This window comes from Phragmites australis, chromosome 13 (assembly GCF_958298935.1).
Source record: "Phragmites australis chromosome 13, lpPhrAust1.1, whole genome shotgun sequence".
Taxonomy (NCBI): Eukaryota; Viridiplantae; Streptophyta; class Magnoliopsida; order Poales; family Poaceae; genus Phragmites; species Phragmites australis.
In genome coordinates this window covers 15,929,439-16,073,617 of record NC_084933.1, presented here as the reverse complement: position 1 = coordinate 16,073,617, position 144,179 = coordinate 15,929,439, and the positions used below count along the sequence as shown (strand labels likewise).

General features: G+C 44.8%; 7 protein-coding genes and 1 pseudogene across 8 annotated transcripts; 5 read left to right on the top strand and 3 right to left on the bottom strand.

The window, feature by feature from the left end:
- The first annotated feature begins 24,595 nt into the window (after positions 1-24,595).
- On the top strand, positions 24,596-25,719 carry LOC133887940 (uncharacterized; annotated as a pseudogene).
- Positions 25,720-38,709: 12,990 nt separating this feature from the next.
- Positions 38,710-40,097, top strand: LOC133889126 (momilactone A synthase-like). The gene is made up of 2 exons (XM_062329589.1): positions 38,710-38,829; positions 38,962-40,097. Exons 1-2 carry the CDS (start codon positions 38,792-38,794, stop codon positions 39,746-39,748), a joined length of 825 nt encoding a protein of 274 aa, XP_062185573.1. The 5' UTR covers positions 38,710-38,791; the 3' UTR covers positions 39,749-40,097.
- Positions 40,098-41,253: 1,156 nt separating this feature from the next.
- LOC133889123 (chloroplastic import inner membrane translocase subunit HP30-2-like) lies at positions 41,254-43,979 on the top strand. Its single transcript, XM_062329586.1, has 6 exons — positions 41,254-41,677; positions 42,256-42,371; positions 42,793-42,919; positions 43,188-43,336; positions 43,484-43,546; positions 43,632-43,979. The coding sequence occupies exons 1-6, from the start codon at positions 41,354-41,356 to the stop codon at positions 43,657-43,659; spliced, it is 807 nt and encodes a 268-aa protein (XP_062185570.1). The 5' UTR covers positions 41,254-41,353; the 3' UTR covers positions 43,660-43,979.
- Positions 43,980-44,324: 345 nt separating this feature from the next.
- LOC133889122 (chaperone protein ClpD2, chloroplastic-like) lies at positions 44,325-56,994 on the bottom strand. 2 transcript variants are annotated; one of them, XM_062329584.1, is made up of 12 exons: positions 55,783-56,993; positions 55,107-55,276; positions 54,784-55,013; positions 54,570-54,678; positions 54,352-54,482; positions 53,651-53,752; positions 53,288-53,569; positions 53,075-53,196; positions 52,698-52,992; positions 52,364-52,597; positions 51,829-52,062; positions 44,325-44,875 (listed from the first exon to the last, which is right to left on the bottom strand). In XM_062329584.1, the coding sequence occupies exons 1-12, from the start codon at positions 56,385-56,387 to the stop codon at positions 44,564-44,566; spliced, it is 2,826 nt and encodes a 941-aa protein (XP_062185568.1). In that variant the 5' UTR covers positions 56,388-56,993; the 3' UTR covers positions 44,325-44,563. The 2 variants fall into 2 exon arrangements, with proteins under 2 accessions (XP_062185568.1, XP_062185569.1); XM_062329585.1 differs by lacking the exon at positions 53,651-53,752 and having other exon boundaries at positions 55,783-56,994.
- A 10,401-nt stretch (positions 56,995-67,395) lies between these two features.
- Positions 67,396-67,857, bottom strand: LOC133889450 (uncharacterized mitochondrial protein AtMg00820-like). The gene has a single exon (XM_062329966.1). It carries the CDS (start codon positions 67,855-67,857, stop codon positions 67,396-67,398), a length of 462 nt encoding a protein of 153 aa, XP_062185950.1.
- Positions 67,858-77,459: 9,602 nt separating this feature from the next.
- LOC133888853 (uncharacterized) lies at positions 77,460-93,296 on the top strand. Its single transcript, XM_062329224.1, has 13 exons — positions 77,460-77,665; positions 77,791-78,059; positions 90,829-90,966; positions 91,070-91,151; positions 91,249-91,325; positions 91,429-91,535; positions 91,784-91,895; positions 91,985-92,101; positions 92,175-92,266; positions 92,371-92,437; positions 92,527-92,605; positions 92,703-92,938; positions 93,050-93,296. Exons 2-13 carry the CDS (start codon positions 77,850-77,852, stop codon positions 93,074-93,076), a joined length of 1,344 nt encoding a protein of 447 aa, XP_062185208.1. The 5' UTR covers positions 77,460-77,665; positions 77,791-77,849; the 3' UTR covers positions 93,077-93,296.
- Positions 93,297-93,784: 488 nt separating this feature from the next.
- On the bottom strand, positions 93,785-99,039 carry LOC133888852 (acetyl-coenzyme A synthetase, chloroplastic/glyoxysomal-like). Its single transcript, XM_062329223.1, has 18 exons — positions 98,311-99,039; positions 97,793-97,939; positions 97,560-97,715; positions 97,336-97,458; positions 97,083-97,251; positions 96,468-96,550; positions 96,198-96,299; positions 96,039-96,127; positions 95,829-95,919; positions 95,616-95,729; positions 95,414-95,490; positions 95,261-95,339; positions 95,098-95,166; positions 94,827-95,002; positions 94,669-94,725; positions 94,473-94,563; positions 94,269-94,367; positions 93,785-94,033 (listed from the first exon to the last, which is right to left on the bottom strand). Exons 1-18 carry the CDS (start codon positions 98,614-98,616, stop codon positions 93,848-93,850), a joined length of 2,214 nt encoding a protein of 737 aa, XP_062185207.1. The 5' UTR covers positions 98,617-99,039; the 3' UTR covers positions 93,785-93,847.
- A 38,917-nt stretch (positions 99,040-137,956) lies between these two features.
- LOC133889052 (desiccation-related protein PCC13-62-like) lies at positions 137,957-139,468 on the top strand. The gene is made up of 3 exons (XM_062329495.1): positions 137,957-138,427; positions 138,530-138,755; positions 138,899-139,468. The coding sequence occupies exons 1-3, from the start codon at positions 138,054-138,056 to the stop codon at positions 139,277-139,279; spliced, it is 981 nt and encodes a 326-aa protein (XP_062185479.1). The 5' UTR covers positions 137,957-138,053; the 3' UTR covers positions 139,280-139,468.
- Positions 139,469-144,179: the final 4,711 nt, after the last annotated feature.

Genomic DNA, 144,179 nt, shown 5'->3' with positions numbered 1-144,179 from the left:
TGTTGGATAATTGTGACCATCAAGCGCGAGTTCATCGAACTCTTGACCGGTCATTGTATCATACATGGCTTTTGACCATAGATTTGATTAATTTACAGTAGGTAAATTAAAAATCATTATGGTAATATTGTAATAATAATGAAAATTTTGTAAAGTCAAGTTGAAACTTGAATTACATAGTGTAGACATCAAATTATGTAGCTAATACATTGAAGATAATCATCAGATGTGGTGTATATCTCACAGTAGTAGGAGGCATAATCTGACATTTATCAGTAGATGCCTATGTTTATATTACCTTGTGTTATGCAAATCTTGTGTTAACACTTTAAAGGTAATCACCAAAATGGTGTAGGCTCTTATTTAATTCATATTCAAATTGGGTACGCACATTGAAAATAGTCACTATATGTTAAACATAGTGTAGATCCCACAATAGTACTTAGGTACTACCTTGTGTATGACCAATATGAGATATGAATTAAGGTAATCACCTGAAAAGATGTAGACCTTTGTTCCAAATTTAACATTGGGTACGCACTTTAAGGATAATCACTATGTGTTAGACATAGTGTAGATCTTGCAGTAGTATTAGAGTACTACCTATTGTATGGCTAATATGCAAAGGTTTGGAACATTGTGTTATATCAAGTGGAAGAGGTAATCACCTTATTTGCATTAATAATCAGGAGAAGAATGAGAAAAATACGCGGTCTCCAACGCCCTCAAGGTTGAAAGTATGGCATCAATGAGTACCTGATGGCCTTCGTGCCTCTGTTCTAGATGGTCGGAATCGATTTCTTCTCTGTGTTGATGCCGATGAACGCCTTGTAGAGCGCGAGTACATCGCCTTTGTAGCACAGTGTAGATCATCTGTCTGTGATGAATGGCGAAGATACACACGGGGGCACCTGAGGATTGGTCGCAACAGAAGACGATGGAGTTCATAAAGAGAGTGGAATTGCAGCCCATCTCGCTGTCCATCTCTGTTCTTGCCGTAGGTGTTCTTCTATTATGGCTGATGTCTCGGTGGAGAACATATGTGTTGATAACGTGTTGTAGTGTAGATAATAATTGAGAGAGACAATAGAGTAGCAAATGAACTCTTGTATTTATTGATCATGGTGTTTACATATTTATACATGGTGAAAAGACATGATGAGAGGACATATCCATTTGGAATATGATGAGAGGACATATCCATTTGGAAGATATCTCTTCTCAATAGACACAACTCTTGGTAATTGATCATATAGTTATATCTAAAAATGTCTATTTATAACATAAACTCTTATTTTCAAGATGCATATGGGTAAGGAAGCCAGTACATAGGCAACATAATTACTCTAAATAGCTATTACATTGTAAGTCTTCGTTTACACGTACGATATTATTAGTGTTCTCCGCTGAATGTACCAATGTTGATCAAAACCTTCTGGCATGTATTTGACATGCCGGTTACTCTCTTCTCATTCCTAGCTTTTTTGTTGGACATGGATCTAGCATGTGTGCAATTTCCATGTAGGAGGAAAGCGTAGAATTGTCTTCCAACATTTTTTGACGATGTCAGGAGTATATGAGTCCTTGAAAGACTTCCTGAAATCTAAAGAAAAATAATCTCGTAAATTTATGCATACACGTTTACATCAAACATCTGGATACATAATAAATAAACATTTTAAAATGCTACATTTAGTGCTTGATGTCTAGTGGATGCTAAACTTGGTGCTTAAATCCACACAAAAACATCAGGGAACTTCCCTAAATGCTGTCAGACTATCTGCAAGTCCATGGTTAACATAAACAGGGTTTTTGCAAAAACTAAATTTGGATATTAGACAGAACCAATGCATTATTTTGCATTTCAGTTGACCAATTTACTTGCTGGTTTCTTGTCCACCTCAAAGTAAAATCGCTATCGCAATCTTGTGGTCAGGCTCTGCTGCAGAATGCTTTCACATGTATGGTTGAATTATGTTCACCAACACTTAACAAAAAAATTAGCTTGTACCTGCAAACGAACAGAAAAGGAAAATTTGCAGTTGGGTTTCTTAGCTTCTTTGTGTTGAACATGTTAGTAACCTGATATTTTGGACTCGGAACTTAATTTGCCTTTTGCTCCAGCTTGCCCCCTTTTCACCAAGACTCCCATTTGAAGTATGATGGAATATGTTTGCCCCGGATTGTAAACTGGAATCAGCTGATTGTGTTTATACTTTGGGAATTGGTTTATTTTCTGCTGTTTGTGGTTCAGTGTACTTGCCGCTTCCACTCTTATTTTGTACTCGTGGACTTGCGGTGTTGGTCAAATTGCATATCAAGATTGTTGCTCTCTGCATTTTGAATAGTGCCGTTCAAACCTGCTTCCAACGTGGAGTGAGTGTTGATGTTTATTCACGAATATACACAATATTCTCAGTTTGGAAATTTTTGCTGAGGGGAGTGAGTGTTGATGTTTCTTCACGAATTTCACGCTGAACACCAAATCCAAAACGAAGCTTGAGAAATGAGATGGCCTCTAATATCTGAAGTCAGAAGCATTGCCCAGAAAAGTTCAACTCCAGTCTCCAGTGTGAGTAGTCTTGTTGACCATCAAGCCATCGTGTCGGCACATTGAGCTTCGTTTTTTTGGAGGGGTCAGCATATTGAGTTAGGTTTTATCTGTCTGATATGTGTCAAATAATCATACGAAATTGATTAGGTATAAGATTTGAAGTTGTATTAATGGTATACAGTGGAATCTTAGTGCCAATGAGACTAATATGCTCGTTAAGTATATGTTTTAGTAAGTCTTATGATGCAATACATGAAGAAGTCGTCGAAGCCAAACTAAAAAAGTTTGAATAAGAGGAGTTGAGAAAATTGTACTCACAAAATAGTCTGGTGCTCAGAAAAGATAATATACCGAATAGTCTGGTGCTTAGATAATTATATACGTCGAAGTGTTTTGACACAAAAGAAAACATTGAAAAACACATCGTATGGTCCGGTGTTAAGGTGATGTGCACACCGGAGTATTTTTCAGGAGGTGCTTTTCCGTAGCAGAGGAATTGTACACACCAGATGAGGACTGTACATTGGAGGTTTTATCGGAGCACTTTCTAGAAGGTTTTTAGTGAAGAGAGAAGTTGTACATACTTAGATGGTTCGATGATCAGAAGATTATATACATCGGACAAATGAACAGTGAGAAATGACTCGGTTGGCTCAAGTATATACATTGGATAGTCCGGTGATGGAGTTCAAGATCACACCAGAATATCCGATGTTCACAATAAGTTTGAGTGAGGTTTCAACAGCTAGTTTTTACTGTTGTACACACTAGATGTTTCGGTATTTGTACTTTTGTTAATGCCGGATCATCCAGTGTTCACAATCTGTTTGAGTCGTTGGAGCAATGGCTTGCTCATGAGTTTGAGGCTATAAATCCCCCCACACTCAGCCATTTGAGTACGCTGGATCTAGGGAAGCTTATGGACACTTGAGAAGATATCTAAGCCACCAAAGTATTAAAAGTGATCATTTAAGAAAATTAAGTACAAGGTTAGGGAGTGATTAGCGTTAATAGACCTAGAGAGAGTTGTTGCTAAGTGTTGCTGCCAAGAGAGGGGATCAACGAGTAATCCTACATTTTACCAAGTGGTACGTCGATATCTTAGAGTTTTAGTGACTTGCTGGTATCGTGAGTCTTGGTGGATCATGCTTGTTGACCCTCTGACTTGATGTGACGCGACGATAAGACTTTTATATGAGGATGCGGATGCGGAGACTCTTGCCTTGGTGACTCAGGTTCCGTAGTGAAGAGGACAACAAGTGACCAGAAGAGAGGCTTGAGGTGAGGCCTTGCCTTGCTGCCTCAACCTACTTGAGGCCTAAGTAGCTCAAGGGCCATGATCAGGTGTCGTTCGGGAGCTATAGCCTAGGTGGCTACTCCAACGTAGACTAGATGTGCCGTTTATACCATCGATACTATAAGATAAAAATCTCTTGTGCTGATTTTGTTCTCTCTACTGTCTTTATATTTTCACATTTATATACTTGCAATCTACCTTTGCATGTTTACCTTCTTAGAATAGTATCCTAGGATTGGCTATAGGTTGCAAACCTTTTTGACTTGATAGGTAATTTCCTAATAAATAGTATTAGAGTCATAGTTGGATTAGATCTAAGGCGATGCATATAAGATCACACAGAGATGTAAAGATTATGCATCTACAACGCGTCATGCAACGCACGGGTGTTGTGAGGCGGACAAAGAGCAAGGTGGAGCATGGTGGCTTCCAGTGTGCACAAGCGAGGTGTGTGTGGCCGCGACGGGTCGACACAAGCGTATGGATAGTGCAGCGTGGATGGCAACGCGAAGATGTCACAGACATGCGGTGTGCATAGCCATGTACGGGAGCGTTAGCGGTGGCTAGGATTGCTAGTCATATGTCATGGTCGAGGACTACGCAGATCGAGTGCGGTAGAGGTTACGATGTGTTGACGGCCACGATGCTAGCGGCCATGGTGTCTGCGTGAGTCCAGCTTAGTATCATCGACTAAGAGTTCGAGTCACGAGAAGTCATCCTAGTTGGACTCGCGTACATGCGTTTGGCTGTGGCTTTGAAGCTGTGGGTCACAACGGTTGCAATTTGGCTGCATGTGTCAAAGTCGGATCTGGTTGTGTCTTTAGTATATCTCTAGCAGATACTTTAAAAATTTATCCCCTATAAGACTATTACAGCATCCCATAACACTATTACAGTATCTTCTATTTTTTCATCTTCAGCAACTAACTTATTTCCTACCTTCTATTACTCTCATCCTTCCTTTAGGTCCGCAGTCATACATTGTAAACAGTGTTGCGGATCCTCATTTTCATCGGCAAAGTTGCCGTTCACCCAACGCTACAGTGTCTCAGCCGCATCACTATAGCGTTGAAAGCCGGCTCTGCTGGAGGTCGATACGGCCAACAGTGAACGGCAAAACCAACGGCGCAGTGATGTGGCTGTGTTTTGCCGGCTCCGCTAAAGCTAGCCTTAGGCCCTAATGTATTGCATGCGGTATGCGAAATCAAGTCGGTGAAGGCTGCATGCAAGATGATTCGGGAAGCAAGATGCAAGTTATATGCATGCATGCAGAGTGTATGGTAGACAACAGGGGGCCCACCATGTTGGATGGATATATGTTTTTTAAGACCTCCACCCTTATGGTATAAGCTATAATATCCGATCGTACAACTCAATACATATCACACTTTGCATGCACCTCAATTCACACCCCTAAGACGTAGGCTAGACTGTCACATCTTAAAACGCTAATTACGTAATTAAACACGCATAGTCATCATGGCGTTATGTTTTATGCAATTAATTATTACTTTGGATATTTTTGAGAATGAAAATGGTTTATGAAGAGATAGAAAGACCCTAAATACCTTGGAGAAAAGAAGAAAAGAAAGAAGAAAGATGGGGGATGTTAGGAGACTTTCAGCACCAAACCACTCCCACAGTCTGGCCGGGGCTCTCCGCGGTCTGACCGCCAGCGTACAGAGTCTCCCTTAAGTGGTCGACCGCCTCTCTCTCACTCTCTCCCTCTCATTCACTCTCTCACTCTCTCACTCCATCAAATCCTAGGGAGATAGAGAGCTCCAAGTCGACGTGTCAACGACCAGAGATTAGAGGTGGGGACTCCCACGACCTTTCCGGGGGACTTCCCTAAGTTTTCCCCCTTTCCTTCCCACCGAAAGGATTTCCTCGTTATTTCTTCCTTCGTGAGCTCAATCACCCTTTGGGAGTCCAATCAATGGATCGAAGCTTCCTCAAAGGATTCTGACCCAATACAAAGTTCCTCTATGCTGAGGTAAACATCCCCCTACCATTTTCTCATTGATTCCTAGCTCTAGCCGACCGCTGTTTTGATTTGGACCGGAAAGCCCTAAGAAAGCTAGGTCAAGATCTCATTTAAGGGGTTTTACGTGTTTGGACCGTGCATGTCATCCAAACGATCACGTAAAATATTTTCCTAGTCTTGTAAAGTACTTTGGTTCCCTTCATTGCTGAAGGTTTCATCCGAGTCCTCGCCAGCAACCCTGCAAAGGTGATGTCGGCAGGTTCTATTGGTCTGACCGCCACTAGGGCCAGTCTGACCGTCAGATGCTAAAACCCTCTGCAGGCCGACGATCAAATCACCACTTTCACTTCGGTCTGACCGCCAGCTATTCAAGGCTATGTGTACTTAAGTTACCTTGTCTGAGGTTTCAAACTTTGAAACCCTAATCTTTTGGCTGTCTTTTGCAAATGTTCTCAAAACACGGGACTCTATTAATATTCAAGCATGCATCATATGCACACTTTTTCATTATTTGGTTATTTATGTAATGCATTCTTGATTTATTTAGAGTGCATTACGCCGATGGTCCATGCGAGTGAAGACGTTGCCAATCTACCGGAATTCTGTGAGTGTTACGCCGGGAGTATTAGGCAATTGCCAGAGTAGTAAGGCAAGCATCTAAGCATATTGCACCCTTTAGTTTGAATTGAATAGAGTCTAAATTGAATAGTCATTGCTTAAGTATATTTGCATGTTTAGCAAGTCGATGTCGAGCTTATATGAACCTATATTGATTGCTGTCGGAGGGTTAACTCCTGTCGCAGGGATCCTGAGGGACCCCTTTTTAGAGATTCGGCCGGGGGGATGATTCTGAATATGTCTGCTGGAGAAATAAATGGATGTAAATGCGATGGCAGGTGGGGGTGGAATTATCTAATGCAGAGAAGAGTAAATGCGCTGGGGGGGGGGGATTTTTAGACAGGTTCGGGCCGCACTGCGCGTAACACCCTACTCCTGTGTGGATGCTATAAATGCCCTGAGAATGCCTATCAGGAATGTGCTGGTTACAAGAATGTTTGTCTATCCTAGAGCCTCGGGCTCCATGTTCTTCGGTTTCTATGCTCGTACGAAGGTGTTCTTTGATCTCTGAGAAAGTGCCTTCTGAGAGGTGTCTGAGAGTTCGAGCGTGCCTGCTGGCTCCTTAAATACTCGCCAGCGGTAGCGTGCCCCGAAAGGGAGGGCACGAGTTTCGAGGCACCATAAATGGAAAGGGCGTCATCATGGCCTCTGCGCGAAGTGACAGGGGTTGAAAACACGCCCCACGCCCGGTCTTCAGTCGTCATGATGGCGCTGGCAACGGGCGTCGCGGAGAGGGCCCACCGGGCAGCCGCAGAGCGGCCCGGCGTGCTTGCCCGGTCTTGTTCGCCTGCCACAGCAGCGCGGCAGACGGAACACCTCGGGCCTCGCGATGCTATTCCGAGGCGCGCTGGATGGCACATGATGGGACCCGTGCATTAAATGTCCCCACGCCCTTCTGCCAGAAGATGGCAGGGACTGACACTGAGCGTGACGGGAGCAGTTGGAGGTGACAGGCCACGCACGCTCTTAAATGCGGCATCGGGCCTTTCACTGGCTGACACCTCATCGCTGGACCCCTGTGGGGGCCACTGACGGGGGGCTTCCTGGGTCGTCGGGGAACCGAGTGCTCGGAGGTCGCTGTTCACCTCCCCGAACACTCTCTCCCGAGAACGCCCTCTCTTGGTCCTCGGGGAACCGAGTGCTCGGGGGCCACTGTCTATGGCCTGAGCACTCTCTCCCGGGCTTGACTGTACGGATCCTCGGGGAACCGAGTGCTCGGGGGCCACTGCTCGCAGCCCTGAGCACTCTGTCCCGGAACTACCTTCCTTGGGTCCTCGGGGTACTCGGGTGCCCGGGGGCCACTGCTCGCAGCCCCGGGCACACCCCTCCCGGTACTCGGTTCTCCTGGTCGTCGGGGGACTTGGGTGCTCGGGGGTCACTGTTTACCTCCCCGAGCACTCTCTTCCCGGTCAGTTAGTCTTCGCAGATCATCGGGGAACCCGGGTACTCGAGGCTACTGGCTGTGGCCCCGAGCGCCCTCTCCCGGGACTTAGTCTTTTTTACCTCGCGGAGATGACCCCGCGGGAGGGCGCCACGTGGCGGATTGCTGGCCTGGCCTCGCGATTCGGGGACCCCTGGTTCCTGATTCACCGACAATTGCATTACCTCAACCTTAAGTGTTTGATTATACATATTCTTGTAGCCTTGATAACATTGTTGATGTCTAACTTACAAGTTGTTCGATATGCTTAGCAATGCTTAGGTCCTCGGTAGAAGACGAGCAATGGTTGAACCGTTATTCGCGAACTTATGGCTTACTTATTGTTTACAAATACAATGACAATGATGCGGGTTGTATGAGATGTGAGGATGAGGCGAGATGTGGGTGGTGCTAGGGGTATTTTCTTCACCGGAGGAGTTCCTCGGTATAATTCGGGTGAGGAGCCCGGATACCATAGACCATTTTCATCGTTTAATACCGTCCATCGATGTTGTTGGCTTTAGCACTTTCCGTACTTATTAAATGTCGCATATGTGAAAGATAAGCCAAATACATTTATAGCTGTGGCCTTTTGGCGTGCAAGTCGATGGTGTCATGGGCATAATAGGTTTGTAGGGGTATCCAGTTTGCTCCGGGAGTAGTTCTGGATGACCTCCGTACCTATCGGTGTATGATCAAATAGTTTGGGCTTATTGGGAAAGGTTGACAAGAGTATCCCATTACATGAGCTGAATGTCTTCGAGTCGTGTAGGTAAAGGAGTACCCCTACAGGGTGTAAAAATAATTTGATTTACCGTGCTCTCGGTTATGAGCATGTTTATGTCCATCCGCATTGGTCGTAGAGTTTCAGAATTTATGGATGTATGATATGGTATGGTATGGTATGTTAGAAATGGTGGTTTATGAGTATTGATTACATGAGATGACTCTAGTTATATTTATGTTCAAGTTGTGGGTTACAGGGTATAAAGATATTTTTGGTTAAGTATGGATGCTCACACATAGGTGTCTAGATTGTTTACGCATGTGAATCTACTTAGCCTTATGGCCTACCTCTTGCTAATGACTTAAATGCATAATTCTTGGAGTTAGGTTATTATATTTACCTATTATGAATTAAATCTTGCGAGTACATTCATACTTACGCTGCTCTTTCAGGTTCTACTGTTGAGGAGGATCTCGTGTTTGGCTAATTCACATCTGCCAATGTATGTGGTGGGAATGAGTAGTGCAAACTACTCGGGGCATATAGATTCATCTAGCTTTTGTTAGTTCATAGATGTTAATCTTCCGTTGCGTAGTTTCTAGTTCTGGTTAGGAGGTGGGTTTTTCTTTAGTCCTCGTAGCTTTCTTTTGTTGTAAATGGTTGAATGCTTAAGAATTTGTAATATAATTTAATTACACATTCTTTCTTAAGTTTTATTGTGATAATATATGTTGGAAAGATATGTGTTTCAATCTTAGGTATAAAACACGTATCGGGACTACCAAGATAATATTTCGGTTAATCATTGTGGTCGTGATTAACCAAATAATCATCCTGATGATTAAATAGAATACTATTTAGATGATTTCTTAACATACATCTATACATAGGCACATGGCACTCCTGTTGAAGAGATTTAGGAAGGCCCAGCCTATTATGATCCAAAGATGCTTGAGATCGACCTGAAAATAAATTAGGGACCAACTCCGGTGAGACACCCACGAAACGGGTAGGCAGCGTGTCTCACAGGCATCGCTACATGGCGAGAGAAGTTAAGACTTCCTGCAGCATGTTGGGTGTACGTGCATGCATGCATGGGCCATGCTGGGCTGGCCGGCAGGTGGTCCTGTGCGACGTGGTGCTAACACACGGTGGGCTGCTACTGACACACGTTCAGGCGCTGGAGAGCCCGTGCGGTGCGAGACCTGGTAGCACGAGCTAGGCCGAGGAGCGTGAGCGGCCCAGTGTGGATGCAACGTTCTGGTGATTTTTTTTATTTTTATATTTTTTTAGTTAAAATTTAAATAAATAGATTCCCGGTGAAGATATTTGCAAAACTAGGCGCCTGCAGCCCTCTCAGGGGGCGGTTAGGGGCATTTTTTCCTTTAATTTTTTCCTTTTATGCTCTAAAAATGTATTATTTTTGTAATTAAAGAAATAAAAAAGGAAGAGGTGTAAAAAGAAATTAAATTTGGAGTAGGTTATGTAATAACGGGAGAAAAAAATTAGTAATTAATAGTTGCAGCATTTTACGTGGGTATGGGGTGTGAACGAGGACAAACATAGTATTAAACATAGGGTGAAAATATTACAATACACTGTAATCGCGACGACACGATGAGGAAACAAAGGTGACATGTACGGTTCGCACTAAGACCTACTTATTAGTGCACTGATCCTAATCATAACATGCCTTATGGAGGGAAAGTATGTCGCGTTACATTAGGTACTCTCTACTGCGTGCATCTAGGATACTTTCCTTTTCGGAGGGCATCGGGACCTGCCGCCTTAGCACGGCGGGCTATCTCCCGCTTCCTTTCCCTCTCAGCCTCTCGAGCCTAAGCCACGGTACGGTCGTGCGCCGCCTTCCTCATGCGCTCTTCTTCCTCCTGCTTGAGGCGAAGTTCCTCTTGCTGTTGCTCGTACTCCCGACATGCGTACGCTTCCCTTCTCCACCTCATGTTCATGTCGACCCACAGCTTCTGTGAGTCATTTTGCTCATTGTCGAGCCACTGAATAAAATCACAGAGCGGTGGAGGGGACTGAACAAATGGAACAAGATGAGCGGTTAGTAAAAGAGGGTGCATAATCGGAAGAGATGAGGCGGATATCTGTTACCGTACCGGTCGATAACCAGTTGTTGCATGGTGAGGCTTGTCATACTCGTAGTTGGCACACATGAAGAAGCGCAACCCATAGGTGTATGAGATGTCCTGCGACTCGCGGAGCTTACAAAGGTCACCACAGAAGTACATTGGTGGTTCGAGACCTTCAGGTATGGTAGTCCCCCAATATTTCTTTGGTGGGCTCGATGGAGCTGAGGAAGACATTGCACTTGAGAGATATGAGAAATGAGCGATGCTTCATCGTAAGGAGGCTCGGCTATTAATAGTTGGGGGAGGCAGGAGCATTGAATTCGCTCTTGAACAAAGGAGTGAGGGCATGGGCGTAGTTGGTGGGAGGAGCATCAGATTCCATCTTGAAGAATGGGAAAGTTGTGTCATTGCCCATGGTCAGAGATTTCACGTTTATTGGTACCCGTGTTGTCATTTACTGATTGGAAAAAGCTGGGTAGTGTTGTCACATCTTGTTTAAAGCCTGTGGCAGGAGGCATGTGTTGTCAAGTCATGGTTAAAGTTTAGTGCTGAGGTCACTTCTTCATTTAACGTGTCTGAATATATAATGCATTTATGAAATACTAAGTCGACCATACAAAGTAAACGTGTCTTAATACATAGGAGTACATCACGAAGCAAATATGCATATGTTAGTTACATAAAATGTAAAATGCTACTCATGCCTCCCTCGTTTCCGTCGCCCGTGCGCCCCATCGTGGTCCCGATGCCGCTGGTTAACCCTCACGTGACCCCTGGAGTAGGTGAGGGGGTCGGGTGGACCGACGTGTCTGGTAGGCCTAGTAGGGACCACCGGTGTCGAGGGCTCGTCCTGCGTGGGCTATGTCCGAAACGGTGCACTGGAAACCTGGGACCGCTGAAGGACGTCGTAGTCAGGTGTGCCCCCGAAGAAGTCACGGACGATGTCGTATGCGGTGTCGGGGCCAGCCTCATCCTCCTAACTAGGGTAGGAGGACTGTGAAGGCTCGGCAGACGTCCATGTGTACTGGCTGGAGGGGCCTATGAACAAATAATCACGTTAGATACGAACAATATGGTATTGAAAGTAATAGTAAAAAATGTATAATTGTACCTGCGTGGTACAACGGAGCAGCAGAAGAAGGCCACGCTGACGTGCCGTAGTACGTTACGGGCGGGGTAGGGCGTGGGGCCGCCGAAGATGGACCGACCTCGTCACCAAAGTAACCTGAGCACAATATTAACTTATTTTGCTGAAAGTATTAAAAACTAGGAGTAAGGGTTCCCGGAGTACCTGACTGTGGACGCACAGGGCTTGATCTACGAGGCTGCGTCGAGACTTGTGCAGACGGACCTAATGAATGTTTAATACTAATAAGTAAAGGATATTGTTCAACATTATTCAAAATTATAATTCGTACCATGTTGCTCCGACCCTCCATGACGTGGTAGAAGGGGTCGTGTGGGTGCTGACACTGAAGAACGTCGGTGCACGTCTAACGGGCGAGATGACTCGGCGTGTACACCACTCGACCTGGGAGGCGGCCCTGCTACATCTGTGATAGATCGGCAGGAGGTGAGCTTCAAGGCACGCGTCGTCTTGTCAAAAACCCGTCTAATGAAGCTCGCAACATCCGACGCACTTAGGTGATGCCCTTGTCGGACACGGTCCATGGCAGCAGCTGCATCCCTATTTACATCATAAATGATATCTGTCTACGGATACGAACAAAAGTGAACAATTAAAGTATACGGTTATGTTCGTTCAATATGGAGTACGGACTTCAAAAAGTTACTTACTGCTAAAGCGGCGTCCTCGTCCCAATGCACCGAGTATGTCTCCGTTGTCGACGTGATGTGGGGCCGGACATCCTCAGGGGTGTAGGTGACACGGGTCCGTGTACGTGGTACATACCACCGTAGGTACTCCTTGAAGTTCCCCTCGCTGTGGGGACACGCCTCCTCAACGACGTCCTGTAGCACTTGGGCCCATGGTGCCACGTAAGGGATCAAGCGCTCCGCCCAGAGGTTGCCAGCTGGCTGGCCTTTTCGCGTGTACCTGCATTGAAACCACGGTAAATGTAAGTCATACTGAAATGAAGGTTGCTCAAACTATAATTTTGCAAATGTACCTGTGGACTCGCACGGGGACGGTACGAATGGAGACGAGCGGGAATGCCTGGTGACGACCAAACTGCCGCATGACGCGGTGCGGTGAGTACTCTTTGACGTAGATGTCGAAGATAAGGGGCGCCTTGGTGAGCCAGTACTCCTCGTCGCGGGTGCACAAGGGTGACAAACCCAACCCTGCACGTGTCTGCACGGACGGAACGCTGTATGACTCCCATACCACATCGTTAGGACGTAGCCTATCAAACTGGGTATGAAAATGCTCGTACGCGCTGCGAGGCTGCTCATGCGCCCAGTGTGGCTGAGTGACAAACATCAATACAAATATTGAGAGACTAACACAATACGAAGGAAACTGTTAATGTAAAATACGTACCCATCGACGACACCATATCGAGGTCATTGTAGGCGCGTCCTCATCCGTCTCGACGTACCATTCCTCTGGGTACGGGGAGCAGTCCACCACCGGCCTGCCTATGGCGAAATGCTCGTACGACCATAGCTGAAGAAGAAGTGGACACCCGGCGAAAGTGGCTAGTGCCTCCTTCTTCGTGCATGCGTCGCAGAGCGCCCGATACGTCGCAGCAAGAACAGCGGATGCCTAGCTGAACTGCGGTACGTCCTCTGCATCAGCGCCCGCTACCGACCGGGCGTACGACACAAGCATCCTCGTAACCAGGTGGCCTTGGCCACTAGTGAATATCACCCACCCAAACAACCAAAGCAGAAAGGCCTTCAAATGTCTCGTGACCGCGTATGTGTTGGCGTGTGGGTGTATGTACACCGGCTGCACATATGACTGGTGTCAGAATGGATCATTACGACATACTTTATTAGTATTCGATAGGTTGTATGTTACCGTACTTGGAACTGTAGGATCCACTTCTTCGTTGGCCCTCATGCAAGGAAGGCCTAAGAGGTAGGAGACGTCCTGCAGGGTCGGGGTCATCTCTCCGCACGGGAGGTGGAACGTATGTGTCTCCGGCCTCCAACGGTCGATCAGTGCTGCTATCAGCGACCGATCGAAGTAGAAACAACGGGCCGCAACCTCGGGGTTCTCCGTCGATCGGGCCTCGACCAACCGGCAAAGCGGTAGTAGTCTGGCCGTTGCCAACCTATAAGTATTGCAGTATATCAATAATATGTAACAACAATAGTGATATGACAATTTCGTATCAAATTTTCTAAGTACCTGTGGCTCCATCGCTCGTCTATCGTTAGCAGCTCTCCAGGGCCTCGTGGGTGAAACACTCCTAACTCCGTCTGGTGCTCGGTGGATAAGAAGCTGCGATGCTTCTTGTCCACGGCTGGGTCCAAAAGCTCGGGGGTCGAAGGGTAAGCCATCTTTACATTTGAAAGACATGTACATTAATATATTGATAAATAAATACAACAACAATATACTTTGAATGCAAATTAACTATATGTGAAATTAACAAATATTAAAATGGTACAAAACTAGCTCAACACACATGAAGCTCACCTAGACAACAGGTGCATCACCGCCTGCATTTTTAGGATAATATTTATAAGTGTGACCTACTTCATTGCACTGACTACATCGCTTAATCCTAGGGCCAGCCTCGGATTCATCCATATCGTTGCGAATTCGATGAGTTTGTCTTCGGCCCGGTGCATTCTTCATCTTTCCCAAATCAGGCACATATATTCTTGCAGGCCCTGGGTTACTTGTAAAAGTGTCAACAATACCGTAACCATACAGCTCCTAGTTCCAGGTGTTTAGTATTTGATCTTTCATGAAATATTGTGACGCATATTGCCTAGGAAGCATATGGAAATAGAAGACAGGTTCCGGTGGGCAAACTCTATTTCCTCAATGTGACAATTATGTTCCTTAACTATTGAGCATTGCCAGTAGTCTGCCCATTTCCCTCTGAATGCGTGCACCCGCCAAGGGCACTGAGGCACCAAGCACTTCACATCATACTCTCTTTTACTTGATTTAACAACCTTGAATTGCCTACGAAGAGACAACGACCAGAATTTCACTGCATCAATAACTGTCTCTTTTGTAGGGTACATAGCACCCTGTGACACCTCATTCTCATGGTACTGCCACGGTGTCTGGTCAGCCTCGCTAACCACCAACTTCGAAAATTCTTGATCCCGCCACTCTGTAGGAACTAGAGCATTACCCTCCTCATCAGAAGAATCCCCATCGGCAAGGCCTTCCTCCAACTCTTCATTCTCCAAATCCATATCTTCAATGATGCTAGGGATGTGCTCCCCTTCATCAGCTACACCCATCGGCTGCAGCTTTGGAACATCACCAACCTCCTCCCTGGACCCTGCATTAGCCACCTCTGACTCATCTTCCACTGCCTCACTTGGTCCTGCTACTGCTTCTGCAGAGTTCACCTCATTTTGATCTTTCAGGTACGCCTCAGCTAACAAAATAAGCGGCATGCCACGTTCACATCATATATCTACATACTGCCTCCAAGTTGATGTGGCTTCGATGGGAACAAGCTCACCAAAGTATCCATGACTAGCATAGCTCAGGACAGCTTTCAACTTCAGCTCATATTGCTGCGGATCTAGTTGGAAAAACCGCATGAGCCATTTGCACACACCCACAATAGTCCTCTCATTAGCTTTACTAAGCCCCTTCATGACATGACGAAATCCAGACAGATCTACACCGTTGGGACCGTATCTAATTTCACCCTCACCATAATATATCTGAAAAATTAATTTATCTGCCATCCCTGGAAACACCCGCAAACATAACCCATGTTAAGACAACAAACTATATTTCTGATTATCAGATAAAATAATTTTTAAATGCTCCCTAGGTTCGCAAATTATCATCTATTGTTGCCTCCTACGTCCGTAGGTACAAATAATATACTAAAAATAATATACTACAAATAACATACTGAAAATAATATACTAAAAATAATATACTATAGATAACATACTGAAAATAATATACTAAAAATAATATTCTATATTGAACTGCTATCGTACCATTTTCTAAATAAATTTGACAATTTTCTAAACCCTACGTCATAAATGTCTAAAACCTATGTCATATACTACTAGTGCACTAATTAACAACAATAAAAAGGAAAAAAGGATTTACCCGAAATTTTTCTTCAAATCCGCGGTCCAAATGCAGCAGAGCTTCGCCGACCTCTCTTTCTCCCCTCTCCTCTCCTCTCTTCTCCTCTCTCTTCTCAACTTTTCCTTTTTTCTGATTTTTATGGTTTTTTGGCCTTGTTATAGCACCAGGGCGCCGGGGGGGGGGGGTGCGGCGCGGCGTGTGGGGAGGAGCCCTTACCGCCCCCTGAGAGGGCGGTAAGGAGCTCTACCCGCCCCCTCAGGGGGCGGTAAGCCTCTGGGCCGGGCGGGAAGGCCCCACCCACCCTCTGAGGGGGCGGTTAGGCCTACCGCCCTCTCAGGGGGCTGCAGGCACCTAGTTTTGCAAATATCTTCGCCGGAAATCTATTTATTTAAATTTTAACTCAAAAAATATAAAAAAATCACGTTCTGGTGGCCTAGGAGGGGCGCCGGGTGTAACGCGGGCCAAGTGTGATGCGCGCATGAGCACTAGAGAGGGCCCGAGCAATCATGTGGAGCGCAGGAGCAAACCTGTGTGCGCGCTCTACGTGAGGTGGTGGATCCGTGAGGCGCGCAAAATTGTTGGTAGACTGAGTGGCCGAGGCTCAGTTGGAAGGACAACTGCAGGTGGCTCGGGGGCTCGGTGATCGGCATGAGGGCTCATGCAGAGTTTAGTTCAGGTGTGACTTGGTAGACTATGGGTGTGGACTGGTGGGTTCGCACAGGGCGGTTCGACGATGACAGGTGACGAATTCGGACGGACAATTTGCAGCGAGGGCGAATAGTCAATTGTTGTTCGGGGAGGTGAGACTGTAGTTTTGATCAGGTGTTTGATGGATTGATGTATATGTGACAAGGTGTGTCGCGCAAATGTGCAAGAAGTGTGTAGGTGTTGGATTCTGACATGAGGTCACATACACGAGGTGCGAAGGTGCCGCAGCACGATAGGAGGTCACAGACGATGATTATTGCAACAGGCGAAGGAGGAGAGTCACTCAATCGGTTAGCCAGACCTCAGGCCGGTATTGTGATGCTTGATGATGAGCATGAGTTGTCGATGGTGTTTAGTCGTGATGTGTATGGCAACTAATAAGAGTTCGATAGTGGTGGTTGGACTGTTTGCGAGCATATGACAGACAGTTTAGGGAAGGCTGACGAATAGTTTACTTAGAGTGTGAACATACGTGGTGCAGGACGGACAGGCTGGCGGTGACAAGCCAGTTATATCGTGGGTTACAGAGATGAAGACACTAGCAATAATGACATATGAGCATAAGGGCTGGTAGTCGTTGTTGTCTGTGGTGTGAAAACACGTGGTGCGAGCTCAGGATGCAGGTTTGCATTGGAGAGGGCTTGTACGCTTTCTAATCAATAGGGTGCGGATCGATTTAAATTGTGGCCACAGGTTTTCTGAAGTGTGGATCGAAGAGCGTAAAGAAACTTCAAGTGCTGAATTGGAAGGAAGTAATGATTATATAGATCTTTACTTGCAACTGGAATAATTTGATTGGTCTGGGACTGTAGGAGGCTACGATATAAGACGTCGGAGAATCGTAACCTAAATAGTTAGGTGAAAGAGCAATGCTGAAGGGATCGGTGACACCCTAAGAGGGGGGTGAATTAGGACACTAAGAACTATTTTGGCTCCAAAAAAACATAAGATAAAAATATATCAATTACTATCTAAATATACTATAGGTTTATCTAGTGTGTCTACTCTACAGATCAAAACACTTGCAACCTATCTAAGAAGGTAAATTGCAAGAATATAAATGCGAAAACGTAAATAAGTTAGAGAGAGAAAACTCGGTACAAAGATTTTTTCTGTGGTATCGATGGTATGAATGTCACCCCTAGTCTACGTTGGAGCTCCACAAAGGATATGTTCTCAGTCGGCACCCGGTCACGGCTCTTGAGCCATCAAGTCACAAAGACAAGGCCTCCACCCGGATGAGCCACCAAGCCACCAAGACAAGGTCTCACCACTAGCCTCTTTTTCGGTTTCTTACTGCAGTGATCACTTCAGAGCTTGAGCCACCAAGGCAAGAGTCTCTGCGTCCCTGCATAATTGTCTTGCCACCGCTCCATACCAAGTCGGAGGGTCAACAAGCTTGCCGGCGAGTCATCAAGACTCTAAGGTATCGGCATATCACTTGGTACAAGGTTGAATCACTCCTTGATCCACTCTCTAGGCAGAAATCACTCAGCAACACTCTCTCTAGGCCTATAAGCACCAATCATTCGTAAATCTTGTGCTTAATCGTCTTGGATAATCATATTAAGCACTTTGGTGGTTTGTATGTGTTCTGAAGTGTGTATGATCTTCCTTTAGACTCCAGCAGCATGCCACACCTTCAACTAACTGAGTGGAGGGGTATTTATAGCCTTAAACTCATGCACTAGCCGTTAAACCAATGACTCAGAAAGTTGTTAACACCGGATGATCCGGTGAGAACAGTAATACTAACACCGGATGATCCGGTGAGAACAGTAATACTAACACCGGATCATCCAGTGAGTACACTCTCACAAACTAGCCGTTGGAACCCTACTTAAGCCTCTGTGAACACCGGACACTCCAGTGTATATTTCATCTCCACCACCAGACTATCCGGTGAGTTATCATGAGCATCCGAGCCTTTCCATCTTTTCTGTGTAAATTTCTCCGGTGTTAGCATCCGGTGCATATTACTTCATCACCAGACTATCCGGTGAGTTGACTTTAGCCAACCGAGCCAGTGCAACCCTCTCTGAAAATAATGCTCCAGTGTGCACAACCTTCATCACCAGACCATCTGATGCGTTGAACTTCATTCTATCTCTTTGCACTATTTATTATCCGGTGTGTGCAACACATTGATTAACGGACCATTCGATGATTTGATCTTCAACTTCAATGCATGCAACCTTCTCTGGATAAAATGCTCTAGTGTGTATCTTTTCTGATTACCGGACCTTTCGGTGAGGTCTTCAGGCATCTCTCTCCTTTACCAAATATGCTCTGGTGAGTTCAACACCCAAAGCACTAGACCATCCGGTGAGGCAAATCTTCTTGAAACTTCTCTAATTCAGTCCAACTTTGTCCCAACTGCGGTGGTTTCTTCATGTATTGCATCCATGAGACCTATTAACATATATTCTTGACAAACATGCTAGTCTCATTGACTATGTTGTCATTAATCACCAAAATCACAATCATGGTTCAATAGAGTCATTTTCGCTATAAATGCTAGTGTGACAATTTCTATGTGTGACTTGAAAAGAAACGGTGAAATTCTTAGCATCAAGAAGCAGCCAATTGGGGGTGTGGATGTCGGATTCAATTGGTTTTTTCATGTAACACCCAACAGGGAATGATTTTTCCTTAAGTGATAACGTGGGTGTTTCGCGGATTCGAAACTGGCTTTCTAAATTGAGGTATAAGTGTAACTATATGTATATGTTGCGAGCGTGCCAGTATACTCAAAGTATACGAAAGAACAGGAGAAAAACTATAATTGAAACACGTAACTTTATTCATTCAATATCGAAATCATAAAGCACAATATCATATTTTACAATTTGCTCACACACATGTACAAACACACACGCTATCTGACTATTTCTTCAGCGATTGCTTCGTACTGGTTCCCGGGACCTCGCGAGGCCTCCGATTAATTACACCCGTCTCTCAGGCTACCTCCGATTACACTGCGCTGCTGGTCGTCGTACTGAGGTCGTCTCTGAGTCTGTAAGGTTGTAGTCACATACATCACAGACCAAGCCAAGTAAGCGTCAGAAATCAAAGCAATAAAGAATCGAGACTAACAGTCTGGCATGAACCTTAATGGACTGTTTATACATCTCGGATCATCATCGGCCACACAGGCCTCAGACACAGAAGCCCCTCATCATCGGCCGTAGCCTCAGATGCTACATGAGGATAGAGGGAGAGAGAATCTAGCTACACAGTAGTCTGCCAGCTTCAACCTAACAGGAGCCTGGCAAACTGACCAATGCCTCTAAACTCCTATCTACGACCTCTAACTCCATCCCTCAAGCAACTTAACCACGAAGGCAAATACCACCAAGGCGAAAGGGTAATGACAATGGCAACTAACTGCCGGGCCTCCACCAAGTCATCGGCCACGACACAATGCCAAACTCTTAAACAACGAGTTCATTGATCATCATTGGCCCTCTAATATCATAATCATCAGACTACTAAAAAGAGCAGTGATAAAGGGGCATCATTTTAACAAAAGCTCACATCATAGAGTCCACAACAGTATGGCCACCACAGCAGGGCCGATAACAAAGTCCCTGCAAATAGCTCTACACAGCCAGCAACAACAAAGAGCCAGCATCGAGGTAGTAACAAAGCTATCATCATCAGGACAATAATAGCACACCAGATAGTGACCAAGCATCAGGATAGAGCTATCATCATGATAGTAACTGCATATTATCATCAATATAAAACAGCCTACTACCACCATCCTGATGCAAATATAACTGGCAATAGAACAGCCACATGGTGATAACCAAGAATACAAAGGGGCATTAGCCAAGAACACAACATGCCCACCCCGGTGGCGCTTCTGAACCAAATTGCATCACCACGAAGAGCACTTAAGCAGGCAAACAGCTAGCTCTGAATCTCAATGAACAGGATTGACGAAACTACCAGCAATGGAGGGTCATCCTGACTCATATGACAATAGAAGACTCAGCATTCCTCTAACAAAGGATTCAATTGACATATGGGTGACAACATAAGGAAGTCACACCACAAGTCATCCAGCAAGAGCGAAACGAAGCCGACAACACATGCTCATACAACACAAGCGCGCGCGGCCAGGCCACAACGGCAAGCCGAATAAACACACGGGATCTCAATGTGCACGGCTATCCCAAAACAAGGAGTAATAGAGACGCACACCGACGGTGACTCATCAGAACATGCCCACCAGAACACCAGCACATCAGCAACATGCCCACCAGAACACCCGCACGTCGACCGGAGCTCAATTACACAGAATGGCTGCATAGATCATCAAACCAACCAACACAAAAAGAGAAGGGGTGTGAAGGAGGCTCCAATTGACAAAAATAGGGCACGGCACGACGGCGCTCAGTTAACCAGTCGGCGGCAACGCGCGGCGGCACTGACTCCCTATTGGCAAGACACAAGCGTGCTCCAACGGCCACCGCACAACACCGGCCAGATCTCACCCCAAATCAAAAGCATCAGCAAAAACCAACCGCGGGCCGCATGGGTACGAGCACATCTCACCCGGCCACAGCATAAATACCTTGCCGACACACATATCAGCACGGACACGGCACGAAGCCGGCCAGCAAAAGGCACGGTGACATTACCAGTCAGCCGGTCAGTGGCACCACGATGAACCACCACCATCGCTACGGTGACGAAGCACCAACCACCACACAGCTCAACGCACGGCACGGGCACAAGACCCGGCGGGCCATCACATCACTCGAGAGGAGGAAAGGGGGAGGGGGACTCAGATCAAGAACCCACCATAGCAGGCATCTCCGGCAACGGCCATTGGCTCTCCGGCGAGGCAAAAGGGTGGCGGCAAATAGTGGATTTCTCCCTCTCTCTCTCTCTCTCTCTCTCTCTCTCTCTCCTCTCTCTCTCTCTCTCTCTCGCTCACTTGCTCGCAGATCCGACCTCCTCTCCCCCACGGGCACCCCAGCCGGCTATATAGTGGCGGCTAGGGCGCTCCCTACGCAAAGAATCCGGATTGGGAAGTTGAGGGGGGGGGGGAGATAAGGTTGGGAGAGGATAGGCACGAAGAGGAACGGCTCAGGCACGACGGCGGCGCGGCGCAGCCAAGGTGCGCGCGCTCGGGTGCGAGGGCCCAGGGAGAGAGAGAGAAAAAAGGGGAGAGGAGAGAGGAGAGCTGGGGAGGAGAGGGGCGCGGCTCGGGCGCGGGTGAAGCCGAGTCGACGAGCACGAGGAGAGGGCGCCCGAGGGAAGCGGCGGCGGCGGGAAAGAGAGGTGGAGGCGGCGTGAGCAAGGGGGAGAAGAGGAACAGGGGGCACGGCGCCGCCTAGGGCAGGCGTGGCTGGGTGCGGGGATAAGGAGAGGGGCGAGTCGGGCCGGGCCAGGCCGAGATAGGAGGAGGGGAAGAGGCTGGCTCAAGCCAGCTGGGCTGTGCAGTAGGGAGATGGTGTAGGGAGGGAGGCTGGGCCGGCCTAAAGAAAAGGGCCCACCTATCTTTTCCTCCTTTTTTTTCTTTTTCTTTTTTTTTAAATGTATATGAACACATATACGGGTGTAAATATACGCCAAAATAGCATGTACATCAGGCTTCAATGTTGTTGGAGTAAGGTACTATCAATCAAGATCTATAATGGAGTTATGTGCTTTGGAGAGTCAGGCGTGTGCCAAGACTAAAGAGGAATCTGATTTCGCTCGAAGAAGTTGTGTTGATAAAAGAGAAGGTACTCAGTTGCAGGTAGAGTCATGAAGTCTAAAGTTACAGAGATAGCAGTATCTCTGGAATGTGGTGAGTCTGAGTAAAACTCATCGGACAATTCTCATTGAGCAGCAAAGGTGATAACTCAAGTCTGGTGTAAAAGGAGGTTCGCGCATGATAGCTTCAAGGTGGCAAATTTATTTGTCAAGGTGGATTTTGTTGAATATGTGTCAAATAATTATACGAAGTTGGTCATGTATAGAACTTAGAGTTGTATTAGTGGTATATCGTGAAATTCTAGTAGGACTCTAGGTAAAATCCTAGTAAGATTGCTGTAACCAGAATTTCTTATAAATATGAGAAGAGAGTCGTTGTTTGTAACCATAATGATATAGTGATAGGTTCAAAGGAGCGGCGGTTCTATCGGGAACGCTTGAAAATAGCTAGTATTGTTAGTTTGGGAGAAGCGTTCGTAGTCATGCCTTGAGATATAAGCTTCGGTTGAATTTCGTTAATAAATATTATGTCTCTAGTGTCATATGTGATCATATATATATTATCTCGATAGATCATTTAGTTGTTTCAATTGATGGCTAATTTGCTAACAGAATCTTGAGTTGCTACCTGGCATCCTGCTGCCTACTTTTATGTTGGTGTCACCTGGAACGGAGCCATGCAGACAAGATCTCTGCCAATACTGAAAGCGCATGTATGGGCATGCCTTGCCCTGGGGTCCGGAGAGTATAATGGCTGCTACACGTATGGGAGTTCGCAGCAGGCACGACAAGTTCGTTGGAACGGCACGCCTACCAATGTACATGGACGGCTTCTGATTTGTGGTGAGTATGCAGTTCACGTGTAGCATCGGCATAACGAAAATGATGGTGATGGAAAGTACTGACGCCTTGTGGTGTGAGGTTTGGAACTAGTACGCCGATCACCAGACCCATGTGGATACGTGATCTGCGTGCATTCTCCTTGCATGTAGGAGAAAGAAACGGCATGCGAATGGATGGCAGTATCAGACTCGCCAGTCGGCTCTTGGATCCGTCCATCGGGCACTCAAGGCTGGACATGTTACTGCTTCACATCAGTTGGTCGATGTGCCACCCTGGGTCGAGCTAGAACTAGCTAGATTCGTTTTGCAGTAGCTGTAGTATATTTGACCATGCAAGGAGAGCAGGACAAGCCAGCAACCCTACTGCGGCCTTGTGGGCTTGTGTGGCACCTAAAGATTCGTGCATCTCCTTCCATGACGGAGATCAAATACTGTTCTTCAACTTGAGAAATGTATTAGTATATCACTATACAAGTACGATATGCCGAGACTAATGGGGGAGGCCATCGGCCAGTGAAAGGTGCCTAGCAGGCTCGTGCTGGCACATGCAGCAGCGGAGAACTGGAGATCGCGGATCGCCGGCTCCGACCACCACGCATGTGGCCGCTGGTGTTATACCGCAGAGTTGATGGCGGTTGCATGACATGTCCGGCTATGTCATCGCCGTTTGCGAGCAGCGATGGAACAGCTACCGTTTTGGATCATCCGTTCCCATGGCCTGGTCATAGCGGGAGAAATGACCTTGGCTCCCAGGATAAGTGCATGCCATTGCCACAGTCAGTGAGATGCCCTCCAGGCATGGCGCATCCATTGACCATCCGACCCAGAACCCAAAGCCCCCGCTGCTCAGCTCCAATGGTTACGGTCGAGACGCGCGAGCAGCAGCGGTTTTGCAGGGGATCCGTTGCCATCCTGCCGGGCCGCAGCGTAGAGCCCTACACGTGCAGGCACAGTGAGATGCACCCCCACCCCCACCCCCACCCCCACGTGCCCGCCTGATGGAGCGAGGACAAAGAGAAACAGGCAGAAGTGGCGCTAAAATAAGCAGAGCAGAACAGAACAGAGCAGAGCAGAGCACCGCGCCACCCCTTGCCTCCTCCTGTCTGCTCTGCCTCGCCTGCCTGCGTGCTCCCGCATCCGCCGGTGCGCCCGTGCCACACACACAGGTTCATTCCCAATCTCTCTGTCCTCCCGCTCGTCTCTCCACGTCCGTGCGAGCAGAAGCGGACGGGATCGTGGCAGGGTAACCGAGCTCTTGCAGCGAGGAGCAGACCGCTTTGTCGAAGAGAGAGAGAGAGAGAGAGCTCACCGAGTTAAGAGCAAGCAGCGGCAATGATGTGGGGAGTCGTCGCTTAGCCAAGATCCATCAGGCAGCGCGGAGCTTGACAGGATCGTAGAGGTTTAGGAGAACGAGCTTCAAGAATGGAGGAGAAAGCAGCGGATGCGGTGGCAGTGGCGGCGACGGTGGCAGCGGATCAGGACGGCACGGTATACTGCAGCGAGCACCCCTATCCGCCAGGCGCGGCCGCGGCGGCCGGGGCTGGCGCCGGCGGCATCTGCGCCTTCTGCCTGCAGGAGAAGCTCGGCATGCTCGTCTCGTCGTCCAAGTCCAGCCCCTTCCACCCGCCCCCGCCTCCGGCCTCCGCGTCGCCGTCATCCCCGCCGTCCAACCGCGCCACCTCCGAGCCGCCGCCGCCTCTCCACCCTACCGCGACCGCCTTGCGCAAGGTGATGCCGTCGCAAAAGGCGAAGACTTCGTCCTCGTCGGCCGCCCCGGCGGCGGGCGGCCTTAAGAGGAGCAAGTCGGTGGCGCCGCGGCCGGAGGAGCCGCCGCTGGTGGCGCCTGCTCCGTCCTCGATCACCGCGGACAGCCCGCGCAAGAAGAGCTTCTGGTCCTTCCTCCACCTCTCCTCTTCATCGTCGTCTATGGCCAACGGCGGCGGCGGCGCCGCGACGGCGAGGAGGAACTCCGTGTCGGCGTCGCTTGGGGGGCGGCTGGAGGCGATCGCGGAGCCAGAGAGCCCGGGTCGCCGGAGCGAGGGGTCGTCGTCGTCTTTCGGGAGGAACGTGGCGAGGTCGCGCTCCTGGGGTGCGGCAGCCGCAGCTTCCCGGCGGACTTCCTGGAGCGCCTCTCAACCGGCTTCGGCGACTGCGCGCTCCGTAGCGTCAAGTCCCACCGTGAGCCCAAGCCCATGGCGGGCGCGTTCGGCCACCTGGCCGACGCGCACGATGCCGACGACGAGGAGCACGAGTACGGACAGCACAATCAGATCAAGTGCGCCGCGTTCTTCGGCGGTATGGGCGCCGCGCCCCCGCCCCCGCCCTCGTCCTCCTACTTGCTCTCCGCGCCTGACAGCGCGAGCGGCGCCGGCGGCAGCGTGAGCAGCACTGGCACACGGAGCCACCGGGGCTGGACGTGGGCGCTCACGAGCCCCATGAGGGCGCTGAGGCCGACGAGCTCCACGTCCAGCAAGAGCATCATGGCCGCACCTCACAGCCGCGTGGTCGGCGGCATGCCGTCGATGGCGGCAGTGGCGACGAACTAGCTTCATCAGTTGCTGCTGCATGATCGAACAATAGCCGGTGAATCATCCATCCTTCGATCTTCCACGTGATAAATTTCTCCCTCTTTTCTTGGTGTTCTTGTGTCCAGTCTTAAGATTTAAGAAGTTGCTCCTAAGTTCATATGTTACCGTGGATCTAGCTATAGCTGCCTTTACATTTGGGACTCTGTCTTCAGTTGGCCAAGAAACTGTGGAGTTTGTCAATCTGTTTAATACCCCCTCTTCATCATCAGTTCTACAGTACTTCGTTCTCGGTGGAACTATAGTCATGCATGATAGACGTTGGTTCTCTCCAATCCATGTTACAGAGATGTTTCGCTCCAATCCATGCTACACTGACGTAGATGCGGCATACTATGCCGTGATCGCATAGCTTTCATGCCAACATGTGTACAGACAGTTGGCCGGGTGGTAACACCTCCGTAGAAAAGTGAGCCGAATGAGGATTTGATCCCTTCATCTCGTATTCCAAAAGGACTCCAAAGAAGTTTGCGTAGTGGGGAGACGTTTGTAATAAAAGATTGACAAATTCAGCCACAGTGATTATACAGGTACTCGCACTCAAGGGTTTTACTAACATGGCAAGAGTAAAACCATATATGCACACGAGCAATTGCCCTAGTACTACACTGCGGGGAAAGGAGAGTGACCACCGTCCTTTCCTCTGCTGCGCATTGCCTTCTGCTGCGGCATTGGTGGGCATCTATGGTGCTCGTCGTACCCGGTTACCAGTGGCACCACATGACACAAACTCACATGACTGCTCACGCGCACAGCAACTGGCCCTGGCGCTGCACAGTGCCCGCGGCACGACAACAGCTTGCCCCGCGGTGCTCATCACAGAGTGCAAATGCTGTTCTGCTCTGCTGCCCTCCTACTTGCGGCGCACACGCTCCCGCATCATTGCTGCTCTCAACCATGCGGTGTGTACGAGTAGCGGTTGAGTTAGATGAGAATCGCTTCCTCTTTTGTGTGTGTTTTTTTACGCATCTTTCTAGTCTGCGGTATGATTGATGTAGGCAAGCGGCAATGTATGTTGCTACATGTGCACGCACATATGCTTGAATACACTTGTCAGTTCGAGACGCGTGGTGTCGTGATGTGGTTAGAGCTGGGACTTGGGCTTGGTTGGGCCAGCCCGACTTGGCCCCCTTCAGGCCTCAGGCCCTTTAGGGTGATCCATGATGACACAAGGTGTTGTTCAGGCCATGCTGAGCTGACACGAGGTGCCTCCAACGAGGCCCAAGCACGGCATGAGGCATGACAGGTTGTGTCATGCTGGGCTGGCACGGACCCGGCACTAGAGATGCAACGAACGACTTAAGCCACTTCATGTTGTCCTCTAGAGTCCAGCTTGGCCAGTGCGCCCAGGTCTCCCTACCCACTGAGAGCTCCTACCTTAGCGCGGGAAGCGCTGACAGTGTGGGAGGCATAGAGGAGTGCACGAAGGGCTCACCCACAACCAGGTGCTGCGAGGAGACCGTCATCGCCTCCATGATGGCGTACGCCATGACCAGCGCACCGCCACCATCGGTGGAGTGCTAGTGCTACGTCAATGGCGAGAAGGACGAGATGGGTATGACGGACGATGCCGCAGCCACAGTCACCGCCTACTATTGCAGCGGCGACGCTCTAGGTGCAGTCACCACCAGCAGCGCCACGAAGTTGGGGCACGCGCCGCGCTTGAGGTACTCTGAGGTAGTGTGCGATGGGTTGGATGCCGAGAACGTGGCGGCGCAGAGCATGCAGAGTAGCCACATCATCTTGGGCGGCACCCCAGACCTTGGCGGCGGCACGATTCTAGAGTGCATTCAAATCACTACTCTCTCTCTCTCTCTCTCTCTCTCTCTCTCTCTCTCCACAAAACAAGATGCTCAAGGGTCCTAACTAGAGCTGGGACTTGAGGAGGAGTGGAGGACAATGTACACAGAAGGCACTGTGCTGGATGGGGGTGATCAGGGCTTGGCGTGGTGCTCGTCCTTGGGCAGTGGCCATTGCGGCAAGTGAACAATTTTAAGGACACAGACTCGTGACTCAATGCAATTTCTATCAACTTTAGTGTATGTTGTAACTCATCGAGTGACACAAAGTGAAAAAAAGGCAAAGGGCAAGAGCGAGGAGTAAACAACTACTTCTCTGGTGGCAACGAACAAGAGCGAGGAGTAAACAATTACTTCTCTGCTTCTATTTAATCCTCTAGTTTGATCTATATTTTTCTGCCACACCAAATCACCAAACACAATAAACAACCATGCTGCCTTGTTCAAAGTCATGTGATGTTTGGAGCAAGCACGCCATAGCTGCTAAATGCTCCGTTAGCCCCCCTCCAACTCTCAACCCTCGCCAGCTATCCCTGAGCACAGGAGATTACGACATGGACAACCGTCACATGGACGGTCTCGAGGGGTATGAGGATGACCATGCTGACGCAAATCCGATGTAGCCTCAAGATATGAATCATGCCTCTGTTGGTAACACGTCCACCTCAATTGGACGGTGGTCAGAAGCGTGGAAGCACATGAAGTTGGTTGAGAAAATATGGGGTGGTGAGAAGGTATGTATTGCAATTTGCAATTATTGTAATGCTGAATTATCTGCTATATCAATAGGTACCGAACATTTGAATCGACATTGAAAACAACTGCATAGATAGTCGGGCAACCTATACAGACACAACTTACCTTCGCGCCTGACGGTTCAGTAAGCACATGGATATTTGATCCTTCAGTAGCTCATCAAGAAATTGCTAAATATATAATTTCTAATGATTTACCAATTAGAATGGGTAAAAGCTTAGTTTTAAGATAATGATACAACATGGTTTTTGTCTACAATATCAACATGTCTTTAAAAAAACTACTAAGAATGACATTTTAAAATTGTTTCATAGTCAATTAGACGCTTTGAAGCAAAACTTCAATAACGCGACCTACTCATTTGCTTTAACATATGATATTTGGACTTCATCACACCAAAGAACATCATATATTAGCATTGTCGCACATTATGTAGACAACAACTATAACCTAAATAAAAGAATAGTGTTTAGACTCATTGATGAGTACGCATACTGGAGAAGCCATTGTCACACACTCACATGTGTGCTAGATGTTGTTAGGGAATTTAAAATAACAAATAGGATTATTTCTATAAGCTTAGACAATGCATCAGCCAACTCAAAAGCACTAAAGGACGTAGAACCACATATAGAGCTACATTGGAAAGGCTAGATATAGAGCCGACTCAGCTTGGCTCGCTCTAGCTCGTTAACATAACGAGTTGGCTCTGCTCAGCTTATTAAGGAAACAAGCTAAGTGTCTAGCTCGGCTCGACTCATGAACTGGCTCGAGCCAGTTCATTTAGCTCATGAGCTAGATCATATCAATATGTCAAAGCCCGTGTACATGCTAGTTCATTCATACATACAAGTGCAACATCAGGAAAAACAATTTAATAGCAGTAGGTAGCAGCAACATCACCAGGTAGTTCATTCATACATACATACAAGCACAATTTAGCACAATTCATACAAGCATTAGGCACAATGTCAGAGCCCGTGTACATGCTAGTTCATTCATTCATATATACAAACTAACAAGCACAATATAATAGCAACAGTAGGTAGCAGTAGCACCACCACCAAAAACCATAGCAATGGCATCACCAGGCAGCAGTAGCAGTAGGTAGCAACAGCATCACCAGGTAGTTCATTCATACATACATACAAGCACAATTTAGCACACTTCATACAAGCATCAGGCACAATGTCAGAGCTTGTGTACATGTTAGTTCATTCATTCATACATACTAGTTGCTTACCACCACAAATACTGGAAATTGTGCAGACTCAACATCATCGGCATCATCTTCTTCCTAAAAACACAATGTAAAATGAGCACTACATAAACATTCTTACCAAAAAGATATTTGAAAACAAGACAGGTTTTGCAAACAACCTATTAGTATAGGGATGCATACCACAAACATATGAGGATTCATGTCATTTTGAGAACCTCGTATACAGCTCGATGGACACACTAAAGCATGAACCATGGTTGGGCTAAAAGAACTCCTATAGTAATCAAGAATTCTACCTCCGGTAGAAAAAGTTGACTCCGATGATACACTACTAGCTGGAACAGTTAAGAATTTCTTCACCACTTTGGACCCAACAGGAAACCTATGGGCATTCACCTTCCAATAATTAAGTAAGTCGAAATCTTATCATCTAGGGTCACATTTGCTTCATCTAGATAGATGAGTAACTCTAATTTTGAGCCTTCTGTAGCACTAGATGCAAAAAAACACTGAAATCAACTTGAGACAACTGAGGCCAACGAGCTACTTGTATCCTTGGAAGATGAGGATGATTGAGCCCTTTCTATGCTATTGGCAACCATCTTGTGGCGACAATCCATCTAATACATGTTGTAGAGCACTTCCAACTCTTTATTGATCTCATCAATCTCACTTTTAGACATTGAGCAGTCATACCTTTGTGCAAACCTCAATTTGATATACCTCATTTTGAATCTGGGGTCGAGGATGGTAGCAATAACCATAACATTGTTTCTCTCCTCCCAATACTTGTCGTTGTCCAATATGGCAGCAGCCATACTCATCAAATGTGCATCTCCATATTGAAGTGTCACTTTCAATGCAATCTTAACATTCACTATATAAGGATACAAAACATTGGTGGTGGGGTAGGTTGATCCTAAAAATACATTGGTTGCACCAACCATTGTTCCCAATATTAGCTGGATTTTTTCATACAATTTTCATTCATCTTGTGAAGGTTCCCACTCATACTTGTTTTCCACATCAGCATAGTAAGTGAATACATCCCTATACTCAATGGAAGAATTCAACACTTTATATGTTGAAATCCACCTAGTTTTGACATCAAGGCACAAACCTTTTCCAACTTTGATAGAATAATTGTTACAAACTTTCACAAATTTGTACATACGGGATGGAAACTTCTTGAACTATTTCAAAGTGTCCCTAAGCTTGCTTATCAATTTGTCTATTGGTTGCAAGTAGGTCTGGTCATGGGTAGCTTGGCCTGGCAAACTCGACCTGACCTAGCCTGACCTGACTAATCCACGGGCTAGGCTCGGGCTTGACTCTTCTAGCCTACAATGGGTTTTAGGTTGAGCTTGGGCTTCAAAAATGGACCTGAAGCCCAAAAAACCCAAGAAAACCCGACCCGATGTGGGAAAACCTAAAAAAAAAAAACTAATCCTGACCCAGCCTGTAGTGGGTTTCAGACCAGGCTTAGGCTTAGAAACCTAGCCTGGTATCATGCTCGGGCTAGGCTCGGATCTTGCAGGTTTCCTGTCAGGCTTTTTAAAGCCCAACCTAAAGCTCGGCCTGGACTGACAGTTGAACAGGTCTAGTTGCAAGCCATCATTAACAACTAAATTGACAATGTGGGAAGAACAACGAATATGAAAGTACACATGATCAAATTGAGAGTTCTTTCTAGCAATAAACTTGGTCTTCAAACTTTTGATAGCAGTATCATTATTAGAAGCATTATCAAGAGTGATTGTCATTACCTTATCTTCTAATTTCCACTCAGTCAAGCAATCAAACACGGCTTGAGCTATCACATTCGCAGTGTGTGGAGGATCCAACTCAACAAGTTTACGACATGACATTGCATAACCCAATTAGCATCTATGTAATGTGTGACCAAACACATGTACTGAAGGTTCTGATTTGATGTCCATAAATCAGTAGTTAAACTTATCGATTCAGCATCTCTAAGACTCTTCATGAGAAGGTCCTTTTCAGATTCATAAACTTTCATGCATTCATTCCCTATAGTCTTACTACCAATCCATTCATAGCTATTATTCATCCACTTCATCAAGACATTAAATCATTTATGTTCTATCATCCTAAAAGGATACTTATGGACAATTATCATCTTAGAAATTAATTATCGAGTGTGCTGATGATCATATTTAGGAGGATTAATAACAAGTGATCCTCCCTCATCTGGAGCAAAGTTGAGCGTACATTGAACTTTCAGCTTCACAAATTTGTTCAAATATGCTAGACATTTCTTTAGGTGGCGGCTCAATCGTGAAGTCCCCCCCCCCCCCCAGTTTATACACATAGTCTTTATGACAAAACTTGCACTTTGCCTTTGTCACCATAATCTCCTTGTTGGATGAAACATTGACCACCTTAAAATACCTTCAACAAGTAGCTCGCTTTCCTCTAGTCGCATTCTTGGAAGGAGACAACCGAACACCAATCTTCAGCCTTTTATGTCCTCTCTTTGCCTTCGGAGACTCAGACGCACTATCATCCTTTGACACCTGATCTCCATCCATATCTTTACTTCCACTATCAGCTGAAGGTAAGTTTTCAGATAAAACATCATTCATGTAATAACTGAACTCCTCCTCCTCCCTCCCCTCTCCTCTCCCTCATCCTCTAAGCCCTGTAGAAATAACTCACAAAAATCAGTGACTGATCAAGTAATCACTAGATTGAACAATTTCATATGTAAATGCATCTGTGGTGGCCTTAATTTCATTTTTTCACTTTTGAATCTGGTGATTTCATTTTGTCCCTTCAACTGCAGCTTCACAAACCCAACTACAACCCACACGGCCACACGCACGCACACATCATTCAGACCCAAAAACAGAAGGGAAGCAACACCCAATCTACACACAAGATTATGCTCCAGTTTTACAAGCTTCCGTACAGGTAGAGTTTCATGAATGGCAAAAATACAAAGATTGGATGGGTGAGCTAAGCAACCAGGCAAGAACAGGGGAAGTGAACTCATTTTGACAGACACCCAAGTAAGCTAAGCTACTAAGCAAGAACAGGGGAAGTGAAGGCGATGTATAGATGGAATTGGATGCTCACCACAGACACGGAGGAAGAAGAAGAAGGAGCTAACGATTGACCACGGCCAAGCTTTGCCTGCGCCACCGGAGCCGATGAGGATGGTACCAGCGCCCCCTTTCCATCGCACTTGCTCCTCAATTCAGAACTTCTTGGCTGCTCCATGATGGGGAAGATGACAAGGTATAGACGTACAACATCGATCTAGAGACGAGTGGCGATGGCGACAGTAGACGGCTAGTTATGACAGGCTGACGGCCGGCGGGGACCCTAACAATAGCCGCTACTATTGTGTGGGTGTGCCTACGAGAGAGAGAGAGAGAGAGAGAGAGAGAGAGAGAGAGAGAGAGAGAGAGAGATTGGTCCTCTTTGCTCTGTGTTGGCTTTGGGCGGTGGCCGACGGGGAACTTGGGCATGGCTTACAGGGTTAGACTTGGCACTGTGAAGTATTTGGGCTAGCTTGGTTGGCTCGTGAGCTGCTCGCAAGCTAGCTCGAGCTAGCTCGTTAAACTAAATGAGCAAAAAACTGGCTCAGCTCGCTACAATTTACATCGATCTAAGCCAAGCCGTACCGAGTCAAGCCAGCCACGAGCTAAGCCAGCTCTCGAGTTGCGAGCTTTTCATCCAGCCTTATACATTGGTGGGTATGTTCTCCACCAAAGATATATATGTCATACTGTAACATCCTAAGTTTTAAGATGTTAATTAATTACAAATTTCGCTACAAATTAAAACTTTTTATGACTAATTAGCCAGCTAAGGTTAGAAAAATAGGCATATGAATGTATATACACTAGTATATATACATTCATATGTGTATTAAGTATGTTAAGTTGACTAGGAGTCTCAAGATGCACTAGAGTCAAATTCAAAATAATCCTTGCATTAAGTTTGTTCATATACTTTGGTTTGAGGTTTTTATGGTTCTATGTGTGCAGATTCAAATTGAATGTCTCTCAATTTCAAATCTATTCTTAGATTCTATTTCAACACAAATCCAATTCAAATTCAATTCTTTTGATTCAAATCATTTTCAAAAAAACCCCAAGATCTAAATCCAAGATCATAATTCAAATATGTTTATTTGAATTGATCCTAATCCAAAGTCAAATCTCGTCTTTGAATTTAAACCCAAACCTCCTTTCTTTTCTTTTTTCTCATTATTCACCCAGGCCTAATTTTTTCCTTTCTTCTCGGGCTATCCCCTTCCTTCCTCTTTGTTTTGGTCCAAGCGCCAGCTGGCCCAGCCTTTCTTTCCTCACTTCCTTTGGCCCAAGCGCCAACTCGGCCCACACAGCATGCTGCCGGCCCAACCGCGCCAGCGCGTGCGCTCACCCGCGCCTGAGCCCGCACGACCGTCCATGTGTTAGCCATCCCACCGTCGCCAGCGTGCCCTCTCCCCTCTCCTTCCTCCAGCGTGACACCGCGCCGATCGTCGTTTTCCTCTCCGGGAAAAAAATAATCCCTGACCGGCCTCCACGCCCTTGCTCTCTGTCTTCTCCCTTCTCTCTCTCCGCCCATGCCTGCGGTTGAGTTTTAGAGCCTAAAAACCCTCGATGAAACAAGGGAATTTTAAGAGAAAGGGTGGCTCTCGTACTTTATAGAACCATGCCTCTGCGCTGCGTGACTTTTGCGCTCACGCACGCACATGGATGGCGCAGAGCACCCATACCGCGAAAAGAATGGTGGGCCCCACCTCACCACCTCGCCGCTGCGCTGCCCACCGACGTCCGCCCGACGCCAGCACGATCGCCGCCTCTCTGCTCACCTCTCCCGTCTACAAATAGCGCAGCCCAGTCTTTCTCTCTCTCTCTCTCTCTCTCTCTCTCTCTCTCTCTCTCTCTCTTTCTCCATTTCGTCTCACCACCATGTTGTCGCCATCACCATTCTCGCCACCACAGCTCGCTGTTGTCGATCCGCCACTCGCGTGCTGCCCAGGAGCTCAAGGGGACCACTATCGTCCCTGTGTCGCTCTCCGTTGGCTAGAAGCCCGACGAGAGACGTCCGAGTTGGAGCCGAGCCGCTCCGCTGCCAACGCGTCGACTCTCCGCCGACTGCAGTCAAGGATGAAGAATAGTCTTAGAAGTCGCGCTTGCACCCTAAGCTGCTTGTGGCTTAGGCTCTTGCTTTCCGTTGTGTTTTGTTGGCTTCTCAGCCAGATTTGTAATACACAGTATGGGTTGTAACCTTTTGTACTCTGTAACCTTAATACTTATATACGAAGTTGACTGTTATACTGTGCATATCAGCTACTTAATTCAGGGACTGATACAGGAGTCACAGGAGATCCCGGGATTGGGGTCTTACACATACCATCAACATCATGGTGTAGGCAGGTATTACAATGGTAAGTAGATATTTGAACAATATCCGTGATGACATCCATCTTATCTCTAGTTCGCTTACAATGTTTAGTAGTTTTAAGGACTATCGCAAGGCTCAAGGTATGAACCCAAGGAATGCTAGAATTCAATATATACTATGTTGAAGCAAGTGAAATGTTACAAGGGAATTATTACTATTTTTGTAAATACTTAAAATACTGATTTACTACTTACAGAAACTGGTTGGTACATTGCTACACATTTATGACTTTTTCTAAAACCCTTTTACAAGGAAACAGTGCAGTTATTCGGTGTTTACTATCCTACATCTTGCTTAGTGATAGACTGGCTCTGGAGATTTGCATCCACATTTAACGAAAACAAGGATGACAATGTTTTAGCTTCCATTATTGAATAAATGAAAGATAAGTATCTAAAATATTTCTCTGCTATCCTACATCTTTATTGTTTTGCTGTTATATTTGACCCGCACAAAAAGTTGGGTGGTTTGGAGCTTGCTTTGTAGGAAATATGTGACTTGCTCAACTTTGATTTCTCGGATGCCTACAATCATGTCAAAGAAAAAGTATTTCGCGTTTTCCAGTTATACCAGGGCAAATTTGGATGTAGCCCCCCTAGTTTCTAAGTCTACACAGTAACACAAAGCAAGCAAGTCGAGTGTGGCCAATTTGTGAAACAAGATCAAAGGCAAGAGATTTGCATCATCATCTCGGCAGACAACTAGGTCATCTTGGAATCCCATAGCTGATCTTAACCACTACCTTGAGCAAGATCTTTACACCTATGATCCATACTTACGGACAACAACACTGGCAACCTTCTTGCATTGTGGAAAGATAAAGCGATTATTTGCCGTGTTGTCACACTTTGCACGGGACATTCTCCTAGTTCTAGTGTCAACTATCTCGTTGGAAGCGACGTTCAGTATGATGGGGGGAATTATTGAAGAGCAGAGATCATCGCTCACTCCTAAAATAGTAGAGGCAATCACCTGTCTCAAAGACTGGGAGAAGACAAACGCTAGCACACAACATCAACTTGAGGATCTAGAGATTGTGGGGGTATTAACGGATCTCGAGTACCTTGATCTAGATGATAATGAGTAAATCATATGTGTAACAATGTACTATACTCTTTTTCTTACCGAGGGAACTTCATACTAGGAAGTAATGTTTTTAACAAGGCAATCACATTGTAACATATTATTTTATAATAAAACTTTTCTTTTTTTACTAAAAATATTTGATACATCTATTTTATATATTATATTCTCTTTTATTATGCTCTCGGGTTGATGCAGTAATTTGAAATGACCGAACCACCTACTGCTACAAAATATAGAGCTCTGCTATTTTATTGGTAATATAATAAACAACCAGTCACACAAACATATACCATCACGTAAGGACATGTAATAAAATGGTACTAGCAAAAAGCTAAAAACAAATGCAACCACATCGATATGCCGGATGACCTCAGCGCATGCAGGTGTACACCGGTGACATGATGTCTCCACCCATGCGCATCAATAATGTCCTGTTTGTTTCAGATTATAAAAGCTAGATTATGATCAAAATCCAAAAGCTGAAACAAACAGCTGGATTGTAAAAGCTGGATTCTGATTACAATCCAAAAGCTGAAACAAACAGCTGGTTGGAAAAGCTGGATTGTTACAATCCAACACACAGATTGTAACAATCCAGCAATCTGCTTTCCACCAGATTCTAACAATCCACAATCCAACTTTTTACAATCCAGATTTTACAATCCAGCTTCTTACAATCCACAATCTATAAGCTGCTTTTCACAATCTACAGCTGAAACAAACAGGGCCTAATACGAGCAAAGAAGAAAATTCTATATGATATGGTCTCATAAAAGAATCATTTTTTATATGACACGTATCTCTATTTTTTTCTTAGGTATACGTGTCAGTTATTAAATTAGAAAATAACGGATCAGAGTTATATAACAGTCTTTCGACAAAAAGTCTTATAATTTCTTCCCATACAAGCAATAACTAGCTGGGCGAAAAGACTGGTGAGGTGACGACCTCTCCCGCAGACTGTATCAACGTGGAAAGAATCACGCTGATCCTACAGCTATTTTCGTGCCATCAGGTTCAGGAGCGTGGCTGGCGTGCTCGAACACGTGATGTGCAACGCCGCGCAGCGCAGCGTGCTGCCGGCGCACATGGTCGAGCAGGTGAAGAACTGGAGCAGCCTGTCCGAGTACTGGCTCGGCACCGCGCTCTACGGGCAGCCAGTCTGCCATCACACCTACGGCTCACGAGGTGGGTGTCTACGTTCCGGGCTATTTTCCTATCGGGCCAGTCCATCTATCGTGCCTTATATAAAGACATGACATAGTTTATGAATCGTTCTAGACCGGTCTAGCTTGTCTGTGACCGAACCCTAACCGAGCTTGCCGAAGTTGGAGGGCTCGCCAGATAAGACACAACCCGCAGGTGAGCAAATCATGCGAATGATATTTAGCTGCCTTGAAATGGTAATGCACAAACTTAGCATCGCAAAACCGAGCCGATTTGTTCCTGCAGAAACCTTGACGCGAGAGGAAGGCTGTTTGCAAATTCGCATGCACTTTGCAAACTGCAGATCGCGACGCGGCTGCAGGTGTCGCGTTCCACGTCAGACGCAACCGTGAGAGCTGCATGTGAAGCAGCAGTGGCTTCACTCACCCGCACAAGGTGGGTGGAACACAGACAGGGCGGTGAAGTACGGCAAGGGAGACGAAATAGCAGTCACCAGCTACGATGCGATGCTGCTTATCTGGACGTCGCTCGCTTGAACGCATAGTATCAGGGCTCGCTGAAGCGTAGCTGTCACAGACCAAAGAGATAGATCATGTGTATGTTCCGATCAGTGATCATCGTTGGTGCATTGAGGCTGTGAGATAAATCAATGACTGGCATGATTTGGAGCCAAATGGGGCACACGCAATGTGCTGCTATTTGTACTGATTGGGAAAGAAAATTCGGGGAGTTGCAATGCACGGCTGGTCGGCGACTCGTCCATTTCGGCACGCCGGCGCAGTCCACCACACCCTCGCCGTCCTCCCCGGCGACGTTTCATGATTTTTTTTTTATTCTTCACCACTGAATACAGCTGTAGTATCTGAACATGAACGCGCGAACATGATTTGGTCCCACGGTCGCGGGTGCTGTAGGCTTTCGGGCTATTTGTATTGATTGGGAATTTGGGTTAGATTTATAGACCAGGCCACCAGCGTGTAGGCTTTTCCTAAGAGAGCGCAAAGCATGATCCAGGCCCATGTGCAAATCTCTCGTTTTTACACCAAGCAAACTTGAAATAGAATCACCAAAAGATTTTGAATGTTTTGTTGTTGCTATCAAAGGCCGCAACACCTAAGTATTTGATCATTTGAAGTTTTCAATTCATAATGTGCACTGTCTTGAAGATACTATTAGAATGGGATCATTTTTTTGTACTTTCTGAACCCTATAAAAGGGTTTTGACGTTTTGTCGGTTCTTTTGCATACGACAATGGTGTGACTCGCGGGCGAAACGGTCACCGAGCAGACGAATCAGCTGAACTTATAGAGCAGCGGGTAGACACCGGAGCGCTGGACACTCCGCAGCTCCCGCCTCCCGCGCCGCGACGCGACACTTCCCTTGCCCTTTGCGAGCGGCATCTCGCACCGGAAGATGCCCAGCTGATAAAATAGTACAGCTAGCTTGTTGGTCGCATCTGCCTTGTTCAGCAGCAGCAGGGGCAGTGCTATAAACTTGGAGCAGGTTACAAGCACCTAGAACAGACTTGAAACAGAACAGAAGCTACCTAGCTAGGCAGCCATGGCAAGCAGCTCCGAAGTTCCTGCCGCTGCAAGGAAGTAAGAGTACTATATGCCTTTTCGTTTCGCTCCACATGTCGATACGGTTGTCGAGTAAATACACGGCGTTTGGCATGCTTGCACTTGTCTTAGATGGGTCCATTAATCTGTTACGAACGTACGCGCGCGCAGGTTGGAGAGGAAGGTGGCGGTGATCACCGGCGGGGCGAGCGGCATCGGGGAGCGCACGGCGCGGCTGTTCGTGCGGCACGGCGCGCGCGTCGTGGTGGCCGATATCCAGGACCAGCTCGGGTCCAGCCTCTGCGCCGAGCTGGGCCCCGACGCCGCCAGCTACGTGCACTGCGACGTCACCAGCGAGGCCGACGTCGCGGCGGCCGTGGACCACGCCGTGGCGCGGTTCGGTGGGCTGGACGTCATGTTCAACAACGCGGGCATCGGCGGCGCGGCGTGCCACAACATCCGGGAGAGCACCAAGGAGGACTTCGAGCGCGTGCTGGCGGTGAACCTAGTGGGCCCGTTCCTGGGCACGAAGCACGCGGCGAGGGTGATGGTGCCCGCGGGCCGCGGGGGTTGCATCATCGGGACCTCGAGCCTGGCGTCGGCGGTGGCGGGAGCCGCGTCGCACGCGTACACGTGCGCCAAGCGCGGGCTGGTGGCGCTGACGGAGAACGCGGCGGCGGAGCTGGGGCGGCACGGGATCCGGGTCAACTGCGTCTCTCCCGCCGCGGCCGCCACGCCGCTGGCCACGGGGTACGTGGGGCTGGAGGGGGAGGCGTTCGAGCAGGCCATGGAGGCCGTCGCCAATCTCAAGGGCGTTGGGGGCCTGCGGGTGGAGGACATCGCCGCCGCCGTGCTCTTCCTCGCCAGCGACGACGCGCGGTACATCAGCGGCCACAACCTGATCATCGACGGCGGCTTCTCCATCGTCAACCCGTCCTTCGGGATCTTCAAAGACTGAGCCCAACCGATCGGTCCGGTCGGGTCGGGTCGATGCACACGCCATGCATTCGTGCATGCACGACCAGTCGCTGGAGTAACGCAGAGTGATTGCCTGGCCATCGTGCCCATGTGGTTCCATGTACGTTTGCGTTTCACTACCACTTGCGTTGTCTTTTTGGAAGAGATGTGGTAAATGAATAATGTATCGCACCGCCACCATTGGTCCTCCTCCATCCTGATTCTTTGCACCCGGCCAATCACGAGAACTCAGATGCGATCGACGGACGAAAAATAATCCACGCAGGACGCAGCCACAGGAGTGGGAGTCGAGCTACTATCGGACTCCAACCTGGTTCCTTAGATAATTTATTTCTTTTCTTGTTTCATTACACATGATTGCGACTCTCAGCTGCTCTCGCTTGTGCACGAAGATGCGTCACAACCTCACCATGGATCTATCCATGATGGTGGAGTCTTGCAACCATCCATCAGCCGGCTCTCCCCGAATGCGAGCTTTTCATCTACCAGTGACGACCTGAAGATAAGCTTTTTTTAGAGAGGGAGAGAGAGAGAGAGATGGAGCTCTTTTAATAAGCAGGAAAAGGTTGTCTAAGAAAGTGATTAGGTACGAAAATTTGCTAAACTAGCGCATCAACCTGTGCGAATGCACAGGCTAAAAATTTAGCATACAACTGAATTTTAGATATTTGTGTTAATAATAATTGTATGCTAAGATACATCAGCTATTTATATTTAAATATTAGAATATAAAATATAAATGTAATTTTTATTCATAATATTGAAATCATATTTATTATTTGTGAATAGATCTAATTTATAATTTTCATTTTATGTGTTATGCAAATTGATTTTTATTTGTTTCTTGATTTTTTGAAATTATTATTATTTTTAATATTGTCACCGTATCTCATATTATTTTTTTGAGATACATTATAAATTCTTTGATATTACTTTTATGTGATAATCCGTAATATGTTTGCGTTCTGTTGTTTTAATTTTGTAATATCTGATTACACGTATATTTAATTGGTATATTTTAATTGATTTGGAAAAGTGTATTTATTGCTAACGTAACTAAGTTGGAGTTTGCTAACGTAACCTTGTTGGACAAAGAATATCTATAAAAAAGAGAGGAAAGATCAGGAAGTAAGTAGTCTTAGAGTTGGACTCTGATTTGTTTTTTAATCTTTTGTTTTTTCTGGTTGTTGATCTATGGTTACAGTTAGTCAATCAATCAATTCGACGGTCGGATGTTTTGCTTTTTTATGAGAATTTTTAGGATTTTTCTAGGATTAATATGGAGGCACCAAAAGGAGCCTCCAATTAGTAAATATAAGATCCCTGAACTGAACACGACTGTGATCTGCTCCGTCCACACGGGGAGCCGTCTGAACACGCAGCCCGGCGGCGCGCCGGCCCAGGAAAACCGGCCCATGTGATCCACGAGAGGGCTTTGGGGTTTGGTGGAAGTGGAACGGAACATCTCGAGTGCGAGGGTCATGGGTTGGAGGGGATAAAGAAGCAGCAGCAGCAGCAGCTATCCCCCTCTTCTTCCTCGGCCGCTTCGAAGCACCGGAGAGGCGAGCAGAGGGTAGACAGCAAGATGGAAGGGGCAGGGAAGAAGAGGCGGCCGCTGGTAGTGATGGCGTCGTCCTCGCAGGCGGCGGCGCGCGGCGTGGGCGTGGCCAACCCGCTGGCGGAGTGGGGCGACCGCGTCAGGTCGCTGGAGGCCGGCCTGCGCGCGTGGCTGGCGAGGCAGCCCACCCACGTGGAGGCCGCCGTGGCCACAGCGGTCGGGGCCGTGCAGGGCGCCGCGCTCGGCGGGCTCATGGGCACGCTCGCGCCCGACGGCGGGGCCGCGCTCCCCGTGCCGCAGCCGCCGCCCGGGGCCGACCCCAAGGCCATGGCCTCCTTCAAGCAAGCGCAGGTCCGTCCCCGTCCCTATGCGTAGCGCAGTCATTTCGTAGTTAATACTACTTGCGACGAAATTGGTTTAGGTATGCAGGGCTTTGTACGAGAATGGAAATCTGAAATGCTGTGCTGTAAGACATCGTTTAGCGAATTTTCGTGTGAATTTGTTCAGAATCCTAAGCAACCAATAACTTTTTAGAAGTAGTTGGGCACTGACAGTGTCTGATATGAAAAATGAATGGGCTGTGAGACATTTCTTTGTTGAGACAGATGAATTTGCCATTTGCCCGGGAAGCAAGTAAACTTTTGTCTTTATTGAAGAACAAAAGCAAGATAGCTTCTTTTTGTGGGTGCATGTGACAGCATTTTTCTTTTTTAGGAAAAGCAAACGCTCTTCGTTTGATTTAAGCCAAAGTGTTCCCAGAGGGTTCCTTTATTCTGTACAAAAGAGATGCATTGTGCATCAATTACTTTGCATACATCAACCGATGCTTCCAAACACAAATTTTCATACATCTAGTTTTAGACAGGCCAAAGGAAAATGTACTCTGTTTCCTTTAAGCACCGGATTTAAGAGATAAATTTGAATTATAGGCTTTAGCGGGTGGACCCCTGGTGCAAGCACGAAACTTTGCGGTCATGACTGGCGCGAATGCAGGCATATCTTGTGTTATGAGAAGGATAAGAGGAGTGGAGGATGTCCAGGGCAGGTAAGGGTTTGCAAGTTCTTTTGCTGTTTTGTATTGCAATTTGCAAGTACCATAAGAGCCCATATTGTTGCACAACTGCACCTTACTTCTGTAGGTGTTTGTTATTTTTCCTGCCTTGAGTAGCCAATGGCGAGGTGCTTAATATTTTGCTAGGATAGACTTTGCAATCTCTACTTCGAAGATTCTTTTCCCCAGAGTGATTTTGATGCAAACCATTCAACTTATATTAGTTGTAGACCCACCTGTGATGCATAGAATTTTAAGAAAAGAAACTAGATTGCTCATTTATTTCCTTGCAAACTCAGTTGTGCATATCTGTAGTAGTCACTACTTACAGTTATGTTGGATAAGTTGGTTAAGATTTCTAGCTGAGTTATATATCATTTTCGCCCTACATATTAACAATTTCTCATTTCTGTAGTATGGCAGCAGCTTTTGGTTCTGGTGCTTTATTCTCCATCGTGAGTGGAATGGGGACACCAAATCCAGTAGCTAATGCAATTACAACTGGTGTTGCTTTTGCTGTATTTCAAGGTGGATTTTTCATGGTAAGAACCCAGAGATGTCTGTTACTGATGGAAGTTGCTTTGTCGTTCATTGAATTTTGTCGCTGGATTGGGTATCTTGTCAATGCTGTTTGCTATATGTTGGCAAATTGCCACTGCAATATCTGTGCATGCCTTCTTTATCATCGGGTGTTGTACTTCAGCAAAGTTTCTGCTCAATAAACTGGTCACCAGATTAGAGACGATTGATATGATTTTGAACCACTATTATTAGATCTTTCTAACCATTGACAATCTACCTATTTTGTAGATTGGTCAAAAGTTTTCACAGCCACAGAGTGAAGATACGTACTATTCTCACGGAAGAAGCATGTTGCAAAAATTAGGCCTTCAGAACTATGAGAAGAATTTCAAGAAGGGTCTCCTGACTGATCAAACCTTGCCCCTCCTTACTGACAGGTATATGTTTTATAAAGAAGTAAATTACAGAAAGTCCCAGCTATGTGGCTTAGGATGTAGATTATCCCTCGGCAACTCAGAAAAATGAGTCTTAGGTTAAAAAAAAACAGTGATATGCTTATTGAAATTACACGTTTGCCATGCCAGTGCACTCAGAGATGTGAAGATCCCTCCTGGTCCCAGACTCCTTATACTCGATCACATTAAAAGGTCCGGAATGGTTGATACAAAGTTCTCTGGTTTCTAGCGTTTAATTTTCTTTTATCTAATATCCTGTTTTTTTAACATTTTGCAGAGATCCTGAGTTGACAAGAGCAAACTAAAGTAATTGCCACTATCTGCAGCACCAACTATTTTTCCTCGACTTGCAGAAATTAGGTTCTCGGGAGAACAGTCTAGCTATTTCAGGGATGAGTTATTTAGACAGCAGTATTTGGCTGTACCACTAGTATATGTTTTGCAGTCATTAGACTATGATCAATTTGCATGCATACATCTGTATTTTAGTTTCTGTGAATCACTCTGCTCTTGGAATGGTTGAATTTGATCTTCTCAAGTGTTATGCTGAGTAATCAAGATTCAATTAATTTAGGGCATGCCAAGCTGAAAGACAAACAGCAATCAAGACATTTAGACTTCTGGATGTTGGGTTTCAGTAAACTACAGTCGTTCGCAAAGCTATCTTCTGCGTTGCTTTGTGCCTTGCTCTATATTATGCCACAGACCACTTGTGTCAATGTGCTTCTATCATTTCTATCAATGTACACATACAGGAATTTCACAAGGATCTTATAAGGCCATAAATCCTTCAGACTTGGTGCACAATTCCTGCATTCAAAAGGGGGCAAACAAGACGCCCACACTAGTCTATAAAGACCCAATTACAGATATATAATACCAGCGCTGGGGAAGTCCGTTATTGGAGAACTTACAGATGATCAGCATTGGATTCAATAATGAGATTAATCAACTAGGTTGTCATGTTGGGTATTCCAAATGATGTATAATTACCCGCCAACATAAATACTGTACACCTTTTAGAATTAAACAGTTATGTACAAGTGGATTCAGATTTAGATTTACATTATATGCAGGTAGAGATTCCAGCAACTGGAAAGTTATGTACACACACAACTGTGGATCCTATGTACGGAAGAATCATGAGGCATACCAGTTTGTGAAAGAATAAATGGGTAAGCCACTACTATAAACAGGGTGCTGTGATGTTCACAACGTTGGAGCGGGGTCAGATAGTTGGACGGTCCGATCATTCCGCCGGCTCAAGCAAGGTTTCCCTGTGGCGTCAACATCCATCATTATCGTGTCACCAGGCTTGTACTGCCCAGAGAGAATTGCTTCGCTAATGACATCCTCAACCAGCCGGGTGACGGCCCTTCTCAGTGATCGCGCACCATAGTTTCTGTCATATCCTCGCTGCGAAATCAGGTTCTTCATTGAATCGGATATCTCTAAGCCAATCCCAAGGGCTAAAAGCCTAGCCTTGACTTCTTGCAGAATTATATTGAGAATAGCCAGTATCTGCAAAATGTCAGGAGTGTGAATGTATAAATTGCAGTCTCGCACATGGCTGAACAACATGCAAGTACTTACAATACACAGAATGTTTTGCGACATACGAAAAAACTGATGCACATGATTTAATTCTAGGTGCAGCCGGATTGCATCAAGCTACCTATCAAGTACAAGAGGTGAAAATAATTTTTTTCTTGTTTCCATAAATAAGTGATAGGATATCAATGAAGGTGATATACCTTAGAGATAATTATAAAGATGATTGTATCATACGATTATGTTCATGAACTACCGAATAATGTGTTATTCTAAAAATGATTATCGTTTATATTGATTGACAAGTACGTGATATGTTCATAAAACTCTTTGTTTATATTATAATGTTATTCTTAATCAATCCCTAATCGCATATCATTGTGATGATACATAAGATCAGCATATATATTGATTGATGATCACGTTTCATTGATCATAGGTATAAAAATACTAGATCAATAATATGGACATTTATGTTAGAGAATATAAAGTTGGATAGACTCATCTTGAGATACTACTTGGATTGTTATTTATGATGTGACTCAGTTGTTATCTTAAATGGTGTACCTGCAGGATCCTTAGATCTGAGATCGTCATTGATTCACAGAATATGTAGTGGTATACTTTGAGGTTGTCAAATACTATTCCGTAACTGGATATTCAAAAGGTAGTTTTCGGATTTGTCATGAAATATGTCGTGAGTTATAAGCGATCAAGATGAAATTTACCCCTCCTTGATAACGGGAGAGATATCTCTAGGCCATTCGAGATAGTTGGATTGAGAAAGTATATGGCCATACCAATATGATTAAAGAGTTAATCATGATGAATCCACTACTTGATCGAGTGAATGGTCGGGCTATCACAAGGGTGGCACGTATCTCGCCTTGAGCTTGACTGATATCGTGAGGCAAAGAGATCGGTACATATGTATATAAAAGTTCAGCCGATATGATCTTTATGTATACTCAGGAGTCAACATGTTCTGCTAAAGACCGCTATTGATTTCGATTTGGAAAAGGGTTTCCAAGTCATAGCTATTTGTACATGAAACTAACGGGTCACACACTTGATGGGTTGGAACAAAACATACGAATTGGATTCGTATATGGATTTTGATTGGATTGTAATCCATGAGAAGTTAAGAGTCCTAAATAGCTTCCAAAGTGGGAGCCCAAAGACGAGCTCTATATAAAAAGAGGCGTGGGTAGGGCGTGCTGAGGTTGAGCCACTTCGAAACCCTAGTCGCAACCTTCCACACAATCTTCCAAAACCCTAGCCGCGCGTGCGGTGCTAGCACATCGGCATTCAGCGTTGCTGCCCAGTACGTGTGGATACCGTAAAGGCGTTACTGTTATTGCGGCGCTGATATTGTCGGCGAGTTGAACGTGACGTGTTCGGGACTGGTCGATGACGCGATAGACCTGATCGGGAGCTGGTCGAGGAGCACGACCACCTGATCGAAATTGGTCGAGGAACTGATCGAGAAAGTGCTCGAGGAGTTTGACGCGTACGACGTTGGATCGATCTACTCCAAATCTTATTAAGCTGCACTGCACATCGAGCAGTAACGATCTATGATCTCCTACTAGTATGATTTCATAAGTGAATGCGGTAGAAAATTTTTGTTTTAGGCTAGCGTAGCCTGCCCGTTCCCTAACAGTGGTATCAGAGCCATCTTGCGTAGTTTTTGATCTGGATCGATCACATATATGTGATATATGGTAGTAATAGATTGGATCTATTATTTTAGTGATTAATTCATATGATGGATTGGTCGCTGCACGGTTTGGTGTAATTAGGATCGGATGAGGTGCGAGTCAATAGAACCATACGACCAAAAAGATTAGCTCGATCTCCCACCTGGTCGCGCGTGGGACTTGCTCCTACCGGCTGGAATCACTATTGGGGCTGACAGTGCGCGCCGCTCAATGGTCAGGAGAACAGCAGATCGAGGTCGTACGTGTTGTCGTCGTTTCCAAAAAACCTCACGCGATGATCAATATGATTCATCCAATGAAAATTGAGGCATTGTGAATGACCCAGAATCGGCTTGATATAATCAATCCGATGAGATTTTATAGCGATTTCATATATACGATCTATGAATTTCTGAGAGGTTTTCAGGACGCTATCTTGAAATCCGTGCCCCCTCAACCCGTCACCCGCTAACCGGCTAGCGGGACCGCCGTGCTGTCCAAGCCTAGAGCTTATAAAGATAACATGTTGACGTTGCGACATTAGAATTCGATTCCACGCTTAACTCGGTGCAGAGAATGTTGTGACTAGTATGCTCTTATTATGTAGGTGATGTATGTTTGTAATTTTTATGATCTGCGTGTCATGGTTAATTGCAGCCTAAGGTTGCCATATTATTATATAACGGTCTGCGTGTCGACATGTGATGTTTCATATTCTCATGTAATTTGTCTAGTGCTATTAGGTATAATAGACTAATACATAACCATGAAGACTCGAAGCATGATGAATCAGAGGACATAGACCACGGCGATAGAGATCACCACGTGAAGGGACCATACTATATCACAGTTCCTATCATGTTGTTTTATTCATGTTTTCTATGAGATGAATATGTTTACATAATAGAATAGCTTTTCTCAGAAAAATTAAGAATAATTGATGCTCTTCTAATAGCTGCACCTACTTAGGTTTTAATCATTGTTTGGTAGATCTGCCAAAGCAAGGTACTATCTTTTATCTTAACCAGTTAGGATGGATGTTGGATATCCACACGTATAGTGTTGGTTTACTTAACAAAGCTATCAAAACAGTTTTAGACTTTATAGCATAGTGTTGGGGTTGGTGCATTCGATGCCACCCAACAAATAAGAGTCACGTAGGGATGTGATTAGCAAGATATTGCTTACCTATGTCACCTAAGTTTCTAACGGTGATATCAAAGCTCACTAGAACCTAGTTGAATATGGATCTTGTTCCACTATATGTCGTTAGAGGGAAACAGTTTCAAAACATATAGTGAGAGTATCTTTTGTTAAATTGTTTAATGAAATATTTACATAAGTATAGTGCTAAACTTTGCATATTTATTTCTGTTGTAGATTATGACACCTACTGTTAACGCTAATTCCAGTTTTAATTTGCGTTCGATTAAATTTCTGCGATCTGATAGTGGAGGTGAATATTTGAGCCATGAGTTTGGTGATCATCTAAAGCAATGTGGAATTGTTCCACAGTTGACTCCACCGGGGACCCCTCAATGGAATGGAGTGTCCGAATGGAGGAATCGGACTTTATTGGACATGGTCCAGTCCATGATGAGTCAATCTGATCTTCCATTATATTTCTGAGGATACGCTCTAGAAGCTGTTGCGTTCACTTTAAATAGGGTTCATCTAAAGCTGTAGAGAAGACACCATATAAGATGGACCGGGAAGCGCCCCCAGCTGTCTTTACTTAAGATCTGAGATTGTGAGGCCTATATAAAACGTTTGACGTCAGATAAGCTCACTCACAAATTAGATAAATGCTTCTTTGTGGGGTATCTTAGGGAAACCAAAGGATATTACTTTTATAACCGGGAAGAAGACAGTGTTTGTCGTCCGAAACGGTGTTTTTCTGGAGAAAGAGTTTCTCTCAAGGAATATTAGTAGGAGTACAGTGCAACTCGAAGAGATTTGAGAATCATCAGAAAGTATCAGCTTCTACTGAACCATAATTAGATGTTACAGAACATGTTGTGGAGACACCAGCCCCACGACGGTCGGAAAAGATCAATCGCGAACCTGAGAAGTTTAAGTTCCTAACCACGGAGCAGCACGATATATTATTGTTGGACAATGATGAACCTAAGACCTACTCGGAAGCAGTGGTGGGACCAGACTCTGAGAGATGGCTTGGAGCTATGAGATCCGAGATAGAATTCATGCATGATAATCAAGTTTGGAACTTGGTTGATCCACCTGCTGGTGTCAAAGCAGTTGAGTGCAAATAGGTTTTTTTAAAAAAAAGATAGACGTTGATGGAAATGTTCACATCTATAAGGCACGATTGGTAGTAAAAGTTTTCAGGCAGAATCAAGGCGTTGATTGTGATGAAATATTTTCGTCCGTCACAATGCTAAAGTCTATCTGGATCATCCTACCAATTGCCGCATATTATGACTATGAGATATGACAGATGGATGTTAAAACGGCTTTCCTTAATGTAAACATAAGTGAGGATATGCATATGACACAGCTTGAAGCCAAAAAATGCTAGAAAGATATGCAAGTTGCAAAACTCCATCTCGGAGTTGGAATCTTCATTTTGATGAAGTAGTTAAAGGGTTTGGTTTTATCAAGAATGAAGAAGAGTCTTATGTTTACAAAAGGGCTAGTGGGAGCGCACTTGTGTTTCTGATCTTATATGTATATGACATATTATTGATGAGGAATGATATTCCGATGCTTGATGCTGTCAAATCTTCGTTGCAAAAGAGTTTTTCAATGGAAGATCTAGGAGAGACAGCATACATATTGAGCATAAAGATCTATAGAGATAGATCAAGAAGACTGGTCGGATTAAGCCAGAGTACATACATCGACAAGGTATTGAAAAGTTTCGATATGCAGGATTCCCAGAAAGGTTTCTTGCCAATGTCACATGGCATCACTCTCAGCAAGAGTCAGTGTCCTTCGACCACTGATGAGCTTGAGAGGATGAGTGCAATCCTGTATGCTTCCGCTATTGGGTCCATCATGTATGCCATGCTTTTTACACACCCCGTGTTTCCTATACTCTAAGTGTTACGAGTAGATACCAATTAAACCCGGGTGAAACTCACTGGGTAACAGTAAAGAATATACTTAAGTACTTGAGAATAACTATGGATATGTTCCTAGTTTATGGAGGTTAGAAAGAGCTCGTTGTAAATAGTTACACCGATGCTAGCTTCCAAACTGACAAGGACGATTCGAGATCGCAATCTGGTTTTGTGTTTTGCCTCAATAGAGGAACAATGAGTTGGAAGAGTTTCAAGTAAGAAACGGTGGTCGATTCCACGACGGAGGTTGAGTATATTGCAACTTCTGAAGCTGCAAAGGAGGTTGTTTAGATCAGAAAGTATGTTTCTGAGTTAGGTACGGTGCCTAGTGCTTCTAGTCCAATGGATCTCTATTGTGACAATAGTGGAGCCATTGCGCAAGCCAAAGAACCTAGGTCGCATAAGAATTCTAAGCACATATTGCGGCGATATCACCTTATACGAGAGATTTTAGATCGGGGTGACATGAAAATATGCAAGGTGCACACGAATTTGAATATTTCTGATCCGTTGACAAAACCACTCCCACGACCTAAACATGAGGGGCACATGAGAGCTATGGTTGTTAGATACTTACATGATTGGCTCTAGTGCAAGTGGGAGATTGAAGGCGATATGCCCTAGAGGCAATCAAAAAGATGATTGTATCACACGTCTATGTTCATGTACTACCGAATAATGTGTTATTCCAAGAATAACTATCGTTTACATTGATTGGCAAATATATGACTTGTTTATGAAACTCTTTGTTTATATCATGATGTTATTCTTAGTCGATCGCTGGTCGTATATCATTGTGATGATATATAAGATCAACACATGTATTGATTGATGATTACGTTTCATAGATCATAAGTATAGAGATATCAGATCAATAATGTGGACATTTATGTTAAAGAACATGATGTTGGATAGACTCACCTTAAGATACTGCTGGGATTGTTATTTATGATATACCATCAGTTGTTATCTCAAATGGTGTACCTGCAGGATCCTTAGACTTGAGATCGTCATTGATTCCCAAAATGTGTAGTGGCATACTTTGAGGCTATCAAACATTATTTCGTAACTGGTAGTTTTTGGGTTTGTCATGAAACATGTCGTAGGGTATGAGCGATCAAGATAGAATTTGCCCCTCCTTGATAACGGAAGAGATATCTCTGGACCCCTCGAGGTAGTTGGATTGAAAAAGTGCATAGCCATGCCAATATGATTAAAGAGTTAATCATGATGAATCCACTACTTGATCGAGTGAATGGTCGGGCTATTATAAAGGTGGCACGTATCTCACCTTGAGCTTGACTGGTATCATAAGGCAAAGGGATCTGTGCATGTGTATATCAAGATTCAACCGATATGATCTTTTATATATACTCGAGTGTCAACATGTCTTGTTAGGGATCGCTATTGAGTTCGGTTTAGAAAGGGTTTCCGAGATGTAACCGTTTGTACATAAACCTAACGGGTCACACACTTAATGGGTTGGAACAAAATATGCGAATTGGATTCGTATATGAGTTTTGATTGGATTGTGATCCATAAGAAATTAAGAGTCCTAAAGGGATTTCAACGTGGGAGCCCATTGGCGAGCTCTAAATAAAGAGAGATATGGGTAGGACGTGCTGAGGTTGAGCCACTCTGAAACCCTAGCCGCAGCCTTCCACACGATCTCCCAAAACCCTAGCCGCACGTGCGGTGCAAACACATCGGCGCTCAGCGTTTCTACCCAGTACATATGGATACCGTGAAGGCACTATTGCTATTGCGACGCTGATCTTCTCGACGAGTTGAACGTGACGTGTTCAGAACTGGTCGAGGACGTGATAGACCTGATCAGAAGCTGGTCGATGAGTTGGTCGAGGAGCACGACCACTTGCTCGGAGTTGGTCGTGGAACTGATCAAGAAGCTGCTCGAGGAGTTTGACGCGCACGACGTTGGATCGGTCTTCTCCAACTCTTCTTCCGCTGCACTACGCGTCAAGCGTTAACGATCTATAATCTCTTACTAGCATGATTTTCTGAGTGAATACGGTAAAAAAAGTTTTGTTTTAGACTAGCATAATCTCCTCGTTGCCCAACAATCAAAACCACATAGTATTAACAAAATAAAATAAGTGTAAGGTGTATAGAAACAACAGACCTGAGTCTTCTCGAGAGGACGGAACACAACCACTTCGTCCAATCTATTGAGCAATTCAGGTCGGAAAAATGCCTTCAACTCTTCCATTACAAGGGATTTCATCGCAGCATATGTGGTTTCTACTGTATCCTTTTGCGTCGAGAAACCTATGCTCCTCCTTCCACTCGAAATTGATGTAGAACCAACATTTGATGTCATGAAAATTAATGTGTTCTTGAAGGAAACTCTGCGCCCCTGTAGTTAGCACGAACATTCAATAATGCACATCGTAATGGGATCACAGGGAGGACAAGGCCTATGTGAAATAAATTGCTTTTATGAAACAACTTAGGCAAATCTATTTCTATCTTTAGGGTTGGATCAGTAATTTATTTCACTAAAGAAATTAGCAAGGGTAGAACTATAGCAATCAACTTATTGAGTGGCTAGCATACTCTCCAGGTGCATGATTTTGTAAACAAGTTCTGAAACTCACAATTCATGAATTGATTCTATAGACTTGACAAAAAAAAATGCAAATGTCAGGAGCTAGTACTTGTGAGTCAGTCAGATGTCCATCTTCAAATATTTGGAGAAGAATGTTAAAAATATCTGGATGAGCTTTCTCTATTTCATCAAGCAAGACTACAGTGAATGGTTTCCTCCTGACTGCTTCAGTCAAAGTACCACCTTCATCGAATCCCATGTACCCAGGAGGAGAGCCTATCAGCTTGCTCACAGTATGCCTGTCCATATACTCACTCATATCTAAACTAACCATAGCTGACTCCTGTTAAACGAAAGAAACTTTTTCAAGACATATTCCATGAAACATGTCACAAACTCTATAAATAACAACATAATGATGTAAGAAGGAAAGAGTAACCCACAGATCCAAAATAACTTGCTGCTAGTGCTTTGGCGAGTTCAGTTTTTCCGACTCCTGTTGGGCCACAGAAAAGTAGTGTAGCAATAGGTCTGTCAGGATCATTCAGGCCAAAACGTGATCTCTTCACAGCTTTAGATATGGCCACAACAGCATCATCTTGACCTATGACACGCTTTCTGAGTTCATCATCTAGTCCCACTAGAAGCTTTCTTTCATCCGCTGTCAACTTCTGGACTGGTATCCCTGACCACAATGATGCCACTCTTGCAATTTCCTCGGATCCAACCAGAATCGGTCTGCACATTAAGAGTGATTATAGTTTTATGGTGCTTAGTTGCAGGATGTGGAGACTACTGTGTATGACGTGAGAGAACCTACTCATCAACTGAAGTTGGCGGTGTAGATGCTGAAGCAATCTTGCCCTCATCTAGTACTTCAGTATCAACATCATTCTCTTTGTCACTCTCATCTAGAGAATACTTCAACCTGTTATTCAGTGCCTGAAATGTAATGCACAATGAAATATTAAGCATTCATCAGTATATGGAATATTTGCAAATTGCAACTGCTCTATTGCAAACATTGTATTACCACTTCATGCATGCCCTGGACAGCTCTAATCTCTTGCCAATATTCCTCTGGTGACTTGGAGAGAATAGAGCACTGCTCTTCCTTCTTCCTTTTAAATGACTCCATCCGGGCTCTACTACCAGCTTCATCAATCAGATCAATAGCCTTATCGGGAAGATGTCTGTCAGGGATGTATCTCGCTGACAAATAAACTGCTGCATTGATCCCTTCTAAGGTGTATTTGCATTTGTGGTAAGTCTCATATTTTTCACGCAGACCAAGTAGTATCTTCACGGCATCCTCCTGCAGGGGGTGCAAAGGATTAATAAGAGAAAACTGAAACCCACCCTACCAAGTGACTTCTGAAAGAGAAATCTGAGCTACCTGACTAGGCTCATTTACAAATACTGGCTGGAATCTGCGGGCCAAACCCTTATCCTTCTCAAAATGCAACCGGTGTTCATCCAGAGTTGTAGATGCAATGCACTGAGTGCAAAGACAAGAATAACCACGTGGAAAGAAAAAAAATGAACTTGGACAGCTGGATGGCATATAAAACACTTGATTTACAATACAAGTTGTTTTAGCATGGATGCGGATCATGGCAAACATTCATAAACATTTTACACATCTTTGTAAAGATGGAATATCAGTCAAGTGACAAAGTATACACTAAGAACTAACAGTATAGCAAGAGGAGTACAAGAAGCATCGCTGCATCAGTCTAACCACTAACTATTCTTCGCAACTATTCCTCATCGATGTTCTTTCAAAAATAAGAAACCTTCATTGCGGATAGGCTAGGCAATCAACAGGCTACAGGTGCATGCTTCTCTAATTATACAAATTGTACACAGTGCATGAGTAGTATAGTGCCGTCTGTTTGGACATTGCAGCTAATGAAATCATATGATATCACTAGATGTTTAGGTAAAAGTTAGGGCAACACGCAAACCACACATATATACAATAAGTAAAATGATGCAACTCATGCATCAATGCTGCCTATTCGGGAAGTGTCATGCATTAAGTGCAAAGCAAGATAGTCAACATAGACTCCGGGAGATTGTAATGTAAATTCATACCTGCAATTCACGTCTAGCGAGTGCAGGCTTCAGCAAATTGGCAATATCAAGACCAGCTCCCTTACTTCCTCTACCAGCAATGCCAGATCCAATAAGAGTATGAACCTCATCAATGAAGACAATAATATCACCTGCATGATCAATTCACACTTTAACATTGTATACCAAGAAAAAAAAAGTTCAATATCAGGTGATTTATAATGGACACGTCAGATAACCTGCTTTCCGCACTTCACGCAGTAAACTGGTAATCCTGGCTTCCAGTTCACCCCTCTCCTTCGCACCAGCCATAAGTAGAGCAACATCCAATGACAATATACGCTTTCCCTATAAATGGAGCGAGTGATAACTATTAAATACAGTTGTGTGATCAAAATTTTACAAAAAACATGACCGGGAAATGGGAATCCGTCACTGGTCACTGGATCTTACCACGAGGAAAATAGGAACATCTCCATTAGCAATTTTAAGAGCCAAGCCCTCAGCAATAGCTGTTTTACCAACACCTGCTTCACCCAAAAGAATCGGGTTGTTCTTTGTTCGCCTGCATATAATCTGAACTACTCTTTTGATCTCCTCCTTGCGACCAATAACAGGATCAATCAATCCTCCACTTGCTCGCATGGTCAAATCCACACAAAATTGAGCTAGTGCACCCTTCTCTGTAATGACATATTAAACAAGCCAATTCATTCAATGAGCTCTTTTTACCAAGAATAGTAGCATAAAGTCCAACTAAGTAGCTGGCCCCTGACCTTTCTTTTTGTACGTGTATTTGACAATTGCAGACTTGCCGCTTCCAGGGGTAGATTTCTCACGCCCTTTGAAAGATGGCAATGCCACACGCTCCCTGCCATCCTTGGCAAGCTCCCCTAGGGCTCGAGCGAGTGCCTGCTTTGCTAGCTGACTTGCATCTGCTCCTAAGCTACAGCAAACACCATTCATTGGTAAAAAAACACAAATTATGAAAAGTAGAACAGGACAAACATTTATCTATTTTTCGCTTTAATGATTGCACATTTCTTTGGGAAGTCCGCATCCACCAGTCTGACCATCCACCGCAAGCGGTCCTTGCTACTGGGTAAGTTTGCTTGCATTCCCAGCTGCCAGGCTGATGAATTTTCTCATGATATACTTCTATAGTGCAATTAGAAAACAAATGTGAAATGTCCCTCCTTATCTACGAGCTTATTAGCGGATTAGCTCTAGTTGTGACTAACTGGCTAAGTGCATTTTTAACACTCTGAAAGAGGCATACTTCTTAGGGCAAATTGCCAAAACACCACTATTCTTCTTAATGCTTACTTATTATGCAATGAAGATGTTGTTGTCTTGATGATAGTTGATCACATTATCGTGGATCACTAGCCAAAAAGATGGAAAAAATAGCAGGTTTTTTGGGGTGATATGGAACAGAACGCCACCACCAACCTCTTGAGGATGCTGTTGGTGGTGGGATCGTCCAAGGTGAAGAGGCCGAGCGCGATGTGATCCGGCGAGACGAAGTTGCAGCCCATGTTCCTGGAGAATTCCACCGCAGCCTCGAAGACGCGCTGGCTGGCAGTCGAGAAGGGCACGTCCATGGCCAGCCCCGTGGCCGCCTGCGCGGGCCCGCCCTTGCCCAGGGCGGCGCGGCACGCCTCGCGGGCGCGCTCAACGCGGACCCCCGACCCGAGGAACCCCGCCGCGGACCTGTCCACGGCGACGAGGCCCAGCAGCAGGTGGTGCGGCGCCACCGCCTCGTCCCCCATCCCGCGCGCCTCCCGCTGCGAGAACACCACCGCCTTCACTGCCCGCTCCGTGAACCGCTCGTACACCGCCCTGACGACGCCGCCACCGCGCCGCCGCTGCTGCCCCAGCCTCGGCGCGAGCGCGGTGGCCAGCGTGACCGCTGACGCGCGGAGCGGGCGCGCCGGGGCCGTCGCCAGCGCCCTCCCGCCCGCCGCCGACGCGGAGAAGCGGCGGCGGAGTGCAGCGCCGGGGGCGCCGAGGATGGACGCGGACGGCGCCGACGAGGGGCAGCAGCACGCCTCCATCGTTCCAATCCGCAGCTACACGCGGCGCGCTCTTTCTCCCTTTGTTTTCCTTCGATCGGTTCGATGTATGATTGGATGCTTCTTCAACTATGGGCTCCCCCTACCTGCTGCGAGGTGTGGTTGTAAAGCGGCACGAAATCGAATAGAAAATGGCGGCGGTTAGTTGCGCCACGCGTCATCGCCGCCGCTGCTTGGGTTCGGGAATCAAGCGAGGAGGGGAACTGGGGAAGTGGAGACGGCACGCAAGGAAGGAGGGGAGGGAGGTGGCCGGAGATGCGATGCGGTGCGGTGCGGGGGAGGGAGAGAGGGGAAGGCAAGGGATTTTTGGCTTCGGTTCCACCGGGGCCGACCGCACGCCACCGCGCGGGGTGTTCTCCGGTCGCGCGGGTTTGTTATACGAATGGGGTGCGTGGACGCGGCGGGACGCCTTCCGTGGCTGCGAGGTCCCGCCGCGCGGCCGCGGGCTGCCTCGCTCTCGGTGTCCGGACGGGGGCGGCTAGACTAGTCGGGCCCCGAGCTCGCCGGTGGCCGATACGCCGATTCTCGGCCGACGACAGCATCCTCTGACCTCACCCCGGCGACGTCAGAGGTGAACAAGTGATTTGTGAGCTGGCGAACGCCATCCTGACGTCGTAGCAACGGTGATGTATCAATTTCATTGTTTATAACTGCTGTAGCATACAATGCTACCTATTCATCTACGTCTAACGGCTAATGGTGAAGCGAAGTTACAGTGATTTTACTTCACCGTGAACTTAGAGATCTATTTTCGACGGTATGGATTGTTGACGGACGTCATAGCGTGAGGAAAATGGGATCGTTGCCTCTGTCAGTTTGTGCTATCAGTGAATAACGTTTACCGTGTGAGCTGTACTTGTCGGGGTAAGTGGGCGTGGGGTGAAACAGTGGAAAAGGTGTGTCACGGCAGCCACGTGCATGGGTTAGGCATGTACAAGTTGCACGTTCAACTTTCAGGTCGCTGATCATTCACACCGAAACCATTCTGTTTCGATATACATTTTTCACAATGCATTATATCTAATGATTTATTTTCTTTTTCTTCTCTGAGAGGGAGAGGATCATGTTCGATACAATGTCTAATAAAAATTAAAAGTCATCCTATACTCAGTAACGAGGATGCAAGTTTTATTTTTTCTAAGCCATTAGATCGACTCAGAACTCATTCACATAAGCTAAAGATACACTTTCACCATTTACTTATGCTGAGAAAATAAATGATATAAAGTAGTGAATTGACTATTCATTGATCTATTTAGCACAACTTCATTGTAGGTTTTTCAGTTCTACTTTAAAAATTTACAGTGGAGTATATCTGCTATGAAGCTAGAGCTGGTAGTGAATATGTTTAGCTAGTAGAGTGACTACAGATCTAGGAATAAGATATTATTGGAAAAATTATTAATGGTACCCTTATGGACTTCTGCTCTGTAAGTAAATCAATATTTCAAATCATCCGCAAGGTATATGAATCAAAGAATCTCCATGATACAATTAGAATTTCACAAACGTTGTCGTTATTGATAAAATCATACTACTCGCAACGAAATAAAGAAATAGGGGCTCTATGTCTTCGGTTTTTCCATATTGTACAAGTACTCAATAATTTCTTCAGTAGCACAGCAAGGAAGTTTTTTTCTTGCAGCATCAATTCATATGCATAGACAAGCTTTAGCATCATTTGTATATGCTAAAAAAGAAATTAGCATCAAGTAACTTCAATTGTCGGTCGTGCAGCTTTATTTTTAGAAGCACTGGGATATTCTAAGATTGTCCCAGCCTCGAGATCAAAGGGCAATGAGTAAGTGGATGACACATGCGCCTATCATGATGCCCACCCTTCTGGTCCATAGATGCCATTCGATCTGGAGCAAGAATCCCAGCCCGCAGCAGAATAGTTTGCAAGGGATTGGATAGTTGTGCCCAACCTGACAGCCAGTACCTACAACAGAAATATGGTGTTATTGTGGCCTTGCAAGCAGGAAATACATCATAGACTACTTCTAGAATATGAATTACAAATCAACCTATCCTATTTCATCCAAAGTAATAGACAAACATAAATCATCCAAAGTATTTTCCATCGAAAACCCAAGAAGGGCCAAAGCTCTCTACATTATTCCTTATTCTGTTCGGACGGGCTACCTATAAATGATATAAATAGGTGCTTAAAATGTATATATGTGTACTGCTAATAAGAGTAATCTCAAACCTGCATAATTTGCAGCATGGAGATGAAAATGGTAACTAGTTGATCACCTCCTCCCAGGCAGTCAGGTGGCACAGCTCCACCAATTTTCATGACTCCACATCCGCAAAATACATCAGTTGCAAGATGGGATTCTCAATGTAAAATGGCAATATGATACGGAAAAGGTTCCTCTGACGTAGCTCGTTTTACGTCAGAGGAGCACAGTAATTTGTGTCTGGCGCTACAGTTCTCTGACGTAGCTACAGTACCAAACAGTATGTTTAGCTACTGTTCACATGCTTACTGTATATCTTTTACTGTTTACCGTGGTACTGTAGCAGACCATCTGATCTGTCGGTTCCAGATCGGACGTCCAAAATTGATTGGACTGCTCTCTGACGTAATGTCAGGGGATCCCATTCCATATGATACAGCGACAAAGATAACTAGGAACAGAGCTACACCAAATTTTTGGCTTCAGTAGCCCAATTTCTAACTTGATTTTTCTGATTAGAACAATTCTGTAGATAGAGAACTTTAAAGCTGATGCCAACAAACTTGACATACGTGCAAAGTGCAAAAGATATCCTATTCTAAATTCTCTCCTAAAGATAATTTACGACCTTGTTATCAGAAGAAAGGCTCTGATATAAGGAATTAGGCATGTTCAGCTCCCAACCAGCTAGATTACAGTTTACAAAGCCATGTAGTGGAATTGGGATATCCGGAACAGCTCAATATTAGGAGTGAAATCGGAATGTAATGGTTGTACTGCTAGTCAAAGCAATCGAAAGAGGTACTCAAGTTTAACAACTGGAAGCTAAAATGCACAATTCCACGTTCGGCACTCGATCAACGATTCCATCAACAACGATTTTGAACAACCCACACCACAACCAGGGGTTGATTGAACCGCTAGCCGCTTTTGAATTGGGGATGAGGATGGAGTGAATCAGCAGGTAGGGCTTACCAAGAGCGATCCAAACCTCTGACAGTCAATGCATTAGGAAATCGGGGAGCCAGAGCATCCCGAGTCCCCAGAGATGGCCACGGGGAGCACCTCAGACGGGCGTGGTGCTTTTCCGGTTAGGACGCATATACGTAGGGATGACAATTTAATCCAATTATAGATTACCCGTGAGTAATTATCCTAATAGGATCAGATATATGACGTATTTGGTATCCGTGGGCATGTTTGTGAGCGAAAAATGCTATCCGATAGGTATACAAGTATGGATATGGGTAAGACATACATATATTCGTGAAACCCATTTACCCGTATAATCTCTCCGACAGGCAGGCTCAATCCTCCAAACCCTAATCCCTTTCCACATCCACTTTCCACCATATCCATACCCGTAAAACCCATGTATCCGTATAATCTCTCTGACAAGAGGACCCAATCCTCCCAACCCTAATCCCTTCCCACATCCACCTTCCACCATTATGCTCTCATCCATTTATCCTGACGTCTACATCTCCCATTCTCCCTACCCACATATCACAGACCACATCCCTCATGCCGTGGCACCCTGAGCCCCCGATGCACCACGTCCCAATACAACGCACGACTGACCGGCCGCCTAGCCCCAACCCCCCCCCCCCAGTCGCCCAGCTCAGATCTGGCCGCCATCGCCCATCCCTAGTCCACCCAGTCGCTACTTCGTGCCCGTCTCTGAGCGAGGCCGAGCGTCCATCGACTTCACTGACTTGTTGCATTTTCATGTACCTATGCTGCATACATGATTTTTGGCTTGTTGCATTTTTTCATGTACTTGTGCCTAATCCGCGCTGAGTTCAGAGCTAGACAATTTGACATTTAGGTTCAATTTCAGTGTTGGCTACCACTTCATTTCGTAATTTGGAAGAGAACATCTGGGTTGTTTTGTTGCGTGCCCACATGAAAAAAAATGGTCAACACTAGCTGTCAGATGATATGTTTTTCACCTTGTTATCAGTGTCATGCTGCATTGCACAAAGTGAACATTGACGTTTCTATATTTTTTTTTAGGGAAAATAAGGCTGCAAGTGAAGCTATGTTGAAACTATATAGCCGACGGGTAAGCGAGTATACCTGTAGGCGAGAGGTATGTTGTCCGCTCATATGAGTTTGAATTGGGCCTTAAAGAGTATACCTATGGGTGGATAAAAACTGGTGTGTACGAGTATGGGTGAGCACTAATGTTAACCGTCGTACCCGATTGCTATCCCTGTTCATATTGTAGAGAACAAGAGAGATTAGGCAACACCACACCCAATCAAGGGGGTGATCATCTGTATTTATATAGTTGGTTAGGCCAGGATTAGGAACGTACAACAATTCTCAAATGGATGAGCTAATCTAGGCATATACAACTACACAATATCTCTAACACATGCCTGCAGTCGCATCGGGAGGATCCCAGACACAAAGACTGGACCGAAAGTCGGTGAACAACTGCACAGGTAGGCCCTTGGTCATGATATCCTCGAATTGGTGTGAGGATGACACATGGAGCACCTGAACCTGGTCGAGGGCCACCTTTTTACGAACGAAGTGGATGTCGATCTCAATATGTTTCGTGCGGCGATGCTAGACCGGATTGGACGACATATAGATTACACTGACACTGTCACAATAGACAACAGTCGTAGAAGCAATCAAGACGTGGAGCTCTTGAAGTAGATGATGCAGCCAGCATCATTCAACGACGGCGTGGGCAACATCATGATACTCAGCTTCAGCACTGGAGCGAGAAACCATGGTCTGGTGCTTGAAGGACCAAGAAACCAGATTGTCACTGAGGAAGATGCAGTAGCTGAACGTAGAGTGTCTGGAGTCGGGGCAGCCGGCCCAATCCGTGTCAGACTACGCGATAAGAGCGCAAACTGGAGCAGTGCCAATGTGGAGGCCGATGGAGAGAGTACCCTTCACATAGAGGAAGATGCGCTTGACCAGTGCGAGATGAGGCTCGTGGGGATCATGCATGAAGAGACACACCTCCTGAACTGCATACGCTAATTTTGGATGAGTCAATGTAAGGTACTAAAGAGCACCAGCGAGACTCCTGTACTTCGAGGGATCAATGACAGGCGCTCCCTCGGTGGTGGATAGCTTGGCATGTCCACTAGTGTCGTAGTAGAGTGGCACTCCGCCATGCCTGCACACTGAAGGAGATCCAGCACGTACTGGCACTGAGATAGGAACAATTTGTCGGGAGACCGCATGACGGAGATGCCGAGGAAGAAGTTAAGTTCATCGAGGTCCTTCATCACATACTCGGAGTGTAGTAGATCGGTGATTGTCACGTCCCAAAACTCCTAAGTGTGTAATTAAGCCTAATCATGCTTCATAAGCATCATGCTAATTTGAGCAATTTTATGTTGGAGCATTAGAGTAGCTTGATTTGAGTTAATAAAAGGAGAGAAAGAATTTTGAGAGAAGAATAGAATTCATATTGAAAATATCTTGTCTCTCTAGCAAATGGGGCCCACATGGGTGGGCCAACCACCCTATCTCTCAATGGGGTAACAACGTCACCCACTCCCTCTCCCTCACTCTCTCTCGTGCTCCTTGTCCTCCCAACCGGCCAGGAGCAAGGAGCTCTCCCTTCCTCAAGAAATGAAACTGAGGTATGTATGTGGTACCCACGCGATAACTAGCTCCTAAGCTTCCCATCCATCCAATTCTTTTGCACGTTCCCGAAGGATTCAAGTCGTTCTTGACTCGTTTTGGTGTTCTTGGTTGAAGAACATGGAGCACCGGCCTTCTTCAACCGATGATCACCAACCTTAGTAAAGAACTTTGGGTAAGTCCCCTAGGATCCCATAGCACGAATGCGCATTTTGGTTGGTCGAAATCCAAGTTTTGGAGCTTCTTTGCAAAGTACCTCGAGTTCTTGATGATTTGCTGCAAAGGAGAGAATTCAGATGAGTTTGAGCTAGGAAATCAAGTTGCTAGTTGATGAGTGAGGTCTAGACCCTATGAACTAGTGCAAAACCCTTTATCCTTGGATAGGTGAGGCTTGCAAATCAAATTGGCCAAGTTTTTCCCTCAAAAAATGCTCTCTGGAACAACCCGGATGTTCCGGGTTCAACCCGGAAGTTTCGGGTAATGGGTAAACCAATTGGTTTGTACTTAGAAATTACGGGGGTTTAAGGTGTAAATTGAGTCTAGAACCCTTTGTATATTGCATACGCAGGTTTATGTGGGGTAGATTTAACATGCGAGTTAAATCGGTCGAGAAAAATCATCGCAAAGCTCAAGTCTATCCAACTCAGAGGTTCCAGGTTAGAACTCGGAAGTTTCAGATACCTCGAGTTAGGTTTAACAGAGCCCCCTCATTCGGAGCCTTACCCGAAAAATCTGACCTCCCAGAAGTTCTGGGTATAACCCATAAATTCTGAGATAAACAGAGCAAAACAAACAGAGAACTCTCACCCGAAAGCTAACCCGGATATTTCGGCCCAACCCAAAAGTTCCGACTTGACCCAGAACTTCTAAGTTAATTCAGAAATTGCTAACCGAGAACCCCTGTCTGGAGGTCAACCTGGAAGTTCCAAACCCGGAGGTTCCGAGTTGAACCATGAACTTTTGGATTCTGTCTGAGTTTTAGAAGTTGTTTAGATCGCAAACTTCGTTATTCTTCTGCATGTCCTGCACTTTTAACTTTAATGTTATGCATCATGTGGCATACTTCATTGCATCCTATTAATGCTCCTCACATTGCATGCATTCTTACTTAGAGAATAAAGGACCAGAGTGTGATGCGGGCGCGACCGAGGGCAGTCCGGAATTCTATGAGTGTTGTGCAGGGAGTATCAGACAGACACTGGAGCAGCAAGGCAAGCATCTAAGCATACTCAACCTACTACTTTGGATCATATGGAGTCAAATTTGATAAATTATGTTTTATGTATGTTTGCATGATTAGAGGGTCTAATGTCGGTTTATATGGGTAGAACCTATGTTAATTGCATTAACTATACCTTAATGTTGTTGTTAATCCTTATTCTTGTAACCTCGGTACGATATTGTTGGCATCCAACTTCAAAGGTTAACCGGAATACTTAGCAATGCATAGTTTATCGGTAGAAGTCGAGATGTGGTTCAACCCCCGTTCACGAGCTTAGGGCTCACTTACTTGTTCACAAAGGAAATGATATTGATGTTGGGATATATGAGTTGTGAGGTTGAGACGAGGTTTGGGCGGGCGTTAGGGATGAATCGAGAATGGAGTCTTGGATGCCATAGGCCCACCTAAATCGGTTAAGCATCGACCATTGTTGTAGTTGGCTTTAGCATTTTCTGTGCTTCCCACATGTCGCATATGGGAACGATAAGCCAATACCTCGTGTAGTTGTGATCCTTTGGCTTGAACGTCTCGGATGTTATCGGTATAATAGGCTTGTAAGGAGTATCTAGTTTGTTATGGGAGTAGTATTAGTTGACCCCCACACCTAGAAACGTATGTCCCAATCGGTTGGAGCTTATTTGAGAAAGGTTGATATGAGTACACTCTTGTGTGGACCTGTGTGGTCACGCAAGCCATATAGTCCTTAAGTCTTGTGAGTAAAGGAGTACCCTCTACAGGGTACAAAAACAATTCGAATTTCTCTACTCTCGGTCATGAGCATACTTCTGTCCATTTGCAGCAATCGTAGAGTCACAAATGTGGAATGGTATGGTATGGTATGTTGGGTTGTAGTTGAGATGGTTCTATTCACCTATATATTTATGTAGGTTCCATCACAATTATGTTTATGATATTGCTCTCTGGATAGAAAGGTGCAGTTGGTTAGGTGTAGGTGCTTACACATTTGAGTCAAAGTTGTGTTTTGCATAAATTTACTTAACCATGTGGTCATTTCCTTGCAAATCTCCAAATGCATGATCCTTGGTGTCGGATTATTTATATGTACTTATTATGTATTAAGTCTTGTAAGTACCTTCATACTCACGTTGCTCTTTCAGGTGCTACCGGCGAGGAGAAGCTAATATTTGGTTACTTCACACCCGTTGATTTTGGTGGTGGGCATGGGTAGGCAACTACTCAGGTGACGTTATTTTTGGGTGGAGCCTAAGGGCATATGGATCCACCTATCTTTTGTTGTTCATAGCTTTTGTCTTCCGCCACGTAGTTTCTCTTTTATCTAGAAGTTGGTGTATGTATTGTCCTCCTAATTCTCTTTTGTTGTAAATTATCAAAAATTGTAAATGTTTAATAACATGTAATATAATGTTAATTAATTGCTCTTTATTAAGCTTTGTTGTGATGGTATATGTTGGAAATGCATGTGTTTCGATCTTGGGCATAAAACATATGCCGAAACTACTGGGATAGTATTATGATTAGTCATTATAGTTGTGATTAAGGAAATAACCAACTTAATGATTAATTAGAATACTATTTAGACGATTTCTCATAGCGTAGTATCATAGCTTGGTTTAATAAAATAGCCTAAAATGCTTAGGACATGGGTTAATGAATTATGTCAACTTCACTAAGATAATGCACTAAAGCTTCTTTTTGTACCTCCTCTTGCTAATATGTATGAACTTGTTGTACGATGCTCGTAAGTGTAACGTATCGTAAGTTGCTGTATTTAAATTGTTTATTCCACATCGTGTTGTTTTTTTTATGATATCATTTATGAATCATGTTGCATCAACACATCCCAATAGTGGTAAATATTGAAGTCTCAACAAGTGTGAGGCAGGGGCCTGGTGTGCCCCGTACGACGATGGTAAAGTGAATATGTTAGCAATAACGTATGAACATCCACCATACGATGGTAGTTATGGTCGTCTACCCATGTGGCGATTACATGGGGTGTCCCGTAAGACGATGATACAGGAAGTGAATACATTGGCAATGACGTATTAATTGTTGCTTATGCGGCAAGTTGCACAAGCACTGTACGCGTGAGAAAGAAAAAGTAGCGCGAAGGGTGATGATTGTAAAAAGTGATGCACTTGAGAAAGAAATGTGTAGATAGGGATCGAGCATGCCTTCATTTCCCCATTGCTCATATTGCATATATTTTTCCTAATATATGATATTATGGATCCAAGCAAGTCATATCCGACTGATGATATTTTTGCTTTATCGGAATTTAACCTTCACCTCTCTTTCATCTTACCGTCACAATAGGATGAGGACCCGCAACAATTTGGGTGATCTTCCTAAGGGTTCCAATGAGAATAACCACGTACCGCCTCCATCGCCGAGCATGACAGATGTGCTCATGCAGATTGAGCAGAACCGTCAAGTTCAGACAGTGCTCCTTGAAGCTCTCATATGCAACATGAACCCTCATGGAGGAGGTGGGGCCGGACGCCATGACAACTTCACGGATTTCTTTTGAACTCGGCCACCCACCTTCATGCGTACTGAGGACCCACTCAACGCGGACCACTGGCTCCATGAGATTGAGCAGAAGCTTGAGCTTCTCCAATGCGAGGACCACATGTCGCATATGGGAATGATAATCCGAATACCTCATGTAGCTGTGATCCTTTGGCTTGAATGTCTTGGGTTTTATCAACATAATAGGCTTGTAAGGAGTATCTAGTTTACTCTAGGAGTAGTATTAGTTGACCCCCGCACCTAGAGATGCATGTCCCAATCGGTTGGAGCTTACTTGGGAAAGTTTGACATGAGTACCCCTTGTGTGGACCTGTATGGTCACGCAAGCTGTATAGTCCTCAAGTCTTATGGGTAAAATGAGTATCCCCTGCAGGGTGTAAAAATAATTCGAATTACCCCTCTCTCGATCATAAGCATGCTTCTGTCCATTTGCAGCAGTTGTAGAGTCACGAATGTGGAATGATATGGTATGGTATGTTGGGTTGTGGTTGAGATGGTTCTATTCACCTATATGTTTATGTTGGTTCCGTCACAATTATGTTCATGATATTGCTTTCTAGATAGAAAGGTGTAGTTGGTTAGGTGTAGGTGCTTACACACTTAAGTCAAAGTTGTGTTTTGCATAAATTTACTTAAGCATGTATTCGTTTCCTTGCTAAACTCCAAATGCATGATCATTGGAGCCAAATTATTTATATGTACCTATTATAGATTAAGTCTTGCGAGTACCTTCGTACTCACGCTGCTCTTTCAGGTGCTACTGGCGAGGAAGACCTAGTGTTTGGCTACTTCACGCCCGTCGACATTGGTGGCGGGTATGGGTAGGCAACTACTCGAATGACGTTATTTTGGGGTGGAGCCTAAGGGCATACAGATCCACCTATTTTTTGTTGTTCATAGCTTTTGTCTTCCGTTGTGTAGTTTCTCTTTTGTCTAAGAGTTGGTCTACTTATTGTCCTTCTAGTTTTCTTTTGTTGAAATTATCAGAAATTATAAATGATTAAGAACTTGTAATATAATGTTAATTACTTGATCTTTTATAAGCTTTGTTATGATGGTATATGTTGGAAAGATGTGTGTTCCGATCTTAGGCACAAAACACATGCTAGGACTATCGAGATGGTATTCTGATTAATTATTATAGTCGTGATTAAGAAAATGACCAACTTAATGATTAATTATAATACTATTTGGAAGGTTCCTTATAGCAATGCGTTGTAGTAGATCCGTCGAGGAGACCGTGAGAATAATGTCGTCGATGTACATCAGGAGGTTGGTGACACGGTCTGCATCTTTGAGGACAAAGAGAGACGTGTTGAAAGTCGAGGCAGTGTATGTACATGATGAACCGCTGGTTCCAAGCCCGAGGTGCCTGCTTGAGGCCATACAAGGATTTCTGCAATAAGCAAACTTGGTCAGGTGCAGAAGGGTTGACGAAGCCGGACGACTGCTAGCAGTAGATGATCTCCTCAAGATGGCCATGAAGAAAGGCGTTCTTCATGTCAAGCTGACGAATGGGACAAGCACTGGAGGCGGTGATGCTGAGGACAACCCGGATGGTTGATGGCTTGACGACCGAGTTGAACGTATCGTTGCAGTTGATGTCATACTGCTGCGAGTAGCCACGGGCCACCCATCGGGCCTTGTGGCGAGGCAGAGTGTCGTCAGAGTGGAATTTATGCTTGTATATCCACTTGCCTGTCATAACATTGGCACCGGGGGATCGAGGAACAAGGCGCCACGTGCCGTTGTTGACCAAAGCCTGAAATTCGTCTGCCATGGTTGCACGCCAGTTGGGATCAGCCAGCGTGTTGTAGTAGTTCCTGGGAATCGATGAGATCAAAGTGTGACTGGCGGAGAGGTTCATCTTGGTGAGGGTCTTGACGATGCCATCACACGCTCTAGTGATCATCTAGTGCGGCCCTGTGCCAAGATGTGGTGTCGGACCAGTAGCCGCAGGAGCCTCGATCACGGGAGCAGAAGGCGCAACCACAAGAGGCGGATCCGCATGGCGTGTCGCGGCTGCATGAGGAGCGACCAGGCCATACAGGCCCTGCCGATCGACCTGGTGGCTATGTTGGGCTGGCAAAGGAGGCGACCCAGGAGTGGGCGGCCCACCCGTTCATCGTGGCTACTGGACTAGCACGAGAGACATGGCCACTAGGGGCGCGAGGGTCGGCCTGCCCAAACAGAGCAGCGAAGAAGTCGGTGAAGACCGCAGTCGCTCAATGTCTTGCGACGGAGCTTCCGTGGTCGAAGGCGATCACTCAACATTTGTGAGAGACGGAGCTAGCGCCCGACGCATCGTTGGCATCGACGCAACACTGTCATCAAGGAGAAAATCAAATGACGAGTCTAGAGAGGAGGTGTCCAGCGAGGAGGTGAACGGAAAGATGGACTCATCAAAAATGACATGGTGCGAGATGATAATATGACAAGTGGATAGGTCTAGGAAGCGATAACCTTTGTGGGAGCTCGGGGTAACCAAGAAAAACACATGCAGTGGATCATGGAGCTAATTTGTTAGGAGAGGTGGCAGTGTGGTTAGGGTAGCAAAGACAACCAAAGACACATAAGTGTGTGTAGTCAGGGGTTTTACGATGCAGGAGCTCAAAGGGAATAGCATGATTAATGGAAGAGGAGGGACGCCGGTTGAGCAAATAGGTGGCAGTATCAAGTGCTTCGGCCCAATAAGCCAGTGGCATATGAGCATGAATGAGAAGTGTGCGAATTGAGTTGTTGAGTGTGTGGAGAATACATTCAGTCTTGCCATTTTATGGGGAAGTATGTGGGCAGGACATGCGAAGGTGAATGCCGTGTGCAGCGAGGAAGGCACTAGTGGTCCTGTTAACAAACTCAGCGCCATTATTAGCTTGTATGCATTTGAGGGGAAGACTGAACTAGTTATGCACGTATGGGAGAAAATCAACAAGATGCTGGTGAACATCGGATTTGCAGCGAAGGGGAAAAGTCCAACAAAAATGAGTTAAATCATTAAGTAGGACTAAATAGTATAAATAGCCAGAAGTGCTAGCAGCTGAGGATGTCCATACATCGCGGTGAACTAACTCAAAAGGTGTTGAGGTGCATGAAGCAGAATTGGTGAATGCTAGACACACATGTTTGCCTAGATGACAAGAGGGACAAAGAGTGTGGACTACTTTCTTACATGAAATATGAGTTTGTTGTGGAGAGTGTAGAGGACGGTAGGACCAAGATGACCAAGACGTTGATGCCACAAGGTGGACAAGACAACAAGGTTGGCGTGGGTGACAGCAATGCTGGCGACTGGTGGAAAAGTGTAGAGATCGACGCTGCTATTGCAGTGAAGAATCTCGTGCCTGGTTAGTATGTCCTTGACAGAAAAACCCAAAGCGTCAAATTCAATGGAACTATGATTGTCACAAGTAAACTGTCGAACAGAAAGAAGGTTGCAAATAAGAGATGGAACGACAAGGACGATGTTTAAGGCAAAATTAGATACTGAAGTGGGTAGGATGGAATGACCTCTAGTAGTGACATGAATAGTGGAACCGTTGTCGATGGTAATAGAAGAATAATAAGGATGTAGGCGGGAAAGTAGTATACCATCCGTGGATGACATGTAGGAGATGGTGCCGGTATCCATCACCCACGGACTAGACCCCTACAAGGACATCTGATTCAGCACCGCAATGAGTCTGGTCTGGTCCCGTGATTAGCTAGGTGGCAAGGAGACCTGCGAAGGGGTGAAGGTGGTATGAGCCTACGAATACGAGCCAAGAATACCCGCGGTCGGCGTCGACGCACGCCAAGCTGGGGCGCCTTGCTGTGCAGCCCACGAGTTAAAACAAACCCAAGGGCCAGTAGGTTGCGGCCCACCCCGAGGAGGGCCGGCCTACTGCTGCTGTTGGCCGGCCCTTACCGTGCCTGTTATCGTCACGAGTCGACGTAGAAGAGTCACTGCCACCGGATGGTAGGGGTGAAATCGGGTCGGGTTCGTTCGGATTCCACCATTCCCATATCCTAACCCACATTTTCTAATCGGGCTCAGGTCGGACACAGATATCGAACATGGATAATGTCGGACACAAATATGTACCAAGCCGGATATGTACAATATCGGACACAAATACTTATTCGGGTATCAAGTCAAAGCAACAACCATATGTCCCACATCCCACGTAGCCATTGAACCATGCAATATATCCATTATGCAACTAGATTAGGCCATTAGGGTATAGTAAATTAATAACAGGTAATGCCTAACAGTAGAAAAGTAGTAACATCAATGCATCACTAAACACCATTCACTATGTTACATCATTAGTAGTTTTAGCACTACCACAATCCCTAGTGAACAAGCACTAGCACTCTAGCAGTACCTCATGAGTTCACATAATCAAGGGTACAATCAAGCCAAAATATACATAGGACTACCGATGACTATCCGGATATTTTATCAGGTAATATCCGTTTTATGTATCGGATACTCCGTATCCGTCAGATACCGTCTTCCTGAACCCGAACCCATATCCGCCAAAAAATACCCGAATTAGGCTCTGATACCCATATAAGCAGCCGGGTACCCGGATTTATGTCCCGAATTTGTCCCAGAATAATACGGGCGGGTGGGCGGGTGAGAAATACCCATCCCGTTTTCACCCCTACAGGACGGTGCTGCAGAGGACGTAGATGAGCGGTAAACACTCGAGCTGCATGAAGAAGTAGAAGAACCAGCAGCAAAGAGGGCTCTCTCTGTGGCCACTTTTGTTTCGTTCACTAGACATTGCTCCTTGAGGACAAGCATGTCGCGTGCAGTGGCGAAGGAGGGCGGATCGGGTGAGTTGGCGATGTTGTCTGCGGTGTTGGAGAAGCGGGGGTTGAGGCCACGCAGAAGATTGAGGACAAGCTGAGACTCAGAGATGGCATGGACAACGTTACAGAGAGAGTCAGCGACAATCTTCATGCATTGGCAGTACTCTGAAACAGAGCGATCACCTTGAATCATGGAGTGGAACTCGTGGCTGAGGAAGATGGTGCGCGACGCCTTGTTCGCTTGGAACAGGTTCTTGACGGCAACCCAGAGATCACGCACAGTCTAGTCCAGTTCCATGGCGAGGTCGAGGACGTCGTTAGCGACGGAGCCGAACAACCAACTGTGGACACAACAGTCCGCCTGCTCCCAGGTGGGATCGGTCGGCCGCACAGGAACAAAGTCATCGATGTGCGACTTGAGGCCGAACTTGCCACACATGGAGCGGAAGAAGGATGCCACTTGTTGTAATTAGGCTTATTCAGCTCCAACATCACGAGAATTTGGGATTTGATGGCGATCGTGGCGAAGGGGTTGATGGCGACCGGTGCTGCATGATTAGGAGGAAGATCGCCGCAGGGGCGATGGCAGCCGAGGATATTGTGGATACTGCCGACATGCTCACAGCATCAGGAGGGCACGCATCGGGGTGGCGTTGAGCCAGAGAGAGAAGTGTGGGACTTAGAAGAAGAGCAGCAGAAGGAATAGAATCAATTTGATACTATGTAGAGAACAAGAGAGATTAGGCAACATCACACCTAATCGCAGGGGTGACCATCTTTATTTATATAGCCGGTTAAGCCAGGATTAGGAAGGTACAACAATCCTCAAATAGAGAAGGTAATCTGAACATATACAGCTACATAATACCTCTAATACATATGAGTTTGAATTGAGTCTTAAAGCCTACAGACCCGCGTTACCATACCCATCCCATGCATTCCCTGAGCATGAAACTAGTCTTTTGGTCCAAAAGATATCACACTGGCCCTATAAGAAGGCTATCCGAACGAATCATCAAGCTCCAAAACAGGCCTTCTTAGCCTTCTCAGGCCCACACGGCCGTGAAGAGCGCTTGAGCCTTGAAACATGAATAACATGCTGCGCCTGTGATGAAGGCCGAAACATCGGATCTCTCGGAACCGTGCTCTCCAATCGCATTCGATTGGTCGAACGGTTACGGGCTCCGAGTGGTTGATCGCCTCTCGCGACCCGCGCCCTTTGCGATTTGTGGTATGATATTCCATACCATTACCGCGCATGATTACCCGACACTGCAATTTGGAGTAAACTGCTCAGTGGCTCGACTCGATCCAAGGCAAGCAGCTGCAGCCAGAACTGTTGCTATCAGAGACTGACACGGAGTCAGGGTATATGCTGCAGAGTCCAGCTCGGGTATAACGGGGCTGATTGGTTTTTGGCCTATATTAATAGGCCTATTCAAATATTAGTTAGAGGTTAAAGCAGAGTAGTATCAAATTTTAGTTGTTAAAATGATATTTAGTTTGAGATTAAGTTAACATTTGGTCTGTCAAAAAATTTAGCGGACGATTTTACCGTCCAAAATTTACGTAGAAGCACTATAAATTTTTTTTGGCTAGATAACCAAATTTTAGCCTCAAACTAAACATAAACCAAAATTTCAGAACACGGATAAAATGTAGCTTGACTCATTTGACCCCTAACCAAAACAGCCCCAACATCTCTATCTATCCGTTCCGATCCCATCACCACTTGTGCATGTGACCAGACGACGTAACAAAAACGGAGACACGCACACATGAATTTTTTTAATAATATTATTTTATTAGAAAATTATAAAAATAATAGTTAAATTTAAAAAATTATAAGAATATGTACCTATCGGTACGTGAAATATCGACAAGAGACACATCGGTATTCCGTATGCCGACAGCATATGTGGCACTAGACCCGGGGGACTGTCGGTACGCAGAATACCGACAGGTTGTGGGCCCAGCTAAAAAAGTGTCACGTATGATGTTCGTGCAGCGTATCGGCCTGTTTGCATTCTGCGTGCCGACAAGTGACGCGTTATGGCTTGTCGACACGCGGAATGCCAACATGTGTCACGTTAGGTCTGTCGGCATTCTGCGTGCCAACAGGCCTTTATATAATCCAGAGCGGTCGATACCTCTCCCATGCGCGATCGTACACATCACGGGCGGCGGCCGTTGCGCGGCTTTGGACGATGAGCAGCAGGGAGCAGTGGTGGCCAGTAAGGGTTTTTTTAAATAGTTAGAAATTTAGGAGTATTTAGAAAATAGATGTAGTTAGAAAATTTAGGAAAAAACTTAGAAAATTAGAAAAGTTAGGGAGTTGTTAGAATAGAGCAGGAAAAATTAGTATAGGAAATTTAGAATAGAGTAGATCTAGTTTGGAAATTTGTAATAGTTTGAAAAATTAGTATGCAATAGTTTGAAAAATTAGTATAGTTACGTAAAAAATTTAGTATAGTTTAAAAATTTAGGTTAGAATAGTTTGAGGTGGTTCGATAATATAGAGTGTTTAGAAAAGTTTGAATATTTAAATAATTTAATGTTAAAAATACTTAGAAAAATAGTTAGAGAAATGTCTAGTAGAGTAGATAATTTAGGAGAATAAGGATATGAAATTTAGAGTAGAGTATGTATGATTCGGAAATTAGCTAAGAAAACATAGTATAGTTAGTCAGGAAATGTAGAGTAGTTGGAAAAGTTCAAATATTTAGATAATGTAGAGTTAAAATATGTTACTTAATATGATTTGAAAATTTGATATTATTAGATGTACATATTTTTTTATCCATGTAGGAATTATATATTTGAATTGTTGTAGATTTTTATAGTATTGTATTTAGAATGGAAGGAGAAAAATATGATTCATTTAAAATTTATAATAGAAAATTTTAGATATGTGTATAATATATAATTTAGCATAGAGTATACATATTGTATTTTTTTCAGTCTTTAGTAGTTTGAAATCGAATTGTTATGAATGGAGTAATTATTTTTGGCAGCAATACATTTTGAGTGATATAGTGTTAACAGAAAGAGTATGTTAGTGGTGATATTTGATGGTTAAGTAGAATACAAGTGATGATGTTGAATAGAATTTGTGGTTGTAACTGTTTTATGTTTATTACAATTATTTAACCTGACGGAGTATAGTATGGTTGTTGAATCAGGAATGTCGATCGTAGTTGGGTTTATGGTTTTTTACGGTCTGGATATGTCAAGCATTGCGACAGTGGGCTGGATATGAGTAACTTTCAGTATGTAGACACATAATTACATAGTCCAAGAGAGATTCGACGGTCCCAAGTGTTAGGTTAGCTGTATAATCTGTTGTAACTCAGTTCAACACATCAAAGGTTGACGGTGAAGGTTCTGATTCCTAGACGTTGAGAAACTAGCTGGCAGTGGGAGCTATTGGAGGTTACATGTTCGAAGTAATGGTAGCACTTTATGTCACTGGTGTTGCGATGGATTTTTTTTCCACTGTATACTTGTAGAAGCGAGCGATGTTGGGTCTACAGAAGCTAGACCTAGCACCATAGAAGTTATTGGTGAAAATATTATCTATGAGGAGGTGTAGGAGAGTGTGGTTCCAAAAGTACCCATGTAGACTAGTGCACCGGTTGAAATACAAACTACAAGAGAAGAACATAATGACGGGAAAGAAAATCAGGTTACGATGCGTGCTAATCAAGGAGAGTAGGACGAGGCATTAGTGGACTAGATGGAGGCAAATAACAATGAGTTCCACACATTTGTGGACTCAAGTGCAAGAATTCTGAAAGAATGGTCGAATTTTGCTTTGGAGAAGTTAACGGTGAACGATGGACACGAGTCGGCATTGGAGTATGATTCCATCGTGGTGACCAAATACCAGATACTTTATGACAAGGTTGTGCCTTTGGCTTTTGCATTCATCAAACGCGAATGTACGGATAGTTGGTTGTGGTTCTTGCAGTGGGTTAAGAGAGGTGTTGTTGGAAATAGGCCTAACGTGTGCGTACTCCATGATCGTAATGTAGTATTGTTGAATGCTATCAACACATTGTAGAGTGGTGCGGGCCATTGTCGTGGCTAGATTTGCATAGCCGTTGGTGCATGCGGCATTTTGGAGCAAACTTCAACAAACAATTAAGGAGTAAGAGGCTAATGGATCTTTTTAAGAAGCTGTGCAAACAAAACCAAAGGAGCATTGTGACAATGGAGTGGATATGAGTAACTTCTAGAATGTGGACACATAATTATATAGTACAGGAGAGATTCAACAGTCTCAGGTGTTAGGTTGGCTGTATAATCTATTGTAACTTAGTTTGACACATCAACAAAGATGAAGTACCAAGGGAGGAGGAGCCCAAGGGCCTAGAATCTTTACTACTTGAGCCGCAGAGTGTGACCAGGAGAAGGAACGATGGAAAGAGAGTTAAGTTTTTTTTTCCGACTAGATCAGTCATGAACCACTGGAGAAATGGGCACTCATTGCGGATATTGGTGGTTCACATTATGGAATTATGACAACTAACCTCGACGAGGTTTACAATTGGGTAATAAAGGGGAATATGTCACTGTCATTAGTGGCAATTATGGATGGAGTCACTCGTGAAATACAGGGGTATCTCTGAGAGCATTATAGTAAGACCGCGCTATATATGGCCAACCCGCAAAGGGTGTATACGATGTGGAAGAAAAGAGCGGGAAGGGTCAGTCACACAAAGTTCACATTGTTGGTAACTGTTAGCACGTTTTCGAGGTGATGTTGCGTGACAAGGGCAGAATGGTTATTGGAAAGCAGAAAATTATAATGGAATGTATGTTGTGGCAAGAGGACAACAAGTGCGAGTGCACTTGCAACAAGCCATCACTGTTACATTTGCCTTGCTCTCATGTGCTAGCTTGCTACGCAAAAGACGACATAGAGTCGAAGTATTTTGTGTCACTGTACTACCGCAAGGAAGTCATACAAATTACTTGGTCCTACGAGTTGCTTGGGTGGCGGGCGGTGAAGGACTTCACGAAGCCGCCTGAAAATCATCCATTTTGGATTCTAGATCCAAACAGCAAGATTGACATAAAGAGGCAACGCAAGACTCAGCGTATCAAGAACGATATGGACGATGCTGAGGGAGCACATCCCCACAATGAGTGCCTGGTATGCGGAGGTCCACATGCGATGGGGCAGTGCAAGCAGTATCTGGTAGACACTTTGGTGTCAGGCGAGAAGGTTAGGCGTGTCCCAGTACGCTAGGAGAAGAAAAAGAAAAATCTTTCAATCAATACTATTATTTGAAGCATGGCGTGATTGTTTTCGTGTTGCATTACTAATTGGATGGTACTTTATGTTTGAAATCTTCATCTGACTATGCATTGACGCACTATAATATTGACACATTGTTGTATTATATAATAGTCGGACAACGTGAGTATGTGTTGTAATATTTGAGCCATATTGTAGTATGTACTATTTGGAGTTACTGTACAACCCAAGTATGTGATGTTATATATTATTATTTATGTTTTATTTCTCTCGTGTTTGGTTTTTATTTTGCATATTCGACATTGCATTACTATGTACTTATCGTATTCCTTATGTTATACAATATAATATTTTTTGTTTGTAGGTATGGAGCTCATTGACCCTGTAACCTGTATCCGTGCTTGCGAAGGAGCGCGCCGCGACTCAAGCACGCGAAGCAGAGAGGGAAAGGAAGCAGAAGAGGGCTCGTCATGCTAAGGCGGAAGGGGGGGGGGGGGGGCGATGCTCTGCAAAAGGGTAAATATTCTAGGTGCACTTAGTAGAGAGTATTTATTATAATCTGGTCTATTTTCATTCTCTAATGCATGTTAGGTTTACCAGCGGAACGCTATTAGGTTAGTCTTTAGACGTAACGTATATATCAACATTTGTTATTGTCATTTCTTTATAGTTATGTCTATTCGCGCAACGACGATAAACCCCATATCCCCTTAATGTTTACTAGTGTATGTAATCTCCGTGCTAGGTACTGTAATAATTATGCTTCACAACTACTGTTGTTCATAAATTTATATTTTGTATCGTCTCAACTCTACTTCATAAAAACATTACTCACATAATTTTATATCAACTAAATAAAGAAATATTGATAAAATTACATCGAACCAATATTAATAAAAAATAAACCACTGTGTGATACCGTTTGAACAACTTTTTTTACTTCATTTATAGGATCCACATTGAGTTACGACAGTGTCTCATTAAATACATGATATTTTTCTAATTATTAGTAAAAATCTTTTAATAAATACATTATATTCTCCTAATTATTATTAAAAATCAATTAAAAAAAGATAGTTATCAGGCTATCGGTTATCTGCTAGCGTGACACCTTTGTCTGCGGACCAAAGGTCTATCGGCATTCCACGTACGTATAGGCTCCAGACCCAGTGTCATGTAGCTTGTCGGCATGCGGAATACCGACACATATATCTATTCTTTTTGAATTTTTTATTATTATTTTTATAATTTTCTAATAAAATAATATTATTTAAAAAAAATTCCGCACACACGCACGCGAGCGAGCGAGCGAACGAACCAGGAAATTCAACGGCTGGGGCGAAATCGATCGACAGAAACGGCAAGTTGGCACGTGATCGAACCGCCGAGACAGCTGCGCGCGCGAGGTGTTGCCGTCACGACGGCAACCGAAGAGGACGAGCCGAAACCGAGGGGAAGAAGCCGGAGCCGGAGGACGGACGCAGCTATATATAGCAGCCCGTTCGCCAATCTCACGCCTAGGTCGCAATTGCAGGCGCACGATCATCAGGCGCAGAGCAGCAGAAGCGGCGGTTCGCTGCGGGGAGCCGAAACACACGAGGCGGGCCGAGTCGACAGGAGGAGTAGGAAGCGTAGGGCGGCGAGTGGTTGGCGTTTTCAGGTGAGCGGGCGCCTTCTTTCGTGCCGCATCTTGTCACGCACTTGTTGCTGTTGCCGGTGCGCTGCTGTTATTCTTCTTCCGAAGGGGGTCACGCGTGGTGATGGTCGCTGATGCGGGCAATGCAGGGGCATCGCCCGGGCGGTACGGCGGCGGAGGCGGCTGGCAGGGCGCCGCGGCGGCGGCGATGGGGGACTACGAGCTCGTCCAGAGCAAAGACGAGCCCGCCCTCGCGGTGGATCTGGAGGCCGGCGGGCGCTGCGACTATGACCACCACAAGGTGGGTGGGTCCAGGGGCGCCGCCGGCCCCTCTCCGTCGTCAGCGTCGCCGTCGCCGTCGGCGAGGCAGCTGCAGCGGCTCGTCTCGCTCGACGTGTTCCGAGGGATCACCGTGCTGGTACGTACAAACTCGCCTCTTCTTTTCTCTTCACGATCCGGTCTACTTGTCTGCCAAATCGAGTTGCTTGCTAGCCGAGTGGGTCTCTGCCGGCCTGTCGTGTAACCCTGATCGATCCTGTAGTGGCTCTTGGTGCCAGCCAAACATGCAAGTTCCACGAACAATCATGGTGCATGCTAGCAGCGGTAGTAGTTAAAGTTTCCTTTTCCTTTTTCTCCTTTTTGTTCGTACTTAAAACCAGAGTAATAAAAAAAAGCAAGGCTGCTTAAACTAACCCGTCAGTACAAGCTTTAGCATTCGGGAGAATTATAGCAGCCAGCGAGGCTTGTATCGATCGATTTGGACCCGACTTCGCTTTTGTCCATGCCGCCATGAACCTGTAGCTCGAAGCTCCAGCTCTGTTCTTCAAACAGGAAAGCCTATGTTTCTTGTTTCTGATACCATGCTTCCTAATTTAGGAGGTATGTTCAAGTGACGAAGTATATCGGCGAGATTAGGAGAGGAGTTGATTTAAAGCTTTTTTATCGTCAAACTTAGGAAAGATCATGCGGAAAGAGGTCAGATCGACAGAGAAGGTGGGGGCAGGTGGAGCGGCATGCCGCTGCCGGTTAGGACGGTGGAGGATGGCCGATTAGCAAAAAATATTACTAGATTAACATGATGGCACTAGTGGATCTAATGGCAGGAGCGTAGCCAGAGATGAGTAGAGAAGGGTGAAAGGTGGGATGAGCATACAAACCTGATTGAGAGGAGGAAGAGCACGAGAGGAGCTGTCGGGAGATTAAAGACGTGCACGAGTCATTGGATAGTCAGCTTTTTTTTGAAGTCAAGTCATTGTATCCACGATAGATAGGCAGAATCTTTAGATCACCATCTTGATGCTTATGGAGAAAGATATGATTGTTTACAACTGGCGCAGATTAACAATTACCTGCTTGGCTCGCCGGATTCGCAAGTGTGCTAGCTCTTGTCGCATCGCCCAACCCAACGGGGTTAGAGCCGTCGGTGCTCGGTCGTGGCCCCACGCATTCGCAATAGGAAACGCCCTGCTAACCGGCGTATGGAAGCTCTTTAGATATGGGATAACAAAGTCTTCAGACTGCACGGAAGAGTTCATGCATCAGAGCATTAGGCTATTTTAGTGGCTTCCGGTGTCTGTTGATTACCTTGCTCCCTGCATTACGTGGATAGAAAAAATGGTAATTGTCAACTCTAGCTCACCTGTCCATGTGAGCTTGATAAGTAGATGAGCGCATGTACCCCTTATAATGGACAACTAAAAAGGAATAGTCTGCACATTCAGCTGCAGCTTACACCTTACAGTATGCAATTAATTAATTAAATGAATTTTTAATAGTAGAAATATTCTTTTGCAGCCATCAACGTATTACGTACAAAAATTAGTATAAAATTAGGTTGAAGGGGCTAGATTAGGAGTAAATCAACGTACGGAGAGTTGGCAAATCCAGAATAGAATTTCTTTTAGAAGGAATCAAGAGTGGAAAAATTAGTGTCATATGTCATCAAACTTTTCAGCTTTGATTTAGCGAAATGTGTAAAACTATGGGTAATATTGAAGATATGCAAACTATGTCGCTAGATTTGCGATGAGAAGTACTTTGGCAAAATTGTGTTTTAAGTTTTAACACTATAATTCACAAAAGTAAGTATTAAAGCTGCCTCATGAAGACCGATGGAAAACAGTAATATCATATGAAAAAACAGTAAGGACCTGCCTGGAATAGAAATATTGCTCCAGGAGTTTTCGGTTTTAGTCCAAATCTATATAAGCCCTAGGAATTTGGATCCATAACCCCCTTTCCAAACGGGACCTAAAGTGCTGCGTACAGTGTGATCTATAATTGTTTAGTAGGCGAAGCTGTTCTGTTGCCTAACCAGTCGGGAATTGGAGGAGCGGTTTTGGGGCGTTGGGCGAGATTTGGCCGGTGCGTCGATCAGAAAACAGCTAGAACGCTTGGTAGCTGCCCGATTTCGCAGTAGAAAAATATAGGGTATGTTTGGTAGAGTTTTTTTTTATTTAATTTTTTTTAAAAGAATGATTCTTTAGAGTAAGTGATTTAGTGATTAAAAATAATTTTTTAAAATAAAATATATATAAGAAATGATTATGTACGAGAAGGGAATAAATGAAAACTTTTTTTTAACTAGTCAATTTCTAGTTTATTTCAGAAAATTATTCTCACAAATTTCATTCAGAAAATTAAAATCTGAAAGTTACTATTTAACAGAGCTCCACTAATTCCAACCGATAAACTACTTCAAAACTCAGACAAACAAACCCGTAGCAACGTGTACAGTACAACTGCCAGGGGCATCGGCGTGGAGCTAATAATATTCCCAGACCCAGGAGGAAAGCTGAAAAAGCATATATGCGTCACGCATCGGCGCGCGGCCGGTGACCTCTCCACGTCCAGACAAGCCCATGAGACGCGCTATGCCTTTTTTTGGCATTTGATGACGCGCGGGAGCTCGAGCCCACGCGCGCGCACGGTGTCCCTCTCCCGGCGTACGCGCGCCGACCCACGGCCAAGCTCGCACAAGAGGACGGCTAGCTAGTCGCGCGCGGTAGCTTTTCGCCTAACCCGTACAGGCTCCTGGTGGTTGCGACGCGGTTTATTGGCGGGGTGGCAGATTAGCCGGTTCCGAGCGACGGGCGCTCCGCATCATCCGAAAGGGAGCCCCACCGCGGCCCGCGTAAGCCGACGGCATGGGCGGCGTACCGGGGGATCGGGTCGGCTCCACCTGCCGCACCGCCGGCGGCGGCTGCGTCTGCTCCACAAGCTTGCGATCGAGCCACCAGGGCCAGCGTGTTTTCTCTAGCCTGCCGCTCCTCGCCTGAACAAGAAACTAGTACTAGCTGTTAGATCTTAAAGCTTCACTTAATCAACATAATAGCTAGCCCTAGGATCAAACACCCTAAGAGCGGAAGCGTGAGGTATTTACCTGAGTTCGGTGACGCCATCTGATGATGGTGAAGAGGTCGCTGGTGTGATGAAGAGACTTTGCCGATGTAGTCGATCACCAGCACGAGTTAGATGAAGAAGCGGCGGTCTTCACCTCGTTGACAGCACCCTAATGATTGGATTAGGGTTAAGATGTAAGGAGAGGCGGCTGACTTCGTGAGTTAGCTCAATGTCCTCCGAAACCCCTCCTATCTGTTATATATGCAGTGCTGCACGAGGTGGGACCGCAACCAAAAACGTTGGATGCACCCCCAATCACGGTGCATTTGAGAAACGGCTCCCATGCGTTTCGTTTGTTAGTTAGAAGACGTTAGGAGAGTGGAGCCGAGATCAAAACCAACATTCTCCCCCTTGATCGTAAGGCTAACATCATAAGCCCACTCTCAATGAAACAGCATACCAAGGCAAAGTATTACAGCGGTCAATAAAATGCCACTGAAACCCAAATACCTATAGTGTACCATTTCATCTCGAAATGGAAATTCGTTATACTTGATGGGAGTTGGTTTGTTTAATGGTCCTCTTAATCCAGAATCATAGACTTTCCAATATCCCCATGCCGGCAACATGATCACGAAAATATATGAGGTGGTAAGCCTTTAGTGAGTGGATCCGCAAGCATTGACTTAGTGCTTATGTGCTTGACACTTATTGTTTGATCCTGGATTCGATCTTTCACAACGTGATACTTAATGTCGATGTATTTGGCAGCACCACTCGACTTGTTGTTACTCGTATAGAAAACTGCGGGTTGATTATCGCAGTATAATGTAAGTGGTTTTGCAATACTGTCGACCACTCTTAGTCCCGGGATAAAGTTCTTTAGCCATACAGCCTGCCCGGTAGCCTCATAACATGCCACAAACTCAGCTTGCATCGTTGAAGATGCTGTAAGTGTCTGCTTGGAGCTTTTCCACGAGATAGCTCCTCCAGCAAGGGTGAAGATATAACCTGACGTGGATTTCTTAGTGTCTACACACCCCGCAAAGTCTGCATCCGAATAACCAATGACTTCAAGGTTATCGGATTTTCTAAATATAAGCATGTAGTTCTTAGTGCCTTGCAAATAGCGAAGGACTTTCTTAACGGCTTTCCAGTGGTCCGGTCCTGGATTTGATTGATATCTGCCAAGCATCCCGGTCACGAAAGCTAAGTCAGGGCGTGTACAAACTTGAGCATACATAATGCTTCTGACAGCTGAAGCATAAGGAACCATCTTCATTTGATCAATTTCATATTGGTTCCTTGGACATTGATATGTCCCAAACTTATCGCCCTTAACAATAGGAGCAGGCGTGGCAGAGCACTTATGCATATTGTATTTCCTTAGTACTCTGTCAATGTATGCCTTTTGAGACAAACCTAATGCTCCTTTGGACCGATCTCGATGAATTTCAATGCCAAGAACATAAGAGGCTTCACCGAGATCCTTCATATCGAAATTAGAGGAAAGAAATCTCTTGGTCTCAAACAGCATATCCTTATCACTACTGGCCAATAAGATGTCATCCACATAAAGAACTAAGATGGTGAATTTTCCCCCTTTAAACTTTATATAAATGCAGTTATCAACTTCATTTTCTTTAAAACCAAAATTTCTGATGACTTTGTCGAACTTGAGATACCACTGTCTAGACGCTTGTTTTAGACCATAAATTGATTTCTTAAGGCGACATCCCAAATGTTCTTTGTCTTTCATGACAAAACCTTCTGGCTGAGCCATGTAAACATTTTCTTCCAAGTCACCATTAAGGAATGCCGTTTTTACATCCATCTGATGCAGCTCTAAATCATAATGCGCTGTAAGCGCCATAATTATTCTGAAAGAATCTTTACTTGATACAGGAGAGAAAGTTTCATTATAATCGATTCCTTCTCTTTGCGAGAAGCCTTTAGCTACGAGCCTTGCTTTGAACCTTTCGATGTTCCCATTAGAGTCATGTTTTGTTTTGTAGACCCATTTACAGCCTACTGTTTTGGCTCCGTCAGGAATTTGTACTAGGTCCCACACATCATTATCGCTCATAGATTTTAATTCGTCGTTCATGGCATTAAGCCACTCAGACGAATGCTTACTCATCATGGCTTCTTTATATGAGTTGGGATCTTCTGTCTTCCCTATGTCATTAATATCCTCATTCATATAAACAACATAATCATTCGAGATGGCAGGTCTCCTGTCACGCTGTGATCTCCTGATCGGTTCATTATGCACTGCAGGACAAGGACTAGGTGCTGCAGGGGACTGCTGAGGCTCATCGTTACGTATATCATTAGGAATTTCAGAGACCTCAACAGGGGGTGTACTGACGTTAGTTTCTACTGAAGGTGCAACCACCTGAGGCACAGGGATGTGTGACTCTTGTATCAGTGGAGTAGGAACATAAACCCGTTTTTCTTCAAGATCAACTTCCCTTGTCTCCATATCCCCGTTTTCAAGAAACACAGCGTGTCTTGTTTCTACGAACTTAGTGATCCTATCTGGACAGTAAAAGCGATATCCCTTTGATCTTTCTGGATACCCGATAAAGTGACAACTAACTGTCTTAGGATCTAGTTTCCCAATGTGTGGATTAAAGACTTTAGCTTCAGCTGCACAGCCCCACACACGTAAATACTTTAAAGAGGGTTTTCTTCCAGTCCATAATTCATATGGTGTTTTTGGAACTGATTTACTGGGAACCCGATTAAGAATGTGTGTGGCTGTCTTAAGTGCCTCCATCCACAGTCCAACTGGTAAACTAGAATAGCTGAGCATACTTCGCACCATGTCCATAAGCGTGCGGTTGCGTCGCTCAGCTACCCCGTTTTGCTGAGGTTCACCAGGTGTAGAATATTGGGCTACTATGCCATTTTCCTGAAGGAATCTGGCAAAAGGACCAGGGATTTGCCCATATGTGGCATGCCTCCCATAATATTCTCCCCCGCGATCCGATCTCACTACTTTAATCTTCAGGTTGTGCTGATTTTCTACTTCAGCCTTAAATATCTTAAATTTATCGAGAGATTCAGATCGATCTTTAATGGGGTAGATATAGCCGTAACGGGAGAAATCATCAGTGAAGGTAATGAAAGAATCAAAACCGTCAACTGATGTCACAGGAAAAGGACCACATATGTCCGTGTGAATTAATTCTAATAATCCTGTGCTTCGAGTGGCCCCTTTCTTTATTTGCTTAACGTATTTTCCTTTAATGCAATCTATGCAGTGGTCAGAGTCGGAGAAGTCTAAGGGTTGGAGAATCTCTTCCCTAATGAGACGCTCCATTCTCCCCCTCGAAATGTGGCCTAAACGACAATGCCACAGTTTCGAAGAAGTCTCATTAATTGTACTTCTCTTTCTCTTATGGCTTACATCATAGATATTCATCGTCACAGAGGATTCATTAAGAGGAAGCATATAAAGTTTGTCTTGTCGGATGGCAAGACCAATATCCTCTGAATTAAATTTAAGAATACATTTATTGTCTCCGAAATTACAATGAAAACCATCATCATCTAACATCGAAACTGAAATGAGATTCCTCCTCATAGAAGGAACATAAACTACATTATTTAATCTAAGAGTGAAGCCACTATTAAGAACTAATGGAAAGGATCCGATAGCTTCAACTTGAGCTTCCTTCCCATTGGCCACTCTAAGACTTCGCTCCCCCTTTCTTAATGTTCTCGCGGTAAGGAATCCCCTTCTTTGCAAGCCACTTCAGGAAACCAACACAATCCTTTTGGTAGTGGTCCTTCTTGTGGCAGAAGTGGCATCCGTCATCTTTAGATTCTTGAGAGGCAGGAGCAGAAGGAGCAAATGCCTTGGGCGCCCTCTGTGCTGCCTTGTCGTGTTTAGCGACGAAATGCAACCTTTTCTTAGACTTGAAATCCCCTTGGAATTTTCTTTTATTCTTGGGGCTGCTTATTTGATTCACAAAATCTTTATTTTCAGCCCTCACCCTCTCTTCCTCTTGGACGCACATTGCGATCAAGTCGCTCATGCTCCACTTCTCTTTCTGAGTGTTGTAATTTATCTTAAAGGGAGTAAACTCAGGAGGGAGAGAGGTCATAATGAAGTGGACAAGGAAACCCTCAGAGATTTCCATATCCATGCCCTTGAGTTTGGCAGCCATATCTGTCATCATCATGATGTGTTCTCTTATGCCACCAGACCCATAATTATACTTAGTGTTGAGGAGCTTCTGAATCAGCGTACTGGCATAAACCTTGGAGGTGCCTTTAAATTGCTCCTCCACAGATGCCAAGTACGTCTTAGCTTTTTCTGAGTTTGGGATTGCTCCCCTTATAGCATCTGATATTGAGTTCCTCATTATCATAAGAGACATGCGGTTGGACCGCTCCCACTTCTCAGAAAGTGCATCATAAGTTTTCTTTAGTTCATCATAATTTTCCACGCCAACGGTGGGAGCTGTGGGAGCGTCAACCCTGAGTGCATAATCCAGGTCTAAAACACCAAGGACAACAGTCACCTTAGCTTTCCAAGCAGGAAAATTATTGCCCGTGAGTTGCTCTATACCGTCAATAGTGGCGGCAATAGAGGAAGCGTTAAGAGCTGGAGAGAAGAATTGGGCCTGATTAGTAAATTTATCATAAGGAAATAATTTGCACGAAAATAACCCTACGTTGGTTTGATTAAAATCATGCAAAAATAAAACTCCAATCCGCATCACCGTTGGGCAGAAAACGGAAAAGAGTTTAAATTGAACACATAAAGATGGCACATAATTACAATCAACTTTGGTCAGAAAGTAATTATGAACCTATATAAATTGATCGTAAAATTCTCCGGAAAATTTTTCTCGTTGGATCCAATTGAACCAGAGAATTAACAACAATATTTTATGCATTAATCATCATTAATTTTGGGCTAATTTCATTAGATATTCCAGTGCATAAATGAAAAAACGTTAGAAATCACTGGAAATTCCAAATAAATGGAAAAAAGCCCAAAACATTAAAGAAAACGGCCCAAGAAAGCTTTTCGGCCCAGCTTGGCCCATCAGCACGGCCTGGCCCATCAGCGCGTGCACGTGCCGGCCTGGCCGAGGGCACGGCCCAGCTTCCGCGCGTGCGCTGGCCCGAGCGAGGGCGCAGCCCAGCCACCGCGAACGGCCCAATCTGCCTTCGCGCGCGTGCCGGCCCGGAGCTTTTCAGCCGTTCATCGCGATCGACGGCAGGCCGACGAAATCGCCCTGTATAAAAACCCCGTCGGCCGAAACCCTAACCCTAATTCATTTTCCTCTCTCTCTCCCCGAAAAATCCGCCCGACCCGGAGCTCGTCGGCGACGGAAAACTTGGCCCGACCGAGAGAGAGAGAGACGGCGCCGAGCGCGGCCGCCGGTCGCCCGAGAGAGAAGAGGGCAAGGGGCACCTCTGTTAGCCAAACCACCGGAGCGCGCGTGCAACGGAGATCGCGCGCGCCTCCGTCGGTTGGTTTGCGGTGGAGCCCGGGAGGAGAGGGAGATGAGCGCGCGGCGAGAGGAGATCTCGTCCCACGGAGGAGGCGAGAACGGCCGGATGAACCGCGCGCGCACGAGGAAGATCCCGCCGGAGGAGAACTTCGACGGGCATGAACAGCCGGAGCCGTAAGTCCTCCCCCCCCTTCTATTGCTTTGAGTTCTGAGTTAATTGGGCTTAGGGTTCGGGATTGAGGGGAAAAATTGGGGTTTAGGGTTCGGATTTGGGGGGGAATTGGGGATTTCTTAATCTCCCCAATTCCCCTCCTTCTAATTGCTTAATCCCACTTAATCCGAGCCTAATTGACCGAAACCCGACCCCCATGAACACATAAACACAATATAGAAGCTTAGTTCATGAATGTATAAGCATAAGAGCCGCCTGATTGAATTGACCCGAGCTCGAATTGATTAATTCATGAAAGTGTATACAAGAATTCATCCTAATTTCATTAATCCGAGACATAAACATGAACTTGTGCATTGATCCGAGCCTAAAATTGAACTTAAATCGCATAATTTATCATCAATGTACTTAAACCGATCAAAATTGGAAACAATTGACTGCTAATTGGCGTCAACCGATCGTAATTCAACATGATTAAGACTAATTGGGTTTGATTAGGAACTAGGATGGCTCTGATGCCAAATGTTAGATCTTAAAGCTTCACTTAATCAACATAATAGCTAGCCCTAGGATCAAACACCCTAAGAGCGGAAGCGTGAGGTATTTACCTGAGTTCGGTGACGCCATCTGATGATGGTGAAGAGGTCGCTGGTGTGATGAAGAGACTTTGCCGATGTAGTCGATCACCAGCACGAGTTAGATGAAGAAGCGGCGGTCTTCACCTCGTTGACAGCACCCTAATGATTGGATTAGGGTTAAGATGTAAGGAGAGGCGGCTGACTTCGTGAGTTAGCTCAATGTCCTCCGAAACCCCTCCTATCTGTTATATATGCAGTGCTGCACGAGGTGGGACCGCAACCAAAAACGTTGGATGCACCCCCAATCACGGTGCATTTGAGAAACGGCTCCCATGCGTTTCGTTTGTTAGTTAGAAGACGTTAGGAGAGTGGAGCCGAGATCAAAACCAACATTAGCTAGACAAGCCTTGTGTTTTTCTTGCTTGCTTGCCGCTGCCGCGATTGGCCGACACGAAACGCGGGAATCGGGGACCTCACCTTAATGTCGCAGAAAAATCAAAAGACGCTCCGTGTCCGTCCTGCAGCTTCGCTTCATGTGGCATGCGGCGCATGGCCGGAGGATCGCAGTCCGATCAAATCGCCGGAATTCCTTTGGAGATGAGAGAGACACTAGTGGAATGGAATCGTGCTGCTCTCCTGATCTTGGCGTGCGCCAGTTGTGTGGTGCGGAGTGACGTACGTACCCTCACCATCAACAGGCGTACCCGGGGTGGCCCTGTCCCTGTCATGTAGTCGCGTCATCCGCGACCATTAGGGGGAACAGGCTCGAGCAATATCGGCGTCAAGAGCTATGAGGCTCGATGAAGGACCCAGCGCCACATAAGTTTTTTAAGGCTCAGATAGTCTCCGGCATATTGAGGTCAAGAGGACCTGCAATAGTGTAAAGTGAAGACAGACACACTAAGTGTTTATTTGGCAAAGCTATTGGGGAAGCTTTCTGAATATAATTAAGGAAGCTATGTTAAATAGCATTTTTTTTAGATTTTAGTTCTTAGAGTAGAATTTATGAAAATAATTATCTGAAATGAACTAGATGATGAGAACTGAAAAAAGTAGTTTCTTCTGACTTAATTTTGACACATAATTATTTCATTCGTATAGTTTATCCTATACAATCACTCCTTCCGAAAAAATTAAATTAGAAGAAACTCTAACAAAATAAACCCAAGTCCTGAACTGAAATATTTAGATCAAACCAGAAGGCGAGAAACGTTTCGATGTCATGCCACCGATCCTGACAGAAAACCTTTTCAAAAGCTTGATCTTCGACAGTAGATTCGGTAAGTCCGTTCCCAATTTGCTAGCTAGTCCATGCTACAAATGGAGCAAATGAAAGGAGATCCCGAATAGCTTGTCCCGATCTGGCAGATGCTAACGCCCCAACTAAGACGTTCATGGGCGTGGTTCTATCTGGGGGCATGGCTGCCCAATTGATCGAAAATGACGGAGCTGTATGCAGAGTACCACACGTATGCATGCGTGTATCTAGGGATCTAGCTCTAACAATTGAATTCTTAAAGTTAGATTATAACTAGTGATTTAAACTATTTTATTATAGTTTTTAATTTTAAAATCTAAAGTGGAGTTAAAAACATAACGAGAGTGATTGGTCTAGGCTCTAGCTCTAGCAAAGCTCCAACTATGCCTCGCCTCAAAATATCGAGCAATTTAGCTCACAGTTTCTTTTTTTTTTGTGTGGTGGGGGGGGGGGGGGGCATGAGCTTTACTGGATGGAGCACGGCAAGGCATGCCCAATGAGACGAAGACGAGTTGCTCCTTCACTATTTATGAGCTTTACTGGATGGAGCTTTACTACGTGAAAGGTGACAGGGCACCGTGAAGCTAGTGAGGTCACGGGGCAGGCTGTGCATCGGCCATGGACGTTAGGTCGTCCCCGTCGCTGTGAACCTTTGCTGATCGATTCATCTTTCCACCACGCGTTTTCCACTTAGTTGCTCTTTTTAATAATATAATAACTTAAAAACATCTTAGCCTCTGTATCGAACGATTGGTCATTTAATAAACCGGTACTAATCTTGCTACTAGATTATACCAAGCCACTAACTTATTATTACCTATTAGAGCTCTCCTAAAATTTATATTAAGAGGTTTTGACCGAAACACTTTTACTATTGTTACCGATTTTCTATATACTATATTACATAAAATTGGATATTGCTGCTTCAAATGGTAGCATCTAGCCATACATTTTTCCAAAATCTAATACGAGTGTCATCTCTTAGTTCAAACTTTTCCAGATTTAAAAACAAAGGTTTGACACTTATTAGATCAGATCAAAACTATGAGTCACCAGGCTTTTTCTCCACTTAAACAATAGACTTACTCCTTAAATATTTATTCCTAAGAAATTGCTACCATACATCCTCTTCATTTATTAGTTTAAAAAGTCATTTGCTTTTTATGTCTCGACAACAGCAAGGCCTATTCTATTCCGACATTGGAAATGTTCTATTGGCCATGGAGTTGCGTAGACGGCATAGATGAAGTCGTTGAACGAAAAACCTTGTAGGATTACTATTTACTACTGCCTTCGTTTTATAATATTTGTCCACGCTCACCATTACGTAGAAACCAAGAAATACTGAAATCGAGTAAAAAAAATACAGTGAGATGACCATACTACCCATAATCAATATAAGGATGAGAGCAAGTAACTCATCAGCGTTGGAGTAAATACATACATGCACTCAAAGGTATAACAGGAAAATAGACTATAAAATATCTTTGTTACCGTAATAGATAAATAATTTGAAATAGATACTCCTAAGATAATGGACAAACATTGCGAAAAACCTGAGTCATGCATAGGTCTCAATGGCTCTTAGCCTGATCATCTGACCAAATTATACCTGATATTGCAAGTTTGCAACTAAGTAAGGCAACTCAAACCGTGCGTGCTTGCCACGAAACATGCAACCGATGGTGCCGAGCTACTCACATCATACTACGCTCTTGGCGTTGTCGTGGTGCTACGCTGCTACTTCTGTCCATTTTTAATGGTCGCTGGCCCTGGCCGGAATAGCGAACTAGCGGCAAGGAAGGAATTGAAGTGCCAGGTTGATGTTGCCAACGGTAATGGCTAACGCGCTTCCTTCCTTCCGGGTTATAGAATATTTGCTTTTCGAGGTGAAATGTATTTGGACACCGAATCTGATGCCACACTACCAAATGTAACGTGAAGTTGTTATTGCTTTTCGTCGAATCCTTTCTTTGTTTCCTGAGATATTTATAACCGTAAGTATATTATCTTAAGAACGGTGGTAATGCTAGAACCATGAATTTTATAGTCGACGATAATTTTTTTTAGACCAAAGGTCTATGAGCCCCAATTTTAGTAGACAACAATCATTGGCAGAGTGGAATCATATCTGGTTTGGTCTTTTTAGCATGATCAGATGAGCTACTTTAGCCTCTTAGTATATTTGCATATAGTTGCTTTCGCCATGATACTATTACCAGTAGTATTAACTACTAGTGACTTGGAAAATTTTGCACCGGTCCTCGGTCATTTTCATTGAACATCCTCACTACAAGAAAAAAATAGCAAGATCTGTTTACAATCAAACAGATAACGAAATGTTGTTTACTTTCTTGCAGCTTATGATCATCGTGGATGACGCTGGAGCATTCCTACCGCCGATGAACCACTCCCCATGGGACGGCGTAACAGTGGCTGATTTCGTCATGCCTTTTTTCCTTTTCATAGTTGGAGTCGCCCTAGCACTCGCGCACAAGGTACACACTAGCAAAGCAAGATTGCGACACTTGCCTTCGTTTCTGAAGCCACCAACAGTGACCTCTACGACTTGCTAAAACCTGATCACGTCACCTTTTGCAGAGAGTGCAGGACAAGTTGGACGCAACGAAAAAGGCAGTGCTCCGTGCGCTGAAGCTGTTCTGCCTCGGTCTTGTTCTACAAGGTATTAGGATGTTGCTATTTTTCTTGAACTGTACAGAGGTGCACTTGTGGAAAAAAAGGTATGTGATGTTTGATGTCTTTGCTGCAATACTACACAGGTGGATTCTTTCATGGTGTTCGTAGTCTGACTTTTGGGGTTGATCTTCAACTGATACGGTTGATGGGTATACTGCAGGTATATGAAATACATCGTTTTATACGATATATATTTGTCCATTAACAATATGAATTTGGTGATTGGTAAGTTTCTAACTAATGTCATACATTCTTGGTTGCAGAGAATTGCAATAGCTTATCTATTGACTGCCCTCTGTGAAATTTGGCTGAAAGGAGATGAAGACGTACATTATGGATTTGATTTGCTGAAGAGATACCGCTACCAATTGTGAGTTCAAACCGAAAGTATCCCCACTTTCTCGGTTTATTTTTTTCTGCCATAATCAGTGTGATACACCAATCAGGCAATCAGTGACTCAGTGTTAGCATCATATCTGGTGTGTCCTGTAGTATTGTAGCAATTCATTAGGCCATTACTATTTCCATAAACTTTTGGCCTATGGAAAAGAGTATGGACAAACTTGTTGGATATGTTTCGTATGTTTGTAACATTATGATATGCTGCTGTTGGTCCAGGTTTGTAGGTTCGGTCGTTGCAATCACATACATGGCCCTGTTATATGGTACCTATGTTCCTGACTGGGAATATCAAATATCAGGTCCTGGTTCCACAGAGAAGTCCTTCTCTGTAAGTGCCACTTCATCTTTTCTAAGAGATTTTCAGTATTATACTTGACACGGGGAACTGATGAGCTTCGAATTCACACTCTTTATCAGGTAAAATGCGGAGTAAGAGGCGACACCAGTCCAGGTTGCAATGCGGTTGGCATGATCGACCGTAAAATCTTGGGCATCCAACATCTCTACGGTAGACCGGTTTACATGCGATCCAAGGTTCTACTTCTCATTCACAGCGTTCCTGTATCCTGTTTATTCAGTCCCTGATAACTCTTTTCTCTTGTGGCAGCAATGCAGCATCGATTCACCACAAAATGGGCCCCTTCCTCCCGATGCTCCCTCTTGGTGCCAGGCCCCTTTTGACCCTGAAGGGCTTCTCAGGTCAGTAAACTGTTCAACATTTGCTTCGAACCTTCATCTTGTAAAGTGCCATGCAGATTTTGGCAACCACTGCAAATGCTCACTGTTCTTTCTGCTCTCACCAGTTCTGTTATGGCCATTGTCACGTGCTTGATTGGGCTCCAATACGGACACATCATTGTACATTTCCAGGTACAGCAATTGCTTGCAGTACCAGTTATCGCCCAGTCGACCAATGCACAGATTCTGAATTTTATTTTCTCTTCTAAATCGTCTTGCAGAAACACAAGGACAGGATCGTGAACTGGCTACTCCCTTCCTTCAGCATGCTAGTCCTAGCCTTGTCAATGGACTTCTTTGGTGAACACTACATGAAACCACTAACCATCCTTGCACATCCCATTCCTAATCGTCAAGAACAATAACAGTGACATGTATATGCTCGCGACTTTCCCAGGAGTGCATATGAATAAGCCGTTGTACACCGTAAGTTACACCTTGGCCACCGCCGGTGCCGCTGGCCTCCTCTTCGCCGGAATCTACACGCTGGTGGACCTCTACGGCTACCGGCGGCTGACCGTCGCCATGGAGTGGATGGGGACGCACGCGCTGATGATCTACGTCCTGATCGCGTGCAACATCGTGCCCATCTTCATCCATGGCTTCTACTGGGGGGAGCCCAAGAACAACCTTGTAAGCTTTGACCGATACATTCTCTCAACCAGATTTCAGTAGACACACAATTGAAAATCTGAACCTGATGTCGTCGCCATCTCGCTTGACTTGCTGGTTTTGTGTTTGCAGCTCAAGTTCATCGGAATTGGGGCATGAGGTCACGACGATACACGGATACCGAGATTATTTAGGAGTCCATATGGACATATATAGAGGAGAGAAGCAATTCATGAGGCCTAGTTTTGCTATACGGCCACTGCGTCATTGCTGCTGCTCAGAGTGCCTTTCTCTGTGAGCCCTTGTATATGGTACAGAAGCCTTGCGTATATGATAACGATACGATCTGAAAGGAAAATAAGTACAGTACAGAGATCTTTCACGTATGACTGAAAATTTATCACCACGGTGGAAGTGAGGGGCAAAGTGTGGGGCTTGTTTTAGTGGCCTAGTAGCCCAGAGAAACTCAGAGAACAAACTGCCCCCACTAGCCCATCCTCTGCTCAAGCTGAACTCGGTACATAGGCCTGGTTAAAATGGGTTAGTCCATCTAGCCCAAGCGTACCCCTTGACAGGATGCAGAATGAGGCCTCCTTCTTCTTTTCTTTTTCTTGCTGTCGTAGACCGTAGACGTGCGTTCGATTCACCTGGAGATCCCCGTGCGCGCCCCTTATTTACCAAACTAAATCTCTCTCTCTCTCTCTCTCTCTCTCTCTCTCTCTCTCTCTCTCTCTCTCTGACTGTGATCCCACAATTCACAGAAGCTCCGCATCGAACTTCTAGATTTATCACATCTCACTTTAGTTGCCATCCCTGAAAACACCAAAGGAATCGAGAGGATCGCGGACCAAGCGCCAAGCGCCAAGCGGCACATAATCTGAATTTTACATAACATAAAGCGCGGTCGGTGATCATTTCATCCCACACAGGTTAAGTGTCGCTGAGTGCAATAAGCTGGTCGACAACCCCAGGGTCAGCAAGCGTGCTCGTGTCACCAAGCTCATCTAGCTGCCTGGATGCGATTTTCCGCAAAATTCTTCGCATGATCTTCCCACTTCGTGTCTTAGGAAGCCCTGGTGCCCAGTGGATCTTGTCAGGAGCAGCAAACGCTCCAATCTACACACAGAAAGACATGATGATAATGCTGAGGAGAAAACTTTGCGATTGGCAATATTGATTGCATCCACTCCCAAGAAAAGAACTGGAAAATACTCCAGTAAAGCATATCGTAGGTTCCATCATTGAAAAAATATGAAAAGAAAACTGCTGTTATTAATCAGGTTGTTTGCCATCACAAAAGGGCATCTTCCTGCAATCTCATTACTACGAGCAAACTGTCTGAAGAAAATACCTGGCTGCGGACAGTCATAATGAAGCTTTTTCGTAGATCATCGCTGTAGGGAACACCATCGACCAAAGTCACAAACGCATATATTCCCTGGCCTTTAACCTACAACATGTAGTTATTTTTTTAAGACCGGGGTATGATTTAAGAGGGGCAGTCAAGATATAAATCACTAGAGAAGAAAGGAGGGAAAACAAGTCTGGGCTATACCTCATGATCAATACCGACAACAGCGGCCTCAGCACATTTTGGATGTGAAACCAGAGCAGACTCGACTTCTGCTGTCCCAATCCGGTGTCCACTAAAATTTTTCAAAGGAGGGTCGAATGTTCACAGCTTTACAACTTAAATCATGCAGTAAGTCAAAATCAACCAGAAGAATGAATCAAATAAGTAGCTTAATTACCTCACATTGATAACATCATCAACTCTTCCTGTCAACCAATAGTAACCGTCTTTATCCCTGGCATGGATATTTAGTTTGTTAATGTGTAAACATGTAATTCTGGATGGCAAACTTACACCAGCTATCATCTTTACTGTTTGAAGTATTTGATGACTTACCTGCGGCAACCATCACCCGAAAAATAATATCCAGCAAATGGTTTGAAGTAGGTGGTCTCATATCTGTCCTTATCTCCATAGAGAGTCCGGAAAGCCCCAGGCCATGACTTATTTATGCAAAGATACCCACTGCATTCTCCTTCCATTTCCCACCCTTTCTCATCAACAATGACTGGCTGTGAACCGGTTCAAGATATTACAAATTTACAACATACGGGAAGTAAGGGGATCATAAACTTCCATTTCATACAAGTCATGCCATGATCTGTACCTGCACACCGAAGAAAGGAAATGTCGCAGATCCTGGTTTTTGGGGCCAAGCGCCAGGTAAAGGAGTGATCTAAAAACAACAAGCCATACATTTCAATTTATGCAAAAGATGCACTCATTTTAAAAGCTCTAAAGTTCCCAGTGTGAAATGTGAAGACACACACCATGAATCCACCAGTTTCAGTCTGCCACCAAGTATCTGATATGGGGCATCGTGAGTCACCAATAACATCATAGAACCATCTGAAATGAAGAACAGTGCATGTCAAGACCTTTTTAGTGAATGTGAATTTTAAGACTTAGCAGTGATTACAAACCTCCATGCAGTGGAGTTGATTGGTTCACCCACACTTCCTAGAACCCGGAGAGATTTCCGAGAGTACCGAGTAACATACTGCAAATATATATTTGGCGTGAATGCCACATCATTGTCTGTCTGTAGCCGAATCTTAATGAAATTTGTTGGCAGTTTTCCTGCTGTCGTGGCAAAGGAAAGAACACAAAAAATAAGCAGCATACCTCAGTACCATCACGCATGAGTGAGCGTATAAGTGTTGGTGCGGTATAAAATATTGTCACTCCATATTTGTCAACAATGTCCCAACATCGTCCAGGATCAGGGTAGTTTGGAGCCTAGACGTTGCATTCAGAAAAAATGCATTACAAGTTATACGTATGACAGAAATGCCTCTATGTAATGAACGCAGCAACTACAAAATATTCTGTAGTTACCCCTTCGAATACAAGAACTGTTGCTCCATTTAAGAGTGGACCATACGTCACATAACTATGTCCAGTAATCCAGCCACAATCTGCAGTGCACCTGATATCAGTGAAACAGAGCAACCATCATAAGAAAACGGCAGCTACTAGAGAAGTTAACTTCAGGAAAGCGTTTATACTTTATTCCACCCAAAGACCCAACAAAGACAAACATCTTACCAGTATATGTCTGTTGGCTTGTAGTCAAATGCATGCTTAAATGTTGTAGCAGAGTAGACCATATAGCCCCCAGTAGTATGCACTACACCCTATAGAGTTCACAGTATATCAACCTTTGGCTAAAGGGGTATGTGAACAAACCTATGAGTTTAAGGGTACCTTTGGCTTTCCGGTGCTGCCACTCGTGTATAGAAGAAATAATGGATCCTCTGCATCAACCCATTCCACATTGCATTTAGTTAGGAAATTGGGCACAACATCCTGCATAACAACATTATGTGTTCAGATGTAACTCATATTCTAGTGACATAACATGAAACAAAAGGGCTTGATAACAGATTCCCCGGATGACACTGCAGTTCTGCAGAGGTTCTGTGCCTAACACATACGCTGTAAATTTAGAATCATTGAACTTGTTTTTGCACATACCTGCCACCAAACATCTCTTCCTGTTCTCCATTGTGTGTCTTCTTTCTTCACTGCTGACTGATTTTCATATGTCAAACAAATGCCTTCTCAGCACAAGAAAAACTTCACATTAGATTTCTTTAACCCATATTAGCGCATGATCATCAAATAGACTATATGCAGAGATGATGAAGAGTACACTGGTGCTTTGGATTTGTGCATAACGCACCAAAAGAAGGTAGCAAGGCATGTTCCAAAAGAAGGAAGCAAGATGGTATAACCAGGAGGTAAGAACTGTGGCCAAAATTACAGGCGTTTGAGGTGGAAATTTAGATTATCCATTTGATTGTAAGATCTTGTAAAAATGTGGTACCAGGACAAAATTTACATATGTAGTGTCAAAATAAACAGCACAGAGGACAAAACTGAGGACAAGGAACTCAAGGTAGTAAATCTTTTTGAGTGTCTAAGTCCCAAGAAAGTTTCTCAGAGCAATTCCCGAAGAGGCTAAGACAATGATTATTAATATGTATATGGAATTAGAGCAAACTATACTAAAAATGCCATTGGGCTAAAGCCCACATTTGCTAACAGGCCTGACACCCATACTCATAGAAGTCGGATTCTAGTGCATACCTACATCAACTCCATTCTTCGCACTTTCAACCAGAGATGTATCTACTATATTTTTGAGAGGGATGAGTTTGAGGCCCCTTTTCACAGCATTGCAGGTAATAACAACCTTAGGCTTGCAGTCAATGATTCTTTGGGCTAGTGCATCGGCAGAGAAGCCAGCAAACACAACCTGAACATTAATCAGCATCATGAAATGCGAGCATACATAGGGCCATCCAGAACAATTAACCTCGCAAGCTGGGGTAAAAATTACCGAGTGAACAGCGCCAATGCGGGCACACGCAAGCATTGCAATGGGCAGCTCCATCAACATCGGCAAGTAGATTACCACGGCATCACCCTTTCCGACACCGACACTTTTCAAGTAATTTGCCAGCTACCACAAAGCACACAAGAATATATTAAATCCTCTTGCCTCTGTACACATAGCAGTCATGCTACGTGCAATTGTTTTGGCATAAGAGAATGAATATTTACCTGGCAAACCTTGTCCAAGAGCTCTGAGTAGGTGAGCTTCCCATCCTGACCAAGCTCGTTCCCCTCCCAGTACATGGCGATCTTCTCCCCATTCCCAGCATCCACATTGCGGTCCACCGCATTGTAGCATATGTTGGTCTTCCCCCCTTTGAACCACTGCCAAGGCCAAGCACCAATAACCATCAAGATCCCCATCCTCCCACCAGAAACTATCATCGAAACCAACCACTTACCTCAATCTTGATCGGCCCCTTGGTCACATCAAAGTTCTCAGAACAGACCTCATCAGGGCTCCACTTCTGCTTCCAGTAGAACGTCTCCGCAATCTCCGACCAGAACCCGGCTGGGTCGTCGATTGACCTCTGGTACATCTCCTGGTACTGATCACCAGTCATGGCAAAACCATCAAGGTTACTCATCACATCCACCACCAAAAACATCAAATTCACAGTCACCGAATGTTCGGTTCAGTTCATGAACCATACAAAGTAAGAAACTAAGAACCCCACAAGCAACACAGCACCCCCCCCCCCCCACACACACACACACAAAATCCCCAACCCTACCACTTATTTCCAGTCCTTTTCTGCATCATCTGACCCCGCGGGCAGTGACGGATCACGACCAGCCGCACACCCCGCGGGCTCAAAAGGGAAGGTCTTTGATCGTGCGCCATCCATTTGTTAACGAATCGAGACAGATCGAAATGGAAGATGGCCGAACGACGAGGAGTGCGTGTCGGTATGATCACCTGCTGCGTGGAGGAGACGAGGGCCTGGGCGGCGAAGTCGGCGCTGGGGTGGACGAGGAGGCCGCCGTGGTCGGGCGCCGCCGCCGCCGCCAGCGGCTCGCCCAGCACGGCCGCGCACAGCCTCCGCGGGCTTCCACCGTGCCGCGGCTTGGCGGCGGCCACCGCCAGCCCCAGGTGGTCGCTCGCGCCCATGGGCCGCAACCGAGACGACGAGGGAGGAGGAAGGGTCGGCGCGGGAAGAAGCGGGATCGCGGGGCGGGTGCAACCGCAGCGGCCGCTGGTGGCGGCGTTTATATGCTGGGCCATGATGGAAGGCCTCGCGGCCCTGATGGCCTCACCTCACCTCCCTCTGCCGCCGCGGCCGTGGGCCAGTTTTCCTCTGACTTTTTAGTTGCCCAGCCGCCTTCTGGTGGAGGCGGCAAATCAAGTAGTTTTCCTTCGCCTTTCTGGTGCTACTGAGACGTGGAGCGCTACTGGACTTGCGCGGCCTGAGAGAGCCGCGAAGCCGGCGACGGAAACAGAGGGGGAGGCGCACGCCGGCCGTCGGGGCCTCGGGGCCGGTTTATACGTGCGCGCTGGGGCGGAGGAATCGATCGGCGGGCTTGTGTGACTGGGATGCGGGGAGCACGGGATCCGCTAGGTTTTTGTCGCGAGGGTGGAGTCGTTTTGCCATCGATGCTTGCTACGCCATGGCCGTCGTCACCAACGTTGGCGTTTTCGAGGCTCGCGTCTAAAAAGTCCAGTAAGAAATGATCTGTGCACTGCACCGCCAGCGCATCTGCCATCCTGATGCTTTGGTCACTGATGAGGTCACTAAGCCGACAACTTTGGGGTTGTCTGGTTTTGGGTCACACTGCAGATTTTATGCAGAGTGGGCTTGAAACTAAACTGACGTGAGCTGAGTCAGATGTTAGCGTCTAATCTCAAAAAAGATTTCTTCTTAAGTATGTCACGTATTTTTCTTTTTCTTCTTAATTACATGTACAATTATAAGATAAAAAAAGATACGAATCGAAGTCTTATATAGATTTTTTAAAGAGTTATATAGAATTTCCCAAAAAGCCGCACCTGCTGACTGCACCTACTGTACGTACGGCTGGTGTAAACTGACGGCGCAACTCGCGCTCGCCTCGACGGCTCCGACGAAACGAGCTGGCCAGACATCCGACGGCGACGCCCGATCTGATCAGGACGGTAGATGCCTGGCTCTCGCTCGCTTGCTCGCTCACTGCCGTTCTGATCTCACCTCGTGCAGCGCGCGCGCCCGCGAGTTGCGTCGTCGCGGTTCAATCCGCGCCTCCTTAAATTTCACTTCCCTTCCCCGCCGCAGCAACTCGCGGGCACATCGATCTGCACTTCGGTTCCGGTCTGGTCGGAAACTCGGAAGGCCTCACCGTTCCGTCGCCTGCTGTGCGTGCGTTAGTTCCCAGGGTGGGGCAGCTCCAGCTCCCGGGAAGCCGTAGAACGGAAACAAAGCACAGCAACAACGGAGGGTCCATCTCGTGACATGGCGCAAAAGCGCGATCGGTTGATCTATGCCGGTGCGGTGGCCCTGTCGCGTAAGAAGCACACAAATTTGTTGAGTTCATTGAGTTGGACTGATTCACTTCTTCAGCTATGAATACAGACTCCCCAGCTAGTTTTTCTTGTGTGATTACAAGGTCCTATACACACGCACACACCACCATGTATATACACCACACTCACACACCCACGAATACGTACTTATCACATGTCTATAAATAAAACCGCAGAAAGCACTCACGTATGTAACCTATTTTCCCACACATCAGTACCTAACGATGACATCATATCCACCGAAAAGAGAACCACCGATTATGTTTTGGAGAAACAGAAAGATACGTTAATGCTGTGGTTATGGGTACATGTGATGTCTGTGGCCAGGAGGACGAATCAGAATTTCATGCTTTGGTTTGATGCCCACGGGCTCTCAGTCCATGAGAGAAGCAATGCGCCAAGTCTGGGATTTGCCGGATGAGGAACAATTGGTAAACTCGATCAGGGCCGGAATGGTTACTGAATATGCTAGACTGCTGCTCCCCAGCACAGTGTGACAGACTCTTATTGGTGTTCTGGAGAGCTTAGTACGTCAGAAACCAAATTACACATGCAAGTTCGAGTTTCTCGGTAGAAGGTTCAGTCCGCTTTCTGGTGTCCTTCAATAATCTCTATGTGAGGCGTGGCAGGAAGATAAAGCCGAATCATAAGAAAGGGAAAGGCCCAGCGCTGGTGGTGCCAAAGAAAAGATCGAGCTCCAATGTGTCCATCGTTATGCCGAGTCATAAGAGAGGTTCTTGTTTCTTCTAGCCAAGTCATCTTCAACTGCTCGGATGCGGAAGAAGCGGAGTTGATTGCATGTCGAGGATATATAAAAGATTCCGGTTGGTATTGTTGGTGAAGGAGGTTAAGTGTCTGTTTAGCATAACTCTAGCTTCGAGATCACGCTAGATCTGGGAAGGTGCCAAACGATTAGCTATTGTTATCGTGATGAGAATATAGTAGCTCATATGTTAGCTAGTAGGGCTTGTTCGGACTTCGGAGATGTCGGCTTCCGGCTCCGGTGAGCTCCTACTTTCGTCGCACATCTTGTGCACGCTGATGAAATCTCACATTTCTTCTGAAACAAACCCTTAATGCCGGTGGTTATGAACGGAGCCTAGCCCTTCCTCCTTAACAATATGTTGTTGGGTTCATAACATTTCATTGTTCAGCCTAGCCCTATGTTTAGAAGATGTCCAGTTTATTGATCCACCTTTATAATAGAGTCACCCGGTCATATAGTTACAGTAGGTCATTGTCACCGTACATATATGGTGCAGGATACGTGAAATGTATGATTCGGATTTTTTTTTTGTCCATCTCTTCTCGAGCAATTCCGATCAGGTGCTGTATTAGCATTCAGCTTTAATTGTCAGTTCCAAGGGGCGAAAAACACAGAAGTCAGCACAGTCCACAGACCATACGAAAATTTGGCAGTTGAATGCATGGTTCAGAAAATCAGAAATAGTGACATACATATAGGCAACACGAAAAGATATTTCTCATACTACCTCCTTTTTCAAATACTCTACGCTTTTGACCACTTTACTAAAATACGGCACTTCATGATTTTCACGATCTTGTTTCCTATTTACCTCCACAAAATAATAAATTTCTTCCATTTACTTAGCCTTTGCATAACTTTCTGAGAACAATTTTGTCATTACATACTGGAAACAGTGATGCACCTTGGTATTCATGTCTTAGTCAAGATTTCCATGTTTTATTTTTTGAAAGGAAGATTTCCAAGTTTTCGGAAACAGGAGAGTATGCTTGTTTTCCACACCGTCCTTCTTTTTTTTTTAGAGGAATAAGACGTGTATTTCCTAGTAGGGCTGGATCTGTCCGGGCCCATCTAGTTCATGGGCCAGATAAGGTTCGGAACTTTACTTTTTGGCTTTCTCGGCCCGATTGGAGAGCGGCAGCTGCCTGTTGGGATCTTTTGAATTGTGCCGATTTGGAATAGATTTTTGGTCCGGCCTGTTTGGCTGTACCATGGAATCGGAAAAGCGTAAATTCAGCCATTTAGGGATAAAAGCCGAAACAGTATTTTTGGGTATTCTGAAGATCTTTTCGATCTTTTCGGACGGTAGCAGTCAGAAATAATATATCAAAAAATTGAAAATGGAAATGAGAAAACTATGAGAAAATAATAGTGAAAACAATTTAGATATTTTTCAACGTTTTCGAGTTCTTCTATTTTCTACGGGAATAACTATATAAAATTCCCGTTTCTACTTTTTTTTTTTCCATCTCACTACGGACATAATCCACAACCTAACAGACACTGGCCTCCCAAGCTTCTAACCTCCCAGTCCAGCCCCCCGTTATTAGTCGCTCGTGAAAGGCTGAAGTTGAAATTTTACAAAGCAGTTACCAAATACTTATCAATTAGCCTACAAGATGCAACAGAAGAAGTTACGACTGAATTGTTTGCTTAGCATTCTTTTTAGCAGTGTATAAGAGCTAGCAGTTTGATGCTTTTGGATTTGAATTATCAATTCCCAATTGATACCGATATATTTCACCGATAAATCCGTTTCTAGTTTTCTCATATTACTAATGTCGTACTTGGTTTTTAGTATTATCATAATCAACTTTGTTAAAAAAAAGTGAAATTAAGAGTGGTTTAGTCCTTTTCCAATGGTTTTCGTACTTTTTTCATCCGTTAGCCCATTCTAGTGAAGCTACCTACGTAACATTGAGCTTTTTGTTTTTATATTTCTAAAATTAAAAAATTATAAAAATTAATATTCGTTTAAAAATATATATGTTGTAGAATACTATAATCTACCTTTTCCACCATCCCACAGCTACACCTCGTCCTGTCGACCCTCCTCTCCCTCCTGCGCGATGGCAGCGACAACCTAGATCGCCCTGTGTCGCAGCCAACCTCTCCGTCGTGAGCCTCGCTGGGAAGCTCACCGGCCCGCCGCTCCTGCGCGCTCATCGGCACCGCGGGCTTCGCTGCCTCCTCCCACGCGCTCGCGGTCAAGCTTGGCGCCCAGCACAGCCTCTCGTGGCGTCCACGCTGGTGCTCTGCAATGGTGGCATGTCCAAACGCACTGAGGGTGTTCCACAGAACGCGCCAGAGGGACGCCATCCTGTCGACGTCCATGCTGTCCGCCGCGTACGCGCACGGTGGGGAGTTCTAAGTCGCGCTGCTGTTATTCGAGAGGACGATGACGGCCCTTGTGCAGTTTGATACGATGGTCAAGTTCAGCCTGCAGCTCGCATGCGGGCATCTCGGGAGGAACTTGCTCGCCTGCTGAGTTCAAACTCGGTCATCTTTCTTGGAGCACCATAGCTTGTATTAGGATATTTAAGACTATTTATAACTGATTTTCATCAGGATCCAAAATCTCTTTACAAAGAGATTTTGTATTACCTTCAGTACTCTAACGTTTCACTTTACAGTTTCTATCGTGAAGAGATTTTCAAAATTATTCTCTTCAAAGAGAAGTTGTTAGAAATAAAATTAAATAAAGAGAACGAGAACAGAGAGGGAAATAAAAAAGTGAACGAAATAAAATAAATATAGTTAGAGATGGTCTGATTAAAGTGCGATTTGATTCTATACGTCGAATTTCCAAACAGCCTTCTGAATTTAATTCCTAGAAACAAATTCAATGTACATCCAAACAAGAAAATTTGATTTAAATCAGATTCTAACCAATTAAATTCATTTCGAAATCCCCCGACTGTTTTGGGATCGGATTTTCCATCACGTGTTTAATTCAGAAAAAAAAAATGCTCGCATGAAGGTGGCGTCGCCGCAAAACTGAGTGCTGTACGTGATGGTTCACTTGCACGATATATACTATCTGTAAAGGCGTCCCGACCAATATCAGGGCACAATATTCCGGACGGCACCAATGCAACGCACCAGTGCAGCACAAAAAGTCTACAAAGGGGGCGGTGCAGGCACATCAGCGGCACAACATCTCTCGTGCGTCTCGTCGTGCACGTCATCCTTCGTTATCTCGATCGCTTTGCCCGGTGGAATTGAGCTCACTCTTCGTGGGATAACCGACGTGTCGCCGTATATTTTACAAGGATTGCGTCTCTGTGAACAAAAAGTAACGCATACCAACCCACACGTTCATGGCCGCCCACATACTATTAAGCTAACAATGTGCGTATCTACACAGATTCAGATCGATTACAGTGGCGAGGCCACTATACAGTGCCGTGCAAATCTCAGTTTGGAACACAACCAAAACGTCCACGTCAAACAATTTAACTATTATGGGTATCAAGTGTATTGAAAAACCCATGTGTTCCAAGCAAAGAATTACAAAAAAAATTGATCTTTCCTGACGTACTTATGATTTTTTTTACGGTTGTTTGTGAATGCTCGATGGTTATTGTTTCCCCTTTAGTATTTTTCTCATATAACCAATAATACTATTAGTTAATTAGGATATTTCGGACAGTGAAAACATATTTAGCGACAAAAAAATACTAATGATTCCTCACAAGACTATAGACACATGAAAATTATATTACAATTTGTCTAGGATCGCCATCAAGGACCCGATGTCCCTGGGCTTCGCCGGTTTAGGCCTGAGGACCATCAGACTTAGGACCCCTCTGGGGCACCATGGTTTCGAAGGGGTCCCAGAGGACATGCCTTCAGAGCCCTTCGGACTCCCACAACCATTGGACCTTCAGAAAGATAAATTAGTAACGGCCCACAGGGTCAGCCCCCACTTGCAGTGAAGTGATCGCATTTAATACCCGTCAAATGGTGGCCGCCTTACACACTGGTGCAAGTGGTGGTTGCCTGACACACTAGTGCAAATGGTGGCACCTGACACACTGGTGCAGTAGGGCGCTGGAATAAACGACCATCTGTTGGGACAACCGCCTCATTAGCGGTAGCGATGATTTACGGAGCTGACATTATACCCTACTGGACAAGAAAAGCACTTGTATGTCTATCGGCCTCATATGAGCCCATTTGTAGATTCACACTCTAAATATCAGTATAAATACTGACCCTTGACCACCCAGCCAAGGGGAACAAAATTTTCTAAGAACTCTAGACACTTTTACCCTCTCTACTTCTCCTCTAAGCTTGAGCCACTCCTGTGAGTTAGTTCTCATCGCACTTTGTTAGTGGAAGACATTTTCTTTCATCAAAAGTTGGCATCGTCCGTGGAGATTTGAATAAGTGTAGAAGCATTAGAAGTTGTAGGATGCTGCCAAAGAAGAAAACCGCTAGGGTGACGGCCCAGACGACTAACTCCCTGGCCACACCAGTGCAAAAGTTTGCATGACTGCCGCGACCAAGCTCTGCGTCGAGGCCAACTCCTCAGCAGACAGAAATGAGGGCCCTATGGCCACCGGTGATCCGGCCATGACCTTGGTCGGGGCTGGTTCTAGGGGTCCACCGTTCCAGGGGTCCTTCAGCAACAACAAGATGCGAACCTCGATGCATCCCAAGGGGCTACGACTGAGGCCACAGCCACACAAGCCGCCATGGCCGCCCAACAGGCACACATGGTGGCCCTCCAGGCTCAGCTACTGGAGCTGCAGGCGGCCCTGCGGGCCACTCAGCCGCCTACCAGCATGACCGTGGTAGCACTCGTAACGGCCAACACTACGCTAGCCCAGGCGTCGGGGGCTAGCGAAGGCCTCGCCGTGATCACACATCATCATATCGTGCCATCCACAGTCAACCAATGGGCGGCGGAGCCTCGGGTCTATCGGCGTGAGGCCCCGCTCATCAACTCCGACTCTCCCCTTCAAGCGGACCTACATGTCATTCCCTTCCTAGACGGATTCTAGATCCCCAAGCTGCCTACATTCAAAGGCGATTCGGACTCGTAGGAGTCCACTTGTGCATATGCCCTCGCCATCAAAGCCAACGGAGGTGGGCAGGCCACCATGGCCAAGTGTTTTCCTTTCACTTTGGAGGAAATAGCCCTCCGATGGTTCTGAGTGTGGGAGCTTGGGTCCATCTATGCCTGGGCCTAGCTCAGGGACATCTTTTGCAATAACTTCCAAGGTACCTTCATCGAGCTAGTGACCTCTGGGAGCCTATATGCCAGTAAGCAACAGCCTGGTGAGACCCTCCGGCAGTATCTCCAAAGGTTCAACCAAACCAAGGCCCAGATGAATGGCATTTTGGAGTCATCGGTCATTGACGTCACCACCCAAGGTCTGGCCTCTAGGCCTCTCTTAGATTGACTACATTGATACCTGGTGCACTCAGTAAGCACTCTTATGTGCAAGTTCGAGGAATACACACGTGCAGAGGAGTAACTCCATCGAGAGATCATGCGTGTTGCCACGACCCCCTGCTGTGAGCCTGAGAAAGCCACCTCCCAAGTGGGGTTCTCGCATGCCCTACCACCTCCATTTGTAAAAAGGGCTTCGAGGAAGCCGAGGGCGTTAGGGGCGCGCATGCCCTGATAAAAACAACGTCATGGCGTGCACAACAATGCCCAAACACGAGGTGCTCCGAGCTCGTTGTGAGGAACGGTGATGTCCTAAGAGGGGGGGGGGAGGTAGGGGGTGGATTAGGACACTTAGAACCTTAAAAAAAATTGACTCTAAAAACTTCACAAGATAAAACTATATCAATTTCTATCTAAATGTGTTCTAGGTTTATCTAGTGTATCTACTCTACCGCTACAGAGGATTGCAACCTACTCTAGCAAGGTAAATTGCAAGTATGTAAATGCGAAAACATAAATAAGGTAGAGAGACAAACTCGGCATAAGAGATTTTTATCCCGTGGTATCTATGGCATGAATGTCACCCCTAATCTACTTTGGAGCTCCATATAGGATATGCTCTCGGTCGTCAAGTCTCTTCCGGTCACGGCTCTTGAGCTATCAAATCACCAAGACAAGGTCTCAAGCATGATGAGCCACTAAGCCACCAAGGCAAGGTCTCACCACTAGCCTCTCATCCGATCACTTGCCGTTGTGATCACTTCGAAGCTTGAGCTACCAAGGCAAGAGTCTCCACGTCTCCGTACACGTGTCTTGAGCTTGACTCTTACTCTTTCCTGCTCATCTTCGCTTTCATATGTGGGCATGGTGCTTGCTTGCTTGTGAGAGTAAGGTTCTTGGTGTCAGATGAGGAAGAGGCTTATACCCCCATACTTATGGTTATCTCATAGGCGATGATCTTGCCGAGCACTTAACTTAGAGTCATCTTCTTGATGTCGTTGTTGTCATAGATGATAGAGACTATCAACTTGTACTTTGGAAGAAGAGCTTGAAGTATTCTTCTCACCATTTGATCATCGTCAATTTGCGTAAAACCTAGCTCATTAATCTCATTGATAAGAATGTTCAAATGTGAGTATATGTCATTAGCATTTCTATGGGGTAGTTGTTTGATGCCATTGAACTTAGTAACAAACACATGATATTTCTCATTGCGCACATCTTTTGTGCCTTCATGTATTTTAATGAGACTATTCCAAATATCATGTGTATTGGTGAGAGAATAAACACGATTAAACGTATCAACATTTAAAAATGATAAAAATATACTTCCAATGCATCTAGTTGTCTCTCCTTGTTGGTGATGCGTTGCCTCATCCCTTCCTTGATGACTCTCCAAACATCTAGACCCATTGGTTTGCAAATAACAAGACATTAGAATTTTCCAACAGGAGAATTTTGTGCCATCGAAAAGTAGAGCACTATAGGTATCCATCCTAACCCCGGACGTCACAACTCTAGGATGTTAAGCCTATCAAGAGCACGAGACTCTGATACCAATTGTGAGGAACAATAATGTCCTAAGAGGAGGGGGTGAATTAAGACACTTAGAACCCTAAAACAAATTGGATAGTGTGAGAATTATTATGGTGCTAATTTTGTTATTTGGATCTTTTGTTTGAGTATCGGTGTGAGCTGTGGAATGCCTTGACACCTTGTCTACAGTCGCATCTTTAATTTCTATATAATATAATATAGTTGAGGTTCCTTAGTTAAATCTTTTCTAGTCTTGCTTATCTGCCCCTATCCTTCTTTTCAACCCCAATTAGATGATTAACACAACAAGGAACGCCAGTGTCAATGAGGAGGACAAGAACAACCAGAATCCACCCCCGCCTCCTCCAGTGACCTTGGAACAACAAATGGCTATGCAAACTAAGATCTTACAATCTTGAGCTCAAACTATGGTGCAGATGCAGCAACAACAACCAAATCATGTTCCTCAACCCCATCAACCATCAAGACTTAGAGAATTCAAGAAAACTCAGCCCCCAATCTTCAGTCATGCAGTGGAGCCTATGGATGCAAATGATTGGCTGAAAGATATAGAAATGAAGCTATAAGTTGTATAGTGCATTGACAGAGATGATACTCTATGCTTTGCACCAGCTCACCGGTCAAGCTTTGGACTAGTGGGAAGCATACTGCGTTGCACATGACAACCCAATAACTATCACTTGGACGGAGTTCAATTCCAATTTTCGCATTCATCATGTGTCATCAGGAGATGTTTGTCTGAAGAAGAAGGAATTCATGAGCTTGAAGCAAGGACCAATGACTGTAAGGGAATATGTGACCAAGTTTACCCAGTTATCTAGATATGCTCCAAATAAAGTGGATACAGATGAGAAGAAGAAAGAACACTTTTTGGAAGATCTGAATGATGCTATTGAATATGCCTTACTTCCTCAAGAGTTCCCTAATTTCTAAGCAATGGTGAACAAAGCTTTAGTGGTTGAACACAAGCGTCATCAACTAGATGAGAAGAAGAGGAAGATGTCTTTTCAAGGACAAAGAAGCAACACATGTCCCCGTGTGGCAACTTAAACTCCCCCGCAAGGTCTTATGTTTCATACCAATAATGAGTACAGGCCTCAGTCTCAAGCCCCTGTTCGGCGCTCCAACTATCAGATACCTTGTGCAACTCCATCATCTACTCCTCAAGGCAAGAATAGCCCCGCTACTCCCACCTCAGGCAAAAGATATTTTTACTGTGGAGATCTAGGATACTATGTGAATCGGTACCATAAGAAGAATCTAAATTAGTCCAACACCAACACCCCGAAGTCCACTCAGTTTCAATCCCAGGCACATAATGGAATTCAAACACCTGGTCAGAACAACCATGGACAGCAGAACTTTGTTCAAGGGAAGGTCAATAATGTCACTGTAGAAGAAGCTCAAGATGTGGTGTACGGTATGCTCCTCATCAACTCTCAGCCTACATCAGTTTTGTTTGATTCTGGAGTTTCGCATTCTTTCATAACTACCTAGTATGTAGCCAAGCATGGTTTACCTATGGTTATGATGAAACAACCTATGCTTATTAGCTCTCCTGGAATAGAATTGGAAGCACAATATATGTGTCATAGGATGAAACTTAAAATAAGGAGGGTAGACTTTCCAGCAAATCTTGTAGTCATGGAATCTAAGGGCATAGATGTTATCCTCATAATGGATTAGTTATCCAAATTTGATGGTGTAATTGGGTGTGCCAGAAGATCAGTCACCTGACCAGTGGAGATGGAACCAAAGTTGTGTTCGTAGCTACTATCCCAGCAGCAGAGGATTGTTCTCTCAATTTACTTGAAGAAAATCCCATTGATCAGATTAGAGTGGTTCGTGAATTTCTTCATGTTTTCCCTGATGAATTGCTAGGTATACCACAAGATCGAGAAATTGAGTTTGTCATTGAATTGGTACCCGGTATGACCCCTATAGCTAAAATGCCATATAGAATGTCTGCTAATGACCTAACTGAGTTAAAGAAGTAAATCCAAGAACAATTAGGTAAAGATTTTGTTAGACTAAGTGTGTCACCTTGGGGATCCCCAGTTCTTTTCGTGGATAAGAAGGATGGTACTCGAAGAATATGTGTAGACTACAGAGCGCTCAATGATGTGACCATTAAGAACAAGTACTCGTTACCCTGGATTGAGGATTTGTTTGATCAGATGAGAGGAACCCGAGTGTTCTCCAAGATTGATCTAAGATCTAGATATTATTAGTTGAAGATTCGATCATCAGATATACCTAAGACCCCCTTCGATACTCGATATGGACTATATGAGTATACTATTATGTCTTTTGGATTGACCAATGCCCCAGTCTATTTTATGAATCTCATGAATAATGTATTTATGGACTATCTGGATAAGTTTGTAATGGTGTTCATTGATGATATTCTAATTTTCTCTAGGAGTGAAGAAGAACACGAAGAATATTTGAGAATTATGCTGCAAACACTTAGAGAGCATTAGCTGTATGCCAAGCTTAGCAAGTGTGATTTTTGGTTAGATCAAGTTCTTTTCTCGGCCATATCATAACAGCTAGAGGTGTAGCAGTAAATCCAAGCAAAGTGAAGGATGTGTTGAATTGGTCACCGCCTACCAATGTGTCAGAGATCCGAAGTTTCCTTGGTTTAGCAGGATATTGTCGCTGCTTCATAGAAGGATTCTCTAAGATAGCTCAGCCTCTTACCTCTTTGCTACAAAAAAAATATGGTTTTTTAATGGAGCCCAGCTTGTCAAGCAAGTTTTGAAGAATTGAAGAGGAGATTGACTACAGCCCGAGTGCTAGTTCTACCAGACATCAGCGAGAACTTTGATGTCTACTATGATGCTTCGTGACAAAGACTTGGATGTGTTCTTATGCAAGAAGGTCAAGTCGTAGTTTATGCGTCAAGGCAATTAAGAAAGCATGAAGAGCATTACCCTACACATGACCTGGAATTAGCAACAGTGGTTCATGCATTGAAAATTTGGAGACACTATCTCAGTGGAAAACGATGTGAGATATACTCGGATCACAAGAGTTTGAAATATATATTCACCCAACCGGATTTAAACCTTCGTCAGCACCGATGGCTAGAGTTAATCAAGGACTATGATGTGGGAATCCATTATCACCTAGGAAAGGCTAATGTGGTAGCCGATGCTTCGAGTCGAAAGAGTTATTCTCGATGATGGTTCAAGATAGTCAACCCGAGTTAAGGAAGAGTTTGAGAAGCTTAACCTTGGTTTTGTGGCAGACGTAGAAGCAACTACCATGGAAGTTGATTGTACATTAGAGCAAGATATTTGTAAAGATCAACTTGAAGATGAAAAGCTCAAGGAAATAAGGCAACTTATTAAGGATGATAAAGCATCAGGCTTTACAGAAGACAGTCGAGGTATTGTGTGGTTCAAAAAGAGAATCTATGTGTGCAATCAGAAGGCCATTAAAGAGTTAATTTTAAGGGAAGCCCATGGTTCAGGATATTCCATTCACCCCAGAAGCACGAAGATGTATCAAGATCTCAAGAATCATTATTGGTGGTATGGAATGAAAAGAGATGTTGCAGAATACGTAGCCCTACGTGATACTTACCAGAAGGCCCAAGCAGAACATCAGAGACCAGTAGGATTGCTACAGCCCTTGAAGGTACCTGAGTGGAAATGGGAGGAAATCGGTATAGTTTCGTTGTCAGATTACCCCATACACAAGGAGGATATGATTCTATATGTGTTATAGTTGATCGTTTGACTAAAGTTGCTCATTTTATCCCGGTTAAGACTACATATAGTGGAGCCAGACTAGCAGAGATGTATATGTCAAGAATAGTGTGTTTGCATGGCGTAACGAAGAAGATTGTTTCAGATAGAGGAACTCAGTTTACTTCCAAGTTTTGGCAGAAGCTACACGAGTCTATGGACACGAAGCTGAATTTCAGCTCTGCCTATCATCCTCAAATAGATGGTCAGACTGAGAGAGTAAATTAGATACTCGAGGATATGTTAAGAGCTTGTGCTATGATGTATGGTAAAAGTTGGGATAAGAGTCTGACATATGCAGAGTTCTCGTATAACAACAGTTATCAGGCAAGTCTTCAAATGTCTCCATTTGAAGCCCTGTATGGAAGAAAGTGTAGAACACCACTGTTCTAGAATGAGATCGGAGAAAGTCAAGTTTTTGGTCCAGAAGTTCTATGAGATGCAGAAAAGCAAGTTCAGATAATTCGAGAGAATCTAAGGATTGCACAATTGAGGCAGAAAAGTTATGCTAATAACAAACATAGAGAATTGGTTTTTGAAATTGGAGATTTCGTCTATCTCAAGGTTTCACCCATAAGAGGTCTTCGTAGATTTAAGGTCAAAGGGAAGTTATCACCAAGATTCATTGGACCTTTCAAGATACTGGATAAAAGAGGAGAAGTAGCTTATCAGTTGGAGTTACCGCCTTAGTTGCTAGATGTGCATGATGTCTTTCATGTGTCTCAGTTGACAAAATGTCTTCGAGTGCCCGAAGAACAATTGCCAATGGAAGAGTTGGATATTTAAGAAGATCTCTCCTATACAGAGTATCTAGTGAAGATCATTGAAAGACCAGAAAGGGTTACCAGAACCAAAATGATACTAATGTGCAAAGTGCAGTGGAGTCACCACTCAGAGGATGAAGCAACATGAGAAAGAGAAGAAGATCTAAAGTCAGAGTTTCCTTATCTTTTCTCCAATCCGTTTGAATCTCAAGGGGGAGATTCATTCCAAGGGGAGTATATTTGTAACACCTTGATTTTAAATTTATCAATTTCTTAAAATTTTCCTACAATTAATTAGGTTTTAACCAAATAGAATAAGATAAAACCTATTTTATAAAATTAGAACCCAAATTGACATAGGTTATATTTGTCTAACATGCATTCATGCTGTTATTAGGCATCTAGGGTTCCTTTGTTTTATTTGGATTTGTTTTGTAGCTTTTGATTTGAGTTTTGCTTTGGATTTGAATTCAAAAGCTTTTAGAAAAGAAATGAAAAGATTAAACCTAAAACCCCTTATCGGGCCTCATCCTCTCTCTTTTCTCTCTCGGCCCAAACCGCCGCCAGCCTGGCCTGCCACCTTGTTCTGCTCCTTCCCGCTCACCCACCTGGGCCTACGCCTATGCTCCCGGCCCAACTCGTCGCTCGACGCTCGGCCTGCTCCCGCATCGCATCGGTCTTCTCTATCTCCGAAATGACCACTATTGCCGAGTCCGATTCAAAATTCGGCGCCACCTAAGAGTCCCAGGATGTCTCGAGCCCTCCTCCGCCCACCTATATAAGTGCCCATGACCCTCTCTAAGTTTTCCCATTGCCAAGTCACCGAGTTCCAGAGCTATTCGCCGAGATCGATCTCGCCGTCGCCATAGTCACCGCCGCCTTAGTGAAGCTTGCCGTCACATCGCTCCGGAGCCCTCTAGCTTCAGTCGAGCCCACCATCAGAGCCATCCGCGACCGCCGAAGCTTCTCCCTCCTTCGCCTTGGTTCCCCAGTCGCTAGAGACTTCTTCCCATCGAGTTCCATAGTGCTCCGCTGCCTTCATCATCGTCGACGTACCTCCGGTGTAGCACCGCTCTCGGTAAGCCTCAAAACGGACTCTCCTTGCTCTCCTCTTCATTTGCCACCGCTCGCCGTCAAGATCCAACACTGGCGACGAGTTCCGTGCCATTCTCCGGCCATGCGCCGCCGTTCGTGCCCTCAAAGCCACCATCCTGTTCCCCTCCGGCCACCTCCCTCATTCTGAGCCGTTAGATCTACCACGTGTGGTGCCAATTAGATCCACCGATACCCCTTCAGCCACCAATCAAACATCACCACGTGTCATCACTTATCCTAGTCAGTGCCCTTGCCTCGTCACCTGCCATGTCACCAGCCACCTCAGTGCCACATTAGCTATTTTGCCCACGTGTAAGCCAGTCAGCAGCCACACAGTAAATCAAGGTTTTTAAATATAAAAATAATTATGATAATCCTAATAATTAATGTAGTTTTGCAGAAAAGGCCCTGGTTAGTAAAATCCTCATAACCTTTTCGTCGTAGCTCCGTTTTAAGTTATTTTTGTGCTGTTAGATTCGTTTTTCAGAGCTCTATCTTTCTAGATAGGTTTTGTATTTTTGTTATTTTTTTAATACTATTTTTAGTATGTTTTATTTGTGCGCTTTACCGGTAGTTATGCTTTTAGATGACAACGCCCCGGATCAATTTGAGGAACGTCAAGACCGGGAGCTAGAGTACACTGAGCAGTAGCAAGGAGAAGGCAAGTGTATTTCTTGATCATCTTGAACCTATGTTTTAAATGTTTTGTTTTACAAAGTTTCATGCAATGTTTGTCAACTTGTTGTGTAGTCACCTATGTTAGAATTCACCTAGTTCTTTCTTTACATTCCTTGAAGCCTAAGTGGTAGTTGAAATGAGTCTCTTAGGTAGAATTGCTTAGCCATGCTTTTGGGATGTTGAAGAAATATCATATACATGTTTAGTGGATATATGCAATAGTGATGATGAACTTGTTTTAGTAACATGGAACCCTAGGACTTGGGCAAGGAGTTGGTTTGATAATGGTGGTTCATGTGGTGGGCTTGTGGATACATTCCAAGCAGTGGTGCTAGATGTGGTTGGTTATTTTACCTGTTGGATAGTCTTTGCCCAAGTATCACATATAAGGACCGGTTGTGGAGTGACAACCCAAGAAGTAACGTACCAACCACAAGACTCATATAGGTAAGGCTTAGCATATTAATTAGACACATGGCTGGCATTCGTTGGAGTACCAGGACCTAATCAATGGACAATGCTTCATAGTGATATCTTGGTGACACACCACTGGCTTGTGTTAAGTGTTTGCGCAACACGACAACATGGAAATCATGACTCGTGGGGAAAGCTGGACGTCCTCTGCAGAGTGTAAAACTGTAATAACAGTCGTGCCCTTGGTTATAGGAGACTTGGATCCTCACATGATTAGATGGTTATGGTCATGGTTATGGTATAATACAGGTGATACTAGTTGGTTATGGTTATGGGATGGTTAACCTTGGATGGTTAGTTGTCGGGTTGTTTGGCTTACATTCACTTAACAACTGTTTAATGCTTTTCAATTACATTACTATTTACTTTACTCGTATTTACACAAATATACCATGTGTTAGCATGTTCTTGTTGAAAGCCTACATGTCATTACTTTATCACGCTTGCTGAGTACTCTACGTGCTCACCCTTGCTATCTCTCACAATACATATGCTGCTCAGTGAAAAACTTTGAAGATTTCCAAGACGACGATCTGGTGTTCTAGCAGCGCGTCTTTCGATCGGTGCCTGTGGAGTGCTTGGTCGCCGATGCTTTCGTTACATTGCCATCGTTTAGTTTGTTGTCCTTTAGGCAATAAAGTTGTTTAGCTTAAGTCTTTAATGTAAGAGTTAAACATTTGTAAGTTAAAGTATTGGTACTGTCATTTCACCTATGATGTCCTTATGTGTGATGAACTTCCTAGGGACACATAAGCCGCACTTGGTTTTATCCATTAAAATTAGGTGTGACAATAAATCTATATCAATTTCTATCTAAATGTGCTTTAGGTTTATCTAGTGTGTCTACTCTGCCGTTTAAGAGGATTGCAACCTACTCTAGCAAGGTAAATTACAAGTATGTAAATGTGGAAACGTAAATAAGATAGAGAGACAAACTCGGCACAAGAGATTTTTATCCCATGGTATCGATAGCATGAATGCCCCCCCTAATCCACGTTGGAGCTCCATAAAGGATATACTCTCGGTCATCAAGTCTCTTCCAGTCACGAATCTTGAGCTACCAAGTCACAAAGACAAGGTTTCAAGCATGATGAGCCACCAAGCCACCAAGGCAAGGTCTCACCCCTAGCAACTCTTCCGGTCACTTGCCGCCGTGATTACTTCAGAGCTTGAGTCACCACGGCAAGGTTCTCTGCATCCTTGTACATGTGTCTTGCCACCTCTCCACACCAAGTCAGAGAGTCAACAAACTTGAGGCACCAAGGCCCAAGATGGCGGTGTGTCACCAAGACTCCAAGATGCTGATGTACCACTCGATACAAGCTAGGATCACTCCTTGATCCCTTCTTCAAGCTGCAACACCTAGCTACAACTCACTTTATGCCTATAAGCACTAAATACTCTCTACTCTTATGCTTAATCGTCTTGGATGACCACTTTATGCACTTTGGTGGCTTGGATGTCTTCTCAAGTGTATATGAGCTTCCTCTAGACTCCAGCAGCATACCACACATTAAATGACTAGGTGGAGGGTTATTTATAGCCTCAAACCCGCCAACTAGTCGTTTGCTCAACGGCTCAGAAAAGCTGTTAAGACCGGATGATCTGGTGAGAATAGTAGTACTAACGCCGGATCATCCGGTGAGTACAACCTCAAAAACAAGCCGTTGGACTTCCTCTCAAGGTCTTTGTGAACACTAGACACTCCGGTGTGCTTTAAAATCCATCACCGGATCTTCCCGTGAGTTATCTTTAGCCATCCGAGCCTTTACAGCCCCTCTGTGTAAAATGCTTCGATGAGTTGAAGCTTCTCTTCGTTTCCCTAGAAATGCTTCGATGCAACTATCTCTATGGTCACCGGATTATCTGGTGAGTTGACCTTCATTCTTCAGCACTTGTAGTCGTCTCTGCAAGAAATACTCTAGTGCAATACTCTGGTGTGCACAAACCAAGCACCAGACTTTCTGGTGGGTTGATCTTCAGTCTTCTGCACTCATATTTTTCTTTACAAGAAATGCTCCGGTGTTACCCTGTGCAGATCACTAGACTATCCGGTGAGGTCCTCAACCTTCTCCCCCTTTGTCCGAAATACTCCGGTCAGTTTAACACACAGAGCATCAAACTATCCAGTGAGGCTATCAACCTCTGTACACAATGCTCCGATGAGTGCAAACTCCTTTGCATCAGACCTTCTGGTGAGGTCAATTCTCCTAGTTCTTCTCCAATTCAATCAAACTTTATCCCGACTATGGTGACTTCTTGATGTATTGTATCCATGAGACATACTAATAAATATTCTTGACAAATATATTAGTCTCAATGACTATATTGTCATTAATCACCGAAACCACAATCATAGTCTAATAGGGCCATTTTCACTACAATCACCTCGCTCTAGGGGGCACGCCCTGGGGTGCTCCGGAGCCTTCCCCGAGCAGCAACATGCCCCTAGGCTCCGTAGATATCCTCTTCGTACATACCTTTGACCAACTCTGCATTCCACGGAGCTGACTCTCTCCCGCTCGACGGCCCCTTCAAGGGTTCAATGGGGCTCCCCTCGATGCCCTGGGCTGGATAGAGCTGCCGATCGCCTTTGGCAAAGGCAATGCTATGCAGATCAAGATGATCATCTTCGATGTTGTGGAAACACCCTACACATACAATGTCATCCTAGGCTGACGGACTCTGAACAAGTTTAGAGTAGTCTCCCATCATAATTACCTCTGCATGAAAATACCTAGGCCCTAGGGGATGATCTCCATACACGGTGATTAATCCTTGGCTAGCTTAATAGCTACCACGTGCATAACATGGAGGAAGCCCCCTCTCCCCCTAAAAACTTCTCTCCGACGGGCCCCAAACATCGGGTCCCTCCAAGGCCACTGGCGGAGGTAGATGTCAAGCAAGTCCCATTAGGAGTAGGAAGCCCCATCCGAACTTTCTAAATCGGGTCTGATCTCACATTGAAGCAGGAAGCCTAGCTCATAGCCATCCTAAGGGACAACTCTGACGTATTTGCATGGTCTCTGCAGGACTTCCGCGGAGTCGATCGCCACATCATTGATCATGGCCTCCATGTCGACCCGCGAGCCTAACATGCTTGATAGGGGCTTCACAAGCTATCCACTGAGCGAGCGGAGGTCGCAAATGAGGAGGTCCAGAAGTTGCTGGAGGCCATCGTCATTCGGGAAGTCATCCATTTAGAGTGGCTATCAAATCTTGTCCTGGTAAAGAAGCCTAATGGGAAATAACAGATGTGCATTGACTTCACGACGCTCAACAAAGCCTGCCCTTGAGACCCATACCAACTCCCTCGCATAGACCAGCTGGTGGACTCCACCGCTGGCTGCGGATTGCTGAGCTTCGTGGACCCATACTTCGGATACCACAAAGTATGGATCATTGCTTTGGACGAGGGCAAGACCAACTTTATTACCCCCTTTGGAGTGTACTGCTATGTCCAGATGCCTTTTGGCCTCCGAAATGTCGGTGCTACCTTTTCCCACCTAATATGAAAAATTTGGAACAACAGTTGGGCCAGAACGTGTAAGCCTACGTCGATGACATAGTTGATAAAAGCAAGCTTGAAACTAACCACATTGCCAAGCTACAGGAAACCTTCAATAGCCTCCAGATCACCAGCGTGCGGCTTAACTTGGAGAAATGCGTTTTTGGTGCCAAAGCCAGAAAGTTACTGTGGTACCTCATATCCAGGCGAGGCATCATGGCTAACCCTGGCAAAAACTGTGCCATCACGGAAATGGCACCACCCACAACCTCAAATGGGGTCCAACTCCTGGTCGGTCACCTGGCAGCCCTCAGCTATTTTGTTGCTAAATCCGCCAAGAACAACCTTTTGTTCTTCAAAATGTTGAGAGGCTCCAGGCCATTCACATGGACGATGGAGTGTCAGGACGCTTTTAAGGCCCTGAAAGCCCACCTTTCAATCCTCAACACACTTGCCATATCCCTTTCTGGTGAGGGGCTCCTCCTATAGTTATCCGCCTCTACTTCCACTGTAAGTGTCATACTCATATTGGAGGAGGAGAAGGAAGGCCGTTGTAGGATCGATTATACTCTAATATGGCAATTAGAGGGGGGGGGGGGGGGCGAATAATTGCGGAAACCAAATTCAAAGATTAACACAACCAAATCAAAAATCGATTTAAACTTGGTATTCAACTCAAAACATATTGTACACACTCTAGTAAAAACAATATAGAGAAAGATCCTCTAGTCCGATTGCCCTCAAATTTAAATAGAGAAAACTAGATTCAAATACGAAACTAACCACACAATAATTGAGTTAATCAAATATGTGAATACAAAATTATGCCTAGTCGAAGCAGGCTGTATCAACTAGAATCGAGTAGATCAAAAATTAGTCTATACAGAACAAAAGCTACTCGAGATCAAATCAAAGCCACCCGAAATTTTGTTAGATCAAACACTAGATATTCTAGCAAGATTTTGGATGGATTAAACAAAGATAAAACTTGATAGAAACATGGAATTAATCGAAAACCAAAACCAAGTACGTAGAATATAGAACAAAGAGAAAATCTCGAGTCAACAACTCATCAACTTATCAACACTTGATTTTCATTGCATAGATGAGTTTACAAGATGCCTCTCCAAAGCATCCAACAAAGATTTCTATGAAATCTCAAACCCTAGACAGATCTACTCCTGAGATCAAAAATCTAAATCTGATCTCGTTCCTAGCTCTGGCACATACCCTAACTGAGACCCGCTCAATATATAGCCCTCCAAACCATCCTTGATTTAGAAATAACCTGGTTGTATCCTACCCAGACACAAACCATAACAAAATTCGTCCACCCATAACCGAATCCAACTCAGACTAGCACTCGATTCTTTATGGGACTGGACTCTTCAACCAATCAGACTCCTACCTGACCTTGCCATGTACTCGAATGACTCCATCATTCGAACACACAATCTGGTTGCCCACGACCTCATGTCTGTCTGTCATTATTCGCAATGCACCTAGTCACACACATGCAACATTATCTTCACGTACACTGTTCTCTAGCCCGAATGTCCCGCATGACATCCTCAGTCACTACGACCTCAGTTCCTCTTGAACCTAGTTCGTTGATCCGTCATCGACACATTCGCCTTCGAGCAACACCTTCACATGAATCAAACGAGTACGAGCACAAGTCCTTCCCGACTTGACTCAAGATCAGTTCACGCAACACCACGTAAACTCCAAGCAAAACCATCACGTTAACATAAGCATACCCAACTTCTGTAGTGCATCCTAATGTCATTATACTAAATCACTTTGCTCGGCCAATTTCATTATTCAAACGATTTTTCATCACATGATCTCACAATCTCCCCCTTGATGAAAACATTGGCAACCCTCATGTGAACAATGACAACATCTTAACAGACATGATTTGATTTTAAAATCAAATGCAAAGTGAAATAAAAATCAAGAAAAATTTCCAACTTAGAAAATCTCTCCCCCTTTGAGGAAAATCGAAAACTTCTCTCAAATGAACAACTCTCTCCCCCTTTGGCAATAATTTCCTAAAAAAAATTCAAGGGAGAGAATAATTTTTTTTATCATAATAATGAGTATAGTAGATCAGCCACATATATAATAGATACTCGACCAAGCCACACTATCAAAAATATCTGCACCAACCCGTCTACACATGTTAAAATATAGTGTGAGCACAATTTATTAAGTATAATTAATAATTTATTTGCAAGGCATAGTCTCACAATCTCAACTACTCGAATCCTCAATTTATATGCTATCAAAAACATGGATATAAAAAGTAGATCATTGTTTCGATTAAAATTATATGTAATAAGATACCAATTGTGTTGCCAAGAACATCTCATATTATTTTATAAGGAATTATATGCACAATCAGCCTTATTCTATCTAACCATACTAAGCCTGTATCAAAGACAATCAGAAGCTTAAGACAATGGTTACGATCATACATGACTTCTTCCAAGTTCATATCAAAGTGCAATGATAAGCAGTATTGTAAAGAAGAAGTGTGACAATACGTACTTCCTTGATCTTTTTCCTATCAACTATTATTCAACACTTTTTCATTTCTTTGAGTCTTTCACATATAGCATTTTTATCATAGATTAAAGCGATCAAGAGAGTTTAACCATGACAAGATTTAATTCAAGTTGTCATTTGATTTATGAAGTCATGATGAAAACTACATCCTACATATATAGATATAAAGATGCAAAAACTCCCATATAGCATAAGCATTGGCTTTAGAAGTCGCATATGTATCAGATATGATGCTCATCATATTTCATTGTTTTCTCATTGTTAAACTCCGACAAGCTCCAAAATATAAAAACTCCCCCTCAAAATAACCCCATAGGATGAATAACACCAAGTTCTCCCCGAAGAAAAGCAAAGCGAGAAGAATCCAAAGGTTTTGTAAAAATGTTTGCCAATTGGTGTTCAGTATCCACACGGAGAAGTTCAATGTTCTCTTTTTCTACATTATCTCTAAGAAAATGAAATCTGATATCAGTGTGTTTAGTCCGGGAATGTTGCATAAGATTTTTAGCAATACTTATATCACTAGTGTTATCACAGAAAAGTGGAACACTCTCTAAATTAACCCCATAATCTTTAAGTATAGCAACAATCCAAAGAGTTTGTGAACAACAACTAGCAGCAGCTACATATTCAGATTCAGCAATAGATTGCGCAATAGAAAACTGTTTCCTAGATGACCATGCAATAAGAGAATTACCCAAGAAGTGATATGTACCAGATGTAATTTTTCTATCAATTCTACAACATTCAAAATCAGCATCAGGTAAATCTCTTAAGCTAATACAAAAAGAAGTAGAAAACTATATGCCCAAGTCTTGAGTGCCATGAAGATACCTGAGAATCCGTTTGATAGCTTGTCGATGTGAAGCACATGGGGAAGCTTGAAATTGTGCACACAAGCATACAACAAATTGTATGTCTGGTCTTGGAGCAATGAGATATAGAAGTGATCCAATCACTCTTCTATATTCTTTTTGATCAACTGGCTCACCATTTTCATCAGGTTCAAGCGTTATCGTTGCTCCAACAGGTGTCATGATCGACTTGTTGCTTTCCATATTAAAATGTCGTAGTAGATCTTGTGTATACTTACTTTGATGAAAAAAGTATATTCTTGGGTTTGTTTGACTTGAAGACCCAAAAAATATGTTAGTTCACCTATCATACTCATCGCAAATTCCCCGCTCATTGTTTCTAAAACTGGGACACCAAAGCATGAGAAGAACAACTAAAGATGATATCATCTACATAAATCTGAACAAATAGTTGATCATTACCATGATTGAGCACAAACAACGTCTTGTCCACTTTTCCCATTACAAAACCCTTTTTAAGCAAGAAAATTTTAAGCATATCATATCATACTCTATGGACTTGTTTTAAACCATACAAAGCTTTAAACAACTTGTACACATGATTTGGATATATAGGATTTTCAAAACCAGGTGGTTGCTTAACATAAATTTCCTCATTAACGTAGCCATTCAGAAAAGTGCTTTTGGCATCCATTTGATATAATCTAAATCCTTTAGATGCAACAAAAGCTAAAAGAATTCTAATGGCTTCTAGTCTAGCAATCGAAGCAAAAGTTTTCTCAAAATCTAGCCCTTCTACCTGTGTAAAACCCTGAGCTACAAGTTTAGCTTCGTTTCTAACAACAACACCATCCTCATTTTGTTTATTGTTGAAAACCCATCTAGTATCGATAAGTGTATGACCCGGAGGAGGTGTGACAAGCTTCCAGACTTTGTTGCGTTCAAAATTTCAAGTTTCTCATACATGGCATTGATCTAAGATTCGACAATTAATACATGTGAAACAACTTTGGTTTCAAAAGAAGCAACAAAAGCTAAATGAGCATGAGAATTAGAATCAATAAACTGGACCGTGCGACTCGCTCATGCAAATCTCCAATCATTTGATCAAATGGATGACTCCGCTGAATGTGCAATGGGGCATTGACTCTAGAAGCAATCTCTTCTTCTCCTTCAACATGCACAGATGATGTAGTAGCTTGAGGATATCCAACTATAGCCAAAGTAGTCGAAGGTACCAAATGATCTTCATCTACTTGTGTCACAGGAATTAAAATTTCATCCTCTTCCTCATCATCATCCACAAATATGCTCTTAGACTCTCCCTGAATAAGTGTACCTATACCTATATTATTTGGTCTAGTTTCATGATTAACCTCATCGAAAGTAACCTCACATGTTTCAACAATTTTGTTAGTCTCCAAAACAAGCACACGATAGCCACTAGTATGAGTGGGATGTCCAAGAAAAATACCATCAGCTGATCTGGACTCAAACTTATCCAAATTTCTAGATTTCAGCACAAAGCACTTATAACCAAAAACTCTAAAATGAGATACACTATGTCTATGTCCAAACCGTAGCTCATATGAAGTTTTACCCAATTTAGATCTCAAGAAAACATGGTTTGAAACTCTAACATGGTTCTAGCCATCTCAACCAAAGTTCTATTCTTCTTTTCAATTACACCATTTTGTTGAGGTACTTTAGGTGATAAAAATTGATGTTCAATATCTTTTTCGGCACAAAAGTGATCAAAAGAAGATTTTTTAAATTCAATTCTATTATCACTTCTAATAGCTCTAAGTGAACCTAGAAGATCAATAGACAATGTCATAAATAAATTTCTAAAATGATCAAACACTTTATCCTTAGATACCATAAAGAAAACCCAAGAGTATTTAAAGAAATCATCAACAATAACAAGCACATACCATTTACCTCCAAAAGATTGTACTCTACAGGGACCAACAGTATCAAGGTGCAAAAGTTGACCGGGTGTATTTGTCATAACTATGGTAATAGGTGGATGTGAACCTGAATGTAGTCTACCATGTCTCAAACTAACTAGCTATCACCCTTAAGCTTAGGCAAGCCACGAATAAGATCTAAACGACTAACTCGAGTAAGATGATCAAGACCAACAAGACCAAGTCTACAATGCCAAAAGAATAAATCTTTAGAATCATTTGCAACAAAACATCTAAGCTTAGAAAATGGTGATGCATCAAAATCAACCTTAAAAACTCTTTCAAAACATGAGATACTAAAAACAAGATCACCTGAAGCATCTAATACTTTGCATTCATTTTTCTTAATACACACCTCAAGGTCTTCATCAATCATTTATGAGATAGAAGACAAGTTAAATTTCAAGTTCTTGACTAGAGAAACATCCTTGAACATAAACTTGTCATTACCTGCACTGTACCTTTTACCACAATAGAAGTACAAGAAGCATCTCCAAATATAATACTCTCAGCACGAGACACACGTACATGTGAGGAGAACCAATTCTTATCACCGGACATATGACGTGAGCATCTGGAATCGATAACCATATGTTCTCCTTACTTGCTCAAAAAAACCTACAAAGCAACAAAAGATGCCGATACCTCAGTACTGGGGTTAGTAACAAAGTATTTAGGAATCCCGTACTGAGTCACCCGACTAGAACAACGAGTAGGAAAAAATACGAGTAACACGAGTAGACTCAACTCGAGAAGCACGAGTAGGTTCAACTCGAGAAGTACTAGCTGCATGAGTAGTCTTAACTCGAGAAGCCCGAGAAGGCTCATGATGAGTTACACGAGTAGCAAAAAGTGATGACTATTTCACCTGAGGCACAAAATGAGGTGCAACAACCTCACGAGGGATAACATGTGCCTTTCAAAAATTAGACCTAGCCTTAAACTTTTCGTTCCTTTGTTGTTTAGCTAGTCTAAAGAAAAACTCTACTAAATGGCCATCTCTACCGCAATGAGTAGAAGTGTACTTAACCCGATGTGTGGATTTTGAAGAAGAAGCTACATTTGCATTCATTGTAGAAGATAAAAATCCAGCATACTTAAAAACAACCTTCTTATGTTCAGATTCAGCAAGTGTTTTAAATTTGCCACTACCAAGAGCCCTGACAACAGTGGATGCATTATCTTAGAACAAGCATAGGGATCAAAACCTAAACCTTGTTTACATGTGCTTGACTTAGATGAATCTAAAATTAGGTTAGGTTTTTCTTTTCCTTAGAAAAATGTTCTAAAGTTTCTGTCAAGTAATCAACCTGTTTAGAAAGAGCTAAACACTTATTATAAGCAACATTCATGGGTTTCTTTTGTTTACACCAATTAGAGCATAAAAGAACCACATGAGTAATCATGTCATTAGCTATTTGAGAAACTCTAGCATTATCATCATGCAACTCAATTCTAGAATTGAGCAATAGAACAAGAAGTTGAATCCACAAATCAGACGTTGAACAACTAGCCTTTTTAACTTGTCTGCAATTTAACACAACAAGTTTCTCATTATTCTCAATTTATTCTCTGAGTTTCTCAAAAGTAGAATCATGAACATGTCTAAGAGAAGTGAGCTCATAATAAATTAAGTCACATGACTTACAAGCATCATTATCAGGATTAAAGTCTTAAGTCTTGCAATTTCATAATTAAGCGATTCAATTAAAACTTCATGTTTCTTATTTTTTTTGTTACATTTCTCTAAGAGTGTAACAAGATGAACAACTATATTAGATAGGTCATCATAAGTAGGTAATATCTCATTACCGTCGCTATCAAGTTCATTCTCGGTTGAGCTTTCTGTGTTGCTTGCCATGAGACACAACTCAGTCAAATCATGCAATGTCTTACTCTTGGATGTTGTGTCATTCTCACTGCTATCCGAATCCATGTCACTCAAGTTGACTTGTTCGAGTGACGAAAGAACTCGATGCACAACCTTATGGTTGAGAAAGCTCTTCTTCTTTTTGTCATTGAACATGCACTTCCTTTTCTCATTCTCCTCCTTTGATGCTTTATCTATAATTAGAACGAATATGGTTGAGATCACCACACTCAAAGCATCTTTGAGGACCTCCACTTCCTCTCTTCCTCATACGCACATTCTGCAATGCTTTAGAGAAACGAGTCGAGGGTAGTGCTAAATCTTTTTCAAGAATCCACTCAAGCTGATCATCGGTTAGTGAAGATATAGGAGATAAAGAATATGGTTGATTTATTAGCGTTCTTCCTAGCAAAGATATCTAGATCATGAGTTCTTAATTTAGAATAAGGAACATCTAATGTAAGTGTACTCATGATAGTAGATTCTCTAATAGATGTCACATTCATCTCCCATACCGACATGTCTAAAGCTCCAAGAGTTGTCGTGCATTTTCAGCATCAGTATATGCAGTATTAACATCACGCAGATTACTAAGGATCTTATTAAAAGCGAGCAAAAAAATCATCAAGAGACTCACCGGACTTCATCTCAAATTTCATGTATTCTTTCTTATACAAATCTTGACGTACCTCTTTAATGGTAGATGAACATTCATGGTAATCACAGAATGCTTTGCATACTTTGTATGCCGATTTGAGATGTATCACATGGTTGAAGTCACTCCTTCCTTAGCCTTGGATGATCAAATCCTTGCCTTGCTATTCGCCTCGATGGCCAGCATATTTTGCGCCATCACCTCATTGTTCTCTGGAAACACGTATGGCTTGTAGACATTTTCACAAATTGCAAAGCCTTGTGCTTTAATATAGACCTCCATCTTCGCCTTCCAAAACTAAAAATCAACTCCATCAAAAACACAAGGTTTTGTGGAATACCTTTTCGAAGCCATATTTCTAATTACCGATTAAGATCAACTAGTAAAGGATTAAGGCTCTGATACCAATTGTATGATCAATTATACTCTAATATGTCAATCAGAAGGGGGTGAATGATTGCAGAAACCAAATTCAAAGAATAACTCACCCAAATCAAAAATTGATTTAAACTCGGTATTAAACTCAAAATAGATTGTACACACTCTAGTAAAAACAATGTAGAGAAAGATCCTCTGGTCCGATTGCCCTTAAATTTGGATAGCTGAAACTAGATTCAAATATGAAACTAACTACACAAGAATAGAGTAAATCGGATATGTGAATCAAGAATTATTCTTAGTTGAAGCAGACTACATCAACCAGAATTGAGTAGATCAAAACCTAGTCAATAATGAACAAAAGCTACTCGAGACCAAATCAAAGCCACTCAAAATTTTCTCAGATCAAACATTAGATATTCCAGCAAGGTTTATGATGGATTAAACTAAGATAAAACTTGATAGAAATACAAAATTAATCAAAAACCAAAACCAAGTACGCAGAATATAGAACAGAAAGAAAATCTCAAATCAGCAACTCATCTACTTACGAAACTTAATTTTCATTGCATAGATGAGTTTACAAGATACCTCTCAAAATAATTCAACAAAGATTTCCATGAAATCTTAAACCCTAGATAGATCTACTCCCTAGATCAAAAGTCTAAATCCGATCTCATTCTTGGCTCTGGCACATAGCTTTACCGAGACCCTCTCAATATATAGCCGTCCAAACTGTCCTTGATTTGGAAACAAGCTGGTCGTATCCTACCCGAACACAAACCATAACAAAATACGTCCACCCATAACTGAATCCAACTCGTGCTTGAGTCCAACTCAGACTAGCACTCGATTCCTTATGGGACTAGACTCTTCGACCAATCAGACTGTAGCCTGACCATGCCATGTACTCGAACGACTCCATCATTCGAACACACAATCTAGTTGCCCATGACCTCACATATGTCTGCCCTTCTCAGCATTGCACCTAGTCCCACACATGAAACCTTGTCTTCACGTACACTGTTCTCTAGCCCGAACGTCCCGCATGACATTCTCGATCACTATGACCTTAGTTCCTCGTAAACCTAGTTCGTCGATCTGTCATCGACCACGTTCGCCTTCGAGCAACACCTGCACATGAATCAAATGAGTACAAGCACAAGTCCTTTTTAACTTGACTCAAGATCAGTTCACGTAACACCACGCAAACTCCAAGCAAAACCAACACGCTAACATAAGCATACCCAACTTCTGATAGCGTATCCTAATGTCATTATGCTAAATCACTTTACTCTGCCAATTTCATTATTCAAACCAATTTTTCATCATATGATCTCACAACCGCACTATTTAGAGGGCGGTTTACTACATTTTGGAGGCCCTAGCCGAGGCCAAGATGCACTACACACAGCTTGAAATGGTGACATACGCCCTTCTGATTGCCTCACACAAGCTCTGACACTACTTCCTCACCCACAACATCACCGTACCAACCTCATACCCATTGGGCGACATGTTCCACAATCGAAAGGAGACATGATGCATAGGAAAATGGGCAATGGAACTTGCACCCTTCGCAGTACAATTCATAGCCCGTACGACCATCAAGTCAGAGGTCCTAACTGACTTCATCGCTGAATGAACTCCCTCATCCATAGGGCCCCCGAGGACCCCTCCTCAAGATGTATGGACGATATACGTTGATAGAACAAATGCGTCCAGTGGTGCGGGGGCTGGCAAGCAGGTGGCATCCGCAACCCGCTTGGATTTCAAGGCAACCAACAACATCACTGAGTACGAGGCCATCCTCCTGGGGCTCCGCAAGGCTCGGGCCTTAGGGGCCACCAGGATCATTGTCAAAATAGACTCACAAGTTATTGTTGAGCACGTTGATAAGAGCTTCCAGGTTCAGCATTCAGAGATGTTTAAGTACCTCGAGGCCATACGCAGGCCGAAGGGTTCTTCCATGGCATCTAAGTGTGAAGCATACCCCGCATAGACAACCACCCTGTGGCACCATGGCAAAGGCCACCACTGGAAGCAAATTCCTCCCTCTGGGGGCCTTCTTCGAAGTCCTCCACAAGGCAACAGCAGGTAACTCCTACGAGGTTGCCACTGTCGTCCTACTCATCAGACCTCTAGACTGGAGGGCCCCCTCTTTTCCTTCCTTAACATAACAATGGAGCCTAACGACCTGGTTGAGCTCCGTCGTATTCAAACAGCACATCGGGGGCTACCTCCTAGAGCATGGAGCCCTTTACAAAATGAAGTATGTAGCCCCCTCCTCCGTTGTGTCATCATGGAGCAGGGGGGCAACCTTCTAAGAGAGATTCATGAGGGTCTCTATGGTAGCCACCTCATGCCCCATGCCCTCGCAAACAAAGCACTCCGCCAGGGGCTATATTGGCCCACTATCATGACTGACTCCGATGAGCTTGTCTGTACATGCCAAGGATGCTAGTGGATGGGATGATGGAGCCACATCCCTCCAACACTATTGCAGCTAATTGCTCCCGTCTGGCCCCTGACACACTAGGGAATGGACTTAATCGGGTCATTCCCTTGCGCCAAAGGGAACCTCCGGTATGTGGTCGTGGCCTTGGAGTACTTCTCCAAATGGATCGAGGTTGAGCCCCTCACAACAATCCCAACCAATAATGCCTAGAAATTTTTCTAGAAAATATCATTTGCCACTTTGGCATCCAAGGAACCTCACCGCCGACAACAGGACGCAGTTCAACTCTGGCCCGTTTTGGTAGTTCTGCGCTAACCTCAACATCAAGATATGCTTCGACGTGGTTTGTCATCCGCAATCCAATAGGGCAGTAGAGCGCGCCAATGACAACATCCTCTTTGGACTAAACCAATGAGTTGTTGGCCTTGCAAAAGGCATGTGGGTTGAAGAACTCTCAAAGGTGCAACCACTCTCACCAGAGATCGGATTGGAGCAACGGGAGGCGGCCCTCTCTGTAGGGACGACAACACGATAGTGGTCGGCTCTAGTCCAATGAGCAGGCCCCTAAGATCGCCTGCCCTCGGAGGCGGCACGGCCCGGGGAACCAGCGCTGGTGCCAATAGAGGGACACCCTGGTCATTTGTACCCGGACTAGAAGGTGACGCCATGGGAGCCACGAGATAAGTTGCGAAAAAGAAAATCTTATCTTACTCAGGGCCAGGAGGGTTGGAAGGATGGTCATTGTTTATAAAGCCTAGTTGCAACAATTTCAATTCCAAACTTGAGAACACGCAGCCACATAAATGCCCTAGATTCCCACACACACATCCCATCACAGTTATTACCCAAATTACTTTTGGCGCGTGCAAGGGCAGCATGTGCAAGGCCCTAGGAGTTAGACGAATGAGACGAATGCAAGTCCCCTGGCATCACCCCACCCTATGGCATGATCACTATCATACATGTCCCACGAGGAGTTGGCTCGTATTCCACTGTAGTCAGGCACATTGCCTTCATTACGCTCCATCATGTCCCTAAGCCAGAAAAGGAGGAGAAGACCTCACCATCGAAGGGCTCCGAACGGCTCCGCATCCGTCGAGCCTTGCAGTGGCCATCAGCAAGGAGGCCCAATTCATGAAAGGTACGCTCACCTGTCAGCCCTTTCAAAGTTTAGCATCGCTGTTTACCTTTGACCCTTACATGGTGTACGCTTCAATCAGATATGTGCTGCTAATAGTAGATATCGAAACCATGCTATATCTCTGCTCAATAAAGCCAAATACAACATAGAACACACCAAACCCTCCACAACCTGAAGGCATCAGCCTCAGTCACGTCGAGGTCCAAACCCTCTGCTACTTGCATCGAGGTCCAAACCCTCTACTACTTGCGTCGAGGTCCAAACCCTCCGTCACCCGAAGGCATCAGCCTCAGTCGCGTAGAGGTCCAAACCATCTGCTACTCGTGTCGAGTTCCAAACCCTCCGCCACATGAAGGCATTAGCCTCAGTCACATCGAGGCCTGAACCCTCCACTATTCACATCAAGATCTAAACCCTCTGCCACCCGAAGGCATCAGCCTTAGTCACGTCGAGGTCCAAGTAAACACACTTGGATACTAGTGCCAGGAGTCACTTGCCCCCCCCCCCCCGCACCAAATGACCGCAAAGTGCAAGGGGGGCAGAGATCGGGAGAACCTCCAGAGTATAGGTGCGAGCAAAAGGTGAGGAGTAAAATCAACACATCACCTTATTAGTCATGTATCATATGTACAGAAGTTACACTCGGCGACACAACATACAATCAATCTAGGTCTAGCAAGCGTGTCAGGCCACCGTGCCTCCCCGAAGTACAACGAGCTAAGGAGGACTGGCCCCGACTTCTGGGACCACTAATCCTGTGGGAAGGCCTGTACCGACGCCTAGAGCAATGATGAGGGTACCCCGGATGCAAAGACCTATTGAAAATAGAACCTCCACGAATCCAAGGAGCTGAGGGTTTTGTCGATAAATTATGAATCAAAGGCCCTAAAATCCAGCTCCTTTAACGCCTTTGTAGCCTCCTTAATAGCCTCTTCCTTAACTTGAGCCATAACATCTACACGGACATCTAATGGCACTAGTCCGTTAGGGCCACGAGGGAGAACAAAATGCTAGGAGTCACGCGGACCATCGGCCTCGAATGTTGTCCACTACTCGTCTACCCCTACAGAGTTTGGGTCGACCTTCGGAGGCACCCCCTGACCCTGCCTTCACCAAAACATCAGCGACCACCCCTGGGTCCATGCATCCTTGGGAATCACGAGGAAGGGCTAAGCATACCCATCACGAGGAAGGCAGCATAGACTCGGAGGATTGAGACGCCCAAGGCCCCTCTCTAGAAGCAGTGGCCTGAACACCCGAGATAGTTTCAATTGTTTCAGGTCACCTGGCCTGCACACGTAAGTTTTTTCTACTCAAGGATTAGGACCATAGCCTCTACATCTCAGTGTATTAACAGAGTAAATGGAAAAGACAAAAATGAGACATAGCCCTGCTAAAAGATTAGCTAGCAAAGTCAGGATACATAAAGCAAGAACGTCGAATCAACATGCTACATCTTCGACCCTCCCCCCCCCCAGCAAAAGAAAAGGAACAGAAAAGTAAAGCCTAATAAGGACTACACCTCCATAGGCCAACCCTACGAGGCTTCATCCGCGTGCGACGATTGTCCCTGTGGAGCGATGTCCGACCTAGGAGGTCGCCCAGGTGGTGGCAGTATGCCAGTGGAGTCCTCCGAGCATAAAGCCTGAACTCTCGAACTCGGGGTCCTCGGGCACTAGGATGTGCTCTGACATGAAACAAAAGGTCGCAGGTCAGCCATGCCTTGTCCATACTCCACAGTGGAAGCCATCCAAGGTGGCGCAAATCTGCACTGAGGGTGCCTCAGGCCAGACATCCTCAACCGCAAAGCCAAGGTCTAGCTGCTCTAAGGCGCTGAACTGATGGACCCCCGCTCGATGCAGAAGCGCTAATGCCACCTGAACACTTGAGCCGGCATAATCCTTAACATCATTGGCCACCACCTCTACTGCAGACAAGAGCTAATGAAGCATCCGAACCAGAACGTCAGGGCCAGAGGGTAACGTTGGGCTCTTCCCACCAAGGCCCACCTCCATGGCGCGCTCGGCTAGCCCTTGGCGCTCCACTCGCAGCACATCCTCCGCCACCCGTGTTGCCCTCAGTTCTTGTTGAACGGTGTCCACTATGATTCGGAGGTCTCGGGCATTGCCCTCGGATACCACACATGCCGCGTTGTCCTCGTTGATAGCCTCCATAATGACCTGGTAGGCTTCGGTAGCCTCCTGGGTTGCAGCCTCTGCATGCTCCAGTCGCGTCATTTTCTCAAGCCGAGAGGCCACCACACGTTCTCGTCGCATCACCTCCTCCCTCAAGAAACCCTCTATGCGCTCCTGGTGCACCGTCTCATCCTGCAGACGACCCTCCACCGAAACCGCACGATTCACGGCCTCCTCCAGGGCGCTTTTGAGCGTCGCCACCTCCTCCCGTGCGGTGCCTTAGGCTACCGCGAGGGCTTGACACTGCGAGCAGCTCAACGCCTCCGCTAGAAGCAATTGCTATGAGATGGAAAAAAAGGGATAGGGGCTAGAATAGACCTACCTCCTAATAAAGATACCTGCTAGGCAGCCACCTTTAGACATGTCGCCACCTCCTCCAGAGGACTCCAAGCAAGAGATGCTTCAAGCTCTCCACCCCTCAAGAGTGACGAGGCCAAAGCGAAGGCACTCAATGCCTCAGGGCGGAGAGTGAAGTCGTTCAGGGTTAGAGCCTTGAAACCCATGATCCTCCCTGAGAACACTAGGGCGCTCGCCACAAAGAGTCCGATTTCCCCTGAGTTGGCCACAAGGTCTAGGCCAAGGCCCTGGACAAGGTCCTTAGGCTCCAAAACCTTTACTTCCAGAGTGGTAGTCGGGGGCACCACTGGAACAGTCCTCGGGCCCTCCAAGGGTGCCATGACCTCGGGAGCAGAGGCTAAGGCTGGTTCTGATTCAGTTGCCTCTGAATACCATAAGGAATACAAAGGTCAGGATCCTCAAACACCAGAGCATTGTGATAACAAAGGGGGGAGGGGCAGCAAAGGTATTACCTACGCCTCCGGTTGACATATCCGTGGGGCCGTAACATCCACTTCGGCAAAGGGATCAGTAAGATCCCACACCATAGAGTCGCCTAGGGACGCCCCAATCCCTTCTGCAGTCTGGCCACAATCGGTCGGGGCCACATGGGCTATAGTTCCCCCCCCCCCTCGTGTCACAGCCCATGGATTAAGCCTCGTCCTCGGTAGCACCACCAGCGAAACCGACATCCGCTACATGCCTCAAGCATTTCATCCCATCTAACATGACCTCAGATGACTCGGCCGCCGAGTTGCCACCCGAACCTGTGGGGTTGGGTGAAGTAAGAGCCCGACACGGAATCACCAAAGTTGTAGAGCCGCTAGTCCGCGACAGGAGCAGATCCTATTGTGTTGCTTCCAGCTCCCCACCAACTCCATGTGCTGGTCCTACTCTGCGACGGAGAGCTGGTCCAAGAACTTCTCCACCACCTCAGTGCTCAGTCCAGCGGGAGGTAACTCCCTAAAAGAAAAAGGTGTCTCATGTATGCGGATTCAAGCTGGACAATGAAGAAGACTCACCGGAACTAGTGGTGGGCCAAAATACGTGTTTGGCTCACCTTTCCCACCTTGTTCGAAGATGTAGTGCTGGCTCGCTGGAAGAGGTCAGAGACGCAACATCATGAACTCATCTTCAAGGTCATGCATGCTCATCTTCTGGGCCATCCTTCGAAGGAGTGCCAACTGCGAAGCTAGTTGAGCCTTTGGGACATCTACCACCGGGGTCCATATGTACCGGATGTCCTGGTTAGTAGAGCGGAGGGGGATTCAAGACTTACATCATAATAAAACAATCCCTCCGTCCACCTAGTATACCATCGATTATTGATGGCCTTCATCGGGAACGCGTTCTAATATTTCGGCTGGAGCTGAAAGTTCAAGCTACCAAAATAGAGGGCCCTCATCTCCTCGCCCTCTGTCCGAGGCTTTGGCTGGCAGCTGGCTTCATGGATAGAAGCAAATAGCTCCACCCGACCCTCATAGCTCTCTGCCTGCATGGCCCATTCGAATATGGCCAGAGGGGCGATAGCATTGGCTGAGGAGGGGGGCTCCACATAGAAGTGATAAAAGCACCCCTTTCGAGGAGCGGTATAGACAGGAGCCCAAGCCTCGCATAAAAAAAGACCTCAAAAACCACCACTTCATGACTCCGCGGGATTAGGATCGCCTCTCCGGTCGGAAGGTGAGCCGCCGACCTAGACGAGATCTTCCCCTCCTCAACCATGTGGTCGAGATCGTCCGCGATGATGGTCGACTCCCCTAGCACGCGAAGAAGAGCTCTTGGCTGGACCCTGCACACTTATGGATTTGCTTACCTCGGGAGCATGTGATGGTGTCGAATGTACTGCTGAACACGCTCTACTCGAGAAGGGGGCAGCAGACCATGTAGCTGAACGTTCGGCTATTTTGACTTGTCCCGGTGTTGATTTTGAAGTAGTCGTACTTCCAAAATTTCTCCTTGGCCTCTGTTGTTGTCCCTGCAATTCTTTTTCTGCCAAACATGCAAGTTGAAACAATCTAGGAGCACTATCATATTCTTTGTAATCAACTATGTCCTAAATTTCACGTCTTAACCCTCCATAAAAGCGTGTCATTGCAGCCTCTTCATCCTCAATAATATCACAATGCAACATACTAATTTATAGCTTCTGATAATATTCTTCTATGGTTCTATTACCTTGGTTTAAGTGCTGCAATTTCTTATGTAAATCACATTTAAAAGAGGGTGAAGCAAATCTGTTACGCATAGTAACCTTTAAATCATTCCATGTAGTAGGCACTAACCCATCGATGCAAACTCTATTCCACCAGATGATTGCAAAATCTTTAAATTCACTAGTGACTTACCTAACTCTATGCACTTCAGGAACCAAATGGGCATTAAATTTATATTTGACCGTCATCTCTCAAGCTAAATACTTTTCAGCATCATAAGCACCCGCAAAAGATGGTATAGTAAACTTAACCTTAGCAAATGGATCATCATTAACAAGTGGATTATGTTGCTGAAAATTATTACCTCTCATACCTTGACGGTTGAAGTTCAATTGATTCTGTTGTTGTGCATCAAAGGCATCTTGTTCTGGCCTCAAAATTTCATCATCTGCGACGGACTCCTCTTGTTCATGGGCTGCAACATGAGGATCCACATGTCCATGGTTTGGTGGCTGATTAACCACTCAATCAAAGCATGTATTGAGCATGGCAATACTATCATTAAGTCGTTGCAATGTAATGTTTGTCTCCGCAAGCTTCTTATCGATGTCGTCATTAATAGCTTGTCTATGATCATCCAACAATATTGTGAGTTCTTCCTTCAAAACACGCTTTTTCGTATCTGATGTTTCACCTACCATGGTTAGTAGCAGACAGAAGATAACAAAAGATATTATCACTATCAACTACTAGGTGGTGGAAAGTGAAGTGGAGTCACACACTCTCAAGCGTCTTACCATGCTCTTATAAGTGTTCTTACCAAACACAGCAGTTGGTACAACCGGTGGCTAGTTCGTGATACCTTATCAGGTGCGAGTGAGGTAGTTGCAAGGGGAGAAAATGTTCTAATCGAGAGAATGCGTAGCTTGGATAGGTAATATTTAGTAGCAAGGGATAGCAATAATTAAAATCAGATTAGCAAAGCTGAATAAAAGTCCACAGTACTCATCACAGTTGCTGGCCCGAACACGTTCCTAAAACTAGCTCAAGCAAGCCAAAAACTATAACAGATACAAGCACAATGGAACAAAATACGCAATGCAAACCTAATATTTTTTTTAATTCTCACTCTTTTTTGCACTCTTTGCTTCTTGTTTTTTTTGGCACTCTTTGCTTCTGGCTTTCTTTACTTTTTCTTTTTGCGAATGTGACACAAACTCAAAACTCTTCTACTGCCTTTTTTAAGACTAGAGAGGTACGTGGGTCAGGAACTTTTTCCGGAGAGTAGGGGTATAAAGGTAATAAAAAGATACTCTCTCTCTCTCTGAACTTTGGCTACCTCTGTTTCGGCTATGGTGGTCGGATCCGAGAAGGTGGGCGACTCCGACTAGGTGATTTGATTCGAGAAGGTGGCGAATCCGACTAGGTGGTCACGACGACTAGGTGGTCAGACCCAAGTGGATGGTAGGAGTACCTGGTAGGACCCCAAGTGGGTGGTCGGAGTGACTAGTCCGAACCCCAAGTGGGTAGTCGGAGTGACTGGTCAGGACCCCAAGTGGGTGGTCGGAGTGACTGGTTGGGACCTCGAGTGGGTGGTCGGATCGACTGGTTGGGACCTCAAGTGGGTAGTCGGAGTGACTAGTCGGGACCCTGAGTGGGTAGTCGGATCGACTGGTCGAGACCCCGAAAAGCGACACAAACTCAGCTATAGCAGACTAGGACAAGCCGAGTAACTCGACGAATAAATTAGCAAAGACTCGACGCTAGAAACTAAGATCACAACAATAAAGACACCGACGATGGACTCAAACTCACAACGCGAAAACTAAAGATAAAATTATGAAGGGCACAAAGTGGTTTGAACAGCGGAAAACTAAGATCTAAATCCTTTTTTTGTGGGGCAAGTTTTTGGACTCTAGGTAATAGAACTCGATGAAACAAAGGGATAACTGAGATTACCTAACGGGCAACTGAGGCTCTAATACTACTTGATGCATGTTTTTTCGATCTTTCGAAGGTAATATGATAAGTCGATTAGTAGAGTTTCGACGTTGATGATCCAAAAGCTCCGATCAGAGCAGATCGAGAACCCTCGCAACCACTACTCCGTGGTTATCAACCGTGCCAAGACGCGGTTGACCTCGCAAAGAAGGCTTTTCCTGCTAGCGAATCGAGAACACAAGCAAGAACAGATAGGTGCAATCTAAATATTGCTAATTACCAATGAAGCACTCGAGTTGAGGTTCAACAAACCGATAAACGGCGAAATTGTCTAAAACATAATAATCTAAGCTAAACTCAGTCTAAACTGTGATGGCTACTGTGTATATATAGGGGGACATGAGGAGGTCGATCTAGGGTTGTACAGCCATGGAAAGAGGCGTGCACAACTTGAACTCCGACCCTAACACGATTACAAGAGCCGATATGGTCCAAAACGGTGATGCAACATCTTATTCCTTCGACTCTGACTACACTATAAGGAATATTTGGTCGAACATAGATCCATTGGAAAGGGTTCATCGTAAGCTTTCCAGCAAGTTCAATAACGCCTCAATTTGACTTGTATGCGAGAGTTATGCTTGTTTTATTGACGTGCTGTCCTGGGACTTGACCATGACCACGACTTTGACCATGACCACAACTTCGACTACGACTAGAGCTCAGCATCGAGTCCAAGTAGACTTGGCCTTCGAGGGGTGACGTCCATGTAAGGTTGTTTTGCTTTTCCCACGTTACTAAGCAATAAAATATCACAAGAATTTAGTAGTAATCCATCCAAGGAAGCATGAACAGCGAGAAACGAGTTCATCTGGTGGTCTAATTATCGTGCATGTGCTCTTGTAATTGAATCTTATATAATTGAATCTTATATTAATAGTATTGATCGTATCTGAAGTAACCATATACTTATCAGCGGAAGAGGGTTTCCACTCTAGCATGAATTTCAAAGGCATTTCAACGGCAACAGTAGTATCTGTTTGGAATTTTACTCACCGGAGATCCTTCTACGCTTCACCATGTCAGACTTGCACAAATTCGAGCTACCTCTACCCCTACAATGCTTTTAAGATGTATTTTCATCTTGCAAGTATGTCATGCTTGTTTCTCTACACTCTTCCTACCGTTCTTTTTGGGCGCACGTCGCATGCTACCACAGTTTTGCCTTCCTTGCATTATATCCACACGCCACCAACCAGGATAATCTTGCTGTCTTCCAATCGGCCCATCTTTGCAGGTACCAGGAATGTGAATTCCCAAGAAAACCTTACCATAAGCACGAGGAGCTTTGGTTGCATGCCCTGAACAGATGAAGTAACCACTCAGACTCCGAGAGAAGAAAACAAAACCGACCGGGCGTTTAAACAACACTACACGTACGCCCCCGCGCGCCACGCCCTTGGCGTGCCACCGCTACCCCAATCCGCGTCGCGTCGGCCGCACGTCGCCGCCATCCCGCACGTCCCGCGCCGCCTATATGTACTTGCACCGATTCCCCCGTCTCCGGAGCAATTAAGTGCACACACGCACAAGTCAAACGTGCAGCCGAGGGATCGTGTTGGTATCGTGACTTAATTACGTGTCCAAGCTAGCAGTCGCAGCTCGCGAGTAGCCGCCGGAGATGGGTGCACCGGCGGGCTCCGTCGTCGTGGCCACCACGGTGGTAGTTTTGGCAGTGGTTTCTTCACTGTGCGGCGGCGCGCGCGCGCAGGACATGGACAACGAGTGGGCGCGGCCGCCGTACCGCGGGTACTTCGGCGGCCCCAGCTCATTGCTGCCGCAGTCGGACGTGGATCTGCTGGAGTTCCCGCTGAACCTGGAGTACCTGGAGACGGAGTTCTTCTGCTGGTCGGCGCTGGGCTACGGCCTCGACGCCATCGACGCCAACCTCACCGGCGGCGGGCCGCCATCCATCGGCGGCCAGTCCGCCTCCCTCACCCCCTTCGTGCGCGACGTCGCCACCCAGTTCTGCTACCAAGAAGTCGGCCACCTCAGGTACTAGAGCTACATACCGTCACGCCGAACAACATCTGTCAACTAGCTAGCAACTACCAGAGAAGTAGCAAGCAATTAACGTGATGGCGCGTTTGCGTGCAGGGCGATCAAGCAGACGGTGAGGGGTTTCCCGCGGCCGCTGCTGGACATCAGCACGGCCAACTTCGGAAAGATCGTGGAGCAGGCGCTGAACGCCACTCTGGACCCGCCCTTCAACCCCTACGAGAACAGCGTCAATTTCCTCATCGCCTCCTACATCATCCCCTACGTCGGCCTCACCGGCTACGTCGGCGCCAACCCCAAGCTCCTCACCCCTCAGGCCAAGAAGGTACACACATGCATCACATGATCAACCTACCTGTCTGTGTGGCACGGCATGCATGCATGCGTCTGCCATGCTGTGCGGTAAGTCTCATGTGTTCGTACGTCAAATTAACGTCGTTTGCTGGGTGGACGTGTTGATACATGCAGCTGGTGGCGGGATTGCTGGGAGTGGAGTCGGCGCAGGACGCGGTAATCCGGACGCTGCTGTACGAGCGCGGGATGTCCCGTGTGGCGAGCTACGGCGTCGGGGTGGCGGAGCTGACGGCGCACATCTCGGACCTGCGGAACGCGCTGGGGAGGCGGGGGATCAAGGACGAGGGGCTGGTGGTGGCGCCGGGACAAGGGCCGGAGGGGGTGACCGTGGGGAACATCATCGCCGGCGACCACCTCTCGCTGGCCTACGACCGCACGCCCGAGGAGGTCCTCGGCATCGTGTACGGCACCGGGAACCCCGCCCAACGCGGCGGGTTCTTCCCCCAGGGCGCCGACGGCCGCATCGCCAGGGGATTCCTCGCTAGTGGCCAGTGAAGTGCTGTTCCTGCAAGAAGTGTAGACTATACCTGTTTGTGTGTTGAGGTGTTGTTGTGTTACCTTTCGAGTCTGGATAAACTGGATGATACATGAGGGTGAAAAATAAGTCCAATAAATGGATGCACAATATGCAAGGTTACATATGTATCTTCTCGCAAAAAAAAAGGGAAAAATGTGTTCTCAACTTTCATAGTTCTCAACTTCGTATGCACTTGGCGGTTCCATTCTGCACTTCTTTGTCAATGTTCATTTCGAGTTGCACACTTTGCTTCGCAGCCTCGCAGGCATGCATATTCAGTACTGCATCTGCTGACAAAAAGGGAACTCAGAAGTCCCTGCAGAGCCAGACGTCTTTGAGCTGAAATCCAAAGAGTGACCGAATCACTTGCACAGGATATGATTGTACTGCTGCAACCTGACCAAAACTTCCAAGAAAAAGGTCCATTTGCTGAGCTAAAAGTTGCCTTTGTGCTGCTAGGTTCTAGCTAGCTTGACATGGTCCATGCATGCCGTATGTGCATGAGAAACAAAATAAATGATGAAATTCTTTGTACTCATACGGAAACGAAACTGCTACTTTGAGATGAAGAGCGAAAATTCTCTACGTACTGTGTTTTGGGATTTGGGAACTATGTAATGTACTTGTGAAAAAAGAAAAGAAAATAGTTATAACACTAACTGGTTGGGCCACGCACGGTCACTCTAAGTTAGCCGACACACAGGAGGCCCAAATTGCTACTAGTAGACTGCGGACGCACAAGGAAGTTAGAAAGATCTTTTGTCAGCTCATACAGGAGGGATAGCAGTCTGGATCAACGACACAAATGAGGCCCAAGGCCCCAGGGATAACTCGCAGCCAGCTTAAGATGCGAAGGCGGCGTTGTCCACCTCGCGAGCTTCGAGTCAGACTCAAATCTATCTCGAATCAAGCTTTTAATAGGTCGAGTTTGAGTAGCTCGTGAATCTCGATCTCTTTTAACAGCCCTTAGAACAGGTGGATAATTCCTGTCCTTCAACCAGGAGTCCAGAAGGGTTTTCAACGGGATGCGCTAGCCGCAGAACGACGAACGAGACAGCTTAAAAATTCAGAAAACATCTCGGCTCAACGACCTTGTGTGTGAGCGTGACAACCATGGAACTATTTGTGAACCTTAAATTACCAAAGTTGCTGACAGCACGTACATGTCCAGTGACGAATCCAGGAATTAAAATAAAAGGGTGCTAATTAATTTTAGTACGTAGTAATTAGCACACACCTTGATGGCTATAGGCCTCGGCACACACCTCGATGGCCCCGTGCCTCAATGTAAAGATCATATCGATGGAATTAATAAATCCATCACCGTGGCACCCCTCTACCAACTCAAAAGCCCTATGCCTCTGTTGTGTCGAGCATAAAGTCCTCTGCCACCTTGAAGGCTCTAGGCCTCCGTCGTGTGGAGCATAAATTCCTATGCCACCTCGAAGGCTCTAGGCCTCCATCGCGTCGAGCGTAGATTCCTCCACCACCTCGAAGGCTCTAGACCTCCGTCGTGTCGAGCATAAATGCCTTAGAAGCTTCCCTTCCTTGGCCAAGGTCATAATGAGTGCACTAATAAAACGCAAGGGGGTAGGCGGATGATACTCCACATACTACACATACGGCTCATAAGATGGAAGACGCACCCTCCACTCGGTTGCGACCAAAAAGAACGAGGGGGGCCGAGGAGTTTCTGAGTCAAAAGGCTTGGTTGATACTACACTAGAGGTAGAAATTTTCTAACTCTATCAAAATGCGTTATTTTAGAGACAATTACAGGAACAAGGCAACGATCGAGATCCTGAGAAGTTTGAGTGTAACATCCCAGTTTTTGGCCGAACTTGAATTTCAAAAATCTTTGCAAAAGAATTCAAATCTATATCCAATTTCAAAACCCAAACAAAAAAATCAAAACCACTCTTTACTCCTCCCTCCCTTTGGGCTCAATTCCCTTTTTCCCAGCCGGTCCACTCCCTCCCCAGCCTTTCTCCTTTCTTTCTCCCAGCCCACGCGCCATGCTAGCCCGGCACCGTTCTTCTTCCTCCTCTCGCCTTGCTCACCGTTTACCGTTGGCCTAAACTTGCAGCAGAATATAAATTAACAGATTTTTCACAAGTGAAAAACCTAAATATGCTAGGCTCAACTAGTGCATAAACACCCTAAATAAGTGTGGAAGTTACAATCCTAAGGTGACAAAAACTATTCAATTCTAGCAAAAGATATGCAAGAAAACATTAATTGAAAAAGCCTGAAAAACACTGTTCACCGGAGTATCCGGGTTGATCCGGATACTCTGGGTTGTACAGTTTCGGAATCTCCGGATAAATCCGGATTCTCCGAGTTATGTACAGAACAGAGCTCGAAACTGAAGTACGCCTAAAGAGTTCTAGCTCAAACCAAGTGATGTCGTGTGTTCTAAGTGATGATTTTGAGTAGATCCACAGAGAACCTACAATCAAATACACATGAACAAGTAGATCGATCAAAGTGCACGAATATTAAGCAAGAACTCAAATGAAAGGGTACAAGAGAGGAGACACAAGATTTATTTCCCGAAGTTTGGATTCACCACCGTGAATCCTACTTCTCCGTTGAGGAAGCTCAAATGAGTCGGGTCTCTTTCAACCACTTTTCTCTCCAAGCTCGGTCACATTTGAACTTGGCTTCCACTCTTGATTTCTTCCCTTGCGGAGGCGAAATCGAACCCTTCACAAACTTTCCCACGGCTCACCACAAGCACGGGAGCTCGCCGGGCAACACCTAGCCGGCTAGGAGGTTTCACCTACAAGAGTAACAAATGCAATCGAACTTCTTGCCGATGAACTCGAGTGCTCAAGAATGGATTTTAGCTCACTTGCACTTAATCTTCCAATCTCTCAACCCAACTCACTTTTCTTCTCGAATCACACACTAGATTGGAGTGGGAGAGAGTTCTTTTGGCTCCAGAGGATGTTTCTTCCGTGCCCTTTGCAGCAGCCCCAAAGTATGGGGTTGAAGGGGTATTTATAGCCCACCTCAAAAAAACTAGCCGTTATTGTTCTAGTTGACTTAACCCGGAGTATTTGGTGTACACCGGAGACTCCGGGTGACACTTCAAAACTGAGCCCAGAACAGTGTCAGAACTAGCCGTTACTGTTCGGTTGAACTAACCCGGAGTCTCCGGTGTATACCAGAGACTCCGGGTGGCACTTCAAAACCACACAGAAAATAGTCCTGGAGACTTGCTGGAGTCTCCAGCCTCTCCAGATACCGGAGTATCTGGTGTACCCCGGAGACTCCGACATGATATGTGTATTTCTCATAATTTGAGTTAAACCGAATACACTTATCCAATTATGAACTATGTGAGGAGAGTAAGCTATACAATAGATCACAGGGGTTCAAAGAGATGCCAAATTAGGTTTCAAAAAGAATACCAATTGAAAATACAAAGCATTATATATAGAAGAGATACCAATTCCAATTAAAATAGATATCAATTAAAACAAATTCAATTGAAGGCAAAACAAGCATGAGTCTGAAAGTAAATATTCAAAGGACAAATGCAATGTTTAGGCTCAAAGATGAATATAGAAAAATAGTTGACATTATAACGAATTTTACGTTTATCATAAAGTGTCAATATCTCATAAGCTTATATGTTCAATAAAACCATTTAAAATGGACTACAAATCTCAAGCAAAAGATTTTATAATTTTCATCAATATTGCATATAGGACAACTCAAGCATTCGATATGAAATCTTTTGCATATTTAGGATTGGATAAATCATAAACATGATTATAGAGTTCCCACAAAAATATACTACTTCAAATTGCTCATATTTGCAATAAAGAGATTTTAAGCACTTGCAAGAAAAACACATTTTTGCAAGTAATTTTCATGCTATGATGCAATCTACACAAGATTGAATCTTTGAAATTAAGTGCATGAATTAAAAACAAATTACTTGATCTCGGTAGCTTGTTCATCTCGTTAATTTGTTCATCCTTGCTTGGCTTTATTTTGATATGATCCTTTCTTTTAATTCCAATTAAAAATGAAGGGGATTGTCTTCTTTATAGATACCAATTGAAAGGTAAAGATCATCTTCATTAATTCCAATTGAAATAATCTTCTACTCCAAACATCCAATGCATCTTCGTTGTACTTAAACTTATTCAAGTACAATTTGATCATCAAACTCATTGGGTCCGAAGAGGTTAGTGAACTCATCCTCATAGAGCATGCTCTCTCATAGGTATGTGCATATTTGTATGGAAATGATAACAATTCAAGTTTATCCTAATAGATAGATACCAATTGAAAATATATACCGAATGAAGGTATATACCAGTTGAAATCAAATGAAAGCTCTATGCAACTTTTAGACAATAAAAACACTTGAGAGAGGCTTACTCTAAATGTAGGATCAAATAAAGCAAACATGCTATAGATTTTAACATTTAAGTCAAACACGCATGCTCGTCACTTTCAAGATCCAAAAAGATATAATTTGGACAAAAAGACATATGAGACTTGAAGATACCAAATGAAAGATAAAATACCAAAAATGATGTCCAAATTACATCTAAAACCAAAAGATCAACAAATGATCATTCACAAAGTTCGACAAATAAACTAAGCAAGATTTGAGCGTATAGAGACATGAAGAAGTTCTAAACATACTCAAAAACTTATCTCAAGCAATTATATTGATCATGATACAAGCATTGAGATAGAAAGTTTCCAAAAACTCCAAAAAGGAAAGTTCCCTTGAAGAAATTAATATTCCTAATCATAGGAGTTAAATGAGGTCTTTCACAAAGAAAGAAATCATTTGGAAGAAAAAATTGAAACAACGATGATCAACAAGGATTACCACTTGTATTACCACTA

Bases quoted from the DNA above. Each gene is read 5' to 3' on its own strand.
- LOC133889123 (XM_062329586.1), top strand. From the start codon at position 41,354: ATGGAAGGGGCAGGGAAGAAGAGGCGGCCGCTGGTAGTGATGGCGTCG. The intron at 41,678-42,255 runs GTCCGTCCCCGT...TTTGAATTATAG, and splicing joins CCTCCTTCAAGCAAGCGCAG to GCTTTAGCGGGTGGACCCCT. The intron at 42,372-42,792 runs GTAAGGGTTTGC...TCATTTCTGTAG, and splicing joins GTGGAGGATGTCCAGGGCAG to TATGGCAGCAGCTTTTGGTT.
- LOC133888853 (XM_062329224.1), top strand. From the start codon at position 77,850: ATGGGGGACTACGAGCTCGTCCAGAGCAAAGACGAGCCCGCCCTCGCG. The intron at 78,060-90,828 runs GTACGTACAAAC...ACTTTCTTGCAG, and splicing joins TCCGAGGGATCACCGTGCTG to CTTATGATCATCGTGGATGA. The intron at 92,102-92,174 runs GTTCTACTTCTC...CTCTTGTGGCAG, and splicing joins CGGTTTACATGCGATCCAAG to CAATGCAGCATCGATTCACC.
- LOC133889450 (XM_062329966.1), bottom strand. From the start codon at position 67,857: ATGATCACTAGAGCGTGTGATGGCATCGTCAAGACCCTCACCAAGATG.
- LOC133889126 (XM_062329589.1), top strand. From the start codon at position 38,792: ATGGCAAGCAGCTCCGAAGTTCCTGCCGCTGCAAGGAA. The intron at 38,830-38,961 runs GTAAGAGTACTA...ACGCGCGCGCAG, and splicing joins GTTCCTGCCGCTGCAAGGAA to GTTGGAGAGGAAGGTGGCGG.
- LOC133889052 (XM_062329495.1), top strand. From the start codon at position 138,054: ATGGGTGCACCGGCGGGCTCCGTCGTCGTGGCCACCACGGTGGTAGTT. The intron at 138,428-138,529 runs GTACTAGAGCTA...GTTTGCGTGCAG, and splicing joins CAAGAAGTCGGCCACCTCAG to GGCGATCAAGCAGACGGTGA. The intron at 138,756-138,898 runs GTACACACATGC...TGATACATGCAG, and splicing joins TCACCCCTCAGGCCAAGAAG to CTGGTGGCGGGATTGCTGGG.
- LOC133888852 (XM_062329223.1), bottom strand. From the start codon at position 98,616: ATGGCCCAGCATATAAACGCCGCCACCAGCGGCCGCTGCGGTTGCACC. The intron at 96,128-96,197 runs GTACCCTTAAAC...TGAACTCTATAG, and splicing joins GCAGCACCGGAAAGCCAAAG to GGTGTAGTGCATACTACTGG. The intron at 95,003-95,097 runs GTACAGATCATG...ACCGGTTCACAG, and splicing joins TTCCTTTCTTCGGTGTGCAG to CCAGTCATTGTTGATGAGAA.
- LOC133889122 (XM_062329584.1), bottom strand. From the start codon at position 56,387: ATGGAGGCGTGCTGCTGCCCCTCGTCGGCGCCGTCCGCGTCCATCCTC. The intron at 53,570-53,650 runs GTAGCTCAGATT...CACCCCCTGCAG, and splicing joins TTGTAAATGAGCCTAGTCAG to GAGGATGCCGTGAAGATACT. The intron at 44,876-51,828 runs GTCTGTTGTTTC...GACATTTTGCAG, and splicing joins GTCCTCTCGAGAAGACTCAG to ATACTGGCTATTCTCAATAT.